This window comes from Podarcis raffonei, chromosome 1 (genome assembly GCF_027172205.1).
Source record: "Podarcis raffonei isolate rPodRaf1 chromosome 1, rPodRaf1.pri, whole genome shotgun sequence".
Lineage (NCBI taxonomy): Eukaryota > Metazoa > Chordata > Lepidosauria > Squamata > Lacertidae > Podarcis > Podarcis raffonei.
The window spans coordinates 132,814,038-132,935,933 of NC_070602.1; the positions used below are offsets into that span (position 1 = coordinate 132,814,038).

Genomic DNA, 121,896 nt, shown 5'->3' on the forward strand with positions numbered 1-121,896 from the left:
AGGTGGGGCGCCACCTCTTGCCCTTCTGCCACCTGAGGCAGCTGCTTCACTCTGCCTCATGGGTAGGGCGGCTCCGAATGCTCAGTGTCACAATATTCAAGGGTTCCAGCAGCCGGTTTTGTATGGAATTGTGAAACTATATGAACTGTGCAGATTACAAAGGTGCAGAGAGAGGACATAGGGTGGGATTCACCAAACACACCCCATCAGCCGAAGCCCTGAGCAAGGCCTTCTCTGTGTGCAGTGGACCTTCGCTGCCCCTCTCCTGCCCCTGCACAACCTCTGAAGTTGGCTTTGCAGGGGTTGCTCCAGAACAGCACACAGGGGAATGCCTATACTAACAGCTACTATTTGTTTTGTAAGCATAAGTTGTAAGCGCACAACAGGAATCTCCACTTGGTTTTCTTGCATTGCATTTCTTTCATGTCCCTTAGGGCCCCTTCCAATTCTATTTCTACGATTCAGTGATTCTATACAGTGGTACCTTGGGTTAAGTACTTAATTCGTTCCGGAGGTCCATTCTTAACCTGAAACTGCTCTTAACCTGAGGTACCACTTTAGCTAATGGGGCCTCCTGCTGCCACTACGCCGCCGGAGCCCGATTTCTGTTCTCATCCTGAAGCAAAGTTCTTAACCCAAGGTACTATTTCTGGGTTAGCGGAGTCTGTAACCTGAAGCATCTGTAACCTGAAGCGTATGTAACCCAAGGTACCACTGTACTATATATATATATATACTAGCGTAAGTGAATGAAGGATAATACTTATTCAATATATCCTTCACAACTGAAATATATTCTTCACAACTGAAATGCCACAACAACCCTGTGAGGTAGGGCAGAGTGAAAATAGTAGCTGGTCCAAGATGAGCAGAATAGGCATTTGGATCTCCTTGTTCCATGTACGCAACTCTGTTTTCCATACCATAATGGCTCACAAGGTCAGGGGAACTATTAAAACAATGTGTGAACCAATAACTTGTGTGGACTTTGCACGGCTGCTTTCCTTCTAGGTTCTGCTTTCCCCAGCCCAGCTGTTCATGGATTTTATGGTCCTGCTTGGCGCTCATAAGCTTTGCTCCGTTGGGACAGGACCAGCTTCTAAACCAATGACTTCCTTACAGCACTAGCATCTCATTTGCTTCTAGTGCTGCTTTGTTATGGTTGCCCATATGGGGTGGGGTGGAATGAATTGGATTTAAAAAATAAATAAATAATCCAGACCACATCCTGTGGATGTTGACGTTGCTGGGATGCACATGCATAGATATTTACAAATGCTTTCAAAATGCTATTAAAAAAACAAGTAGTAACAAATTATGAACCTTCTTGAGTGGTTCTGGGTTCCCAAGATGCATTTTTAAAAGATTTACAAGAATTGTTTAGAGCTCTTTTAATACATCTCTAGTACTTTAAAAAAAAACACTTTTTGCAGAGCAAATGTAAATCAATTCATGAGACTTGTTACATGCAGTAATAGGTATCTTGAGAGCCGAAGCCTGTGAAATTCACCTTTATCCATGTAAGTGCATTCTAAGCACTAAAAGCAGAGCGCACATGTAGCAAGCGTAGGACAATGCACAAAATTTTCCCACTTCCAAATACCAGCAGCCGCCAACCCGCTTTAGTTGAGAAACTGAAAAGGAGACCTACCAGGCTATATTTTTTACTGCTGTTTATGAGAGTCAGGTCCTTAAAGCAGGAAACCAATTAACCTTCCAAAGTTCTATACATAAGCCTAGTACCATCAACTAACACAGTAAATTTGGAAAGAAATATAATTTGCTATGTGAGCAAACGCAGATATATAAACAGGGTATAAAAATGAAAACAGAGGACTTTCTCCCCTTGTATTTGGATACAGATCAACTCTCTGCAATCATCTCTTTCCTTCACTGACTGAATGAATGGGACAACCAGTGATTTGAGTGCTGTACTTCTGTTGATGCAGCCTAGAATTGTAGTAGATTTTAAACCCTGGTTTGATGTATTAATTACTCTGTGTGGCAATGCAAAACACAGCTTTTGGTTTTTGGGTGACCTTGTAACCTCTAGATTTGAGGATCTATTGCTTCCTTTGTGGGGCTCTGCAAAACATGGGGTAAAAAGGTAAAGGTAAAGGTACCCCTGCCCGTACGGGCCAGTCTTGACAGACTCTGGGGTTGTGCGCCCATCTCACTCAAGAGGCCGAGGGCCAGCGCTGTCCGGAGACACTTCCGGGTCACGTGGCCAGCGTTACAAAGCTGCATCTGGCGAGCCAGCGCAGCACACGGAAACGCCGTTTACCTTCCCGCCAGTAAGCGGTCCCTATTTATCTACTTGCACCCGGGGGTGCTTTCGAACTGCTAGGTTGGCAGGCGCTGGGACCAAGCAGCGGGAGCGCACCCCGCCACGGGGATTCGAACCGCCGACCTTTCGATCTGCAAAACACTGGCACCAGTTTTGAGGGTGCATAGTTAATGAAGCTACTGCTGACTCATGTTTAGTTAGTGGTCTGCAACACCCCCTGGACCCTTCTCACATGAACTGATGATCTTCTCTCACCTAAATGCAAATTACTAGTTACCTCTTTTGACATTTGTTTTGTTTGTGCCGAATTCTCCAACCTGTAAAGAATATCTTGAATCATGTTTCTCTGATCTACGGTATCAGCTACTCCCATAGCTCCCATTCCCTTTTCTTACGAGGAATCCTATTCGGAATAAGGGAATTTCCCTTAAAAAAAGGGAAACATTGACAGCTATGGCTACCCCTCCCAGTTTTGTTGTCCTCTGAAAACGTCATGAGCCTGCCCTCTATTTCTTTGTCCAAGTAATTCATGGAGATATTGAAGAAGACCAGGCCCAGGAGGACAGACCCTATGGACCCCACAGCATTTCTCTTCAGGCTGTAAAGAAGCCATTTTGGTACAATTTGTCAATTACTGATCCACCTAACAGTAGCATTGTCTAGCCCACATTTTACAGCTTGTGAACAAGAGTATCAAAAGCCTTGCTGAAACCAAGATATATTATATACAGTGGTTACAGACGCTTCAGGTTACAGATGCTTCAGGTTACAGACTCCACGAACCCAGAAATAGTACCTCGGGTTAAGAACTTTGCTTCAGGATGAGAACAGAAATTGTGCGGCAGCAGCAGGAGTCCCCATTAGCTAAAGTGGTGCTTCAGGTTAAGAACAGTTTCAGGTTAAGAACGGACCTCCGGAACGAATTAAGTTCTTAACCCGAGGTACCACATACAGTACACAGCTTAGCCCTGATCTACTAAGCTAGTAACTCTATCCCAAAAAAGGAGGTAAGGATGAGTCATGCCCTCCTCATTGTTAAGAAACTAGTACTGGCTCTTTATAATCACAGCATTCTTTTCTATATTCTCACAGACTTAATATGTGCATTTGCAATATTCTGGGCCAAAATAATTTTAAATTTGCTTTAAAAGATCACAAAACAGATTTTTCTGTGGGATCATTTATATAAGCACCAATTGTCTACATAAGCATTTTACAGTACACTTCTATGGACATATGGGGAGCAGAAAACAATCCTTGGAAGGGTTCCACCCGCTCCTGAGAAAATCAGGAAGTTTGTGGTCTCTGGTGTGTTCTCAGGTTGCCCTTGAGAGAAGGATAAAAATAAAACAGGGAAACGCTGGACAGCCCTGGATTTCTTAGAAGTTTCCATTGCATGTTAAAGAAGCAAGCGGATCTTAGTTTACTTTTTTAAATGTAAAGTGGGGGGGGGAATAAAACTACCCATTTACCACTTTCATTGCAAATACTAAATGTGTGCATGCTAGTTGCAAATGCTAAAAAGTGGTTAAAATTATACAGTGTCTCATTTGTACTGACCACTTTTCAAGTCAGACAGCCATAAAATGCATTCATTTAAGGACTACCCCACTATGAAATGCACTTTGGTAACCCACTACTAGGGGACGCGGGTGGCGCTGTGGTCTAAACCACCGACCCGCTTGGGCTTGCCGATCGAAAGGTCGGCGGTTCGAATCCCTGCGACGGGTGAGCTCCCTTTGTTTGGTCCCAGCTTCTGCCAACCTAGCAGTTTGAAAGCACATCAAAGTTCAAGTAGATAAATAGGTACTGCTCCGGTGGGAAGGTTAACGGTGTTTCCGTGCGCTGCTCTGGTTCGCCAGAAGCGGCTTAGTCATGCTGGCCACATGACCTGGAAAAACTGTCTGCAGAAGCGGACAAACGCCAGCTCCCTTGGCCTTTAAAGCGAGATGAGCGCCGCAACCCCAGAGTCATTCGCGACAGGACTTAATTGTCAGGGGTCCCTTTGCCTTTACCTTTAACCCACTACTATTCTACTCTAACCTCAGTGAAGCTATGGGATGGTAGAAACTGGGGTGGAGAAAATTGATAGAATCATAGAATTTTAGAGTTGGAAGGGACCCCAGGGGTCATCTAGTCCAACCCCCTGCAATGCAGGGATCTCAGCTAAAGCATCCATGACAGATGGCCATCCAACCGCTGCTTAAAAGCCTCCAAGGAAGGAGAGGCCATCACCTTCTGAAGAAGTTGATTCCACTGTCAAAGAGCTCTTACCGTCAGAAAGGCTGAAAAATACATGCCAAAAGAAAATAGAAAAAGAAATAAGGGGGAACAAATAGGTTACAGGTTCCCCATCCTTGGTTCAAAAGGCTAACAGTCATGAAAAATGAAAAGAGGACCTAATTATGGTTGAGGGACTTAGTTTTCAACCATGAGAAATACTTAGAAAACGAAGAGTGGTCTTTTAGCAATGTTTGGAATATTTTTCTCCCACCACCTGGGGGTGCTCCACACATCCTTTTTATTGTGCTTTCAGCATGCATTGCATTCAAGATGCCATTGGGGTGGTTATATGCAATCACGCTTTCAATACCATTTGCGCCTGCCAATGTCTCGGGGTGTTTGTAATGCTTTGGTTGCAACTGATGTTTGCCCTGTGGTTTCCTGCTAAAATCCCATAGCTTTCTATGTTCCAAATGCTCCAGTTCTTTTTTTCTTTTTCCCTGTCCCTCTTTTAATGTGTTGTAGTACAAGAGCTGATTGCTGAAGAATTGATGCTTTTAAATTATGGTGCTGGAGGAGACTCTTGAGAGTCCCATGGACTGCAAGAAGATCAAACCTATCCATTCTTAAGGAAATCAGCCCTAAGTGCTCACTGGAAGGACAGATCCTGAAGCTGAGGCTCCAATACTTTGGCCACCTCATGAGAAGAGAAGACTCCCTGGAAAAGACCCTGATGTTGGGAAAGATGGAGGGCACAAGGAGAAGGGGATGACAGAGGACGAGATGGTTGGATAGTGTTCTCGAAGCTACCAGCATGAGTTTGACCAAACTGCGGGAGGCAGTGGAAGACAGGAGTGCCTGGCGTGATGTGGTCCATGGAGTCACAAAGAGTCGGACATGACTAAACGACTAAACAACAAGCGCAAGAGCGCCTTGGCAATGTTCTCAGATGTATCTGCTCCTTTGTGATGTAACCTCTCCCACATATATCTTCCTTTTGCTGGACGCCGGCACCCCTGAGGGCTTTCCATGGAAGCAGACACCCATTTGGCACAGCAGCCCCAGCCTGAGCAGGAAAACTGAGCAGGAAAACTGTGAGAAAGTGTCCAGATGGAAGTAAGGTGGGATGGCAACACAACGCAACCAACTCACTGTTGAAACGAAGAGGCCGAAGCTTGCACTAGTGTGTCATTATCCCAGCAGAGATTTAACACAGCAAAATATGCAGCAAATAAAAGTGTGGAAATATAGGCTGTAAAACTTTTAAAACATGCCTTTCCACTGAACTCCAAAAATATCCCACTTTTAATGGTTCTCTCCAAAGTCCCACTTCCCTAGCAGAAAGGTAGACCACACATTTGATAAGTTATAACATATTTTATTTACAAAACTCTTCAAAGGTCAGATTCATGTGCTTTTCCATACAGCGGTCAGAAAAAGCTGCACAGGCAGTAGAACGTTGCTTGGTTACAAAATGGTAAAAGTTCCTAAACTATTGGTATAGAAAAATGGAAGTTTCAGGCTCCCTACTTGTATGAAATAAAAGAGTCTGGTTAAAGCCATGCAACTGAGCTGGAGCAACGAGCTCAGACCTCCTCACACACCGACTGTGTACTACAAAAGGCTTGGTTGCCCATTTCCTCCCAGGGTGAGGGGAAGTGGCATAGGCTAAGTCTGGCAGGGCAGCTTACTCTGGGGCAGGGTTCCCCAAACTTGTGTTCCTACTATTTTTGGACTACAACTCCCTTCATCCCTAGCTAGCAGAACCAGTGGTCAGGAGTGATGGGAGTTTGGGAAACCCAGCCCAAGAACATTAATTAGACTCAAGCCTCATGTACCCGAGGTACCACTGTACTTAATTCGTTCCAGCGGTCTGTTCTTAACCTGAAGCACCACTTTAGCTAATGGGGCCTCCCGCTGCCGCCACGCCGCCAGAGCACGATTTCTGTTCTCATCCTGAAGCAAAGTTCTTAACCCGAGGTAATATTTCTGGGTTAGCGGAGTCTGTAACCTGAAGCGTATGTAACCCGAGGTACCACTGTATTTCCTCTTCTGGTCCACTCTACTTCCTCCTCTGATCCATGCCCAGAAACATTCATCACTTGCTTAATCAACACAGGCCAAACCTGGACATGCATCCAAGTGTGTACTTGAGACTATCCACTGAGTCTCCACTGTGTTGCTCTCGGTGGAAAGGCACACTTCCATCTCTTTAGCGGACAACCCCACTAACAATCACGGTGACATCTTGAGCAATGACCCTTCAGCTGACCTGATTTCACAGGAAGTATTCACATATGGGGCAAGGTGCTTTGTAAGGGATCATGATCCCAGGCCACTTGGGGCTCTGTAAATCAAATCCAGTCCCTCAGACTTGGTTCAAAAACAAACTGACAGCCAATACAAATCAACGGAAAGAATTAGATTCTTTCTCTGCAGCCTGCTCTGGCTAAGAGCTGGACTGTAGTGTGCAGAATAAGTTGGAGTTTCCCATAGATTCTGGGGAGCAACACCAGGACTACAGGGCCTGCACTGAAAATAACTGCCTGCTTCAATAGCTAGGGGGACGCGGGTGGCGCTGTGGGTAAAACCTCAGCACCTAGGACTTGCCGATCGAAAGGTCGGCGGTTCGAATCCCCGTGGCGGGGTGCGCTCCCGTTGCTCGGTCCCAGCGCCTGCCAACCTAGCAGTTCGAAAGCACCCCCGGGTGCAAGTAGATAAATAGGGACCGCTTACTGGCGGGAAGGTAAACGGCGTTTCCGGCTTGCCAGATGCAGCTTGTCACGCTGGCCACGTGACCCGGAAGTGTCTTCGGACAGCGCTGGCCCCCGGCCTCTTAAGTGAGATGGGCGCGCAACCCCAGAGTCAGACACAACTGGCCCGTACGGGCAGGGGTACCTTTACCTTTACCTTTTTATGGTCCCACTGGAACAATTTGGGCTTTGGAGCCAGAGAGAAAATAACAGTCCCCCTGAGCATGTATGGAGTTTATTTACCATAGGGCGATAATATAAGTGTGTTAAATTTAGTGCACTTACTACATGTTTCAGCATTTTAAATTTAATTTAATTATCAATATGTGGTTCCTGACTAAAGGAAAGTATTGGATACACATCAAAGCAGCTATTATTTCCTTCCAGTTTGTAATAATATTAACAGTTTTAAGTGGGATGCGCTGTAGATAAAAGCTGATTTTCTGGGGGTATCTTTCCAGAGTGTGATCACTTCATCCTCCATCAATAGCCACCAATGTGCACAACTGTATACTAGAATCATATACTTAACAGGCTTCTTTTGTTTGTGGGCATGTGGATGCAGCAACCCTGACAAAGGGTTGCAGCCCATGAGTCAGCTCGCGAGTCGATCCCATGTAATATGCATTTAATGTTTTGCATATGTTTTGTAGCAATGGAGTGGTTGGTTTTTTTAAAAAAAATGTTAAGTCAATGCGAAATGCTTAATTCCGCATTTATTTTCCTTACGAAAAGGAAATGGCTTTGTAGCTAAAAGGCACCAAGTAATGAGATATGGCCTATGTGAGACCAGGTCGCAGGTTCAAATCCTGATGACATCAGAGAGGACAAATGCTAAAAGTTCACAGAAACTGATTTATGAACTAATGCAATCAGGATGGTTACCATGGAAACAGACTGGTGGGACAACTAAGGGATTCCTTTCCCACTGCTAGATTTTTATGCTAATTCTTGGAATGAACAATCAGATCTTTTAATCAACATTTTATTCCATATTTACCCCAAAATTAGATGAATTGAGAAGTATGTACTAACGATGTATTTTTTAAAATCAATATATCAAGAAAACACGGTCCTTTCTCCCAAGTGAGTAAAAATAAGCCAGAAGTCATGCACAAAGCTGCTGGAAACTTCAGTTGCCTGCAGCAGCCCTGCTCCATTCTTCCAGCCCTCTGCTTTTGCTCTTCCATTACATTGTATGGCACACAATGCCGTACCTGGACTCACAACTACGAGCCGCAGAATGGGTGACCTAAGTGTGCTCCCAGCCATTCTCTAGCAGCCAGGCTTTGCAGCAGCAATATCAAAGGGTACTTGTTAACTTCCTTCTTAGGCCCTCAGATGTGAAACATAAAGTTCCAGGGTAAAACTCAAGCCGCTGTGGAAATACCTGTGATTCACAAACTTCACAGCAAAATGTGGATGGGGTAACATCCAGCCTCTGGTAGCCTTCTGCTTATCAAAATAAATGATGTCCTAATTTTATAAGGAACAAAACTTTATAAGGAATGGAACTTTTATGCTGTGCAATGTTAGAATGCTAAAACCCAGTTCCATCTTAACTGCAGAGTTCTGCTGCAAATGCACCACAAGATAGCCTTCCGAATGGGGGCTTAATATCGCCAGCAGCTCCAGAGACTACGAACATTCTTTGGATAGTCTCACTGTTTCCTTTTTCTCAATTTGATCCCTTTTTTCTCTTATGCCAAAGTACTCTGATTTCCTTTGAAGTAGGCCTTTTGGAAATCAGTTCTGAGTGAATCTTTATCATCATCACCATCGTGTTTCTCTCTCGCTCTTTTGCTTAAAGAGGAGCACTCTGACTCAGGTGTAAGTGTGCTTAGAATCACAGTCAAATTCCCACCGAAGTAAAGATACAAATGGGCTTAAATTCTCGTAATTTACCATGCTGTGGTTCAGGTTGTCCACCTCTTATGAAATATTTATTGCTGACTGTAGTTAGCCCTGACATTGACATTGCAGCCAAACTGATGTGAAAAAAACAAGATCTTATATAGACAGCTTGGCGGTTGTTTGTACAAAAGGCAGTCTTTTCAGGAATGCATGTAGGGAAGCTGTGGGAGCAAAAGTGGAGGATGAGAAAAAGCAAGCTCAGAAATGCAAAACTATGCAGTGTTTGAGCTGTAGGTCATGAAGAGAAGAACTTAGGTGGGGCTCAGGAAGAATGCATTCTGAGGAGGCTCTGAATTCTCGGCTCTTTCATTCTCAAATTGGATGAGGTTGTCACCCTTTGAGGCTTTAGATACAAGAATGCAGCGCTTGGCCCCAGCTGGTGCAATCGCAGTACAAGGACATAAATTAAGACCTACTGTCTGGAGCCAGATGCTTTTGTTTAATTATTGGTGACATCTTTTTCTCAGCTAGTGTTTAAATCACATTGATGTGAAGATTAGCAGGAATATATACAAAATTGTTTTACCACTTCCAGATGAAATTGTCTAAGCAGCCAGTCCAGGCCCCAAATCTGTTTTACAACAGCACTCAAATGCTTAGGGTAGGCAGCAGAAACACAAAAAAATGTAGAATAATAGAGATGGTGTTTTCCAGGCCATCAAGTCCAATTGCCTGATCAATGCTGCATCCAAAAGGCGGGACACAAGTACTACAGCGTCCCAGGCAAATGGCTATGCAGCCTCACTGTGAATGGTTTGGAGCCAAGTTATTTAAAGGGCAGCCTCCAGTTATATGAAGCTGCTTGGAGCCTAGCATCTGCTCCAGGTACCTGCTCTCTGGCCTGTCCAGGGACAGGGCCCTTTCTGTGGTGGGCCCTCTTCCCCACTAAAACCCCCACCTAGCTGCTTCACCTGTTGTCCTTAAAGTGGTCCCAGTCTAAGCAGTCCCTGAAGACTTCTTAATGCTGCAAAGCTTTTTATTGATCTTAGTTCTGACTCTGTATGCATGTTTTAATTTGTTCTGGGATTTTTATTATTGTTCCATTGTTTTGTTTTTAACATTTTTGTTAAAATGCAAGGACAGACCCTCCAAGAGTCCCTGTTTTCCAAGGATAGTCCTGAATTTACAGAAGCTGTTCCAGTTTCTGATGTGTTCCTGGAATGTCCCACTTTACCTTAAGACGTCCCTATTTTCATCAGAGAAATGTTGGAGGGTATGATGTGATGTCCCTATTTTTATTGGATAAATATTGGAGAGTATGGAGTTATGTGACCACCAAGCCAAGGAGATAAGTAACTATACAACATTTAGAAGACATCTAAAGCCAGCCCTGCATAGGGAAGTTTTTTAAAAAATTAATGTTTTATTATATTTTTTTAATATGTTAGAAGGTGCCCAGAGTGGCTGGGACAACCAGGTCAGATGGGCAGGGTATAAATAATAATATTATTATGATTATGATTATGATTATGGAATAGAGCATTCCTATTTTCAATGGAGCAATGTTGGAGGGTAAGGGCAACATTAAGAAAACGTGCTAGCATTTTTAGAGAGAAAAAGTGGGGAAATAGTTTTGTTAATATTTCTCAATCTGCTATGTTTTAGACTGGTGTGGCCTTAGACTAAATGTCTGTGTAGATTTTACTGCATGGATTTTATTTGGTGCAATAAATTACATTGTTTATATGAATGATCCACAGAAGGTGAGTTAATGGATTCACTTTGCTTGTGATAATGTCCGTAGCTTCTGGGAGGCTTTTGCTTAGAAGAGGCAAGCATTTGGAAGTGATATTGGTCACTTTAAGCCATGTTTGGCTGCCTTTACCCTCCATGGAAGTCCTCCTAATTCTGCCATTCTATGAATCTATGAACACTGTCTTTTCCGCTCATCCACAAGGGCAAGTCATGGGTCTCTTAGCAGATGGTTCCAGCTTCCAAATGCTGCCTGCCCTAACCAAGAAAGGTCCCGTCAAGAGCCCCCACCTGCCATGAAGCAGGAGAACCCACAGTAGTAGATTTAGGTTTGAAGGCAGGCTCATATGGGGGGGGTGATTCTTGAGATACTTCGACCTCAAGCCATTCAGGACAGTGCATTGAATTGTGCCCCGAAGCAAATGAAGATGAGAAAGAACCGGTTTAATGGGATCTGATCTACCAACTCCCATCAAAATAAATCTGGCATTCTGGATCAATTGCAGTTTCCAGACAGTCTTCAGTGCAGTCCTACAAAGAGGATTTTACAATAATCTAATCCAGAAGAGACCACAGGATGCATGACCAAGACCAGGTCTGGTGTCTCTAAGAAAAGGATCAGCCGGTGTACAAAGAAAAGTTGGTAATTCCGGCCACTCCTATCCATTACCCCACTGCCGCCTGGGCAGCCTGAGGCGGGACTAAATCCAGGAGTAACCCCAAACTGCAAGCCTCTTGAGCTGAATGTTGGAAGAATAAGTCCTGGTTCTGGCATAACACTTCATAGAATCTTAGAGCTGGAAGGGACCCAAGGGTCATCTAGTCCAACCCCCTGCAATGCAGGAATCTCAGTTAAAGCATCCCTGACAGGTGACCTCTGCTTTAAAACCTCCAAGGAAGGAGAGTCCGCCACCTCCTGAGGGAGACCTTTCCACTGTCCAACAGCTCTTACTGTCAGAAAGTTCTTCCAGCATAAGGGCACAGAAAAACTGTAGCAAGTAGCTTCTCACACAATCTGGTTAATTTTAGTTATGGCAACACATCACTGCAATGATGAAAGTGATCCTGTCTTGCCCACTTTGCTTCCATGATGCCTCATCCCTCCTGGTCTCCACGCCATCCTTCTTCTGCTCTGCGCTGCTTTTCAGCTGGCTGCAGTGCTGCACTCGGGAGCAGTCAGCCTTTATTTCCAGGTGGTGGACCAGAGTGAAGACTTCTCCACTCCGGTCCGCCATCCAGGCCCCACCCCTCAGCTTGCCCCGGATAGGGCAATTTTGAACTTCAGGATGACAGTCAGCTGGGGAGGTGTTCCAACAGCCACTCACCATGGCAAAGTCCTTTCCCCCCTGGGTGGGTGAGGGGCGGCCACTCAGGGCCACAACCACTGCCCACCTCCGGACCAGACAAGCAGCCATTCTCTGTGTGTGTGTGTGTGTGTGTGTGTGTGTGTGTGTGTGTGAGAGAGAGAGAGAGAGAGAGAGAGAGAGAGAGAGAGATGGTATAGTCGACAAATAGATAGTAAAATGTAATGTAAATTTAAGAAATGAACAACACAGCCAATAACTAACAGTCTTCCTGAATTACATTTAATTCACAGAGATTTGTCCACTTTTCTGCGTTACTTGGAGCTGTATTCTGTGACAGCACAATCCCGTGGAGTACTGGAATTGGGATTGTATTGACTGAGAAAGTTGGCCATTGTAGCAGTGGTCAAAAACATGTCCTTCTTGTCTTCTTGAACTACATGATAATAGAACAGTCCGTATGTGACCATATGTATGCTAGTCAAATCGTCCTGCCTTGCAGGAAGATGGACTAGATGATGATGATGATGATGATGTTTAATTAAATTTATATACTGTCCTATATCTACAGGTTTCAGGGCAATTCACAGGGTGGGTCACAGATGGCCCTTGAGGTTCCTTCCAACTCTATAACTCTGATTCTATTATTTGTTTTCCAGTGTTGCTAAATTTGCCTTTAAAAAACTGGATAAAAGAGAATAAAAAGTAAGGACAAGAACAGATATTTTCTCTTCATTTTTTTTTTAAAGCTATAGAACTATTTCGAAACATATGGAGTAGAGCATATGGATTCTCTAATCTAGTCCGTATGCCAAAGCAGGAAATCTTAGGCTTGAAGCTTCCTTGAGAGATAATAATAATAATAATAATAATAATAATAATAATAATTTATTATTTATACCCCGCCCATCTGGCTGAGTTTCCCCAGCCACTCTGGGCGGCTCCCAATCAGTGTTAAAAACAGTACAGCGTTACATATTAAAAAACTTCCCTGAACAGGGCTGCCTTAAGATGTCTTCTGAATGACAGGTAATTATTTATCTCTTTGACATCTGATGGGAGGGCGTTCCACAGGGCGGGCGCCACTACCGAGGAATGCCTCTCCAGCCCTGCAGGCTGCTAAATGGAGGCCTTTCCACACCTTCCTGTTCAGCTTTGCCCACCAACAGGCTGCTTTTGTAGCAAGGAATATTTTCTCATTCTTTGAGCTTAATATCACTTTCCACTGTTGAAAACTGCTACTACTCCCACATCCCTATTAAGGGCAAGAAAATGAAATATGATTCTGCCGCAGCCTGGTATCCTGTCATCTTCTTCCTGCTTCAACTTGCTTTGCACCCCCAGTCCCACCAGGTAAGCCTTCCTAGATCCTTTGGCCTTTTCAGATATTGATTTGTCTTCTGGGCACCCCGCCGTTACTCAAGTATTACACAACAAATTCCCAGTTTATAGGAGACTGTTCTTATTCCCTGAACCTTTAATTGGATTCCCACTCATTCCATCACATGCCTTGCATTTGTATCGGTGATTAGTAAATTGCTCTTTCAGTCTTCTATAGTCCTAGCTACAAATAGCTCAATACAAAGAACTCCAGTGTAATACATCTTCGCTTAAATCCTCTCAAAGAAGGTGCCAGGTGACTGTATATCCAGGACCCCTGAATAACGGATCCCTGAATGCTAGTGAATTATCTGAAATGTACATCACTCTCTAATCGGCAGTTTCTTGGTTTGTGGGCAGCCCTCCATCACTTCTAACCAAGTTATCCCTTGATGGAACATTAGCCTTTTAACACTGAAACATTACAAGTGCGAAAGGAGCTCCCTTTTGTATTGCTTCATATTAATCACTCCCACTGCTGTATTCCAGTTGTGGAATGAGTCATGCAGCCAATAACCATAACCCAAATGTTTCCACTAAAGTCCCAAGGCCTTCTTTTGCATCATTTGTATAAATAACTAAATGCCCCCACAAGTGTGTGTGTGTGCGCGCACGCACACACACACGCCTGTTTTAAATTTTCACTTTCCAAGAGAAGCTGCCAAGAAAGGAATCCACTGCACCAAGCAGCCTTGCACCTCTAGGGAAGGTTAACTGCTTGTGCAATTTGGCATTAAAAGCCAAGGATGCTTTGAGGTTAAACACACACCAACTAGAATTTCAGTGCACTTAAGAAACAAACTCCTTTGTCCTGTAGTTTTCTGTACAGAATTCCAGCTGTGTTCACGGACCAGGGCATTTGCAAGTTTTAGGGTGAGTTAGTAAGTTCCTGGAAGGCAGGTCTGCATGGGAGTTTCTCCCAGTACAGTGTTTTAGCATTAAACGAGAAGTCCAGGAAAACTGCCAATTAATGTACAGTGTGGCTTGGGAGAATTTTGTGTCAGTCTTGGTAGACAGTGCCATGTCTGATGCCTCTGCTATTGTTCCTGCGCAGGCAGGAGGCAGGAGAACTCAGCACAAACTGAGGCACAAGGAGACATGGCAGCAGGACGCAGGCCTGCCAAGTCCTAAGAAGAAGTAAGTCTGGGGGCAATTTAAAGTTCAGTGTGGAGGGATGTGGAAGAGGGAATCTGAATGCTCCGTAGCTCATACTTTTTCATTCCATCTTGATTTTTCTAACATTTTATCTCTCTCTTGGCGGAGCTAATGTGAAGTCTCATTGGGAGTGAAATAACTTTAAAAAGCAGGCTCGGGGCCAAAACATGGGCCCTCCCAGCCCTTTAAATCTCTCACTATGGCAGATCCAATTTAATACACATTTATTCTGGCCCAAAGGAACTTGGCGTGTTGAGTGGCTCAGAGCTGCTGTGAGTGAGCACATAACCCCTAACCTGAGCCAACCCAGGGTGTTTGCTACCTGAGGCAAAGGACATTATTATGTCTCCTTCAGCCACAGGAGTCAACTCCTGAGGGCCAGTGTCCCTTCACGCCGCCCCATAAAATATTTGAGGAGTCTGAGCCCCCCTAATTGATGGGCATTGCCATTTAAATGGTGTGCATGTGCCATGTCCTGTGATCAATTATGCAGGGTGAAGCTTACCTGCCCCCCCCCCAATATTTTATTCAAGTTGGCCCTCCTGCCGTCTGCCCTATTCCATGGACAGAAGCCAAACTGATAGGCAGCTGAATTTTAGTTCCACACTTGAGAGGGGTCTGTATCCTCCATGGTACCTGCGCACAGATCCCAGCAACCAGCACCTGAAGCAGCTGCCTCACGTTGTTTCAGGGTGAGTGGGGCAGACCTCCCAGTGGATCCCTTTGTGGAAGGTAGGGGAAGTGTGCTCTACTCCGTGCGCTAAGCTCCTTTAACACAGGAGCTGGTTTTTTATTCTATTTAAATGACAGAGGAGTAATGGCTGTGTCACCTGTTGTGGAAATGTATAAAATACTTGTACCTTCTTCAGGATCAGGACCTTTGGTCTGGGTGCCAGAGCAGCTTGCCTTGTCCCTGTGGTGTCCTTGGGGCTCCTCAGTGTGTGCTGGAAAAAGACTATAAGGTGGTGCACACACATAGCCTTGGGTTACCTACCCACAGCACACTTTTGGACATAGCGATTTGCATTTGTACACACCATCATCATGCGATCACATCTGAAGTGGCAGCTGCAAGCTGTGTTGTCTGTACACTCAGGGGGGCATGTTTTCAAATGAGTGCACAACACTGTTCTCTGTTTTTGTCCCTTCAATTAGTGCTTCCACCATCCTTTTAAAGAGAGAGGGGTTGGCAAATTACGGTACAACTTCCTGTGTGCCTGTTTCATTCATAGACAAGTTATCAACATGGTGTTGTGGAGTGTCACAGCCCTGCCCCAAAAGAACCTGAGAAAACGCTCTCTGTGTACACACATAGGGAGCAAGCTCTTGAGAAGTGTATTCTTGACACAAAATGGATTACTTTACAATCGCATCTTACTCAGGGGTTTGGTTCCAATGGTTCTGCGTATACACAAAAATCATGTACAGTGGTACCTTGGGTTACATACACTTCAGGTTACATACACTTCAGGTTACAGACACCGCTAACCCAGAAATAGTACCTAGTAGAACTTTGCTTCAGGATGAGAACAGAAATCGTGCTCCGGCGGCACAGCAGCAGGAGGAGGCCCCATTAGCTAAAGTGGTGCTTCACTGTTAAGAACAGTTTCAGGTTAAGTACGGACCTCCGGAACGAATTAAGTACTTAACCCGAGGTACCACTGTATACCCAAAGCCTTGGAGCTGCTCGGCGGTTAGTGGGTGATAGTGAGGGGGAGAGAGACAAAATCCCCAGTGCTCCCAGAACCTACAAGTTGAACAGGTTTTGCTCAGCAACAGTGGCGTAGCGTGGGTTGTCAGCACCCGGGGCAAGGCAAGTAATTTGCGCCCCCTAACCCGGGGATTTGCGCCCCCTAACCCATGGATTTGCCCTAACCCCAGATGTTGCGGCCGGCCCCCCCTGCACCCCCCACGCTACGCCACTGCTCAGCAAACAAGGTGGGGATATTAAAAGATCTTTTTGCACCAGGTAAGCCAAGTGGACCCAGCACAAAAAGAGCTTTCAAGCTCTCTGCTTGGATTTAACTTGCACAATTTCAGCCGGTCTGCCTCCATTCATGTATGGTTGAAATTGCACAAATTAAATGTGTGCAAGATGAGATTGTACTTTATAACTGTATAACAGCAGAATGTGCATTATTGAATTGACAAATAGTGTGGGGCAGGGATGACACGAGGACGACACGCACCCAGCACCCCCAAAAAGTGCCTGCATCCAGCACTGAATGCTCATTATTGTGCAGTATGTACGCACCCCATGAGAGATATAAATCATGCTGGCCTCAATACAGTTCAGCACGAGGTCCTTAAGGAGCAGACTCAATCACTGCCCTTTCCTGCGGTATAAAAACTAAACTTTTTATACTAAACTTTATTTCAAAAATTACATTTTTCATAAATGCACACACTTGAATTAGTTCTTTTGTCTTATTATTTCCACACACAACCTTCAAAATGTCTGGCTTGTGGGTTTCCTTTTGGCTCCGCTGAAAGGCTTAGGAATGGCAGCACGTTAAGTGAAAACAGAATGTTTTTTTCATTAGTCTTATGGCTCAGGAGGCAGTAACACTTCAACACACAGCAGCAGTTTGAAAAGTATGGAGCTAACAATCACCACAGTGTATTTGATAAACTGGGGCAGCCGCAGTTCGCAGGAAGTGCCAGGGTGGCTAAATGTGTGAACAAATTACGGATGTATATGTTCTCATAGAATCAAACTGCATATATTACAGGCCAGTCATTTTTCCTCCTGAAGGGGGGCTACAACAATCTTCCATTGTGAAAGCCAGACTTCCAAGGACTCAGTATAAGTGATTAATTTCTAAAATGTGGCACAAACCTATCTGGAAGGTATTCCTTTGGACTTTGAATCGCATGTCCCCAATTTGGGATTAGTGAGACAAATGAACTGTGCACATGTTCAAAATGCCCTCTTGGTCATTTTTGCTTCACAGATTGTGAAGAAGAACCCCAATAGATTCTGTTGTGAGCCCTGGTTCAAAGTACAGCAAACTCTGGATCCCTGTCAGGTATGGCACATACAATATCCTGTTCATTCTAGTTGAGGAAGTCTGTGATGAGCCTATTGGCAGCAGGGGGAGCAGAGGAAAAGAAAGAAAGAACTAGATCGGAAGCGCCTTCTGTGAGCCCAAATCCTTATATGCACAGTAATAGATTAGACAGAATTCACATGCTTCTTTAATTGAACTTATCTGAAGTGTTGCTGAACACACAATTTGTTTTCAACTTCCCTTTTCAGGAGTCTACAAGTCACACAATACATACCCTCCAACATTTCTCCAATCAAAATAGGGAGAAATACTATTCCATAATAATAATATTACTATTTATACCCCACCCATCTGACTTGGGTTGCCCCAGCCACCCTGGGCGGCTTCCAACATACGTATTTAACAACATAACAAAACGTTAAACTTTTAAAAACTTCCCATTACAGGCCTGCCTTCACATGTCTTCTAATGGCTGTAGAGTTACATATCTCTTTGGCTCAAGGGTCACTGTCAGTTTGCATTTCTTAGTGCAGAAAGTATTGATCTGATGTGTAGAGATCTTTCCTATTCAACTTAATTCAAGAGGATTCTGGAAGTTTCTGTGTGTGAAAGAACTGAGAATGCTACCTTCTGAGTTAAAGCACTATTAATATACTGTTACATGGTTATAAACATCTTGTTAGCAATTTGCAATGCAATTCTAGTCACCTCGAACTCAAATATTACAATACTAGAAATTTACAGTCCTATGCAAATTACAGCTTCGACTTTCATTTATAAATGCAGCCGATTTTTTAAAAAAATGCTGTTAGGATTTTTCTCACACTGACACCTTGGATATTGAAACCATTGTTCTGTATAATTATTATGATGGAGGAAATCTCTTTCCTCTCCCAATAAAATATAATGAAAACTGGGCAGGTGCTAGTTTCTCAATGGTTTTACCAAATTATCCACAAGGTTTGGCCTGCAAAGTATATTTCTTAGTCTGTGTTTTCTCAACGACTTATGGAAATAGTGTCCATTTTAAAGGACAGCAGGTGTTAGAACAATGAGTAGCCGCCTCCTTCACATCTGTGCTACAAAAGCTGCATCAGTGTTTACAAGAAACAGGATCATAAAAAACATCCTGCCACTAGAACACACACAGTCACACAGAGAGTTGCTATTCTTCCCCCCTTTTTTCTCACACACTGGAAGGTTTATTTATAGCCTGTCAATAAAAGCCTATCTGCTTGGAAAGAGGGGGAAACGATCGGCGCTTCCATGGGGAAGTGAGGCAGAAACAAATGAAGGGAAGCCCTTCGCTTGACCAGTCTGTTTTCCATTCTCTTGTCCGCTCAAACCAGTTTGTTAACCCTTTGGACAAAGCTATCTCCTTGGCGATCTTGCGATTTTTCTTCACCGATGGGGCCCTTCATATCCCATCGGCGTTGAAAGTCTTCAAGGCCAAGGTGATCCCGACAATTGCTTATGCCATCTCAATTTGGGGGACTTTTGTCAACTTATCCCACCTAGAGGTTATTCAAAATCAGTTTCTAAGAGGGATATTGAAACTGCCCAACTGTGTAAGTAATACAGCGCTACGCATGGAACTTAATATTGTATCCCTGGAAAACGCTCTGTGGAAGCACATACTTTGTCACTGGTTATCTCTATGGCACAATCTCCCAAACTTGTACTTGATACAATGTATGTGGAGAGATGATTTCCAGAGCCCATGGGTAAAAAATTTACAACTGAAAATTACGGCAATGGGAATCTCCCCATCCAAATTACTAGAGCAGGATATAGTTCCAGCTAAAAGAACAGTAACCTGTAAACTAGAGGAGATGGACTTGCAGCAGAAAATGGTCTTGGGCAATGGTACCTGCTCACCTCTAAACCTTGGTTTATTACCCCTCTTAAGGCTCCCAAACTATTTGAATTCCTTAACTTCTTCGGCTCATAGATATGCCTTTGTAAAGGCAAGATTCAACACCTTCCCATCGAACGTGCTGAGAAATAGATTCTCCAATGGACAGATATCGCTCTTATGTGATTGTAATTGTGGGGCACCGGAATCGTTGCATCACATAATTTTTGATTGTGCTTTTCACTCATCGGCCAGGAGCAAGTTTCTTGCTCAATATCTAAAGGGAATTGCCGATGATACGAATGAAGCCAAACTGAGATAACTATTAAATGATGATGACCACCTAAGATCACTCATGGTTGCCAGATTCTTGATCAGCGTCCTATCCCTAAAGAAGAGAAACGGACTCCTGTGCGGCTCGGATAATCTTTTTAAACTATGATCTATGTTTTAGGATGTAATTAGGTGATTTCACCATTGATGTCTTCTACTAATTTATGAGTAGAGGGCGATGTTTATGTTACAAATTTATTGTAATGTATGATGTTGGTCTTTTGTTTTTGTTTTGTTTTGCTTTGGTTCTTGTCTGTTTTTTGTAAGTCTTGGCGGTTTTAAATTTGGAGGTTTAAGTACATTATGTTGGTATGGGAAACTGTCGTGTGATGGGCCAATGGCCGTAATAAAGATCAATACAATACAATTAACCCTTTGGAGATGCTTTGGGATATTTGGGGAAACAATCCAGTGCAAAGTAGGCACACTTGTGAAATATTAAGCATGCACTTCACTGTCTCCCTTTGAAACCAAAGGGACTTTCAAACTTAATTTTGGCTGACTTATGTTTTACCATATTTGCCAACTTAGCATGTAACAGGCAAAAACAAAAAACCACGGCTAGATTTACAGACCAAAGAGAAGAATGTCCCTTTTCAGCAAAGGGGAAATACAATTGTACTATTTTGTGAACACCAAAGACCAAATTTAGCACACACCATCTTGGTCACCTGCAGGATGACCTCTGTTGAGACAAAAGAGACAGGAGGAGTGCAGCTCTTTAATTCTTGTGGACCTCTCAGTGACTTTTGAGACCATTGACCCTGGTATCTTCCTAGACAGGCTGTCTGAGTTGGGTGTTGGAGGCACAGCTTTGGAATGGCCCTGCTCCTACTTGGCTGGCCAGTTCCAGAAGGTGGTGCTGAGGGACTTCTGCTCAATCCTCTGGCAATTGTGCTTTGGCATCCTGCAAGGTTCTCTCTTATCCCCCATGCTGTTAATCTTCTACATGAAGAAACTCCTGGGTGGGGTAATATGGATAAAGGAAGAGAAGTGTCAAGAGGTAAATGACAACAAGTTCTATCTTCATCTTTCATCAAAACCAGAAGAGGCAGTGGGCATTTTGAATCAGTGCCCAGGTGCGGTAATGGATGAAAACCAATAAACTGACACTGTCTAGGTCTAGGTGTGGAGGAACACTGAAGGGGATGTTTTCCCACCAATCGGAAGCAGCTAGCTACTGTACTTATGTTGAGCTGGAAAATGGTAGACAGTTAAGATTCCATCTTCTACTCATTTTGTTACATGCACGTATAAGATCACTGGGAAAGATATAAACTAAGATGCCACCATTACGGTATTACAGTTCATACAAATATAACCTATTATTTGATTGTGGATGGGGAGTGCAGGGACCCATTAAATACGCAGTTTCAAGAGGAACGGTTTCACTGGGGTTCAGGGCATGCATTTCACATGCCCTTCTCTCTGATGCTCTGTTCTCCCTCTCCTGATTCATGCAGCATCCCACTTTCTGCTTTCTGGTCAGCCCATTTTTCTTCCCCCTGCCCAGTCTCCCAGTTCACTTCCTCTCTTCTCCTCTTTCCTTCCTACTTTCTGCTTAGCTGCCACACTTGAAAAGTACTTTGAGCTGAAAGAGGAAATGAGTAAGAGGACAGCTCTTCCAACTTCCTCTCAGCTTTATGTACTTCTCAAGGAGAAGGGAGGTAAGTACCCTCACCTGATAATGGAAAGGGGGTTCAGAGGCTTCATGGGCACAGGGGAAGACCTGGAGGGCCCTAACATCAATTTTGGTTTCATCATATTTCCATGCAGGTGTAGTTTTAAAGCAACAGATATATGTAGAAAGGGGCCTTGACCAGCTGTATTCAGCACGAAAATGTCGTGGGATAATATCCTTCAACCATGTTTTAACGCGCATATGGTACAGAGGCAGTTCTATTTCCATTCATATTAAAAACATTAAAACTTGACAGATTGCAGGTTGCAGAAAATATTAAACATTGCACATGTTCTGGCCATCATTGTTTAGTTTCTAATTTCCTGATATTTACTTTTTACTATACTACAAAAATGACCTCTAACCTCCTAACTGGTTAAACTTTGACACTGTTCTGGTGTTGATGTATTGTGAATATATACATTGACCCTTGCAAAATGTTAAGCCAAATAGTTTTCTAAAGTATCTGCTAATAAATTACTTGGCCAATAGCCAGAGGTTTAGTATTCCTTTCTTGCCGAAACATATGGTATATGTTAAGTGCAATTTGTATTGTGTGTAAGATTTGCAACATTATCTGTTTTAGAGTGGCATCCTACATGAACATACGGGTGAAAAAAAGAAAAAAAACACCCCTGTTTTCCCATGAAAATATTTCATAATAAAGTGTATAATGCCATAGTTTGACCTAGATTTGTTTATTATTATTTTAAAATCTACCTTAATTTGCACCAAAAACCATGATTTAGGTTTTTCACTCTGCAGTAAAACTTGTGGCATATGGCATAATATTTAATATCTGGCCAACCCCATTTTTATTATTCATGACATTTTATATTTTCACCGTGGGGTCACTTTCCCTGTAAGTATGGAGTGGGATTCTTCCAATTAAATTTGAACTTTATGTCTTTCAACTTTCCTCCAAAACCTTTAGGTCCATGCACTATGTGCAGCCCTGAGGAACATGCTGCTACTGTATCAAAGTCAAACAAAACAAACTACAGTACTGTACTGACCATCTTGCCTTGAATTGAGCATCACTGCAGCAGTAGGTCCTTGTAGCCAGCAGCTGTTCTCCACACCCTCAATGTTGCCCATGGACAACATTAGCTCAGACTTCATTACAAGACAAAATGAAGTAGCCAGGAAAGCTTATTAGGGAAGGTTATATGGCCTGAGGACAGTTAGGAACCTGAAATTAAAACTACCACTCATGCTGAAAAACAGACATAAGTGCCAATCCTATGATTCCGAAAGTATAACTGCACTTGTCCTTTGCAGTGCAAGATAAAAGGGATTGCATTCAGAGAGTGGAGATTATTATTTTGTTCATTGAGTTCAACAAAGGGTGTTCAGGGTGATAGTCAATAAAGGTAAAGGTAAAGGTACCCCTGCCCGTACGGGCCAGTCTTGCCAGACTCTAGGGTTGTGCGCCCATCTCACTCAAGAGGCCGGGGGCCAGCGCTGTCCGGAGACACTTCCGGGTCACGTGGCCAGCATGACATCACTGCTCTGGCGAGCCAGAGCCGCACACGGAAACGCCGTTTACCTTCCCGCCAGTAAGCGGTCCCTATTTATCTACTTGCACTTTGACATGCTTTCGAACTGCTAGGTTGGCAGGCGCTGGGACCGAGCAACGGGACCGCACCCCACCTCGGGGATTCGAACCGCCGACCTTTCGATCGGCAAGCCCTAGGCACTGAGGCTTTTACCCACAGCGCCACCCGCGCTGTAATAAAGTAGTATTAAATGAGTTTATGGATACGTCCTGGAAGTGGATGCAGGTGGGGAAGTGGACTGATGTGGACTGAAGAGGGAGAAGTGAAGAGAAGTGAGAAGGTAGTAAATCACATCTATGGGTAGCTGGAAAGTAAATGTCAAGGGAATTATCCTCCCCACCCCCTCCCCACAAGCCTAACCACATCTACTCAGAAGTAAATCCTATTGAATTCAGCAGGGCTTACTTCTGGGTATGGGTGAGGACTGTACGGAGACCTCTCTCTGTGCTGCAAAGCGTTTGGGGGCAGGGTGTTGGGGGGGGTTACAGAAAGAACAACATATATTTCTAGCTGGCAGAGTTGTGCCCTACACGATCTCTGAAAGAAAATAACAGGAGTGCAGCAATTAGGGTGTGTGTGGGTGTTGGGGGGCAAGCTCCTTGTTTGGGGGACACATGCTGCCCCCCCCCACATCCAGCACCACCCTATCTTTTATTAACATCCTCCTATACCCTTTTAATGGGACGCGGGTGGCGCTGTGGGTAAAAGCCTCAGCGCCTAGGGCTTGCTGATTGAAAGGTCGGCGGTTCGAATCCCAGTGGCGGGGTGCGCTCCCGCTGCTCGGTCCCAGCGCCTGCCAACCTAGCAGTTCGAAAGCACCCCCGGGTGCAAGTAGATAAATAGGGACCGCTTACTGGCGGGAAGGTAAACGGCGTTCCGTGTGCTGTGCTGGCTCGCCAGATGCAGCTTTGTCACGCTGGCCACATGACCCGGAAGTGTCTGCGGACAGCGCTGGCCCCCGGCCTCTTGAGTGAGATGGGCGCACAACCCCAGAGTCTGTCAAGACTGGCCCGTACGGGCAGGGGTACCTTTACCTTTACCTTTATACCCTTTTAAGGGACGCGGGTGGTGCTGTGGGTTAAACCACTGAGCCTCTTGGGCTTGCCGATCAGAAGGTTGGTGGTTCGAATCCCCGTGACGGGGTGAGCTCCCATTGCCCTGTCCCAGCTCCTGCCAACCTAGCAGTGTAAAAGCACAAAGTTCAAGTAGATAAATAGGTACCGCTCCGGTGGGAAGGTAAATGGCATTTCCATGCGCTGCTCTGGTTTCACCAGAGGGAGCTTAGTCATGCTGGCCACGACCCGAAATCTGTCTGCGGACAAATGCCGGGTCCCTCGGTCTATAGAGATGAGCGTGCAACCTCAGAGTCGTCCATGACTGGACCTAATGTCCAGGGGTCCCTTTACCTTTACACCCTTTTAAATGTGCTTGTGGGTGGGGGGAGAGGGGTTATTGGTTAGGGGTTTTTTTGTTCTTGTTTTTATTACGTACTTTTGTGTTTTTATCTTGTATTTTCATGCTGTGAGATCTACGGATGTATACCCTTCGGCGGCATACAAATTTAATTAATCATAATCATAGTCATAGAGATTGTTTACCGTATTTTTTGCTCTATAAGACGCACCAGACCATAAGATGCACCTAGTTTTTGGAGAAGAAAAACAAGGAAAAAAATATTCTGAATCCCAGAAGGCAGAACAGCAAGAGGGATCGCTGCGCAGCGAAAGCAGCGATCCCTCTTGCTGTTCTGGCTTCTGGGATAGCTGTGCAGCCTGCATTCGCTCCATAAGACACACACACATTTCCCCTTACTTTTTAGGAGGGAAAAAGTGAGTTATAGAGCAAAAAATACGGTAGTTATGACATATATACACATCGGCCTCAGGGCGGTTCACAGCACAGAAACACAAAATAAAAACACAAAACGCTTAATAAAAGCTAGGAGGGCAGCATGGCCAACCCATCACCTCCTTGCTCTTCTGCCTTAGTGTTTGGGGGGGGGGGCGCGTAGCAGCAGCAGCAGCAGGGCAGGTAAGCAGCCCAGCGGGGGGGGGGGGGGCGGAGACAGCCTCCCTCCCCCCCCCAGGAGCCACGTGGCCCTGCGCTGCTGCCACACGGGCCGCCCTCGCCCCCCCCCGCCTTCAGGTGTTCCCATAGCAACCTCCCGGGGCGCCTCCGCCGCGGGCCTGGCTGGGCCTGGCGCCCCGTTGCTAAGCAGCGCCTGGAGCAGGAGGAGAAGGCTGCGGGTGTCGCCGTGCAAAACCCGGAGCCCGGGGGCGGCGGGGGCGGCTTGGCTTCGTGCTGAAAGAGCCTTCTGACAAGCCCCCCCCCTTCTAGGAACAGGGTCCGGCGGGGCCCCTCTTCGCCGACCCCGCCAGGAACGGAAGTGTGGGTCGCCGCCGCCGCCGCCGCCATGTCCCACAAGTAAGTGCGACCCTCCCCGGCGCCTCGCTCGCGGGGAGAAGGAGGCTGGCTCGCTCCTCGGGGCCCTGAAGCCTCTTTCCGAGCAGAGGCGCCTCCGAGGAAGGGCCCGATCCCGGCAGAGTTCAGCCTCTGGTTGACCCCAAGGGAAAACTCTCCCCATGGTGCCTGCATGTAAGAGGCACATATTACAAGACGGTTCAGGAGCTCAAGTGTTCCTTGAAGATGGTCCGAATAGCTGGGTCGCTTTGTACGGAAGAAGGCAATCCTAAATTACTTTGGCCTTTAAACGTCATGACAAATACTCTGAATTCTGCCTAGAACCAACTTTGAAGCCAGTTCAGCTGTTCCATTAGGCGAGCCATGCTCAGAAAGGATTCCCCCGTTAACATTCTGGACCAAGGAGTTGCCCTGTTTCAAATGCACCCCGTATGTAAAGTGCAATGCAATAATCAAGATCTGCTTCCTCCAGAAACAGGTGTCATTGGCACACCCATTTCAGCTGTGCCAAGGCACTCTGGCTGTAGCTGACCCTTGGGCATCCAGGGTCAAAGCCAGGTCCAAAAAAACCACTAAACCACAGACCTGCATTTTCAAGGGGGGCGGGCGGTAATCCCATTCAACACTGGTTAAATGTAAGTACCTGTGGATCCCATCGGACTTGGTTAAGGTTACCAGACATCCCCGTTTCCCGGGGACAGTCCCCGGATTTACAAATCAGTCCCCATACAAAATCCATTGAAGCTGAAAAGTGTCCCCAGATTCATTGGAAAAAATCTGGTAACCTTAGACTTGGTGCTGCTTACTTCTAAGTAGACATGAATAGGGATGCACTATTTGCTATATTTTACTTCGTTCTCTTTGTATGTACTAAAGTGTTCTCTTCCCCAACCCCTACCCCACTTTATTAGCACTTACAATAAAATGTGGGCAGAAGCCCAGGAGTCCCTCAACTGCCTGCTACAGAAGGAGATAGAAGAGAAATCCCACAAACCATTGAAAGATCGCCAAGTAGTGTTTCAAATGCTAGGCACTTTCTACGTCAAGTATGTGCAGATATTTCGGAATTTGGAAGCTGCTTATGACCAGATTGTTCACCCACAAAAGCGTTTAATTATTCGGCAAATGCTTGATGGAGTAATGGGTCGCATTTTGGAGTTAAAGAATGAAATGGTGGAGCTGGAGTTGTCAGAATATCATTACTTTGATGACATTTTACAAGATCTTAAGCTGGCTCCTGTAAGTATAGTCCCTTCATGTTGTTTTTCATATTGTAGAATCAAATCCTAAGTAACTGTTTGTTTTCTTTAAATAACTGACTTTTGTGCATCTTAATATAGCTGTCCAATTATTCTCAGTTGTAAAAAACACATGAAAAAAATTCAAAGAGCCCCACTCCATTGAATACTTGCTGGCACTTGGTTCTTGAACTGTTATTCCATTTCCATTTTTAAAATATAGTATGTGAGGTTTTTTCAGTTTCACCATAGAAATGCGAAAAGCTGCTCCAGCCCACAGCAGATTAAATCTAAGCCCTGGCTACCAAGTGCAAAGAAGATAGTAAGGATGGACCTAAGCGTAGACATGTCACCTTCACCTGTAATTAAGGAACACATGCAAAAACTGGGCTTCAGTGAGTTGGGGTGGGGGGAGCTGATAATACCCCAGCGAGCCTCATTGAGAATCACGGATTTACCGGTAATTTATTTCTCTCCTACAGCTCCACCTGTTGCCCACATCATGAACTGCATCAAACTTTCATTTAAAAAAAATAAGTTAAACTGTAAATTCGGCACATAAGCTATGTTTACATTCTCCACACAAAGCTACCTTTACAAAAGATGGCTACTGAGAACCTTCAAATTGCTCCTTGAGAACCCCTAAGTTCCAAAAGCAGTTTTCAAAAGACTCTTTCATCAGGGTGGTTTGAGGGAAAATAGCCTATCTGTGGTGCATCTCCTGTGCTAATGGTTAGCAAGCCATAAATGTCTCATTCTTCTCCCACATGCAGAAATACCCACATTTGTGTCTTTGGCTAGCCCTGATCAATGTAGGCACTTTATCCAAGCAAGAAATACAACACATTAAAGAAATTGTTTAGCTAATTTCTAGACAACATATTGAAGTTATAGCATTCTCTTATTTTACCTGTAAAGGCAGATTACCAAGATAGTATTTGTGAGTGATGTTCAAATATAAATAATACAGCTTTGGCATTCTACAGCCTATTATGTTAGTATAAGTTGCTCTTTCCAACAGTGGGTTGCACTTAAGGATTTCTTATGCAATAATTAGTAATGAATAATGAGTAATGAACAGCTATCTTCTGTACTGCAGACTGATGCAGTACCTTTTGTGCTTTTATTAGCATCTTCAAGTGTTCATATATCACATTATCTTGTTGATTTATAACCCATTTCATAGCAGAGCTCTCAGTATAAGACAACTGAAAGGCAACATAACCAGATTCAGGAATCCCTTCATTGGGATTATATATTGCTGAAATAAGTTAAGACAATTGCAGAATAATAGCAACTTTGATGCACATCCATAATTCAGCATTCCTAGAAATGTATGTTTAATTGGGCACTTTTGACTGTTTTGTAGAGAAATTGTATTCATTGAATGACCAGCATGATTTACAAAATTAACTTTTCCTCTCCAATAGGAAAACATTGAAATTCCAATCCCAAGGTATTTTATTAAGGAGAAAATAAAGGTGTTGAAAGAGAGGGAGAAAATCCTCGCTCAGATAATGCTTGATGCTGGGATGTATGATGGCGAACCTGTGAGTATATCTATGTAATCAGTTCAGGCAGGGCTGCTGCAAGAGATGGTTCTACCTCCTGCTGTCTTCTTCTTCCTCCGCTGGCATTGCTGACCCATTCCTATTCCTATTCATCTTCTCCACCCTTGTTTTTCTGATGCCTTAGTGGTGATAGCAGAGGCAGTTTCTCTTCTAGTCCCTGCTCTTCACTTACTCACTCTTGGAAGGGCCAAGAGCATCCTTCCTCGCAGCCAGGCCTTCTGGGAGAGGTGCCCGGAGAGTGCCTGCACTGCCATCACTGCAGTGTCTAGAATTCATTCTTAAACCTAGTAAAAAAAAGATGTCGAACTTACTTTAAAATGTTATAACATTTCCAAAGTTTAAACCACAGTTTTAGCAACCGTGGCAAACCACAGTGATGTTTCATGCACTCTCTTGGCCACCTTGCCCAGAATATATTGCATTGAGTAACGACTCCTAAGGCCTCCCAGGTTGGGTGACCAGGGATACCAGCCGTAGCAGGAGGGCCAGCTGGTGAGAGAACCAGGCAATAATAAGGCAGGCAAGGCCCAGGAATGCTCCAGTTTGCACCTGAGAGGTGTATGGGGTGTTCAGGGAGGGGTAGTGCCTCTGTGGGGGGGAACAACTTTGTTCACCTTTTGCCCCCACCCTGCACTCAGCTCTCACCTGTGGCTCCTGGCAGCAGGTGACTGCAGCCACACCCCAGGAAATGCCTTTGACTGGCCTGCTAAACCGGGGGAGGGTGGCTGATGCATCTCAAACCCTCAGTGAGTTAGGGACTTCCGCTACATGCAAAGAGAGGCTCTGGCGCATTGAGCAGACGAGACCAATAGTGGACCCAATGGTCAGGAAGGTGGTTTCTGCATGTGCTGTAGAGGGAAGTGAGGGGCAGGTGTGGCTCATCAACCTGGGAAAGTAGCCCTCTAGGAGAAGGAAAACTCTGGTTTTAAATCTCTGCTGACTTGTGGGAGAAGAAAAGGTAAGGAGCAAATCCGACACAAATCTGGAGTGGGGTCCCTAAGACAGTTGGATGGCACCTAGTAGGCCACTTTCTGGCAACTCCTGCAGCCATGCTGGTGCCAAATGTCTTCCTCTGCTTTCCTTTGGACCCCATCAGCGAGGCTGAGAGGGGGTTTTGTCATCTGGGCAGCCCAGGACCTCCATAGACACTAGAGAGCAGTCGCTTTGGTGCTGCTAATGCAGCGGTTTGACTTCACCCCTGGAGGTGCACTCCATTTTCTCTTGAGACAGATGGATGCCACCCAACACCACCTGAAATAGTTGTCTCATTCTGCCACATGATTAGACCAACCCTTAATACAGGGATAGTGCAGATTCTGGAGCACCCAAGGAAGGCCCATGATGCATTCATCTCTTTACATCTGTCATCCTGTTTCTGACTCTCTGCACAGCATACCTTTCCCTGCAGGAGTGCTAGACATTTGGACAGAGAGCAGATATTAGGATTTTTAGGTAACAAAGTTATCTTGCTATTTTCTGAGTTGATGGAGACAAAGCAAAATTATGATCCAGGAATGGGGAGTGCTGTCCATTGGTTGCATGATTACAGCGTCCTAGACAGATATTCCTGTTAGTATTTCCCCCTCTGGTAAATTATAAATGGTGAGCCCTTCATTCAGGAGTGTGTTGCTTTTATTGTCACATATAATGCACCATGTAAATGGTCCAATGCAAAAATAATATTATAAAATAATCTGTTTAGATCAGGTTGTGAATTACCATGGAATTCTTTTTTAAAAAATGCTTTATTGATTTTAAAAACAAAACAGTCAACAAAAACAATCCAAAATTGATACATATTACAAAAAAAAATTAGATTCATACATAACTAATTCCAACATGACTTCCATTGTGGTTCCTATATTATATTTTTGACCACGCACTTTCCTTTATCTCTCCTAAGTTATTTCAGTTGTATTGGTTTTGTAAAATTCTCTTACTTCATGCAGAAGTCAATTCAGGCCTGCCAAATAATTTGGATTTTTACAATGTTCTTTTAGCTATACTCTGTAAATGCCCCACTCTCTATTAAATATTTGATCTGTATCGTCTCGGAATCTTGCTGTCATTCTTGCTAGCTCTGCATATTCTAACATTTTGGTCTGCCAATCCAATTTGGAAGGAATGGATTCTCCTTTGCATCCTTTTGCAATTAGAGTTCTTGCTGCTGCTATTGCATACATAATAATTCTCCTTAAATTTTTCGGAATTTCATTACTCATTATATCCAGCAGAAAAGCTTCAGGCTTCTTAGGGAAGGAACATTTAAACATTTTCCTAAGCTCATGATATATTGTATCCCAAAATCCCCCTTTTTTGTGGTTCCACCACATGTGGATCATTGTGCCTTCCACCTCCCTGCTTCTCCAACAAATGCTTTACCTGGCTTTATACATTTTGGCCAATTTTACAGGTGTTAGATACCATCAGTAAAGCATTTTCATGAAATTCTCTTTCAAATCATAGCACACAGGGAATTTCAGGTCCTCCCTCCATAACCTTTCCCATGATTCCATTTGGATATTGTAACCAAAATCTCTGGCCTGTTGGACCGTAACTGATTTTACTTCTTCCTCCTTGACCTCCCAGTCAAGGAGAAGTCTGTACATTTTAAGAGAGTGGTTTTTTTGGGTTTTTTGAATTAGATCTTTCTCCAGTCTTGAAAGTTCTGTGGAAAAGCCTTTTCTGTTTGTCTTTTTGGAATGTCTCGTTCATTTGCAACCAATCTGTTAAATGGGTTCGAATTTCTTCCATTTTTTTAAAATTTTAGCCTATTTTCCTTTTCTTCCAATAAGTCTTGGTGAATTGACAATTACCTCTCATGTGTTTTTTTCTTTACCGAGAACGCTTCTGCTGGGGATAGCCTCCATGGCGTTTTTGGCTCTAGTAAGTCCTTATACTTAGCCCACACAATATATAACGATATATACCATATATATATATATATATATATATATATATATATATATATATGCCTAGTATGTGTACCTAGTATGCAGGAGTATAAAATACATGCATTTTGATGGAATTTTGTGCAACTGACACATTTCTGCAAAGAAATAGGAAAGAGCAATGTTGTTTAATTGGAATTCCTCTGGGACAGGATAAAGACAATGTTCTAGATGTATTTATTTTTGTCCTATGCTTCCATTTTATGTTATAGAAAAACGTTGTGAAGCTCATGCCCTTAGAAGAAGCTATTAGAACCATTCAAATAGCTGAGCGGGCTCGTCAGGGCCGACTCCGGGCTACATTTATGAAGCAAATCTATCTGGAAGAAAAGAGAGAGAGGCTAGCCAGGCTTACGGGTGAGAAAGCCCTAGATATAGATGGTGCTGTGTTATTCATTCAGAAGGTAAAATATCTTCTTTTTAATCAGAGATATATTGCTATGAAAATGGAATGCATGTTTAGTTGCCTTTGGAAAAAGAGAATAATCTATATTTAAACTAGTAATCCACAATCTCTTCTAATCCTGGCATGCTTTGTTAATTGACTTGGTTTTTCTGAGATGTTTTTAGAGGGTCTTGGAGAAAGCTCAGGGTTTTTTATGAAAGTTCTGTAAGAAAAAACTTGGAAAGCCTGGATCTGCGATAATCCCTTATTCTGCTGCCAATAGCCTCCTGCTGTCATTACTTCTTCCTGCTCCTCAAATGTGCTACCACCTCCCTTACCAGGGTTGTGTGGCTGTGGAGGCAGCAGCTTCTGGTGAGGTCTTGTGGAACTCCTGCAAGATCTTGCTGGAAGCTGCCACCAGACAACTGTGGTGCTGGAGGGTGACCATAGAATCGTAGGACTCCGCTAGATTGGTAAAGAAAAAGTGTTTTATAAGTGATGTTTATGCATTATGACACTGTGACACCAGATGGCGCTGTGGAGTTCCATTTTTTCCCAACGCGATTTCTCATACAGTGATACCTTGGTTTGCATACGTCTTGGATTACAAACCCAGAAGTGCGTGTCCCGGTTTGCAATCTTTTTTTGGATTACAACCCCCCTTTTTTTCTTTCTTTGGGGGGGATTACAAACAATTTTTGGGGGGAGGCCCCATTGATGAAAGCGCGCCTTGGGTTACAACCTGTTTTGGTTTACAAATGGACCTCCGGAACAGATTATGGCTGTAAACCAAGGTACCACTGTACACAGTTTGCAACACATTTAACTGAAATGCTTCTTTGATGTGTCTAGATCTGGCCATAGAATCTTAGAACTGGAAGAGACCCCCAAGGGTCATCTAGTCCAACCCCCTGCAATCCAGGAATCCTAGCTAAAGAACCCCTGACAGATGGCCAACCAACCTCTGCTTAAAAACCTTCAAGGAAGGAGAATCCACAACCTCCTGAGGGAGACCGTTCCACTGTGGAACAGCTCTTACTGTCAGAAAGTTCTTCCAGATGTTTAGTCGGACTCTCCTTTCTTCTAACGTTGAAGCCATTGGTTTGAGTCCTACCTTCCAGGGCAGGAGAAAGCAAGCTTGCTCCACCTTCCATGTGACAGCCCTTCAGAGATTTGAAGATGGCTATCCTATCTCCTCTCAGGCTCCTCTTTTCCAGGCTAAACATATCCAGCTCCTTCAACTGTTCCTCATAAGGCTTTGCTTCTAGACCCTTGATCATCCTAGGTGCCGTCCTCTGCGCACGTTCCATGCTCCAGAGTATGCTTTGACACACCCAGGCACTATAGTTTTCTGTTTTTCCTGGCTCAGTTGATTGAGCCAGGAGGAACGGGGAAAAACAACAACTCCAAGACAATGGATTCCACAATACTGAAATCTGCTGTGAGGTTTCCAAACAGCTGTTTGGTGAGCTGTTTGTTTCTCTGATAAAAATGGCGTCTTTGGCAGGATAGGGGCACTTACAACAATAGGGAAGAATTGTAAATTGCCAAAAATATTCTGCTCACTTAACCATTTTTAGTAAACAAATATATCAGGTATCTGAAAAGCATAAGAAGTCATGTCACTGAACGCATGAAAGGGATGGTACTTGAAGCCATCAGGATTCATGTCTTCAAATCTTCCTTGTAACCCCCAACTGACTGGGAATATTTCAATTGAAAGCTGAGTTGTCTTTGTTGTTAAATGGAAAATTTGTGATAATATTGAAGGAGTAAGCTTCCTAAGACATTAAATGGCAAACAGATTTTTTATGCCTAGAAGAATGGGCAGCCACAGCCTGTGGAGCACATGCAGCCCCTGAAACAGCTGGAAAGGCCATGGGCTCTTGGTAGAAGAGTGAAAATCATTCTAGTTTTCATTTAAAAATAAAAATCCAACCCTCATATTTGCAGAAAAGGTGTTATGGGAAAATTGTCCAGCAGGGTTCTTGATATCAATCAAAGGAGCATTCGTTTCATATTAGATTATATGACCAGCACATGTTTCTCAACAACACGACTCCATGTAAATATGTATGGGTGATGGGTGATGTTATTTATCCTTGGAGCAGACTCATTCGGGAAAAAATTATTAATTTGAATGTGTCTACCCTGAGTATGAATTAGTTGGATGTTATCCTATGATCATAAAATGCTTTTTGATGAAAGCTTAAGAATTTCCTTCAATTCTTATAGCTGTACATATCCTTTCTTACATTACTTCTGCATTTGAAAAGTATTTTTTGTGAAAAAAGGGTGCAGCTTCAATGATTAAGTCATTTCTTTACATAGCATTCGTGTGTATAGTGTTGTGCAAAATTATTTGAAAAGACAGAGAAATAAAGGGTTAAAATGGGTTAAAAGATAAATCATACAAACTCCAAATGAATTCACAGAATTATCGGACTTCCGGAGGCGGCGCGAAACAGCAATGGCGGTCCTCTTCAGTTGTTGAAGAGGGGCTCCGCGGAAAAGGGTCGTGCGCTGCGGCACAGCGACGACCCGTTTAGGAAAACCACGGGTAGAGTGAGCCCGTGGCCGTGGGATTCGGCGGGCACCAGGAGCGACCTCGGATACGCAGAAGGGACCCCGTAAGGGGCTCCGGAACGTGGAGGGGGTAGCGGTGCTGTGAATCCATCGCTCTTTCCGCGGAAGCGAAGCCGCGCGGCTGCTGCTGATGAGCGCTGACCTTTCTTCTTTGAACATTTGATTGGAAACAACAAACTCGTGAGTAAGAAATTTGAGGCTTTATTTGGACATCAAATTGGTGAATTTCGGCTGAAAGCGGGAGACGCTAAAAAGGAAGTCAGTCTTCCGTCCCTGTTTAAAGTACTGAGCAAAGTTTTTTTAATGCGGAAGCGTTGAAAGGAGTTTAAAAGAAGTTGGAACTTACCCTGCAAGTTTGGATTTGATTGTGAGACTGTGCTATACCTCTCTATATTTTGTGGATTATAAAGTTATAAGCCCCAGCTCACGGGCTGCCTGGATACAAAGTAACATCAGACTGTGGCAACTGTGTATAGAGACATAAAGTTACATTGGGCTACTTTGCAGTTACAAAAAAGGAACTGTTGTTCACACCTTCGCAAAGAACCTTTATCATCTGCAGTTTAAAGTGAATTTAGAGGGTTTCCCCCCCTTATTTTGGATTTTACCATATTTGGGAATTAAATGGTGGAAACTTTTGGGGAGCTCCCCCTGCTGGATTGTGGAAATATAAACCTCTGAGAACTGCTGGTTGTTTTGGAAATCTTTTTGCCTGGATGATTGCTTTTCCCATGGGATTTACAATTTGACCTTGAAACCTAGACAGTTGTGGAATGAGTGTGGCAGGAAAAACAAGGGCTGCCAAGAAAGCAAAACAAACTGAACTATTGCAATCAACTTTGCCTGTGCAGCCACGTAGATCATCTGTTCCAATTGTGACAGGTCTGCAAGAAGGACAATTTAAACAGCCAGTTTTGGAGGATATGGCTGCAGGAGGATTAGACCCTATTTCTAAAGAAATATTGGATCAACTGGCAGCATTAAATAAGAAAGCTGATGAACAAGCGGCTAAATTTGACCAGGTTACAGCAACGATTAATAAGTTGACAGACCAAGTTGCTCAAAACACACAGGCGATAGGAAATTTTGAAAAGACTATATCAGAGAACCGAAAATTAGCTGAGGACGCAAACACGAAAGCAGACCAAAACAAAAAAAGGATTGAGGAATTAAGAGGGGAAGTAAGACCACTGAGTAGACAGGTCACTGAACAACAGGCCTATCTGTCTATGGCGGAGCTGAAAAACCGGGAAAGTAATCTTAGGATTAGAAATATTCCAGAACTAGAAAAGGAAGATTTGGCTGGCTTTTTGACTGCAGAAATATCCAAGTTCTGGGGTTTGGCAGAAGAGAAAGACTTCAAAATCGTCACCGCTTTTAGATTGGGAAGAGTGGCCAAGAAAGATAAACCAAGGGATTGCTTGATCATATTGAGATACAAGCAAGAAAAAGACAACATACTTGGCCTACATTTTAAAAACCCATTGGTGATACAGGGAAAGACAGCAGAAATCTTCAGAGACATACCAAAACAATTGTTGGACTTAAGAACTACATACAAGGATCTGGCAAGATTATTAAGAAACAACACAATCCCTTACAGGTGGGAATTCCCCCAAGGATTATCTTTTAATTTGAAAGGGAAGAAGGTGAGAATCAGAACAGCAGAAGAGCAAGAAAAATTCCTAAACGATCACGGGGAGGACCTTCGAAAAGGGACAGCAGGTACCTGGCCACCCCCCACGCCTGGTACAAAAGATCCACCTCCAGACATAGACGAGAAGGGAGACAACCCCATCGGCTAACAAGCTGATCCAGGATGTCTCTGCAGCTTTTTAGTTGGAATATCCATGGGGCAAATTCCCCTGAAAAAAGGAAAAGGATTTTTCACATTTTGAGGAAAGAACAACTAGACGTCATTTGTCTCCAGGAAACCCATGTGACTAGGCTCCACAGAAGAGTGCTAATAAACAAGCGACTAGGCCAAGAATTTATTTCATCAGCTAAAGAAAAGAAAAGGGGAGTCGTGATATATGCAAAGGAGAGCCTAGCACCAAAATTTGTGTTCAAAGATGAACAAGGAAGAATTTTGGCGATCGAAATACAATCACAAGGAGAAAAATTTTTGATAATTGGAATTTATGCACCAAATGAGGGGAAATCTGAATTTTATGGGAAGCTGCATGAGACAATGCTGGACCATATGGACTATAATAACATCATTCTGATGGGAGATATGAATGGGGTTGTCTCCACACACATGGATAAGTCACAAAATCAAAATGTGACTAAAGATGGCAGACTACCAAAGACTTTTTTTGAACTCACAGACAATATGGACTTGATTGATATCTGGAGGACAAAGAACCCCCTAGGTAGAGAGGGAACATTCTTTTCTGAGGCCCACCTATCCTGGACAAGAATCGACCAAATCTGGATATCTAGAGGACTGGCACCCAAGACCAAAAAAGTAGAGATCTGCCCTAAAACTTGCTCCGACCATAACCCCTTGAAAATGGACTTGAGACTTACACCAGCTGGATCCTTCAGATGGAGAATGAATGATGCATTGTTTAGAGACCAGGAGATAGTGAAGAAGGCCCAAAAGACGATGAAAGACTACTTTGAACTAAATTTGAACACTTCGGTGGAAAAAAAAACAATCTGGGACGCAAGCAAAGCTGTTATGAGAGGGTTTCTGATACAGCAGAATTCTATTAAGAAAAAACTCTGGAACGGTAAAAAGGACAAGATCTTGGAAAGGATAAAAGACGGAGAGAAAAAGTTGAGATTAAATCCAAAATCAAAAGAAGTTTTGAGAGAAATAAAATTCCATCAAGCACAATATGCAAAACTGATAAATCAAGAAGTTGAATGGAAAATCAAACAGATGAAACAAAGATCATTTGAATCGGCAAATAAATGTGGGAAGCTGCTATCATGGCAGCTGAAAAAGAGACAAAAACTGAACTTTGTTACCAATCTAGAGGTTGAAGGAGAATGTATTCAGAAACCAGAGGAAATTAGAAAGTGTTTCCAGAGATATTTTAAAAAATTGTTTTCCCAAGGACCCCAAGTGGAGACTGAAATAAATAAATTTTTAAAAAGCTATGGCCTACAAAAACTAACACAAGACAAACAAACTGACCTGAATTATAAAATAACCCAACAGGAAATCGAAAATGCCATTCAGAACATGCAACTAGGCAAATCCCCGGGCCCAGATGGACTTACCTCCAAATACTATAAGATATTGAAGGAATACTTGACTCAGCCATTGATGGAGGTATGTAATCAAATTATGGAAGGGAAGGGGGCACCAGAATCGTGGAAAGAGGCATTCATCACTTTGATACCAAAATTGGAATCTGAAAAGACTCAACTTAAGAACTACCGTCCCATCTCACTCCTAAACGTGGATTACAAGATTTTTGCTGACATTTTGGCAAATAGATTGAAAAAAGTCTTAAATGGAGTTATTCATAAAGACCAAGCAGGCTTTCTCCCTGGCAGGCATTTGTCAGATAATACTAGGAACATTGTTGACGTTCTGGAACTTCTACAGACAAATTTGAATACAAAAGCAGTTTTGATATTTATAGACGCGGAGAAGGCCTTTGACAATATATCTTGGAAATTTATGAAGAAGAATTTGGAAGGGATGGGAGTGGGAAGGGCGTTCCAAAATGGCATAGATGCAATATATTCAGAACAAAAGGCTAAATTGATAGTAAACAATGTGGTGACAGAAGAGTTTAAAATTGAAAAAGGAACACGACAGGGGTGCCCCCTATCACCCTTGCTATTTATTTCTGTCCTTGAGGTTTTGCTAAATTTGATCAGGAAGGATCAGCAGGTGGAAGGAATACAGGTCGGAGGAAAACAATATAAACTGAAGGCCTTTGCAGATGACTTGGTTTTGACATTACAGGAGCCGGTGTCCAGCACAAAAAGAGTATTGGAATTAATTTCTGAGTTTGGTCGGGTGGCGGGATTCAAGTTAAACAAACAAAAAACTAAGGTTTTAGCAAAAAACTTGACACCTTTAGAAATAGATGGGTTTCAGAAGGAAACAGAACTAAACGTTGTTAATAAAGTGAAATACCTGGGGGTCAACTTGACTGGGAAAAATTTGAATCTGTTTAAAGATAATTATGAAAAATGTTGGTCTGAAATTAAAAAGGATCTAGAAATCTGGTCAAGATTGAAACTTTCCTTGTTGGGAAGAATTGTAGCAGTAAAGATGAATGTATTGCCAAAAATGCTGTTTCTGTTCCAGACCCTACAGATCGTGGACAGAGTGGAATGTTTTGGAAAGTGGCAGAGGGACATTATGAAGTTTGTCTGGCAGGGCAAAAAGCCCCGAATAAAATTTAAAATATTAACAGATGCAAAGGAAAGAGGGGGTTTTGCCCTGCCGGACTTAAGGTTGTATTATGAAGCTGCATCCCTCTGCTGGCTGAAAGATTGGTTTTTGCTAGAAAACACTGATGTCCTAGATCTGGAAGGGTTCAACAATGCTTTTGGGTGGCATGCATATTTGTGGTACGACAAGGTAAAGTCTCATAAGTTGTTTAAAAACCATATTGTAAGGAAATCTCTGTTTTCTGTCTGGACTAAATACAAGGACTTATTTGAAAACAAGACTCCGAGGTGGTTATCACCGATGGAGGCTAAAGCCACAAAAATACTTAATATGGGGGGTGGCTGGGCAAAATACTGTGAAATAATAGAAAGAGTGGGTGACACTTGGAGGTTGCAGAGCTTTGAAAAATTGAAAGGGAAGGTGCGAGACTGGTTTCACTATGCCCAAATTTTAGAGATCTTTAAAAAAGATAAAAAAATTGGTTTCCAGGTGGAAAAATCAAAATTAGAACTAGAATTACTTGAACCTAAGACGAAAGTGCTTTCAAGAATGTACAACTTGCTGCTTAAATGGAATACTCAAGATGAGACAGTCAAATCAGCCATGATAAAATGGGCACAAGATATTGGATACAACATTATGTTTGAGGACTGGGAAAGGTTATGGACCACCGGTATGAAATTTACGGCATGTAGTGCCTTAAAGGAAAATATTATGAAAATGATGTACAGGTGGTACATGACCCCAGTCAAACTTGCAAAGATATACCATTTGTCTGATAATAAATGTTGGAAATGTAAGGAGGCTGAAGGAACTTTTTACCACCTCTGGTGGACATGCCCGAGGGTGAAGGCCTTCTGGGAAATGATTTATAACGAGTTGAAAAAGGTATTTAAGTATACCTTTCAGAAGAAACCAGAGGCCTTCCTCTTGGGCATTGTGGGCCAGAGGATACCTAAGAAAGACAGAACCTTCTTTCTATATGCAACGACTGCAGCAAGAATTCTCATAGCTAAATACTGGAAGGCACAGGAGCTACCCACACTGGAAGAATGGCACACACAACTGATGGACTATATGCAACTAGCCGAAATGACTGGCAGAATCCGAGACCTGGGAGAAGAGGCTGCGGAAGAGGATTGGAAAAAATTTAAGGACTATTTACAAAAACATTATAAGATATATGAATGTTAAAAATTTGCTAAGGTTTGAGGTAAATATGCTTCAGTATTGAAATTCGGAGTTGATAGAAACAAAGTTAATGATTGAGAAAAGTTTTAATTTCAGAGTGAATAATTAGATGAAAATACAAAAACACAGGAAACAAGGTATTAATTTGCTGTTTATATTTATTATAAAGAATGCAGGGTTGGAGGAGATGGGGAAGTCCAGTGGATGATGAAAAAAAAAAAAAAAGACTTCGAAAAATGAATTTTTTCTTGTTTAATTTCTTTTTCTTTCTGTAAAACCGCTTTTGTTGTGTTATTGATGATGGATTTAGATTCTGGAAAAAAGCAATAAAAAATATATAAAAAAAAAAAAAACAAATGAATTCACAGAATTATCACCTCCAAATTACACTACAAACAAAGCAGGAAAGATTAAGACCCAATGCCAAAACCCCCAGATGGTAACTGTTAATGATACATTGCTAGATTTGGAGTCTGTTTTTTCCTTCCTCTATTTGTTTTTCCCCTTGCTGCTGTGCAGGAAGTTGTAAAAAGGGCAATTAATCTCATTAGGTTTGTATTCCAAATTCAGCTTTGGCGTGGATATGCCCAGTGGAAGAAAAGTTTGAAACTCAGAGAAGAAGAAATGGTATTTCTGGGGATGGTGAGTCTTCATTTACCTTTCCTTCCAGTTTGCCATTTTAAATAATTCCAGATTTTAGATGCTATCAAATGGGTGTTCTAAAACTCTGTGTAATAATAATAATAATAATAATAATAATAATTTTTTATTTATACCCCGCCCTCCCCAGCCAAGGCCGGGCTCAGAGCGGCTTACAAGCAATAATAAAAACAAGATGAATGATTACAACTTAAAAACAAAAATAAAATACAACATTAAAATAATGGAACATTAAAATATTAAAATGTAGCCTCATCGCAGGAGGAGAAGGAATAGAAAAAAGAAAGAGAGGGAGGGAGGGAATCAAACTGGCTCCAAGCCAAAGGCCAGGCGGAACAACTCTGTCTTACAGGCCCTGCGGAAAGAAATCAGATCCTGCAGGGCCCTGGTCTCATGAGACAGAGCGTTCCACCAGGCCGGAGCCAGTGTTGAAAAGGCGCTGGCTCTGGTTGAAGCCAATCTAACCTCCTAAGGGCCCGGGACCACTAGGGTGTTGCTATTTATGGACTTTGAGGCTCTCCGTGGGGCATACCAGGAAAGGTATAAAGGTTATAAAGGTTACCTGCTAACAAGAATAAATGTCTGCATCAAAACAGTCCCCAGTTGTCATTACGAATACTGTATCCTGTATACCTAACCAAAATAAGAACAGAAAAGTGATAATTTGGGACAGGGGCAGAGGTGAATGTAGTACAGTGGTGCCTCGCAAGACGAAATTAATTCGTTCCGCAAGTTTTTTCTTCTTGCGAGTTTTTCGTCTTGCGAAGCACGGTTTCCCATAGGAATGCATTGAAAATCAATTAATGCGTTCCTATGGAGACCGCTTGCCAGGCTGGCAGTGCGGAGAAGCATTCTGAATGTTGGCGGTGGGAAGGAAAACCCTCCTCCCACCGCAAGTCTTCAGGGCAGCCATCCGAAGGCTGGCGCGGGGAGAAGGTCTCTCCGCCCCACCACCAGCCTTCGGAGGAGCCTTCCGAAGGCTGGCGGTGGGGCGGAGAGACCTCCTCCCGCCGCCAGCCTTCGGAGCAGCCTTCCGAAGGCTGGCGGCGGGAGGAGGTCTCTCCGCCCCACCGCCAGCCTTCGAAGCAGCCTTCCGAAGCCTGGCGGTGGGAGGAGGTCTCTCCGCCCCACCGCCAGCCTTCGGAGGAGCCTTCCGAAGCCTGGCGGCGGGAGGAGGTCTCTCCGCCCCACCGCCAGCCTTCGGAGGAGGTCCGAGGACAGTGGGGAAGACGCGCTGCGCTTCCCCACTCTCCCGGAGATTTCCCTATGGGCTTTCGTCTTGCGAAGGAAGCCCATAGGGAAATTCGTTTTGTGAAGCGCCTCCAAAACGGAAAACCCTTTCGTCTAGCGGGTTTTCCGTCTTGCGAGGCGTTTGTCTTGCGGGGCACCACTGTATATCGCTACTGCCACTAAGTGGCAAATGAGGAGAGAAGTGTGGGGTGGTCAGCTGCACTTCTGCCCCTTAAGTCATCACCTAGCATTGATGATAGTGTAGCTTCTCTCCCACACCAGTACTGAATATGACTCTTTTAAGTGAATAAATATTATAAGTACCTTTAATATCTGCGCAAGTGCACAGTCCTTGCTATGTTTTGCCGGTCTTTCTGTCACTTCCGGAGGTAGCAGTCAGGAAGGATTCCCATAGCGCTTAGTAGAACCCACACTTTGTTGCCCCAGGGCAGAAACATCTTGCATCTCAGGGGAAGGGACTGCTCATTCCCCACACTTCATTTATTTCTTAACCATGGTATACCACTTGTTGTAGCAGAAAACATCACAGTGGAATTTTAAAAAGGTAAAACAATAAAATTATCTCTAAAAAATTTACAGCCATAATTTAAAATGTACAAAAGTTAAAACTGCAATAGAATGGACTAAAACAGATTAAAGCTGTTTGGCAGGGGCCAAAAAGAACACAGCAAAGTCACTGGCCTGATACCAATAGTGTACGCCTAGTGCATATGAAGCAAGGAGAGCGAGGAAAGAAGAGAAGAAGAAGAGTTTGGATTTGGATTTGATATCCCGCTTTATCACTACCCGAAGGAGTCTCAAAGCAGCTCACAATCTCCTTTCCCTTCCTGCCCCACAACAAACACTCTGTGAGGTGAGTGGGGCTCAGAGACTTCAAAGAAGTGTGACTGGCCCAAGGTCACCCAGCAGCTGCAGGTGGAGGAGTGAGGAATCAAACTCGGTTCACCAGATTACGAGTCCACCGCTCTTAACCACTACACCACACTGGCTCCTATTGAACCCCATAGGAATCCTTGCATGGGTACTTCTCCCATACTCTATACCTACAGAAATGAGGTTAAGAATAAAAATTAGAAGCAGGCTTTAATTTGCTATTTATTCCAAACCAATCTTGCAAATGACATTGATGTGACTGAGGAGCATATCAAAAGTTGGATCACTGGTACTTATCATAGTCATACCCCCCTGCCACCCACTAGAAATGATCTGGATATTGTTGTTGTTAATAAATAACAATAATAAATATTATTATTATCACTGCCCACCATTTAAAGAAAGCTTCCTCTGCCTAATGGGTTTCTGTATATTTAATAGAAGAAAAATATTCAAAAAGTGGCAAAAAAATACTCTCTAAATGTGTGAGAAAGAAAGATACTTACCGTTAACATAATTTCTATCAACAGTGTCCCACTACCCACTGCCCATCCATATGTAATTGCAAGGAACCAGGGTGGGAAAAGGAAGATGGCTCCTTTAAACCATAGGCAGAAGGTAGAAGAATGTTGTTATACCCTGCCCATCAGGCTGGGTTTCCCCAGCCACTCTGGACAACTTATATCATATCTAAAAACATAATAAAAATATCAAGCATTAAAAACCTCCTGATACAGGGCTGCTTTCCGATGTCCTCTGAAAGTTGTCTAATTCTTTATCTCCTTGACATCTGAAGGGAGGGCGTTCCACAGGGAGGGCACCACTGCCAAGAAGGCCCTCTGATGGACCAGGGAAATGGACACTAGTCTAGATATGTTAGATTTAAATCACTTACTGTCTTGCCAGTCAATTAATATCCAGTAAACAGAGTAGGGGTGGGATTAATTCAGAATAAAAATGGCCTTTTCTTTTGTTATTCATAAGTCTTGGTTGTGATCCTCTTTAAGTTTATGTTCTATTCCATGAACCGTTGGGGAACCTGGTAGGTCTCATACACGTTCATGTTGGTGTTCCTGTGGGGTGGGGCAGCAGGTAGAGGTCAAGACCCCTTAGATATATGATTGTACCAGCATATTTTTTATTATTATTATAAAATTATTTGCAGGGCTTGCTTTTCTTACGCTTTCAGAGTTACATGAATTGCACATGGTCCTCTGTTGTTTTAAACTTATCCTCAAACAAATGCTGACATGTCTAGTAAGAATGACTAATTTTTCCTATGGGGGAGGAAGATATTCTCATCTGGGTTGCTTCTCCCGCTCTAGGAGGCTGGGCTATACAAATCAGACCATTGTTATTCCTTGTGTGGGAGAGAGCTCCCCCCACAGTTTTTCTGTCCTTGCTGCTCCAGGAGTCAGGGTCAAACTATGTCCTCACCTTCCCCATTTCTTAATCTAGTTTTCCTCCATCTCTCACTTTTCTTTTCTTTTCTTTTCTTTTCTTTTCTTTTCTTTTCTTTTCTTTTCTTTTCTTTTCTTTTCTTTTCTTTCTTCTCTCTGCCTTTCTCCCTTGTTAAAAGCCTGCATGGCTTTCTTGCTGGCATAATGAAGGAGCCATTTCCAGCCAGCCCAAGACCTTCAACACTCAAGAGCAGCCCTCAGCATGTAGGAGGGCCTTATTCCTTGCCAGTGGAGAGGAGAGACAAGTTTTGGATGGGTGATGTTAGTTGCATGCAGGTCAGATATTTTGCTGTTAGCTCATGTACATGGAAACATGATTTCCTGTCTGCCTTGTGTGACATGCAGGCAGTCTTACAGTGGCTGCCCAGAAAAGATGCAACAATCCAAGTGCTGTTTCAAGTCCAGGAAAAAGTCAGACAAGCTCTTCTTGACTAACACAGCCATGGATGGCATTATACAAATACTATTTTCTTAATCACTTTTAGAATGTACTTAAATGCAGCTTTTTCATGTGAAAGGACATAATTTGACCATCAAAAACTTTTCCTCTCTGTCTCTTTTAATGTGTATCTTACATATATTTATTTAATTACATGGCTTGAATAATGTATTTTATTTCCTCTTGTGCTTCAGCTAGTTAGAAAAGTAAATCTCTCCATAGAATGGCTCTCATTATAAATAATATAAACTGTGGTCAAAGAAATAATTAGATTCCTTATAGCAAAACTTCAAGCTCTATAAATAAGTAGAGCGTGAATATTCTTCAGCTCCTGCAAACGGGAAAATAAGATAGCTCAGGGGTGTCAGATGTCTGTTTCATTAAGCAAATCTGAAAATGCCATTTTGGCTTTATTTATTTTCTGCAGTTATTCTCCGGAGTTCCTTGTTGTGTTACTGATCTCATTAATCCAAACTTTGACTACTTTACATCCTTTTTATACTCTAAAATAACTGTTGTTTATATATCTGCTGGTTTTTCATTTCACAAAAAAAGTAGGATGCTACCTATAAAAAAAAACTTATGTCAAATAAACTGGCCCAGGACCTTTGGAATCCAGAGGACATAGAGGAATGAAATTCTGGGGAAACCTGTTCCTTAAAGAAAGAGGAGGAGGAGATTCTAGATTCACATTCCAAATTTAGGAATCTTCTTGTCCCCAAGCTGCACCATGTTCAGGTGTGACAGCCAACCCCAGTCCTGTGCCCCTTTGCTCTGTATAGCTTAGCAGCACAAGCCTGGAAAAGAAGAAAAAGTTATATTTTACAAAGATAGAGCACTATAAGACTTCTGATGCAGGCTGGCAAAGTGTTTCTTGTTGGTGTTAAACTGCAACACTTTGCGGGAATTGGGGTTGGGTGTGTGTGAAATTAGATTTTTAAAACTCCCATGGAGACAAGGCAGTTTTTGAGAGGGAGGAAGTGGGAAAGGGCACCTTTTTACTTTTCAGGAGATAAGCAATCGCTAGGCATACAAGAAATATGGTTTTGTACTAGTGATATAGTGAAAGCAGCTTAAAAGATACAAAATTGGTAAAAGACATTCCACTAGTTCTAAATTATGCATTTTTCAAAAGTGAACAAGAGGCTGCCACCATGCAAAAAAAAGGAGCCCTATCTATCAAAGGGGTAACACCTTTGGAATTGTGTGCATTTCCTCATTGGGATACCCATGTGGCCAGAGGCATAGCTAGGCTCCCATGTGCCCTTGGCCAAGAGCTGTTTCAGCACCTGCCTTGTCCCTTGCATTCCTCTGCCAAGGCACCCAGAGCAGCGGAGTGGCCCAGGGAGTGCACAGGCAGGCAGGCAGGCTCCGAACCAGAGTGGAGAGGGGCAGTTTTTGTGCCTCCCTGGGCCTGCGCCTTTGGCAGGAGCCAAGCTGCCCAACCTCTAGGTACGCTCCTGCGTGTGGCAGGCCTGCGTGTGGCATGCACTATTTTAGTAATCTCCCTTGAATGAGGGGATTACATTAGTAAAAGAGGTTTAACAGCATAACCCGAGCACACCTAGAACTGCTATCAAGAAAGCAGCTATTTCATTGCAACATTAGTGAATTTAGCAAGAACTCTTATTGTCATGTTACATTGGTAAAATATTTCTTTATTGCATTATTGAGCATCCTACATTCAGAACTGTTGCTCTGAGTTAATTATCAGCCAACCTGCAGATTCCTAGGGCCAACACCAGAGTTTATTTTTCAGGTGAATCGAAACTGTGATCATCATGCATGAAATTCAACGAATTCCCATTTTTAAAACTGAAAATAAGGAGTTTTTTCGAGAACAAAGCACACTTTGTGACTGATGGGCTGGAATGGTTTGTTTCATGGACTAATGTCCACTTTTGCCTTATCAATTTAAACAACAGTTTAAGACAAAGCTCATCAAACATTAGATAAGCATTTTAAGTTAATGGGCCATATAGTCCTATCATTTGACAAACACAAGAAGTGCCTATTGCAGCCTATTTTTACAGAAACATCAATTATTAATAGGCATATTATTGCTGACAGAGGACCCAGCTAAATATGTGAATTTCGTTATCCTGTTTTGGGTCATTAACTGTAGGAAGCTTGTAAACATAATGGTTTCTATTCACATAGGAAACCTTCATTAAGATGTATTATTCTACTGCTGATATGACCATCACATACTACTAAATATGCAGCCTGCATCTAATACGTATAAATTTATTTTTAAATGAGTAACTGCTGATAGGGTGAGTTAACAAATTTGAAATTTGCACAACCAGGAAAAAGCTTGAACATAACAATATGAGGCAATTCTAAAGGAAAAGCATAGGTGCAATACCTCCCAGGTTTAGGAAATCTACATAATGGGTAGAGTGTAAAAGGATCAAGTGTTTGCTTTGGTTTGAATACCCACAACAGCTTACGCACAGATTTTAGTAGGCATTCTGAAGCTTGGGGCACAATTGAAAATGGCACAATGAAAGCAGGTTATTAAGAAGAAGATGAAGAATTCAGTTCTAGGATTTCAAAAAGCCAATTTCATTTCACGTGGTACTTACAAATTCACTCATGCATCAAAATACATGGGAAAAGGCTAAGTTAAGGTGCCTACTTAAGCTTCCATGTCATGTAAGAGGGAAACACATTCTGCTGCCTCACATACTGTGCTCACTTCTAGTTTGGCCTCCACACTTCCATTTGATGCCTCAGCCACAGTCTTCTTACTCTGTTGAACGGGAGCCACACTGATCAGTAGTAAAAAAAATAAAAATTTGTAAGATACTGTATTTTTTGCTCTATAAGACTCACTTTTTCCCTCCTAAAAAGTAAGGGGAAATGTGTGCGCGTCTTATGGAGCAAATGCAGGCTGCACAGCTATCCCAGAAGCCAGAACAGCAAGAGGGATTGCTGCTTTCGCTGCGCAGCGATCCCTCTTGTTGTTCTGGCTTCTGAGATTCAGAATATGTTTTTTCTTGTTTTCCTCCTCCAAAAACTAGGTGCGTCTTATGGTCTGGTGCGTCTTATAGAGTGAAAAATACGGTACTTTTAAAATCTAAGCCTTAAATTCTGACATTCAAAGGCAGGGAGGTGTCAATAGGAACAGGTATCTCCAAGAACCTTGTTTAGAACCGTGGCAATAGAAGCTCAAAATTCATGCTTCAATTTAGGGAAGGTACCAACAAGTTCAAAAGAATGCCAGGGCGCTTCATAAACTATGTCTAAGGAACTATATAAGGCAACAATTTTTTCTTCAGAAAAGTGAATTCTTGTGTAAGTCAGGAGAATGGAAAGGAGCACAATTCTGGCAAAACTAATAGAAGTGGAGCAGAAATTGAGGAGCATATTACAAATGCATGGAGACTAGGGAACTGAGTGAAAAAGTGATAAGAGAAGTTATTGGACTTACCAGTGAATTAAAATCGATGTCACTAGGCCCAGAGAGCACCCATCCCAGAGTTCCAATAGGAATCAAAGGTGAAACTACTGGTTGTCTAACAAAAGCAAGCAACTTGTTAAATTGACTTATGTTTTAGAGGATTTTAAAATAGCCAATGTAACGTAAATGTTTTTTAAAATATCAAGAGGCAGATACGGACAATGACAGGGCAGTTAGTTTATTGTCCTAGGGAAATTGGTAGTAAACATTATTAAATTTATCAAACATACAATAAAACATTTCTTTCTGAGTAAGGATCAGCATCACTTTTGCAAAGGAAAATCCTGCCTCAAATTTAAGTCCTTTGAGAGTATCAGCAACCACGTGGATCCAGTAGACATATTTAGACTTTTAAAAAACTTGTAACAAACTGAAAGGTTCCTGAACAAATTAACAGTATATACCAGTAATTTGAGGATAGTCTCATGGATTGCTAACCTGTCAAAGAATAGGAAGCAGCAAGAATAATGGAGAGATGGGATCTCCTTAGCAGAGAAATGGCTGCATTTATTGATGACTTCCAATTATTCTGGATACTGCAAATTTAAATTGGTTTTAAATAGCTCCCATAGCATTGCTCCAAATTGAGCAAATGGACAACTGAACACAGTACTAGAAAGCAACAGCAGAAGATTATTAGCTTCAGGCATTGCTGTCAACTTTGGGAGCATGTTGGGCTAGATGGACTAGGCATGGGACAATTATTCCAAGCAGTGGCAACTGAATATGCAAGCCCCCCCCCCTTTGAATGACTGGCAGTGGATTCAGGAGGAGCAAAACATAGCACCGTTCTGCTGTGGTCCCTAAACTAGTCATCCATCTTCCTTCCCTAAGGCAAAAACTGCCCTTGGAGGGGGAAGCAGCTAGGAAGAGATGGTGACAGTGCTCTGAAGTTATTGTGATGCCAGATTATTTAGAGTTTTTTGTCCCAAGTGCCTTTTCAACTATAGTTCCTGTCACCAAAGTTCCCACTTGTGTGTATGACATGAGGCCATCCTCCCTATCATCTGTTATGGGATTTAGATTTGAGTGCAGCAGATTTCGTTGAAATCCTGTGCTCTGCTGTGGTAGGGACAGTGCAGAAGTTGATTCTTGGGCACTGAGTGGAAGGGTGTTGATGCTTTACCTCACCTCTTTTGGGAATGTAATTTTAGTTGGTATGGTGGCTGGGAGTGAAATCTGAGCGAGTTTAATACTCAGACTAAGGCTGCTCCTCCCCCAGGAAGTCCAGATAGGTCAGCAGAGGCTACATGGAACCAGTGCAGAACTCTGGCTAGTGTGAAGTTGAGCACAGGATTCAACTATTAATTTTTCCAAAACATCTACAGTCACAGTAGTAGGTAAAAATGAACATCTTTTCTTGAAATGTTGTAATAAAAGCAGCAAGAAGGCTGAGCTTTTGCTCCCTATGCTGCTTTACTTTTTCTTAGATGAAGCTATTAAAATAATGGGAAACATCTATAGTATTTTTTTATTAAAGCATTTTACTCTCTTAATTTTTATTTTATCCATTTTACCACAGTTCTCCCCCCTCAGGGGAAGTGGATTTTCTCACAGTCTCTTACCAGCTGCAAGAAAATGCCAGGAAGCAACTGACTAAACAGTGCTCATAAAATTTAAGTGAACAAATTAGAAACAATACTTCACTAATTAAACAGAACCAATGGGAAGTGCAAACATTGGGAAATTCAATTTAAAAATCCTAGGCACCCTTCTGACACGGATAAACATTGCATTTGTTAAACAGCAGTCTTCTTACCCGCCTTTATGAAGCGTCCCATGACCCAACACTTAAAGCATTTTTCTACAGTATTGCTAATTGACAATGAAACATTCATAGTAATCCACTGTGTACATTTAGGGATTTTGTCTGTTTTATTTTTAAAGAAGCAGGTCTTTCCTGATGTTGAGAAAATTAAGACTGGGAATAAATTGATCCAGCAGCATTTACTATGCATCCTTAGATGTATAGTACAGGCAGTTTACTACTGTTTTAATTTGGAAACTTGATACTGGACTCCTTTCAGTCAGTGCTGTATCAACCAGTTGTAGTTCCAAACATCTCGGTGAAACTGATAGTAAAAATATCGGTAGGAGTGGTTCAAGGATGGGGAACCGTGTCTTTTATGGTGATAATTGGTTGAAGTACCCTTTACTCACGAGAAACGCTGCATCCATTTATGGAATGAAAATGTGACGATCATATTCTTATTCTGCACACTAATCAGACAATCTTCCATAGCAATCTGATGACTTCAAGTGCTTACGGTGCTATCATAGGCTATGAGAAACAATATCTGTTTAAAGTAAAAAATGTGATAGATGGTCCCACTCATAGCATAGTATTGAGAAAGGAAATGCTGTGTGGCAGCTTATCCACTCTCTGCAGCTGATCATCTGCAACTCTCTTGAGCTGAGTTAGCCATTGATCCATCTAGCTCAGCAGTGGCAGCTCTCAAAAGTCACAGGCGCACTTTCCGCTGTGGTAGAACCCGCAAAGCATGCCTTCCTTCCACCACTCAGCAAAGAACATGGCTTGATTTACCACTGAGCCGTGCCATATAACTGATATCAATGTGGTTCACGCATTCAGGCATTTCTTATCTAGCACTTGCCAGTGTCACATGAGTGAGTGATGTAGGCTATGAACTCATCCTAATCCAGATGCTAAAGATGAAAGGAGAAGTAGAATGAAGGAAATGGGCTATTATCCAAAACAATACACATAAGTGAACTTATTAAGACAAACTGGGAAATAACATTTGATTGTGAAAGAACTTGAAATAATTGCCTCTGATATTAGTACAGTGGTACCTTGGTTTACGAACTTAATCCATTCCGGAAGTCCATTCTTAACTGGAACAGTTCTTAAACCAAGGCTTGCTTTCCCTAATGAGGCCTCCTGCCACTGGTGCCCTTCCACCATTCGGCTTCCGTTCTTAGACCGAGGTAACATTCGTAGACCGAGGTAAACTTCCGGTTTTGCAGAAGTTCGTAACCTGAATCATTCGTAAACAGGGCTGTTTGTAAACGGAGGTACCACTGTACCAAAATAACACAGTTAACAAAACCAGGAATACAACATGGGACTGATTTTGATGTTTATTCCTGCTTCTTTTTTAGATTCCACCTCCTCATTTCCAAAAACCTAGCATTTCAATACTGCGTGCCCAGAAGGTGGATAATATAAGATGTGAACTTCAGGAGAAACATGAATTAGACTTCCAGAAAGCTCTAGTAAGCATCAAAGAGCGTGTGAAAGAAATTGAAGGTCCTGACATCAAAGAGAGCCTCCAGGACCAGATCCGCCAGTGGTTCATTGAATGCCGGTGAGGAACTAGCAGATTTATATATATTACCACAACAACTACACTTGTCATTTTATCTAATCCCATTGGAACTGCTTTTGTGCATTTAACAGTTTTGGAGAAACACTTGTTATTCACTTGTAGGTTATTAGGCCATCTCATTTCTTTGCGTCATCGTTACTTCATGAGCCTAGAGTTGCTCACGTTGTAGGAACTCTGGTTCAGAAATCTACAGCAGCAGATTGCTTTTTTGCTTTTGCACATGTGGATCTACACTCCCTGCTTCCCTGCATAAAGGGGGATTTGGTGCAATCATCGTTTCCTAGCCCCCCCCCCACTTGCTTGTTTACAGGTTTCTAGTACTACTACACTGGGTCCCTCCTTGCTGTCCATCCTCTAGCAGGTGAAGGCCGCCTTGTTCCAACAGGCTTTAGGGAACTGGCTGCTTTTGATTAAATGGTTGGTGCTGTGCTTGTTTGTATTGTAATTGTTGGTATGTTTAAACAGATTTAATTGTACTTTAATGATTGGTTTTTCTATATTTGTAGCAGTTCTTGTTTTCATCTGTAAGCTGCCTCGAGTCCTCTCAGGGAAAAATATGGGGTATAAATCAATATAAATACAGTCCTACCTTGGTTTTCAAACGCCTAGTTTTCGAACGTTTTGGCTCCCGAACACCGCAAACCCGGAAATGACTGTTCCTGTTTGCGAACTATTTTTGGAAGTTGAATGTCTGACACGACTTACGCGGCTTCTGGTTGAGTGCAGGAAGCTCCTGCAGCCAATCGGAAGCCACGCCTTGGTTTTTGATCGTTTTCGAATGTCGAACGGACTTCCGGAACGGATTCTGTTCGAGAACCAAGGTACGACTGTATAACAATACTTACTGTACAAAGATATAGTCTCCACCCACTTTCACTCCACCGGTCTTTTGCCTCTCCACCCACATTGGCTAAAAGAAAGTTTGTCCCCGCCCCCCTGCTTTTTGTGCTGAATGCAACACCGTGTTAGGGATTCTGAACTGCAGTCTGAATCTCAGCTGCAGAAGTTACTATGATTAATTCTTCAAAATAGGTCAGTCTTCACCGGTTCTGAACAGTTAAGCATTAAGATGCTCCCATTGTAGTTAAAGCAACCCAAAGTTCTGTAGAATGTCAGGATTTAGATATATCTGAAGGAGAATCAAAGCATTAATCAAGTAAACACTGGGCCTTTTGGAGAGCGACTCAGCCAGATTCACAATCAAGGCCTTAACCCATCCTGTGGCCTCTGGCTAGAACACATTAGTCTGAATTTCATGGAGGATTTATGTGTTTCTGAAGTGCCCTGGGGAACTCTAAATTGGCATTCCTGACCTAATAACAGAAGATCTAAGTAATAGTAGCTTTCATGTACATACTATGCATTATTCTGACAAATGTAGATTAATTTTTTAGATGGAGAAGAAAGAAATGCCCTTTCAGACTAGGTTTAAATGGATGGCGGGCCAAGTGCAATGTCAACAAGCTTTCAGAGGTTTGTGGAAAGCAGGAGTCAGATGGGGAGAGGAAGTGGAGGATGGAGACAAAAGAATGTTTTCCATAATAAAAGATAAAATAATAGTGCTTGTGTGCTGATGTGAATTCTGTATTTCTTTTCACCATACTTGTACATTCTTGTGTGCAAAGATAAATTGTATAAGTGCTTGATATTATCTGATTCAATCAATCCATAGTTCAGAGAGTTTAGTAATGTTTTCTTTTACCAAGTATTCGTTTTGTCTAGGAAATAAGCCCTTCTTCCTACTATAGCTTCACACTTGTGCAATTAAATCAAGTTTACTGTCTTTTTTCTTGTAGTGGTAATAAGATATTTTTTAAAGCATGTAGCTTTGAGCTTTTTCTTTTGTATTTTCCCCTTCCCAATCCCACATCCCTCTCAAAGTATTTTTACCCTTCCCCTATAATTTCCCCCCTTATCCTTTCATACTTCATTGTGCCTTATTCTTCATTCCACCCTGCAATGACCAGTTTCTTTCATCTCCTCTCTGGCTGTTGTGCATTCACTTCTTCCCTCTGTAAGAGCTTTCCTCTATTACCATCTTAATTTCTAATCCTCCTTGTCATTACTTGCCACGTTTTCTCTCCCTTTTCTCCTTCTCCTCCTCTTCCCTCTCCTTTTATCTCACTTTCTAATTTCCCTCAATACCTCCTCTGGCTCTTTCAGAGAAGGGAAAACTTTCACTTCTTTCCCCTCCCCTCCCCTCCATGATATCTTGGCACCTTTACCCACCAAAGAAGGAATTCTTGGTTCAGGAATTGGTCCAACCCAGAGCTATGGCATAGCTTGGAGGTAGAGGCAGATAAGTGAAGAGGAAAACTAGGCAGTGCTTGAGAAACCCCTGTTCTAGGGAGCATTCTTAGTTCATGTGGCGTGGCTATGAAGCCCAGTGGGCCTGGTATCAGCAGTCATAATATTGAAGCACTTGCCAAACCTCCAGACTGAGAGTGACCCCCCACTTGACTGAGAAACAAAGGAAAAGACTGTAGAACTGTAGAGTTGGAAGGGATTCTGAGGGTCATCTAGTCCAGCTCCCAGAAATGCAGGACTCTCAACCAAGGCACCCACGACAGAAGGCCACCCAACCTCTGCTTAAAAACCTCCAAGGAAGGAGAGTCCACAACCTCTTGTGGGAGCCTGTTCCACTGCTGAACAGCTCTTACTGTTAGAAAGTTCTTCTTGATGTTTCGTCGGAATCTCCTTTCTTGTAATTTGAAGCCATTGGTTTGGGTCCTGGCCTCCAGAGCAGGAGAAAACAAGATTGCTGTTCAGATATTTGAAAATGACTGTCATACCTCCTCTCAATATCCTCTTACCTTTCCCGCCCCGACCTGGCCACAGTGATCCATGCGACGGTCACCTCCAGGCTTGACTACTGTAAATCGCTCTACGCGGGGCTGCCCTTGAAGCTGTCCCAGAAACTCCAGCGGGTGCAGAATGCTGCAGCGAGGCTCCTCACAGGGTCTCTGCCACGGGAGCATATTCACCCAGTGCTTTTCAAACTGCACTGGCTCCCGGCGGAGTACAGGGTCAGGTTCAAGGTGCTGCTTTTGACCTTTCAAGCCCTTCACGGCCTAGGACCCTCGTACCTATGGGACCGCCTCTCCCGGTATGCCCCACGGAGAGCCTCAAGGTCCATAAATAGCAACACCCTAGTGGTCCCAGGCCCTAAGGAAGTTAGATTGGCTTCAACCAGAGCCAGGGCCTTTTCAACACTGGCTCCGGCCTGGTGGAACGCTCTGCCTCATGAGACCAGGGCCCTGCAGGATCTGATTTCTTTCCGCAGGGCCTGTAAGACAGAGTTGTTCTGCCTGGCCTTTGGCTTGGAGCCAATTTGATTCCCTCCCTCCCTCTCTTTCTTTTTTCCTTTCCTTCTTCTCCTGCAATGAGGCTACATTTTAATATTTTAATGTTTCCATATTTTAATGTTGTATTTTAATTTTGTTTTTAAGTTGTAATCATTCAATTTGTTTTTATTATTGCTTGTAAGCTGCTCTGAGCCTGGCCTTGGCTGGGGAGGGCGGGGTATAAATAAAAATTATTATTATTATTATTATTATTATTATTATTATTATTATTATTCAGAATAAACACATCCAACTCCCTCAACCATTCCTCATAAGGCTTGATTTCCATATCCTTGATCTTCTTGGTTGCCTTCCTCTGCATGTGTTCCAGCTTGTCAATATCCTCCTTAAATTGTGTCGCCCAGAACTGGACATAGTATTCCAGGTGTGGTCTGACCAAGGCAGAATAGAGTGGTACTATTACTTCCCTTGATTTAGACACTAGACTTTTCTTCATACAGCCTAGAATACCATTAGCTTTTGCTGCTGCATCACACTGTTGACTCACCTTAAGCCTGTGATCTACTAAGACTCCAAGATCCTTTTCACATGTACTACTGGAAATCCAGGTGTCCCCCATCTTATATTTGTGCAGCTGGTTCTTCCTGCCTAAGTGTGGAACCTTACATTTGTCCCAATTGAAATTCATTTTGTTAGTTTTCATTTTGTCCCTCCTCAGATATATCCTGCTTGGTCTCCTTGCAGTCCATACATTTCAGATGGGTACAGCTGCACTGGTGTGGCTGGGTACCACTAGGAAATATCAATCGCCCCAGAGGCCCCTACAGTGACATTGAGCAGTCTTACATTTCGCAAACAGCTCAAGCCAAAAAGAGCACCAGGCATCTAGCTTGCCCCACCCTACTGGGTGAGAAGCAATGTCCTTCGTATTTGATGACACATGAAGGCATATTTGAAGGAGACCCACTTTCATGTGGACATCCCAAAATCTGGAGTTGGCACTGTTAGTTGTGCCACATATTGACCAGTAATCAGTCTAGAATATTCTTCATGGGCAATTTCTTAGCAGACAATTTGCGTGGAAAGTGTTCTCTGAATGTGGAAAGTTTGAAAATGATTGTATTATTAATCATTATAGGAAAAGAATAAATGCCTGGCTAGATAATGCATTTCTTGATTAATAGATAAGCAGTCAAAACAAATGGCTAAGCGTGTTGGTCCACTGAACAGAAGAGAAGTATTTTAGGGGGAGCAGAAGGAACAGACTGAAGGTTAGGAGAGCACTGTAAAGAAGGAACACATTGAAGAGGGAAACATTCTAAGAATTGCTTTGCAGGAAAATTTTACTCAATTTGAAACCTGAAAGATATATTCAATTGTTGTTAGTTTAATTATATAACCCTTTTCATACCATTAGTGTGAATCATGTTTATTTCCAAAAAGAGGGTAGTTAAGCCCATATGTAGTCAATCTGTTTTATTGAGTGCTGTGGGATTTACAGGAGGCCAGAGACACTGATGTAGCTTCTGTGCAATGGCAAAAGTTGCCTACTTTAGTCTAGACATAAATATATGGGGTTGCCGACAGTAATGGAGGCAGCTTGGTGGCTTAGGAGAGGATCAGCCAGAAGCCCCTGTTGCTTACATTTTCTGTACTTGATTAAACAAATAGAAAAAGTTATTTTGCAGTGATATAGCCTGTTGAACTCCAGAGTCAAGCCTCCAGATACAATATTTTTCCTATTGCACTAACGTTTACAAAATTTGAAATGCTGAGTTGTGTCACCACAACAGTTGTAAATAGTTTCTTGATTTTGCCATTCTATTAAGTGTTTGAAAATGATCACATGTCAATTTTTAAGCAAACCATATTTTCACCTCCTGGACTAATATGCAGATTATAATACTGTTATCATTTGGATTTTTCACTTCTCTGAATTTTGTGACGTAGTTCTCAGCTCAAAAAAATGTACCAAACTGCATAAAAGCATGCATAGAAATACATACATTAAGATTAAATGTGTAGTTAAATACAGTGGTACCTTGGTTTAATAACAGCTTAGTTTATGAGCAACTTGGATTAAGAACGCTGCAAACCTGGAAGTAGGTGTTTTGGTTTGTGAACTTTGCCTTGGAAGCAGAACATGTTTTGCTTCCTGTTGAGTGTGTTCCATTTGTAAACTGAGTCCCCTGCTGCTATGGGAAAGCATGCCTTGGTTTAGGTACGCTTTGGTTTAAGAACGGACTTCCAGAACGGATTAAGTTCATAAACCAAGGTACCACTGTATGTATTTTGTGATGGAGTACATAATTTATATGTAGGTATTTAAATATGAATTTTTCTAAGCATTTTTTAAAAATCCAAATATTTTTGGATGTGCAAACAGGACATCACTGTCTTATGAACAAACTCAAGTAAAACTGACATAGACCTGAAATAGGGTAAATGTCCATCCCTGGAGAAATCCAGGGCTGCCAGGTCACCTGAGGCTTCCACATGTGCTTTTATCTGGAGTTGACATCCTTCATTTACTCACTTGCTATAGTGCATCCAGACAATATCAGCCCATTGAATTCTGCTGTTTTCTGTGTTGACTCCTGTGGTTTTTCAGAACTCATTTCTTGTGTGAGCTGGGGTTGCAGCACCAGCTTGTCTAGTTGGGGCAGTCAAAGTAGTATTAAGGCCTTTAATTGCTGCTTTGCCTTTTATTAAACACTTCAAGTTGCCCATTTTATTGCTTCCTGATGAGTGTGGGTGGAGGTTTAAGTGATGAACAACTTGTAAATTGCCCTTGAATAGTGTTAATTGCCACAACTTCGGTCTAGGGTTTGTTTTCTTTTGTTTGATTTGTGTGGGGGGGAAGGCATTGATTATAGTTTTCATCTCTTCTTTTTTTTCTTTCTCTGTTTTTATAACATTGATTATACAACCACAACTTCAGCTGATAGGTGGTGCTTTTCCATGTTGTCAATGCTTAGCTAAGGTTGTGTCTCTTGTTTTGGGGAAGTTCCTGTAAAAAGTAGATCTATCCTGGAGACCTGTGCTGTTGGTTTAACCTGCAGATCCCTAAAGAAGACTTCTAAGCAAGTATTACAATCACTAATTTTGCATTTTCTTTATTCAGTGCTGAAGTGAAACAGTACATATCCAGAGATGAACTGGGGTTGCCATAATTCTAGCCAACTTGGAACAGCAGCAACTGAAATCCTTTTCACACATTCAATGCTGAATGCACAGAATGTGTGTGTGCCCCAGGAAGGGAATATTAAAGGCTAGATGGGTGTTCTCTAAACCTTTGGATCCAGCGAGGACCTCTTCAAGAGGGACTTACAAGGCAGTAGATCCATCTAGTCGACCTTGCAGTGGACTTTCCCAGCCGTGATGGGCAGAGATCAAGAGGGCTATATGGTAGGGTAGGGGCTTCTGTAAAGTTGGAAAAAGATGTGCTGTTTTCATTCCTATCTCCTGACACATCCCTGTATTTTGTGGGAAAATGTGTTGTTTTTACTTTGAAGCACAGAGCCCTGCAACCCTAGATCCCTGATCTGGCTAATTCTCTCTCCCAGTTTCCAGTTTTGTCCCTTTTTCAACTGACACTTCAACATTCCATATATCTTGGAAGCTCACAGAACCTCTGTAGAACAAATTACCAGCCTTCAAGTCACATTTGCAAGCATCTTTGTAATGCAGCGTTGGTCTGCCAGGGGGCCTGGTGCCTGAAGCCAGATCTGTATAGAGCGTGTCCTTGTGGATCCTGCCATCTTCTGTTCAATGGACATGACCAAGCCAGCTAGATGTCACTGGGACAGGAGTGCAAACATGTTGGGAATGTTGGCTTGGGAGTGCTCATCTGTGTTTGAAGCTGTCTTGAAATGTGATGTCCCAAATCTTCATGATGTGGAAGGCGTTGCCCATGGCTCACTTCCATTAAGCAGCGTGCTCAACACACAAGCCTGGTAGACCTTCATCTTGATATTGGATATTTATGTCACATTATTTGGAGAGGCAAGCTGTTTCCGTAGCTGCCTTGCCAGTACACTTGTGCAACTCAGCAATGATGAAGAGGTTGCTGGTTATGGTGCAGCCCAGGTAGACAGAATCATCTATCCCCTCAAACATGTGATCACCAACGCTGATGTGTGGAGTGTTGGTGGCGTCCTGACCCAGGATACAGGCCTTTGTCAGGCTGATGGTAAGTCCAAACTCCCTGCAGGCTTGGGTAAAACAGCTGATGAGTCTGTGTATAGCTACCTTGGAGTGCGCTGTCAAGGCTGCATCATCAGCAAACAACATCTGTATGTGCATGTCTGATTACAGTAGGAATTGCGTTTCAGAGTAATGGCACCACTATGCTAAATGTCTTTTCTTGTCCATGGGACAATCAGGAGAGGTGCTTTGGATGATCTTGAGTGTACAGTCGTACCTCGGAAGTTGAACGGCTTGCGACTTGAATATTTTGGCTCCCAAACACCGCAAACACATAAGTAAATGTTTCAGTTTGTGAACATTTTTTGGAAACCAAACATCTGGCACAGTTTACACGGCTTCCGATTGAGTGCAGGAAACTCCCGCAGCCAATTGTAAACCACGCCTTGGTTTTCAAACGTTTTCGGAAATCAAATGGACTTCCGGAACAGATTCCGTTCAAGAACCAAGGTATGACTGTATAAGGGACAAGGTGATAAGGCAACCTGGTCCTAAGCTATTTTGGCTCTGTGTACTGCATAAGAGCCAGTTCCTAGGGGCCAAGGTCTCTTCACCCTCCCAATAAAATATTGAGGAGGCCAGTCCCCACCCCCAGTCGATGGTATTTAAATGGTATGGGAGAGCCCCGTCATGTGATTGATTATGCAGGGTGGGGCTTACCTGCCCCCCATATTTTATTCAAGTTGGCACCCCTGATTTACTGACAGTACGACATGGAACTTAGTTCAGTAATGCACTGGGTATGCAGAGCTTTCAGCACCAATGTAGTGTACTGATGTAGAACTTTTCCAACCAGAAGCCCATCTTCAGAATTCTGCACTCAGTACAATCAACCTAAAGGGCAATATCCCAATCTGAAGGTTACCAGACTAAACGATCTCTGCCCATGAATGGTCATAGCTGGCAGACCACATGCTTCTGCATACCTAGGGAGTCAACCAAGTATACAGAAACCTTACCTTATTTCAGGGATCCCTGCTTTGACTCCTAATCAGGCAGTTGAGCTTGCTATTTGAGGAAACAGACATGGTAACTACATGGATAAAAACACAAAGCTGTCGGTTTCTCTTTTGCAAATATGAAAAGTGGGAGCTAATGAGATTGGCATCCCAAGGCACTGTAATGTGTTTTTTGGACTGCAAAGCTAACAGAGTTTTTCAATTAGCAGCACTGATAAATGGGCTCTCCGCATTAGACTAGGGCTAGCTTCTAATTGAAGACATCTGGTTTATTTCTCTTCATCATCTTTCACACTTCAGAAGTCACAGAAAGCACGCCAAGGTTCTGGCCAATTTGTATCAGCTTATGCTTTGTATTAGGAATCTGGAAGGTATTTGATCTTCACTGTCCAGCATCCCTGAAAAATAAATAAATTAAAGATTACATTTCTGTATAACTAAACTGATAGTCTAGTTTCTCTTTTCTCCTACGCATAATGGTTTATTTAGAGCAGGCCCCAGAAACAAGATAGTGTGAAACCATTGTAACCGCTTTTGTATATATGCTATTTATTCCATTCTTGTTCGAGTAAAATCATTATTATCATGAATGAAACTTAATAGTTCTCTTAACATGCAGTGTAATGTTCTGATATAATAATGTCTAGTGTGTGCTAAAAATTAAGGATAGCAACAACAGTCATCTAATTTTTTTTTAATGGTAAATTGCCTTCTCCGATTTCTTTAGTAGAAAATGCACTTGTAACCCTCCTTAATCAAAGTGCCTTCTCAAGCGTAACAGTAATGTCATTAGCACAACACTGACATGAGGCTAAAAAATGCCTTGCACAATTCAAAATATTGATTATAAAAGATTTAATCCAGGCATAAATTACAGTCACTTGTAAGCATAGACAATCTAGAGGCATAAATGATTCTTCAAAAACGTCAGAAAGGAAACCATTTAGAACAGAAGTACGCAGCAGCCTTCAAGAGAATCAACATAGCAAAATAGCTTATTGTTACTGGCTGTGAGGTAAATAAATTCTTGGTTTCATCCATATTTTCTAAATAAACTGTATTTGCTGTGCTGGGAATTTGTGGGTGGGGGAATTCTTATAGCATGCCATTAGAATTGAATTATTGTTTAAGTTAGTTTAGTTCACATATCATATTAAGCCAAACTTCGAATTCTGGTACATTTGCTTATGACCTGCATTAAAATATAGGCTGGACTTGATGGCACAAAAATAATTTTTCAGTGGGCTGAGTGAAGGTTATGTGTTAGTGACTGAAAAGCAAAGAAATCCAAAATTGCACAGTTCTTTTCATTTCATCACAATGTTGTGTTCTTGTAAAAAAGGAAGGATCTAACATAGCCAGTTTTGATTGTTTTTTTCAGTGCTTAGGCTCATAGTTTGTCCATTATTTGTGTGAGGTAGTCGGAGGTGTGATTCATGACAGAAACATTTATGACCCTATTTCTGACCCTATCTGTCAGGGAACTGCCATCTGAGACTAAGGAGGTGAAAGGGCTCATGGAGGGTGAGAGAGACCATTCAGCGGAGGAGGGGACCAGCAGGGGGAGAAGTGGAGTTCCAAGGGAAAGTGAGTCGGAGGGAGGGCTCAGAGACACTTCAAGCGGGAGCAGCGGGGAGATTTCAGGACCTCCTGTAGGGACACCCACTCCTCGGCGGAAACTGTCACGCCGAGAGTCCAGAAGACGCGTTTCCGTTAAGGAGCTTTTATGCTGGAAGAAGTTCCGTAAACGCCCACTGTCCGATTCAACGAGCGATTGATGGAGTCATGTTAAAGGAGCTCCATCACAGACAGAGGTTTGGGGACTTAGCCAAACTCTGAGGGATTAGGATTTTACGCACAAGCAGCTCATCATCCCATCACAGCAATCGGACAGTCCCTGAAAGCAGCTTGTGCAGAGAGGCATCATGAGTAACCCAGCCGGAGCCGGAGGAGCAGCAGGAGCTGGAGAGGGTCCAAGCCTGGAAGAAAGGTACAGAGTGTTGGAACTCCAGCTAGCAATGCAAACGGCGAGGCTAGAAGAAAGGAGGGCGCAGGATGCAGAAAAGGCAAAAGGCGCTACACTAGCAAGAAAGATGCCAGGAATGGTGCAGAAGTTTGGGGGGGACCCCAGGAACTACCAAGCCTTTAGGACAGAGATGCAGTATGCTCTTGAACTGCAGTTTAATGACTTTCCCGACGAGGCATCGAGAGTGGCGTTTGTGATTGGCCATCTCGAAGGAGGGGCGAGAGATTGGGTCAGACCCCTGATGGCAGGGAATAGTGACATGCTGAAGGACGCGAGGAAGTTTTTTCGCGCCATGGATTTGATGTTTTCCAGCGAGATTGAACAGGGGCTGGTGCGCAGACAATTGATGGCGTGCAAACAGGGGAGCCGATCGGTTCGTGAGTACTGGACTGAGTTTACAATGTTGATACATAGATTGGGGTGGGACCTATCGGCGGAACCCATTCAAATGCTCTTTGAAGAGGGGCTTTCTTCGGCGGTGAAAGATGAACTTTCCCGGGCGCCCAGGGCGGAGTCTATGGACCAGCTGACCAAATCAGCGCTGACCATTGGAGCACGCCAGGAGGCAAGAGCCTTGGAGAAGCGGGAGGGGAAAGGAGAGCGTTGGAGGGATTTCCGCATTCCAGAGATTCCAGAACCAAGTTTCCCGCCAGGAGAGCCGATGGAAGTTGGAACAGCGCGTGCGCGCGCAGTTTCAAATCCCAGTGAAGGGAGGAAGAAGGAGGGAAAGAGCGCCAAGAAATGTTATCTCTGCCAGCAGCCAGGTCACTTTGCCAGAGTCTGCCCGCAAAGAAAGGAATGGCAAGGGATGGCGGGAGCTGTTGGGGGGAAGGAGGAGGAAGTCCAGGAGCCAGTAAAAGCCAACGCCTGTCTGCCTCTGTCAGGGCACTGCAGACAGGCCAAGGAGCAGTAAAAGTGCCCACTCCGGAACCTCCAAGACCAGCCCTAGTAATAGAGGTGTTGCTAGAGCTGGCAAACGGATACCCACTAAAGACTAAGGCGCTGCTGGACTCAGGCAGCTCCTGTAATTTTATGAGCAAGGAGTTTGCAGCTGAACACCAGATACAGACACTCCCTTTAAGCAACCCCCTGCAGGTCACCACGATCGATGGGAGGGAGCTGCTGGGAGGAGAAGTCAGCCTACAAACCGTCCCAATGGTTATGAGGGTGGCCAGGCACACTGAGAGGATAGCGTTCAATGTAGCCACCCTGGGAGGGGCTCCAGTCATTTTGGGAATGAGCTGGCTAGCGTTGCATGACCCGCTAGTGGGCTGGCATCAGAGAGTGGTCTCCTTTGGGTCAGCACATTGTCTGGAACACTGCAGAGAGGGAAAGGTGCCAGAAGGGGCAAAAGCCTCTCTAGCAGGGACGGAAGTGGCGGACAAAGGGAAGGTGCCCAAACAATACGCTGACCTGAGCAAGGTCTTCAGTGAAAGGGAAGCAGATAAATTACCACCGCACAGAGACTTTGACTGCCAAATTAATCTGGTCCCTGGGGCCCAGCTCCCCGTGGGCAAGCTGTACGCCATGTCAGACAGGGAAATGCAGGAGTTAAGGGAGTTTATTGATAAAAACCTGAAGAGGGGCTTCATCAGAGAATCCAGAGCGGTGGGGGGGAGCCCAGTGTTTTTTGTGGACAAAAAAAACACGGATAAACCGAGATTGGTCGTGGACTACCGGGCCCTAAATGCCGTGTCAGAACCAGTGACTTTCCCCATGCCCAGGATTGATGACATTTTGACCAGGGTGAGGAAGGGAAAGATATTCACGAAACTGGACCTGAGAGGAGCATACAACCTGATACGAATAAAGAAGGGGGATGAATGGAAAACCACCATGTTCACCCCTTTGGGGGCGTTTGAATATCTCGTTATGCCATTCGGATTACAATCAGGCTCCGCCTGTTTTCAATCGCTCATGAACCACGTACTGGGACCTTTGCTCTACAAGAATTGCGTGGCCTTCCTCGATGACGTGCTGATATATTCAGAGAATGAGGAGCAGCATGTAAAGGATGTCAGGGAAGTGCTGAGCCAGCTGCAAGCAAACCAGTTGTGGGTGAAATTGGAGAAGTGTCAGTTCCACACCAAAGAGGTGGAATTCCTGGGGTACCGCTTATCAGACAAGGGATTAGCCATGGATCCAGGCAAGGTCCAGGCGGTGCTGGAATGGAAGACACCGAAAACGAAAAAAGATGTGCAAAGGTTCTTAGGGTTTGGGAACTTTTACCGTAAATTCATCAAGAACTTTGCCCACTTAACGGCTCCCATCACGGACTGTCTAAGCAGCAAGAAGAAATTCGTTTGGACGGCGGAGGCGGAGCATGCTTTTGAGGAATTGAAAAGGGCATTCGCTTCGGAAGAACAGCTCCTGCATGTGGATTTACAAAAACCCATGAGAGTGGAAACTGATGCCTCAGACCGGGCGGTGGGGGCGGTGCTGCTTCAGCCAGGGAGCAATAAGTCGGAATGGAGACCGTGTGCCTTCTTTTCGCGTAAGCTGAACAAATCCGAGAGGAACTACACGGTATATGACCGAGAACTACTCGCCATTCACGAAGCGTTCCGGAGATGGAGACACTTACTAATTGGCGCACAACATAAGGTGCAAGTGTGTACGGACCACAAGAATTTGGAGTATTGGAGAACGGCACGGGTGCTCAACCAACGACAAGTGAGATGGGCCCAGGAGTTCTCCAAATTCCATTTTGAAATTTGCTATGTTCCAGGTCCAGAAAACATCAGAGCGGACGCTCTCTCTCGCAAACCTGAATATTTGGAGGGGGAGGGAGCGCCGGAAGAGAGACATATTATCCCAGAGGACCACTGGGTGTGTGGTGCGGCCTGGGTGGGGCAAAGAGAACTGGTAGAGGGAACGGTAAATGATGAGTACGCCCAGGACAAGCTCAGAGGTCTAAGGAGAGAGGGAGAAGACCCCGGGGGTTTTGAAGAAAGAAACGGGGCATTGTATTACAGAGGGGCGCTATATATACCCGAAGGGGAATTGAGGGGGAGAGTACTCAAACAGCTGCACGACAATCCCACAGCGGGGCATTTTGGGCAACACAAGACCATGTGGTTGGTGACCAGGGAGTTTTGGTGGCCCAAGGTGAGGGAGGATGTACGGGAGTATGTGAGAAGGTGTGACCAATGCCAGAGAGCCAAAGGAGAAAGGCGGGCACCAGCGGGGTTATTAGAACCGTTACCCACACCAGAACGACCGTGGGAGGCGGTGTCGATAGATTTTATGACTGATCTGCCCAAATCCCAGGGGAAAACGGCCATACTAGTCGTAGTAGACCTGTTAACTAAGATGGGTCACTTTGTAGCTTGCTCACATGCAGTCACGGCGGAAGAAACAGCGAAATTGTTTGTAGAACATATTTTCAGACTGCATGGCGCCCCCTTGAGGGTGGTTTCCGACAGAGGGAAACAGTTCACGTCCAGATTCTGGAGGAAACTTATGAGCTTATTGCACGTAGAGGTCAACTTTTCGACTGCCAGGCACCCTGAGACCAATGGGCAGGCGGAGAGAGCAAACGGTATTCTCCAACAATACCTGAGGTGTTATGTCAATGACAGAGAGAACGATTGGGTCGAAAAGTTGGCACTAGCGGAATTTGCTTACAATAATGCTGAGAACGTGTCCACCGGGATGAGCCCCTTTTTGGCTAATTATGGGTGCCACCCCAGGGCGTTTCCAGGGGAAGGAGGGGAAAGATGGAGTGTTCCGGCCGCGGAACTTTTTGTAGAAGAAATGGAAGCGATCCATCGTCAACTCCAACTCAACTTAGAAAGGGCCAAGGAAGAATATAAGAGGCAGGCAGACAAGAGCAGAAGGGAAGGTGAAACAATTAGGGTGGGGAGTCGGGTCTGGCTATCAACCCAAGGGTTGCCGTTCAAGGGGGGTTGCAAGAAATTGAGACCCAAAAGATTGGGACCATTTGAGGTCATCCAACAGGTCAACCCAGTGGCGTTCAGACTCCGGTTACCGAACCACATGAAACTGCACCCAGTATTCCACAGGTCATTACTGTCACCATACAGGGGGGAAGGTGAAGGGGTATCCACACGGGGGCCAGCCATAGAAGAAAGGGAAAGCCGCAACCATGTGGCGGAAATCATCGACTCCAGGTGGAAGGGTAATCAGGTGGAGTATTTGGTCGCGTGGGAAGGGGAACCGGAGTCGGAAAACACCTGGGTGAAGGCAGAGGAGGTCCGTGACGAGATCTTGATCGAAACGTTCCACCAAAGGTTCCCCAGGAAACCTCAGCCAGTAGCGAGGTTTCGGAGGGAGTACTTTGGCACCACCGACGATGAGGAGGAACTGGAGGGATTCAGGGAATCGGAGTTGGAAGGAGGAACAGACTCCGATGAGGAGGAGTACTTGGAAACCGGAGACAGCAAAAGGTGGAGGGAAGTGTTCGAAACTTCGGAAGATGAGGGAGGTTCCTTCAGGGGTTTTGCTCCCTCGCCTCCCGCAGAGGAGGGGAGGGAAGGGGGTGAAGGGGGCCCTGGAGGGGAGGTGGATGTCAGGGAACTGCCATCTGAGACTAAGGAGGTGAAAGGGCTCATGGAGGGTGAGAGAGACCATTCAGCGGAGGAGGGGACCAGCAGGGGGAGAAGTGGAGTTCCAAGGGAAAGTGAGTCGGAGGGAGGGCTCAGAGACACTTCAAGCGGGAGCAGCGGGGAGATTTCAGGACCTCCTGTAGGGACACCCACTCCTCGGCGGAAACTGTCACGCCGAGAGTCCAGAAGACGCGTTTCCGTTAAGGAGCTTTTATGCTGGAAGAAGTTCCGTAAACGCCCACTGTCCGATTCAACGAGCGATTGATGGAGTCATGTTAAAGGAGCTCCATCACAGACAGAGGTTTGGGGACTTAGCCAAACTCTGAGGGATTAGGATTTTACGCACAAGCAGCTCATCATCCCATCACACTATCCTTGGAGGCCACTGCAAGCAAGCACCCATGGCAGCTTCTCCATCAAATGCCCATAGTCCATAGCTCAGTGAAATTATGCAGTCGAGTTTCCTGCATTTGGGGAAATCTCAGTATCAGCACATATTGCAGCCGAAGTTCTGATCCCTGGCATCTTACCTCTGGCAGCAGTAGCCAATGATCTAGGTCAGTATAAGACGGCTTTCTGTGTTCATAGCATAGCTTACCATGCAAATCTTTCATCCCTTATGAACACCACAAAATGTGGAAAAGCGAGAGGATTTTCTGACCACATTTCCCTTTGCCTTTTGGTTGGCTTCTGGAGAGGCCAGCTGCTGTTCATTTGAGCCTGGCTTCTCCAGTTGTTAATATCCTCAATATCCCTTTCTTACTTGATAACATCAGACTGAAATCTTAACTGCTGCACTTTCTGGTTGTCCATCTCGGGAATGGTTTGGATGTGTCAGATGCTTTCTTAAGTTGGTTCTTTAGTGAATGACAGAATTTCAGAAATTTCTAGTCTCTTGCAGTTTAATAGTGCAGGCATGTAGAATTTTTCCCATTTTCAGTGTTTCAGAAGCCAGATCTGAAACACATCACCATAACTAGGATGCTTTTATAAGTTACTGATATTGGGTTTCTCCATTTGTTCCACATTTCCTCCTCCTCCATGTAAGGGGCAAAGCAGACAGTGATATCACAGGCGGGGTGGGGGGTGAACCTCTCTCTCAGTTTGAGTGCAATTGCCATGTGTGCCCATTCAAAATCAGCAGCAGAGATTTTGAGGTCTGGAAGCAGTGATTTAAGCCATGAAGCAATAAATTGTGCAGAATCCTTCTCTTCCGCTCCCTCTTCAAAAAAACCCAGAAATGTAGAAAATCAAAATAGGAGAATTAATTTGCATCTTCAAACTTGTTCCATATATCTCTTGTTTCATTCTTTGATCTTTTTGTCATGGATTTGGCTTAATTCTTTTGTTGCTGTACAGGCATCCCCCTGCTTATGTGGGGGTTACGTTCGGAGGTACCGTGTGTGTCGGGGAAATCACTTAAAATTGAAACCCATTGGAAAGCTGCAAGCATCCCGTCCCGCCCCCAGCCTGCCCTTTTAGTGACATTTCAGTGACGTCTTTATGACGTTTCTGGGTCACTTCCGGGTTCGGCCTGATGCGCTTACACATGGTTGCGCACGTACTGAACGTGCGTAAATGGGGGGGGGCTGCCTGTAGTTTCTGTTAAAGAGTCAAGCCCCGTGTTGAGTTCTGCCAACTTCATTTCCATTGGGAACATTCGCTCTTTCCAAGTGTTTTCAATAAGCTCCTTTATGGCTTCTTGTTGTGCTGCAAACTCTTCCCTTTAGATATTGTGACCATTTTCTTTCTCCAAAGAGGAAAAGGCCTCTTGAGGGCAGTGCCATCTTCGCTGCTGCCTGCATTAGTGTCCTTGAATGCATTAGTATTTTTTGAATAAGATCTTTTCTTTTCAGTTTTTTGGAATCCTTTTGCTTAGCCCTCTCTTTTCTTCAAGGTTTGGGGTTTTCTTAGCCAGCAGGGGGCTTTCATTCCAAGCTGTTTTTCTGGGCTTTGGAGCACAGCTTAGAGTTTAAGCAGCCCTCTCCTTTCCTTCACGGCCGTGCCCCGAGTCTCGGCCTTTATCAGTCTTCTCCAAGGATTCACTGTTCTATATTACGCCTGCAGCCCTAGACTTACTACTTGGGCGGACATTGCATTGAATACAGTGGGACTTATTTTTCTGAGCAGACGCAGGTTTTTGTGGACCCTGGGCCCTTCTGAAGCATCTCTTGGGAAGGATTTTGTTACTCAAACATTCACTGCTATAATAATCCCTCCTTCCCAAACCATTTTTATTATGTAATAAAATTATGCAATAAAAACAAAAATAAATAAAATTTGCCTCATAACTGGTTATAAAGAATGACTAAAAGGTGGGATTTTGAAACACAGAGCCCATTACTCCCCAGAAAGATTGACTGTGCTTCTTACATTGCACAGTAATTTTTCATGTCTTGTTTCATAACAAATCTAACATTCCTTATAATCTTGAAAATGAGTGCAGCTATCCTTATTCTCAGAAGAACTATTTTTTATTATCTTGACAGAGCCCTTTAGGCAATTAGGGAGAGGAGTTACGGCGAGAGAGAGAAGGGAGCAGCACACGTAAAGCCATGCAGAAATATAGAGATTAGGTAGTACACAGTTGAGTCTATTACTAGGGAAATGTTTAGGTTAGAGTTGTACTGACATAAATCTCCATCAGCACAGCACTTTGAAGGATACAGAGAGTAAGTTTTAAATTGAGAATGATTTGCGAAAAGGTGGGTAGGGAGAAGTCTGTTAGGTGTACAGTGTGCAGCTCCTTTGTGTATTTTGACACAATTAATTCACTGCATATATTAACTAAAATAATTTGGAATTCTTGGCTGTCCTTAGGGCATTTTTTGTCAATTACACTTGAGGGTCCAGGTAAATAATATGTTTTAAAAAACACACACACATTTAACTCAGTTCTAATCTAACCAAATTTCCAAGTAACTCATAAGCAGAATGAAACAGCTACATACAGGTAAGGGGAGGAAAGTATTTGGAGGGAAATATAGCATACCAGCTTATTTCACAAAGTGAAGACCACTCCATGTAAACATTGGAATTTTGTTTTACAAAACTGCGAATAGTACATCTTACACACAGCATTCCTCATATCTTTACCCAAATGTGTCTCTCTTATTCTATCTCACTGTGCTTTTCAATTTATAAAAGAGTGTGTTTTGAAAATTTTTAATATATGCTTGTGGCAGAGCCAGACATTCACTCATGGGGAACTCTGTTCCCTCCCATTATTTGAAATATTTTATAGCTCCATCTTATTTGCCCTCAACTGCTATTCAATACTTTCCTCCCTCCCCACTCCTTGCTGTCAAATATTCCTTCCCTCCACCCCAATTTTGTCCCTCTGACACATAATGTAAACGCTTCAAGAAGCATCTATTTCTGCACACGGAACCTTGCAGAGGCTGGCCTTAGCTATTTCAGACTTTGTGTGGCAGAAAACCAGGCTTAGGCTGCAACCCCAAGCAGTGTTTTTCTTCTAGGAAAAAAGGTGCCAGTACTCCAGAAAGAAAGCACGGATCCTAACCATGTCTTCTCAGAAATAAGTCTCATTTAGTTCCGTGGGAATTCCTCCCAGGTAAGTGAGGTTAAGATGGCAGCTTTAGCCACCAAGGCTGCTTGCACACAATCGTTTGCTCGGTTTTTATTATGTTTCCATGATTGTTAATTTCAGCAGTATATTTGAGCTTTCACATTATTTAAATGCTGCTTTGTAAATATAGCAAAATATAGTGCAGGTTTAGTGTTCATGTGAAAGCTCAAATATAATGGGAAATTAATGTTAGGGAAACATTGGGGAAATGCATATGAATGCAGCCTAAGTATATACTCCATGAAAAATCACAGGTAATCACAGCTCCCTGATAATGCAAGTATTTACAAACCTCTATTTGCCATATTCACATTGACTTTATAATTGTATTTATGAAACATCCTGGATGTGAAAATATAATGTATGAACTGAGAGTACCGTATTTTCCGCTCTATAACACGCACCCGACCATAACACGCACATAGTTTTTAGAGGAGGAAAATCCGTAGGCATGCCACCCGTAGGCATTCCCTCCATAACACGCACAGACATTTCCCCTTACTTTTTAGGAGGAAAAAAGTGAGTGTTATGGTGCAAAAAATACGGTACTTTGTAACACTTCAAGGGATTTCCAACTTTTCCGTGAGTTGCACGCTGTTGCACCTTTTTCTGTGTATTTTATTGTTAGCCGTATTGGGCATCCACACAGAAAGGCAAGATACACATTTAATAAATTAATAATAAATACAACCAATGTTGAATTTTCAGAACCTTTTTTATATATTACAAATTCTTTGAGTGAACCCCCCCCCTCCTTCCACAAAGAGATCCTTTTGCTACTACATACAATTTTTAGAGATCAATTCAACATGCGCTGCAGCCAAACACCCAGGATTGAGTATTGCTTGTGTTCCCTCTTTTTAGTCCAGGGATCACCAGGGGTGGTACTTCAGCAGCACCTTCCTAATGGACAAAGAGGAGGAAGGGCCAGTAAATTAAGTTGTTTTACCTGTATTATTATTATTATTATTACTACAAATAATCGTATTTTAATTATTTTTTATGTATTGCCTTTATTTGTGACTCACTATATGTTTGCAAGTGACTTACAGTTATAAAAGCATACAGAATACAAAATTTTACAATAAATTCAAAAAGGGGAATGAACATTACTGACTAAAAGTGGTCATCTTGCAATAACAAAAAAAAAAAGGATGAATACAAGCCGTACTTTTCATAAGGACATACATACATAGTTTTAATTGTACGCCACATTTCCATAGTTCAAACCATGCTCAAGGTAGCTTACAACAGGAAAAAAAACCTCATAATTGCAAACATAACAAAAATAGTCATAAACCATAAATAAAACATCAAAAAGTACACAATCAAATTGAACAATTTCCATGTACATCATAATAAAAAAGAAAGATACATAAATTAATATAAAATAACAGCAGCAGCCCCACCCCAGCAAAAGCCCCTAAACAGCACCCCAGCCCAAGACTCTGTTCAGCAGCTTTAGCTTTTGTAGCTGGAGTCTGTCAGGTGGGCAAAGGCTAGCAAGGCAGGGAGCAGGTCTTCCAGGCCTCACAGCCAAGGTGCCCTCTGGCTACCTTGAGTCAAGGCTGGGAAAAGTATTCCCAATGCCCTCCAGTTGTACTGGCAATAAAGGTAATTAGGTCTGCCTGTCTGCAAGTCAATATGTACATGCCTGCGTTTTTTGCATCCTTCAAGGCACACTCTGTAGAGGTCCATATGTTTATTGGATCAGAGGTTATAGGAGCAATGCAGCTTTAGAATTGCCAGACTTGTGCCACCTCACAACTTGATTGAACCTGGGACATTTGCCACAACCAAGTTTCATGCGTGTTTCCATTGTAAGGTGGCTGCAGTGACGAAAGGGGCATACCAATCTAATTTTAGAAGCATTCTTTCTCTTCAAAGTCTGCCAGGCACCAGAAGGAGTTTCAGAACTATGCTCTAATTGCAGACTAAAGAGTATGATTAGAGACTTCCTTGCAATTCAGTGCTGGGTATTTTTTAAAAACTGGGAAAGCTCTTTGTAGCTGTAGTACTCTTAAAATAATTTAATTTCATCATAATACTATTATTTATAATGAGAATATTTTTTTGTTCATTTGCTTTAATAAACTGTGACATAGTTCTTTGTTATACTACTCACTTTTCTTTGACGTAGATTTTCAAAAATACTTGAATGTTGTTACAAATTCAGTTCTTTTGAGACCTACAGTATAATTGTAAACGTGTTTGCTTACAGGTGAGTCCCAAGGAATACAGTAGGTCTTATGTGTCAAAGTAGTCATAGTAAAAAATGAAAGGATTGTATCCAACTAAGTTATATATAAGTAGACCCATTAAAATGAATGACCCGAAATCAATCATGCCTGAATAGGACTAGTATTGGATGCCACCCAAAGAGGGCAACTTCTCTGTACACTAGAGGCAAAGAGAGAGAAAGTGCTTATTTTGAATGCTTTCAGTTAATCTGCTACACCCCAACATAGGCTAAAAGTGAGCTAGAACTATGGCTAAAAGATATCCGGATTCTTGCTTATGTGAACATAAGGAATTATTTCAGAAAGTCAGTATTGAATCTACTGCCTTTGGAACAATTCTGGCTTCTCCAAACATTTAAACCCTAATGATCACTGTCTCTTATGTGCTGTTTTGGGGGTATAGCTATGCAGTGCCAGGACTCCTGCAGACCAGAGGAAATTGTGGATCAGTGTCCCTGGCATTATCTACACTGGGTAACGTTGTATAAAACTCCTTTTAAGGTGGAACCTTTTGGAGAGTAATGGTTCCCAAATTTTCACTTCAACACTAAGATAGTAAAGGAGCATCATAGGGAGTACGTGTGTGAACCATGGAAATATGAGAAGTTTCTTTGGCCCTCCAAAACGGAGCCTTTTTTATTGGATATAACTGTCCTGAGTTAAACCATTAATAAGTTGGCCTTGTTGTTGTTGTTTAGTCGTTTAGTCGTGTCCGACTCTTCGTGACCCCATGGACCAGAGCACGCCAGGCACTCCTGTCTTCCACTGCCTCCCCCAGCTTGGTCAAACTCATTAAGTTGGCCTAGCAGAGTCTAAAAAGCAGTCATAACTGCAATAAATTGCAATCACATCCTTAAAACAACCCCAGGTATTAAATATACATTTTAGGCTGCAAATAATTGTTATTACTGCATTTTGAAGAACAGGATAATCCAGTTGATGCCCCAACATTGGGCAGGATCCAGCAGGCACTGTGGCCAATGAAGCCCTCTGACTTGAGCTTGCTTGTGCTTGGCACAGGCACACAACACATACAGTTCACAGTGGGAGTTCAGCACCATGTTCCTCTTCTCAGTGCCCGAACCTCAACATTACTCTTGTTCCAAAAAGGAAGAGGGTTTCTTTGTGCCCTACATTATTGATTTACAAAAGGTAATTCAGCCTTCTCTCTGCATTGAAGTTCTTTTTCATCTGCACCTCGCTCTTTGGAACATATTTGCAAGGTCAGGATGTAGTCGAGAACAGCATGTCAGCCTTTGCCACTGCAGAGATTCAGCTGGTGTACATATGTTTAAAATTTGACTAATTGCATAATGTTGAGGCACAGTGCAATGGAGCATAGCGCAGATGTACAGGGCCTAAAACCAGTGCCTCGTGCTGGACCATCTTTCCCCACAGAGGACATGACAGATTAATAATGGGAACAGCTGAAACTGCTAAAGAATTGACTTGGGGGCAATCAAGGGCTGCAGTGAGTCATTAGTTATGCTTGTTTTTAACAACACATTTCTCTCTAATGTGGCCTAAATATGAAGCAAGCCAAATCATCTGTACTTCAGTTCTAGTGCCAAGTGCCATTTTTCAAATGCATGCATTGAAAGGCAGTAAGAAAATAAAAAAGAATAACCTGGCATGACTTTTAATATTTAAGTTAAATAGAAAATTGGATCTGTACCTTATATTTGGTCTTTGTTAGAAATAATTCTGTATGTAAAAACCATTTCCCCCATCATGTTAAAAAAAATCTGGGAAAGAAAGAAAGAGCCATTTACTGCTCAGCTGCGGGATTTACTCTACTAAAAGTTGAAAATAAGGGAAAGAGAGATGTCCATTATTGGGTGAGATATTTCACGTTAAGCAGATTCTGCCCCTTGTCCAACACTTAATTTTTATGGACAAGGAGAACTTTGCAGAACCAAGGGAATGACTTTAGAAGAACGAAACACACAGATTCATTTTCCACATGTCAACAAACAATTACTGAAAGGTACTGTATGGGCACTGAGCCTGTCAGAGAATTTCTGAATTAGATGGAACAATCTATGAATGCAATTTCAGGAAGCTAACTTACATAAAAATGTGGTCCAACATCTCATTCTTACAGTTTTGCCTCAGTAATTTAGAATATGGGATGAAATGCATGGTGCTTAACAGAGTAAGACTTAATGTAAATGATGTTTAGGGCAGTTGCAAGAGAGTGATCGCAAGAACCCTTTAAGATGGGAGCAACCCATCTCCATTGCATACATTTGGAATAGTGTGGAAGAGAACACGGCTTGCCTTAAAAAGGAGTTGCATCCAGGTCTTGCGGATATATAGCTGTCTCTACCACATCACACTTCATCTCAGGTTATTTGCTTTGCGTGCCCACATCAAACTGCTTAGGAGTAGGAACACCATTGCTGATTAGCCATATATAATTATCTAACCGTTTTGAATTAATGCTTAAAAACAACATGTGGCTTTGTGCTGTTTTTGAAATGGAGCCTTTTATTTCACACAGGCACATGACAGGAAGATTTCCGGACTACCCTGACGAAGAACAAGGCGGTTCAGCTATTCTTTTTGCTGAAAAAACTCCAGAGGAGGTAGCATTTGTTTCAGACATAAGGTTAAAAAAGGATTATTATTTATTCTCTTTTTGAAACAATGTATGGTAGGCCCAGATTTATAGTACCAAATTTGATCTTACTGGGTTGGATCCACAGGTGCCGCCAAAAAGGATATTAGGAGACCCCAAATTAAAATTAAAATCTCATCTGGAACTCAGAGGTCTGAACACAGTTGCCCTAGGGCTTTTTATCCCCCTTCCTAACTCATATTCTCTTTTTTAAAAAAAACTGTTACGTGACTTCTGCATCAGAGAATTTGATTCTGGGACACTGGTTACAATTTCTAGACGCCAAAGGTCTAGAAATGCGGAGTCCTTTAATGAGATCTGCCAGTCGAGTCACATGAAGGTTCCACACATGTATTAGCAATGTCTGCCACATTCCAGGAGCCATTCCCCATCCCATCCCATGTCTGGAAAGCAATGCGAAAACTAGCCTAAAGTATTTCTATACCCACAGAACGCTAGGCGTGCAAATCTCCGTCGGGGTAGGCAACATAGTGCCTTCCAGATGTTGCTGGACTCAAAGCTCCCATCAGCCTTGAGCATGGACTGAAGGCTGGGGCTCTCTGGGGGCACCACATTGACTATCCCTGGTTTATGCTACTGGCCACACTTCTTCAGCATGTAACTACTTACAGTGGTACCTCCCCTTACATACGCTTCAGGTTACATACGCTTCAGGTTACAGACTCCGCAACCCAGAAATAGTGCTTCAGGTTAAGAACTTTGCTTCAGGATGAGAACAGAAATTATGCTCCGGTGGCACAGCGGCAGCGGGAGGCCCCATTAGCTAAAGTGGTGCTTCAGGTTAAGAACAGTTTCAGGTTAAGAACGGACCTCCAGAACGAATTAAGTACTTAACCCGAGGTACTACTGTACTGTGTTAACATTGCCCCTTGACAGTGTTCCAGAAGTTACTGTTTCTTTGGTAAAGACTAGGCTACAGAAGCCCATGTCATAATAAATCTATTAATCTTAAAAGAGTCACAAGATTATATAGTGTCAGCGTTTTGGAATTTGTTACATATATAGGGACACTCAGAGTTGAAGATTTGACACTGGGTGTCCATATTTAGGAGATACAACTGTAGAAATGAACCTCACTCAGCTGCTGTGACCTTCTAATTTGTCCACTTCTCCCAGGATCCCTGGGATCCTGGCCACTGCACCATTTCAACCCTTGACACTTCTTCTTGTTCTTCCTCCCAGTTCCTTCCATGCCTCTGTTTCCCTCCTCATATGCTTACTCAAATATTTACAGCTTTTTGCCTACTTTGCATAACAATAGTTAGTATTTATATCAAAGTGCTTCACGCATATTATTATATCTGTAAACCTTAGATGGGTGGGAGTCTATGCTCCCTACAAAATGGGCTAGAAAGGTCAAGAGAACTGCCGGGAAATTTGGGGTGGGGGGAAGAGAGGGGGGTCGTTGTCAGTATATGGAAACATCACCGCTGCAGACATCCAGTTTGTTGACATCACATGATGCGCCTATCTGTGGGAAAGAAGAATTTCCCAGGACGTTCACAGGCTGGATAAGTCTTTGTGAAGAGTGTAACTTGAAACCTTCTGTGTGCGCATGTTCAGGAAGTTTGTCAGACTTGCTGGAAGAACTGAACTGAAAGGACGTGTTTTTCTCTAGTGCTGTAACGTCAGAAATAAACATCATGTAAATAGATTTCTGACTTATCTACTTTCCCCTGCGGAAGCAGGGGGGAGGGGTTGTGCATTTTACCCACGCTTGGGAAAATGTCGCCTATCAAAATCTCCCTGGTCAGTCCGAGATATCAGCCAGAGGAGGTTACCGGTAAGCAAGCTCCGAGGACAGTAAGAGGGGCCAGCCGCTGTGGAGGGGGCTTGCAAACCAACAAGTGGTAGCAGAGGATGGTTTCGATCATTTCCGTTGTTTCATAGTGGAGGGGGATCTTGCGCTTGGATCCTGCTTACAGGTTTCCCCATAGGCTTCTGGCTGGCCATTGTGAGAACAGGATGCTGGACCTTTGGCCTGATCCAGCAGGCTCTTCTTACGCTCTTGTGTTTTTATTTTTCCTCTGAAATAATTATAAGTGTCATCATTTCCATGTTACGGGTCGGGTGGGGGGCTGAGATAGTGTCAGCTGCTCTAGACAAGCCACTCTGGTGAATGATATGTGACCCTGGAATGACGAATGATATGTGACCCTGGAGACTCCCATGTGCAGCTTGGACTATTATCTGCTTCTCCAGGCAAAAGACTCTAGGTGGAAAGGAATCTACCGTATTTTTTTGCACCAAAACACTCACTTTTTTCCTCCTAAAAAGTAAGGGGAAATGTCTGTGCATGTTATGGAGGGAATGCCTACGGGTGGCATGCCTACGGATTTTCCTCCTCTAAAAACTACGTGCGTGTTATGGTCGGGTACTTAGTTTCTTACTAGAACCCCTGATCCATCAGGTGCAAAAGACAGGCACTTGGAACTAAAAATTCTGTGCCTAGAAGTTGATTCTGAGTACCAGCATTAAACAGAGCTCACAGCCCTTCCACAGGAAAATTCAGTTCTGCTCGCCCTCTTCCCCAAGCTTTTTAAATAAAGGTAAAGGGACCCCTGACCATTAGGTCCAGTCGTGACCGAGTCTGGGGTTGCGGCACTCATCTCGCTTTATTGGCCGAGGGAGCCGGCGTACAGCTTCCGGGTCATGTGGCCAGCAGGACTAAGCTGCTTCTGGCGAACCAGAGCAGCACACGGAAACGCCGTTTACCTTCCCACTGGAGCGGTGCCTATTTATCTACTTGCACTTTGACGTGCTTTCAAACTGCTAGGTTGGCAGGAGCAGGGACCGAGCAACGGGAGCTCACCCCATCGCGGGGATTCGAACCGCCGACCTTCTGATCGGCAAGTCCTAGGCTCTGTGGTTTAACCCACAGCGCCACCCACGTCCCAAGCTTTTTAAATTTAAACAGTATAATTTACTTCATTGCATTTGGGGGTGGCTAATCAGATCATCAATTTGATTTGATCAGCCAGAGATCTATCAGTAGATCCTGATCTGCTTTGTGCCCACTCCTGATTACTGTTCATGGAAAGCACTACTTCCCACTCCCTTTTAAGCCTATGGGTCTTCCTGCAAGGTGAGGCACATGCCTGTCTTTTCTACCCCAGGCCAGGTTAAGAGTACTTGCTGAGCAATGGGCTGCTGCAGCCTTCCCCAACCTGGTGCCCTCCAGATGTTTTGGACCAGTACTGGCTAGTTTTCATGTTACAGTTATTCTGCGCCAATATCTCTAAAGTAATATTTTTAGCTATAGACAAAAAATGAAAAGGTGTTTTTAAAAAGAGCACAGTAAGAAACACGTATCAGAAAACAGGAGACTGATAAGGAATCTGATAGTGGTAGCAAGAACATTGATTGCTAAAGGTTCCTTCTTTGGAGGAGTGGCTACATGAAATGTTATGTTTTGATTGTGAGTAAAATAATAGCAGTGATTCGTTTTTGCTCAGGGTGGACTGATCTTTGTGGCTGGCCTCTATATCATTTAGCAAGAAAATATTCAAGATAGCATAAAGTTGCAAGGGTTAACTATGTTATAAATGTTTGTTAGATTTGTTGGTTTGATAGCTGGAATGAAGCTAGTTGTTTTGTTTAGACTCCTTTCTTCATTCTGCCAGGTGGCTGCTGAAATAATTGCTAAAGAAGAAGAAGAACTGAAAAAGAAGAAAAAGAAAAAGGGGAAAAAAGAAAAGAAAGAAAAGGGGAAAAAGAAAAAGCAAGGGAAAGAAAAAGAGCCGAAAACAAAGAAGAAAGAGCAGGCAAGAAATGCTAATGCACAACTGTTATCAAATTTTGTTGATTCAATTAATGTTGGGTAAAATCTGGATGATAACTAGGTGTACACTTTGAGACCCACAATAAGCTTCTGCTTAGGCTTCCAGCCAGCCTGGAATATGAGCCATATGGACTCTCAAAGGACCCTTTCTTTGTTTCCCACCCTCCTAAAACTTTCCTCCGCTGTGTTAAATAGTTCCTAAAAACCTTAGGATCAGAGCAGGCTGTCAGATTCAAACCTGAGTGCTTTAGATTGCCATGTATAAGCACAGGGGAAGAATTGAGGAGGGGAGCTATCTGTGTTTCTCTCCCCCCCACCTCTCTTTCTCCATTTCTCCTCTTCCCCAAGTGACAGCTGTTACTGATATAAAGAAGCCAAGCATAAGGAAAGGGGTTGGGATTTGCAAGTTTAGCTCCACGTCCAGAGCTATTTGACTCCTCCAGCCGTCACTATGTTTAGGCGTAATGTTTGCTATGGAGAGCTTGTTTCACATGTGGGGGCTTCCAGCACAATCTAGAACCCTGATTATCCACCCTTTAAATTGTAAGGGTAGCCCCTATGTGTATTCTTTTTTGATTTAACCAGATTTATATACCACTTCATTATCATTAGAGCAAACAGCACACAGTGTGTGGGTTTCCCCCCCATTTTTTTTTACTATTTGTGATCATTAACATTGAGTGTTATGAGAAGACTTTACGGGGGGGGGGGAATCTCATTTCCTAGAGAATCCAGGGGCATCTAATGAAGCTGAATGTTGAAAGATTTAGGACAGACAAAAGTACTTCACACAGTGCCTAGTTAAACTGTGGGATCTGCTTTCATAAGAAGCAGTGATCCCCACCAACTTGGGTGACATAACACAGATCACAAAGCCACCAATGGTGAGCCAAGTTTCACCTCTACTGTCCTCCTTTACACAGATGAGGCAATCCTGATTTCATACACCCAATTGGGATTGCACAGACTGCTGAATCGGTTCAGCTCGTACTGCAAGAACGAGCATCTTACTATAAATTACCCAAAAAAACCAAAAGTTATTATATTTGGCAAATCTAAGAAAACTTACAATTGGTCGCTTGAAGGAAATACACCGGAGAAAGTATTCTCATTTAAGTATCTCAGAGTATTTCAGTGGACAGGCAGGTGGTTTGCACAGGTCCAGTCAAGTACTCTAATAGCTGATAGAACTTTAAATGGACTACTGCGATTCTACTGTACAAAAGGGGGTAACTTGGTGCAGCCCACTTTTGAACTTTATAAGACCAGGGTGTTGCCAAAGTTGTTATATGGAGCACCACTGTGGGCCACAGCCAATTTAGATTCACTGGAGAGAGTGCAAAACAATTTTTTGTGCAGGTTCCTGCCAGTCCCTGCCTCTACAAAAATAGCACTACTCTGTGCAGAACTGGGTGTAATGCCCAATAAAGCCAATCCGCTTAGACTAGGCTTGCTTTTTTGGTTAAAAGCTATTTTAAAGCAGGTATCAAAATCCCTCATTACACCTTGAGAAGACATGACCCCAAACTCATGTAAACGTGAAATGCAATTTGCTCCCAGGAGGTTGGGACTCTCTGTCTCCTTTCTTGTGACGCAGGTTTTTGAGGCAGTTAAAGAATTAATACTCCAAAGGCTTAGAGACACTGAGATGCAATCACAAACTGCTGAGATCAAGATCTGTCAATCTAACAAATTGTATGCTTTTTTTATTCCATTGTATATCTGGTAGATTTGCCAAATGTTAAAATGAGTGTAGCCTTCCTGCAGGCAAGACTAAATGTCCTTCCGTTAGCAGATTGGACATGCCGACATAAAGGAATTTCTAAGAAGGATAGAGTTTGTGGCTGTAACTCTATGTCAATAAAAGACATAACTCATGTACTCCTTGAATACCCTTTTTATGATGACCTTAGAAACTACATTCACCCATTGTTAAGATCGCAGAAGGGAAGGGCGTCTTTTGCAAAGAGCTGTTTTTTGTTGTCTGATGTAGAGAGGTATATGTACTTTGGAACATCCAAATTTTTTGCCAAGGCTTTACAAATTTGTGCCATAAAACTTAAAGGGAGAATGGGAAATGGTTTACCCTGTAAAGGTCGGGAAGTAGAAATATAAACCATTATTATTAGCAGTATTCTTGTTATGATTATTTTTAATGCATGTAATGGCTGCTCACTAAACACAGTAAATCAAACTGAACTGAATCTGTTGGAGGCAGTAAGAGTCTGAATATCTTTCGTTGGGAATGGCAGGTTGAAAAAGTGCTGTTCCGCTTGCAAGCTTCCCTCCCATAGGCACTGTGAGAACAGGATGGTGGGCTGGATGGGCCATTTTCCTGACCCAGCAGGCTCTTCTTCTATTCTTTTGAGCCCCTAATTCTTTTCATCAGATCATAGGGACTCCAAAACAACAGCACCTCTAGCTTTGTTAACCCCATCCACTCAACCACAGTTTCCAGAAACCGATGAAGAACAATACCGATTAGGTTGGGAAAAGAAAACTTATCACTTCATGAAATATTAGACAACAAGGATGTCTTCTGGACATCAGTGCTCCAATTTCAGCCACCATGAGAGTGAAATTGGAGCACTGGTGCCCTGATGAAAGGAAGTGGAATCTTGTTGTATGGGGACCACTGATACCATCCACTATTGATTTTACCTGTTTTGTAACATCAGCTTTTAATTGTCTGTGTTTCTAAGTTATTGAGGTCAAGGTTTTATTTTGTAAATTAAGGAAGAAGAAGAAGGTTGGAAAATGTCACCTAGTAATTTCCTCCCGGTAATGGAAGCAGGAAACAACAAATACAAAGGCAAGTAGAGAAAGCATAGTTGGCATAAATGTTGACTGTAAAATTTAATGCATGATATTCAGGTAAGTCTGTGGATCCAGAGTATACTCCATTGCTGGGCACAATCATGACAGCACAAAACCATTTAGCATGTGCCTAATTCAACAAATGAAAATGTAGATTGAACATTCAAGCTTTAAGACATGCCTAATGAGATAAATTTATGTGGGTTCTTTACCATAGGGCTTGTTTACCATAATATGTAAGCAAGACTCCAGAAATACAAATGGGGGGAGATATATATATATATAAGGATTTATGTTTTAAATATGCATCTGGGGATTTCAGAGCAGCTTAACAGGATATGGTATGGTGGATTTCTTCATCAAACAATTCCATTTGTCACGTAGACATGGTGGCAAGAGGAGGGTAGTGTTAATTTATTCATACCTAACTGAAAACAGATGTGTGCTTATTTCCAGGAGTTGCCAGTGTAGGAACTCTCACTCCATTGTTTTAAAAACCATACATATATTAGCGGAGGCCAGCACAACTTGTGATCTACCAACCCAAATATCAGGCAGCCCACCAGAAGCGTCATAAACCTGCATTTCTTGGGCTGGAAAAAAGAGCAGGTTGTCAAGAAGCTGAAAGGCCGGTGTAGGGCTGAAGGGCTGCATTTGGTTTGTTATGAGTCACAGTTTCTATAAGACTATGCTAGGAGCTGGCAAATAGTTTGGTGAAACAAAGGAAGGCAGCTGGTGAATTTGCCTTTAGCTTAATTTTCCTACTTGGGATGATTACATGTGGAAATACACTAATGTCCCCAAGCTTTTACTGTTTAATACAGATGGTGTGTGATACTTGAAGTGTTATCCTAAGTTAGTGTGGGTGTGTACACGCACACAGATATATACAGATGGGGGTTGTAAAAAGTGAGGTTAGAAGGAAATGAAATGCAGTAAAGATTGTGATAATTAAGTTTTTAGCAGAAGTAATTCACAGCTGTGTGAAACTGTTGAATTATGGTCAAAAGTTTTGGTGCTATCACGTGTGTACTGACTGAGATAAATAATTTTTAGCATTTTTGTGTTAACTGGTTTACTAATGCCATAGTGTTAGTGTCATGAAGAACTGTTTTTTGAATTGGACTTCTGGGGGGGAATCATGGTCATTAGACGTCTCTTGTCAGCACTCCATTGACAAAGATAATTATGTGGTGATTAATAACAGCCAAGCCATAAATCTTGGTTATCACATTTTCTCTGGAGGAACAGATATAATAGGGAATAATAGAACTGTAGAGTTAGAAGGGACCACAAGTGTCATCTAGTCCAGCTCCCTGTAATGCAGGAATCTTTTGGCGAAAGTGGGGCTCAAACCCACAACCCTGAGATTAAGAGTCTCATTCTCTACCCACTGAGCTATCCCAGACTTCTAGATTCTAAACAGCTAAGAGGTGTTCCAACTGTGATAAATTTTCATTTTATTGTGTCCTATTTTTTGGCCTTCCGGTTTCTGCAGATGGTGGAAAGGAGTGCGAGTCTGAATCGTCTGACAGACTTGAGGCCCACAGAAAAACAGGGGGAAGCGCCAAGGCGAGGCACCCCCCCCAAAAAAAGCCCTGAGAAGGTGCTTAGGGTGTCAAGAGGTCCAGCAGCCCACAAAAGGGCTCTCCTGCAACCCCCAAACCCCAAATAATCATAAAATAATAATAAATAATAAAAGTCATGGCAAAACAATAATATTTTTTTTTTAAAAAAGGAATCTTGTCCATAGGATTATATTTGTAAAACAGATAAACATTTTGGGGGGAAGGGAAGAGAAGAGAAAGGAATGTTGGAGCATTGGTATATTCTCTGTGTTTTGTGTTTTTATTACATTCCTTCTGAAATTCAAGTACTAAAACTAGATGACTTTGCAGATTTTTTGCAAGATACTGTCACAACTAAGAACATATTTCACATTTATTTGAATAAAGGTTACCCTATACATACCTTATTAGTTATAATATGTGAACATTGTGACCTTAACCTTCTTACCATTCCTTTGAGGTAGAGTGAAGTCTTTGCTTGCCTTGTCCTTAGAGAAATGGTATCATTCATCTGGTTACATATAAGTACAATAAATAAGTTCTTTCTTTAAAAATCCAGTGTGGTCCATCAGTGAATAACAAATAACTAGGTCCTAATGTCCATGTGAAAACATAATACTCCAAACTTGCTGACCCACCCAGAAAACTGTAAAAATCAAATAATCTATATAATGGTCATATTCCCCACAGGCTTAAAGTCCAAACTCTAGTAGCCCTGATGGAAGTGTCTTTTTAACCACTACCATTACTAACACTGCATGCCAGCTTTCTCAGCTTATATATCTCAGTGCATCCATCATATTATTTAAAAGGTTAAGAGCAATTTTTAAAAACTAATGCCTTTCAGCATAACCCATTTTGGTTGCATAAGAGAAAAAGTCACTAAATGTTTGTTTTAAGAACCTAGGAAGAGCCTTCTGTTCTCACAGTGGCTGAACAGTTGCAGTGAGGATCCGAGTGAATCCTCACAGGTCAAAGTGGCCGTTCTGTAGACATGTTATTTCTGTAGAGCAAAGCCTCCAACTTGTATAGTATTTACAAATATATACAACGTGAAGGTATTTTGATGTCTTTCCATCGAACCTGCTGAGCCACAGATTTTCCAAGGGTTTGGTGTCTCCGCTATGCGGGTGTGACGGGAAAACTGTTGAATCTCTTCCACATATAATGTTCAACTGTCCCCTACATAGCATAGCCAGGACTAAATTTACTGCGCTTGGTTGGCAGGCCTGTTGAGTTACACGCCGCACTGCTTTTGCAGGATACAGATCCTTCTGTAACTCTGCAGGTGGCGAGATTCCTGAATGCGGTTATCTCACACACAAAACCACCAAAAAACAACAAAAACACCAAAACTAATCGGACTGTTATGATGAGAGTGCATGTCGCATCTCGCCTTCAGTTTTTCTTTTTCTGTGAACCGTCCCTTGGAGCTCTCCTGGCCCCAAGCTGTCATTTGGCTCTGCTCAAGGACCCACCCTTGCATCGTGGTGTTCACCTTCTGTTGTCGGATATATCAGTCTTCATGTCTCTGTGTTTTTATGTTTGTACATACTTTATGGGCTAATAGCCGTAAATAAATAAATAAATAAACTTGTATAGTATTTACAAATATATACAACGTGAAGGTATTTTGAGGGCTTCACAGCATTTATACCCCAAGAGGGTCCTGCTTCTTCCATAGCCGCAGCCTTGGATTCCAGCAGAAAGCAGGCATGGTTCTGCCTCCCAGCTGCAGTTTCTCACTTCTAGTTTTCATATCTCTCTCTCTCTCTCTCTCTCTCTCTCTCTCTCTCTCACACACACACACACACACACACACTTCTCATCCAGCACAGAGCCACTTCCTTTGTTGCCTTACTGGCCTATACTTAGAGGGCCATTAACTCACCAGGAAGCTAGCCTGGGTATTCCAGGAATTAAATCGGTTCTGGATCCAGGAATTAGAAGGGGGCTCGGGAATACAGCCGCCACCACCACACCCGGGGAAAAACTCATAACACTATCAACCTACCTGATTAAGTCACATATTTCACAAAACAGGGCGGGGGGGGTAGTGCAGTATGGCCATGTTTGATTAATGCCTCTGCTGATCCAGATCAGTGACTCAGGAGAAACAAAGTAGATACCCAGACATATTTTGCCAGGACAAAGCCCTCCTGATTCCTGTGTTCAGCTTGCAATACATTTGGTGCCAGTCCTTCATTGTGCAGCTTAGAACATTACAGAAGAGGAAACATGGGAGAATCAGGAGAGGTGAGCTGTGCGTTTTAAGTAGTACTACGTTCTCCTCAATATTCTGGGTATAAAGCTTGGCCAAGGACAGTGGTAGGAAACCTGATCAAGCACTCGTGGAATCTTGCTCCAAGGCGATTGACAAGCATTCTCAAACCTATTCTTTGTAGGCACACAGCGAATGAGCAGCAGTCTTTCTCATTTTATTCCAACAACTTTGCAGGGGTAGGCAGAATTAAATCATAATGGGGAAAATTATAATATAAATCATAATAAGACAAAAAAAACCCACGAAGAAGCATCTTCCATGCATGATATTTATAACTATAATATGCCCCAAGTCTCCTTTGAACTGAGATTCAAACAGGCCTTGTGCACTAGTATGCTACTGGTGGTCCTCCTTCACCAAGAAGACAGATGTGTCATTATTTTCCTCTTCTTATGCAGGAGTTAAAAAGGTTGTTAATTTCAGCTGCTCTGTTGTAGGGCTCTTTAAAAAAAAAATCTACTAATAATGTAAATTATGAGTAGGCTTCATTAAAAGCCACAAACCTACAACAGAACAGCTGAAATTAAGCAATTTTATAATGTTATATTTGCCATGAACTATATAAAAATCAGTCTAATACAATTGCAACTAAAAGTTGAAACTTAATCATTACAGACAATGTTCGTTTTCCATCTCAGAATATGATTTCATGCAGTAAACTTGATGAAGGCAGCAGTTCTTCTGCAATCCATGGGACTTACTCCTGAGTAGAGATGTATAAGCGTGTGGTGTAAAGATGCTAGGGCTTGTTACTGTTATCCAGTTGTCAGATAATAACAATATAAACATCACTGTAGAGCTACTTTGAAAAATATAAAACAAAGCGAAAACACCACTCTCTTTTTTGCTCTTGGATCATAGATGTTTGGCAAAACAGAGATGAGGGATGGAACTTCTCACAGGAATATGACCCTGAACTGATCAAGGAGGAAAAGAGGAAAGAAGTTGAAGAAGAAATCAGAGTACAGGTGAACTTCCCATAGCAGGCCACAAACACTGGCTGTTGCTGAAGAGAATTTCTACAGAGAAGTAAAAGCTTGTTAGGCATATTAATCGATTGACATCGGTCTGCCTTTCCCCAGTCACTCTGTGCTATGAAGTAGCTAAAGTATAGTTCTTTGATAGTTCCTTTAGTTAGAAATGGGGGCTCTTTTACAATTGAAAGTTGCTTTGAGACATTTGAATAAATGCCAACAACAGTAGTTACTTAGCATTTATATAGCACTTTAAGACATCACATGCATTATCTTGGGTCTGATCTACACATGCAGTAGAATGAGGCGAGAATAAGGTAATAGAGTTCTTAGGTGACAGAACAGATTGTACCATAAATTTTCAGGTTGGGATCAGATTTTTAATGCTCTCCTATGTAATCAAAAAGAATTAGGGAGAGGTGTGGGATAAAACTTTTCTATTTGATATGCCAGTTTTCATCTTGAATGTGAAGTATTTAAATCATAATCCCCCATCTCTAATTTCAAGTAGAGACTGTACCACCTCAGGAATCTTGATGCCCTCATTCTGCTAAATGTGTAGATCAGGTTTCAGTAATCTGCGCATCAAGGATTGCTTGCAGAAGCTGGATTTCCCCCTGGATTTCTAATGGAGATTAAGGGCGGGGGACTCTCGCTGCCTTAGTGGCTTGCCTAAGGCCACCTGCTTTGTAGTTGCAGAGTAAGAGTGACACTGTAGACTTCCCAGTTCACACCCTTAGCCACTAAACTCCACCAGCTCTTTTGCTATGCTTCCCAGGGTCCTCAGCACAATGTAGGATTGGAAGAGATCACTTCATTCCCCCATGAATGCCATAGTAGTTCCTGAGGTGTTTAATCACCTCAACATAAAGCCTAGAACCTCTGGGCAGCAGCTGCACTGCCCAGGAGACTCCATTAATTTCAGACCAGATACGGACCCTGGATAATGTGAAGTCTTGGATGAAAAGAATTCACAAGGGATTGGTAAAATCTGATAAAAAATATGCTTAATTTTGCCATTAGCAGGCTTCCAGTTCCTGCCCTTCTGCCTCCTGATCTTGTAAGATTTTACACGCCCAATCTTCAATCTTACAGTACATAGCAAAAACAAAAATATACATGCCAAAATTGGATAATGCATGTTGCTGGCCTATTTCCAGCACATGATTTGTATTTTCTGGTTAAAGAATCTTTAGGAGTAAAAAGCATGCCATTCTAGACTCCCTGTATATATCTGTCCAAACAGGTTGATGAGCTAATGCGCCAGGAACTGAAGAATTTAAAGTTAGCTGTGGATAGAGAGATAGAGAGAAAAGGCCAAAAAGGCAAAAAAGGAAAGGTGAGTAGACGTTTATAGCTATATTAGAAGCAGAATTACTAATTAACTAGGAACCTGTGCAGACACTGTTTTCTACAAGTTCCCAACAGAAATAACTGCTTGTGGTTTATATTGCTTCAAACAATAGTGAGATGTAGCTAAGAGTTTTTGTTGGCATATTGGATGTGGTTTGTCTGGAGCGAGACAAACTGCAAGGCCAGATTCAGATGTAATGGCAGAAGTAGGAAAGTGCGGTTTTTCCTGTGAGTACCTGCACACTTAGTCATAGTTTTACTCAGGTTTCTGTGTGAACTGGACCTGTTTATCCATAGGGCAGAAATAAAGAGACAGCTTTTGCACATTCCTGTGAACTTTTATTCCTAATGTCTGCTATCTGTCTTCTCCTTCTCCATTTCTAGAATTAGCTGTTCTCCAGAACAATTTCTGCTTGAAACAATAATACAAGTTTAATTCACCAAGTAGCTTATCTCAGAAAAAAGAGTTAATTCAGTTTGTAATGAAGAGCTTTCCACAACAAAGACATAACTCACAACAGTCCATAGGCTCATAAAACATTAGTTCCGCTTTAAATGTTCAAATAAATGTCAGCCACTGGGAACTGCTGCCAGCTTGAACCCAACACCTAAAGCAGTTTGAGTAAAATAGAATAATCTGCACTTACAATTTTCATATCCATGAAAGAGCTGTTCAGCTTGGAAACATACAGAATCTATGGATGTGCCAGGAGACCTTGAAAATAGTATGCCTTTGGGAATGCGGCAAGTTGAAGAAGGGAGATAAGCCTCAGCATGATGTGGATGGACCACTTAATAATAACAATAATAAAAAATAATTTTATTATTTATATGCTGCCCATATGACTGGGTTGCCCAAGCCACTCTGGGCAGCTTCCAGCAAAACATAAAAACACAATAAAACATCAAATATTAAAAACTTCTGACAATGTGTGTGTGTGAAATGCCAGGCAATGAAGAGCATGGCTCTTTAAGTGCCAGAAGATGCTTCATAGATTTTGATACTTCATGGTTTTATCCATGCATATCTGCACATGCACTAGAGACAAGGCGCACCCACCCACTTACTTTGAGGTGCAGCTTCAAGAGATCCTGCAGAGAGAGCTGAAAACTTACAGATAACAGCAGCAGCAGCAACAAGGCATGATCGGAAGACAAAAATAAAAATAGGAACAGGATAAGTGATTTACCATGGAGAAATAACAACTCTCTCTCTCTCTCTCTCTCTCTCTCTCTCTCTGCGTGTGTGTGTGCTTTATTGAAATGAAAGAAAAGTAGCAAACAGAAATTCGTCCAGAAAAATAAAAACAGTAGTGTATGTTACATCAAATAACAGCAAGTTCTTCTTTCCTCTATAACGACTTCCCATCTACCACTTATTTTGTCAAGCGCACTATCCATTTTCCTTTGTTAATTTTCATTCATGACTTATTATTCTCTTAAGTATTCACAGTATCACAGAAGTCATTCAAGGAAACAACAACAAAATAGAGGCCATCCCTTTTATAATAAAGCACTTGGGGTATATGCAGTTCCAAAACATTTGTCCGGGTATCATATCATCAGGTGCAAGCAATTATATATATATATATATATATATATATATATATATATAGTAGGACATTTCAACAAATGTAATGTAAAAAGGACACGCCTTATTTGTAATAAACTCTTATTTAAATCAGTTCTCCTAAGATAAGTTTCTCTGTTCGTCAGGATTCAAAAATAGTATAAAATGGTAATTTAAACCTCGGAAAGCCGTGTAAAATGAAAGCATTCCAGTATTTTGCTCTGGGGCAGCTTGATAGAAGGTTCCCTCTACAAGTGGAACTGGAAAGGAACAAAAACACAGATGTCTTTCTGTATTTCATATTTGCCTTCTGCTTTCCATAAACAAGTTCATACTGAGCAGGGCTCCCAATAACGCCAGCTACACCAAGCCATATTTCGGTTAAACTTATAAAAGCAATATAATGAATATATCAAATTCATAAAGATAACACACAAAACAGTTCAATAGATTTTTAAAAAATGAATGATAGTAATAATAATTACTACCTAACAAATTATCAATTAATTTACTAATCCAGTAGCATTGCATTAGACGAAATAAATAACATAAATAGTTCTCAGTGCAGCAACTGGATTGTGGAAAAGTTTCCCAACAGAGATGGCAAATAAAATAATTTCACTAGCCAGAACCTTCCCATATGAAACAGATTTGAAGGAAAGATCACTGATGTCTAATGATTGAAAATCATGTTGGATATAGCTAAGAGAGGACCACTTTGCAGGTGTCAGGAAACATGTGTATTTTGCTGGTGCAGCAGAAAATGGGGCAAAACTGGAAGACATTTAAGTAGGTGGTTAGGAGGGATTTGGGGGCTCTTAGAAAGGGCTTATTTCATTTTATACCCACATTTGGATTGACTTTGAAATAATCTGAGCAATTGCCGATTATTTTCTTACGAAGTAGCTTTCATTGTTGCATAGAGTTTGGGTTTCATGGACTTAGAATGTGAAATTTCAGTGGAGAATTCAAAACACATATCCACCAACACCTTGATTCCCCCCCCCCAACTAAAAAAAGTGCATGCATTCAACAGAAAAAGCCACAAAGAAAAAATCAAATAAAGATGCAAATAAAGAGGACTGCTGCTAATTAGCTGTTTTGATACGTTTTTGTGGTTTTCATTAAATGTGTTTCATTAAATTCATAAGGGGGTTAAAGAGTTTCTCTCAAAAGGAAGTTTTTCTATGGCATGAAGTAGAGCACGTAGGAAAGCCACAAACAAAAATATTTTCTCAGTCTCTGCTTAGCACATGGCATTTTTTCTGTAAATCTTGATGTTAATTAGAAAGACTTTTCCCACAGTATACTGTATATAAAACTTCCAAATTACTCTAGTGGAGAAATTGCCTTAAGGAAGCTAACAGTTGGCCAATATGCTGAACATATGCTCATTGTCTGTGTAAGCAGAAATGATCTAATCTCCATGATGTGATCATTTTTAAACTAGGGAAAGATAATGGGCCAAAAGATAATAGACCCTAAAGAAAAGAAACAGGGATGGAGAAGAGGAAATTGGTACATCTTCAGTGTCTTTGCGGTGCTAAACAAAGATGTATTGTGTTATGTATCCCACAAGAAGCTTTGATTACTAATACCAGATGCATGCATAAAAAATGTTACTGTAATATGTTGTTGTTATACTTGTAAATCCAGTTTGATATTTGATGCACTTTCTGGTGATGCCCAAACTGCTTTAATGATAGAATCCAATGTTGCATCAGTAGAGCTTCTATTTATTGATTAACTGATACCTCAGACTGCCTCTGTGTGTGTCTGTCTGTCTGTCTGTCTCAGAGAGAGAGAGAGAGAGAGAGAGAGAGAGAGAGAGAGATCCCTTGCATCATAAGATGTTCTGCAAGTATCCAAAATGTATTGCTAATAAATGTGCATCTGTCTGATAACAGATGGTAATGTGATTCCTGTTGGGCCTTTCCAAGTTCAAAGACAGGACTATGGGATCATCAGGTGAAATTGATACAAGTCAATGGTGGGTGGGGCTGGTGCCAAAACTGGATAGGACCCAACCCAACCCCACACATCCATTTACACACACAAGCATCCACCTCATTCATTGGCTTTCTAAGTCACCCATAACGCTCAGAATCATTAGCCATTGCAGATCCCCTGCCTTCAATGAATCAGTCACTTTCCTCAAATCAACAGCCTTTTAGTTATTACTGTTTTTATTATTTTTTATTAAATCTATATACTGCCCTTCATCTGAAGATCTCAGGGTGGTTCGCAAGATAAAAATACAGGATAAAAGCACAAATGAATAGTTAGAAGAAAAGCAAAACAATAACAATAACCCCCTTCCCACAAACACATTTAAAAGGCTGTAGAATATTAGTCAGCCAAAGGCCTGGTTGAAGAGGAACGTCCTCACCTGGCGCCTAAAGATGTATAATGAAGCTTTTTAAGAATTTGTTTGATAGCTCTATTGTTTCATGTTTTTTCAATCATTCCAGGAAGTGCTGTCATTGGGAATCTTGCCCCCACTGCCTTCTTCATCCAATGCTTCACCAGTTCCTCAAAAATGGCTTTTCATGCCCTTAGGCATACACAGTTTTATTTTGTCTTTGACGTTTTTAAGCCTAGCAGGAGAAAAAGAGTGCTGGTTGGGGAAACCGTTGTGCCAGAGTCTCCAGCTGTCTCTTCCTGGAATGAATGAAATGCTGGTAGTTGGGAGCCAGAATCAGGCTACCTGGGCCACTATAAGTGATCCTGGCAGGCTTTCACCTTTAACTCCCCCCCCCCAACGGCCAAAAAAAGCAAGAAGGGCTCTGCAGAGGTGTGTGCTGCAATGTCTGGGTTGTATGTCACTCTACTGTTTCTGAATGTCACTGCTGTTACTCGGAGGGCAGAGGTTGAGCCCAAAGGCTGTCAGGCCAGTGGAAAGACTCTCAGGTCTGGCTCCTGCCTGTGGGCCACCAATTCCCTGCTGCCTTAACCCTGTTCCAGGCAAAATCATGTAATACAGATGCCAGAGAGTTGCTGCTGTGGCAAACCCCCTCTTAACTACTGCTCAGGTTTTGGTTTTTATGAAGAAGACTCTTCTAGGGAGACGTTAAACAGATAAAAGGTTTTATTTTACAGAACAATTGGTAAAACAAAAGATGTGTTAGGAGATAGAATTCTTTCAAGAAACAGATAACTATCTGTCCCCCCCCCCCACTCTCTCTCTCTAATTTGGTGGCTGTTACAGGCTTCTCAAGGTGGTAAACACATAGCTTCTTTTCAATTATTTCACTTCAGCTCCTTAAACTTAATTGTACAGTGGTGCCCCGCAAGACGAACGCCTCGCAAGACGGAAAACCCGCTAGACCAAAGGGTTTTCCGTTTTGGAGGCGCTTTGCAAAACGAATTTCCCTATGGGCTTCCTTCGCAAGACGAAAGCCCATAGGGAAATCTCCGGGACAGTGGGGAAGCGCAGCGCGTCTTCCCCACTGTCCTCGGACCTCCTCCGAAGGCTGGCGGTGGGGCGGAGAGACCTCCTCCCGCCGCCAGGCTTCGGAAGGCTCCTCCGAAGGCTGGCGGTGGGGCGGAGAGACCTTCTCCCCGCGCCAGCCTTCGGATGGCTGTCCTGAAGACTTGCGGTGGGAGGAGGGTTTTCCTTCCCACCGCCAACATTCAGAATGCTGTTCTGAATGTTGGCGGTGGGGAGGAAAAACCCTCCTCCCACCGCAAGCCCCGGGAACAGCGGAGAAGCACTGCGCGCCTTCCCCTCTGTTCCCGTACCTGTCCTGAAGGCTTGCGGTGGGGAGAAAAGCCCTTCTCCGCACCGCCAGCCTGGCAAGCGGTCTCCATAGGAACGCATTAATTGATTTTCAATGCATTCCTATGGGAAACCGTGCTTCGCAAGACGAAAAACTCGCAAGAAGAAAAAACTTGCGGAACGAATTAATTTTGTCTTGCGAGGCACCACTGTATAGTTGTTACATCTTAGGTCTTCACATTTGGATTCTGATACTTTCTGTTAGTTTCCCAACCTTCTATAAATCACACTCCTGGGACTCCTCTGGTCGGATGACAGCGCCAGGGGATCACTACACCCCTCTTAAACAATGCCAGGTCCTCTTGTGGTTACTCAGCATGGAAAGAGGTTTTAAGCTCTTGTCCTTGCTTTCAAGGCAAGGCCTGCTTGGTGTGCCAGCTGTGAGACTGGTAAGGGTGCTCTTCTCTGTTGAGCAGCACTTGCACTGCCAGAAGCGGGGGGGACAGAAAAATGTGATAAATTTGAGGCCCACAATGTCTCTCATGCAATACGGCACGTGCTGCTGAAATCTTTGTATGTCCCAATTAATGAGATTGATGCAGTGATTCACAAGTTGCAGCCCAGACCACAAGTGTCCTGCAAGTGGGACTGAACTTCACCTTGAAAAATGAAGGCTGTGTGTTGGAGGATGCACCCAACATGTCTCCTCAAGAGGGAGGAGGACCATGTAACGTTGATCCCTCCTGAAGAACATGGAAATAATCACAAGGAAATAATGACACACCAGGATTCCCTGGCCCAGCCCATGCTGCAGCTGGGATGCAATTCCTCACCAGTGTGGAATAATAATAATAATTTTTATTTATACCCCGCCCTCCCCAGCCAAGGCCGGGCTCAGGGTGGCTTACAAGCAATAATAAAAACAAGTTGAATGATTACAACTTAAAAACAAAATTAAAATACAACATTAAAATATTGAAACAAAATATTAAAATGTAGCCTCATTGCAGGAGGAGAACGAAAAGAAAAAAGAAAGAGAGGGAGGGAATCAAATTGGCTCCAAGCCAAAGGCCAGGCGGAACAACTCTGTCTTACGGGCCCTGCGGAAAGAAATCAGATCCTGCAGGGCCCTGGTCGCATGAGGCAGAGCGTTCCACCAGGCCGGAGCCAGAGTTGAAAAGGCCCTGGCTCTGGTTGAAGCTAATCTAACTTCCTTAGGGCCCGGGACCACTAGGGTGCTGCTATTTATGGACCTTGAGGTTCTCCGCGGGGCATACCGGGAGAGGCGGTCCCGCGTGTAGCCAGAACAGTCCCACGTGAGCCACTGCAGACTGGGCAAAGGGGAGAGAAAAAGGCTCAAGGGAAATATTAAATGTTTTGGGAGTTGGTCAAGAAAATAAAGGTTCAGTGGTACCTTGGTTTAAGAACAGCTTAGTTTATGAACAACTTGGATTAAGAATGCTGCAAACCCGGAAGTAGCTGTTTTGGTTTGTGAACTTTGCCTTGGAATAAGAACATGTTTCGTTTCCTGCTGAGTGTGTTCCATTTGTAAATTGAGTCCCCCGCTGCTATGGGAAATCACACCTTGGTTTAAGAATGCTTTGGTTTAAGAACGGACTTCTGGAACGGATTAAGTTTGTAAACCAAGGTACAACTGTATTTGAGTGTGGTTAAGTGTGCTTGCAATTTTCATCCAAGAATAAATTGCAAACACTAAAGTGAAGAAAGCATAAACAATGTGTATAATATATATATGTATATATATGGGCAGGAGGAGTTAAATCACTAGAGGCCACTAAAACTATTCAGAATCTTGTGCTAACTTTTAGCTGGGTGTAGAAGTATTGCCTTTGCTAACTTTCTCCATTTATGATCCTTAGAAAAAGAAAAAAGGGAAAAAGGGTGGAAGGAAGAAAAAATCTAAGAAGGAGAAAGATCTGACTCCTGACAGGTAAAAATGCACCTGCTCCTCTGAGATTCACATTGACACATCTCTCTCTCTCTTTGCTTTGTTCAAACACAAAGGAGAGTCAAAGTTGGTATGCCTAAGCCTGAACCTGGTAGCTCCAATTCCTTAGCAATTATGGAGAATCTAACATAGAATTCTTTTAAAATGGATAACATATAGAGAGAGATTTAGATAGGAAATGTCAACCACCAATTTGCAGAGAGTTCATTTTAGGTTATATGTACTGTGGACCTTAGTTCTGTGCATTTTCATCATATCTCTAATGGTTCTTTGAAGAATTGTCATTAAATTTTATTCCTTGTGGCAGTTGTAGGAACACCTGGTAGTTTCAGATATGTATCAGATTTTCCATCTGTTTTTAACATCCCTGAAATAGGACACTAGCTAGTCCTTCTGTAATAATGGAACAAAGCAGCATTTATTCCCTATATAAAACAAATCATAAAGTACAATCCTTGGTGCTGCCTCTTAGATTGCTGCCCTTTGGGCTGACGGTCGGAAGCTTAGGGTAAATAGTGTTGCCAGCTGCTCTGGAATCTCTTTGAAGCCATGTTGGTGGGGTGGACATTAAAAAATAAGTAAACAACAAATAGCTGTAGCTTTACTACCTTTGCCACTTCAAATCTAAATGTCCATCATTGTTTTTTATTGAGATTTTTCCAGACTACCACAAATAACATTACTAAACTCCCATCTCCATGCAAAAGAGTTCATGCCATATTCATTGGGGGGGGGCGGGGAGACCATCCCACTCTCTGAACATTACTGACTACCACTTCCAATATTAAATATGGAATAGTGCCCCTATGATTCATTCACAAACAAGGCTGGCCCAAAACATGTTGGCACCTGAGGTGAACTGCACCGTGGTACCTCTCCTGCCAGCAAAGAAGGGGTGGGTGAAGATTGACACCAGAAACAAGGCTGGGAGGAGACCAGCAGCTCCTCCTCTTCACCAAGAGGCCACTGTAGAGGTGGCATTGGGAGGGCTGCTGGGCAGCTGGATCTGACGCCCCTGGTGCATCCTGCCACCTGAGGCGGTCACCTCACCTTGCCTCATGGGTGGGCTGGCCCTGTGTGGTATTGTACCACTAACTAGGTCCAAGATAAGATCTGTGTACTATGAAGTTGCCCCCAGCATTTCAAAATACACGATCTTTTTCTTTCTTTTTAAAAAATACCTTCCTAAAAGCTGCTTGTTCACCCTGTTCTACTGACTTGCAGGAACTCTGCAATGATGTTGAATGTTGAATGATGTTATGTTTCAAGTAGCCTGGAGGTAGTAATGTGAGAGGACCTGTGTTGGGGAAATGTTTAAACTCCAAATTTCTATGAAATAATTTCATTATTGTATAGTTAGTGTTCCATAGTATTTCATAGCGCTAATAGATGGAAATTGCTGTTAATGTTACAATAAGTGTACGAGTGTGTTTTCCCTAAAAATGAAAATGTAATTATTGTACATTTTAGCCATAGGCAGACATTACAAATACTTACATGAGGGTGTGTTTTTTAAGAGATGATTTGCATTTTTATCTTCAAATCTGGGTGTTAAATTATGTATCTCTTTGTAGGACCATTGATTCTCTCTACCAGGAGCTGGTAGAAGCACAGATATTAATAAGAGCCAAGAAAGTGAAACTCGGCGATTATGTGGGTAAAGTATTAACTTTATGTACCAATACAGAAGTACATCTTGATTTCCTTTACATTTACATATAATATTTTAAAATTGCATTGTTGTGCAACCTGCCTTGTGTTCCTATAATAGACTATGAATAGACAAGCCACACCATTCATACCGATGTAGCTGGTTCCAGATATAAAAATTAATATAAGCTTAACTTCTGACTCAGTATGACAGTTGAAGCAGAGATCTTCAGGATTTAGTCTCTGATTTATAATCTTCATATTTTCTAATTCTGGTGCTTTGTCATTTCTACATCTGTCTGGCACCAAACACTAAATTAAATGACGCTTCCAATAGCATTTCCCTACCTGTGTTTTGAAGTTGTTTCTTGGGAAGCTGCAAAGGTCAGACTGTGCGCTTCAGAGATGCCACAGGAACTGAGCACAATTCTAGTCTCATAGTTAAATCTGACCCCCTTGCTGTTGCAAAGGCACTGGCACCAGCCATCCCAGGCTGTTTCCCCTTACATGCTTTTAAAACCTGGTCAGAGAAAAGTAACATCCACATCAGCCCTAAATATGGAAGAATGTAAGCATTTATTCAAAAGCATAATTTAGACCAAGTTAAAAACGTCTGACAGAGTATAAGTGGGTTCCACTATGGTGCCACTTCTCTGACTCACTTTAATACTCTGCTCCAGTTATGTAAACTGCTTTGGGTCCTGATGTGCAAATCAGTCATCCAGCCGGCGTATGGGGGCAAAAGACCAACCGAACCATCCAATAGCTTGTGCTTCCCTCTGAAGTTTCACTCGGGGTAGCCAGTGCTCATTACCCAAACCCTCCTGCAGTTTATCTGGTAAAGCAAATTATTAGCGGTTCTTGGGCTGAAACAATCTCAACATATGCTCAGACTTTTAATGGCGAACAGGTCTGGCTTGCTGGCATGGAGCTGGGTATGCTATTAACTCTTGCGCCCCTTTGAAACAGGCTTCACACGCCTGACCCTTTTCAGGATCTGCCTCATGGGTCAAATTTGAACAGGTAGGCAGGGGCAACCCACATGGATATCAGATGATGTCAGTGTCAAAATCCCTTGTGCTCCAATCTCCAAGGCAGCAAAAGATTGCAACATGGAATGTTCCTGTTCAGGGTTCCTTCCAACCAGCCAGAATACTCTTCTCTGCCACCCGCACGTCAGTTTCCATTCCGCCTCCCAAACTACAGTCAGTATTCTATGCCCACTGAACATTGGATTGTGTGTGTGTGTGTTTGTGTGTAGGGGTGTTTCCTCGCCTTATGGTTTAGTCTTCTAAACATTGTTTGCTCTTCTGCACACCTTGGTTTTCATCCAACCCTGCAAACACTTCCCTCTAATACAGGGGTGGGGGAACCCTTTAAGCCTGATGGGCTAGATCTTGCCCACCCACTGAGGGCCAACTTTAACAGGTGGGCAGGACCACCTGCCTGTCAATCATCTGACATCAGGGAATTGTTCAAAGATGGTTGCTACACTGCAACATCCTCTGAGCATGTCTCAATCCTTTTAGCTGACAGTCAGCTGATGGTTGCTTAGAGGGGAGCCCCTTTGAAGTCTCAGCATAGGGGGAAATGTCCCTAGAACTGGAAGACTTTCCCCTCTGCAGAGAAAGCAGTTTGCATTCAAAGTGTTGGGAGAAATGCTTTGAGTACGGATTGTGCATGGATTGTGCCTTTGGGTGATACAAAGATCATCTTTCACAGAATGGATTTGCTGTTGCTATATAAGATACCAGAAGCTGCCAAATTTGTCCAACACTAAAAAGACTTTTTCTATTTTTATGATTCAGTCTTATTTAATTTACTGTTTGATTAATTTGCATTTATCAAAGGCACATAAAGGTTTCAAAAGCAAAACCTTTAAAATATTTTCATGTAAATAAATACTAGCAATAAAAAGTTTGCATAAATGTATGCCGTCAGTACAGATTATGCTTCTACTGATGATGATAAATGGTACTCTTAAGACATTTATCCTCACCGCATGTCAGTCCTTCTTAACCCTGTGATTATGTCCATTGGTTACATACTCTGTGGTGTCTCAGCAGCTAGAATCCACGTTTCCATGCTGAATGACTCAGCTAGCAAGGAGAGCCACTGTGGTCCCAGTGATAGCACACTGGATGCCAGCTGCATTTAGAGACCTGCCAAGCACACCCACAATCAAGCCCTTGTTCTTTACCTATAAAATTGGAATAGTGTTAACCTATCTCACATCAGTGCTGCAAGGATTCAATCTATTTAGTTTGTCTTTGAATTCTGCCCACTGTGCAGTTGTCATTTTTATGTACTTACCAATTGATGGTATGCTTGTGAAATAATTTACACATTTGTAGAAAAATAGCATGAGGGTCAAAATTCAAGTCCACATTCATTTAAATTGCCGGCTGAATATTTCCACTTCTATTTTTATTTTGTATTCATGTTGGGGGATGCATTCCAAAGCCATATTAATAACTATTAGAACTCATAGATTTAAATCTGTCATGGCTTAACAGGATGCTAAACTTGTATTCCCTGGCAGTTTCTAAATGTCTGGAGTTACACATTTTGTAATAATACAGTATCACCTATGAAGAAGCCTTTGTCTCTTCCCTGTAGGTGAGTACAGCTATCTGGGGTCTACCCTTCGGCAGAAAGACATAGAACCAATGCCCTCTCTCACAGATGTCAGACAGCTCATCGCTCTGTATGGCATATTGCCATTAGGTAAGATCACAGGAGAAGTGGTCAGAGGGCAGGCACCATGCCTTGCTTCCTGTCAGCCTCATATACTTTTACTAGCTATGACAGTGCTTGATTGATTTTGGTTGAAAGCATTCTGCAGAATTCTTTTTCAATTAAGTATTCTGAACTGATGCAGTATGGTTTTAATAGCATACTTAAAAGGGGAGCGTGGTTGCTATGTGTTTGACATGCCGTTTCGTTACCGTTTCTTGTTTGCATGTTAACAGTTTGGGAGCTGTAGCACATAAAGGAAGTCACTTGGGAAAGGTAATAGCTAATACAAGCTCCAGTGGTTATAAATTTAATCAAGTTAGGGAAAAGGCTAAGGTTGCAATTTACCTTTTACAAGCCAGCTAATGTGTCTTGCTGTTGAACAATGGAAGCATTTATGGAATTAGTCAGCTCATTTCATATATTGGAGAAAGTGCTTTTAATTGTTCTTGCCTTCTAAAACTCTAGAAATTAACAACCAAACATGTATGTTTTCTTAAATGTACTATCTGCATAGTATATTGTTCAAATATGATAAGTATAAACCTTTACTCGGGGGGGGGGGAGGCTTTTCCTTAGGCTGCAGTAGAGCTCCTGTCACTTTTCTGATCATGATCCAGTCAATTTTACAGGAAGAACATCCTATCACACCTCCAAACTGGGCCAGTTTGCAGATTTTCAGAACAGATCCATGTTAGCAGTAGGGATGGAAGGATCTGTCAATTTCGGTTTCTCATTTTTCCAATCTAGAATTCTGCAAGATTTTTGCAATTTAAAAAAATTATAAAGATTAGTCAGCATTTTTGTGTGAATTTCTCCCAATAAACAGGTTTTTGTTTGCAGTTTCTCCCAATATAATACTTGTTGTGTATAATTTCCATGAATATAATCATCTTTAGGCACCTTTCCACCTAATATATGCATTTTTCTAAACATAGTTTGGATGGAGAACTGCATCACAAGATTCAGATAAGTGTGAATTTCGAAGGATGACTGTGTTTTGGTTCTCAGATTATATCGCAAAGTGCTAATTTGATAAATTCAGCTTTAAATACCGCATTGGCCACACTTTTCCCCCAAATTCCGGGATTTGGTCACTCATTAAAGTCAATTGACTTCAATTACTCAAACCCATAAATTTCAATAAGACTATTTGGAATTGCCTCTAGGAGACAACTCCATGTTTTACTTGTTCCATTTGTAATTATTGTAGCTCTTATCCTGTTGTATTGTGAAAAACTTTAATAAAGATCTTGTTGGGGGCAATATGGGTCTATTCAGAGTATCTCTGATGTTAAACATCACCCTACATGTTCCAGCTGCTGACCTGAAAACAAAAGCTCTTGGTTTGGCACTGTCAGGTAAAGGTAAAGGGACCCCTGACCATTAGGTCCAGTCGTGACCGACTCTGGGGTTGTGGTGCTCATCTCGCTTTATTGGCCGAGGGAGCCGGCGTACAGCTTCCGGGTCATGTACATGGCCAGCATGACTAAGCCGCTTCTGGCGAACCAGAGCAGCGCACGGAAACGCCATTTACCTTCCCGCTGGAGCGGTACATATTTATCTACTTGCACTTTGACGTGCTTTCAAACTGCTAGGTTGGCAGGAGCAGGGACCTCACCCCGTCGCGGGGATTCGAAGCGCCGACCTTCTGATTGGCAAGTCCTAGGCTCTGTGGTTTAACCCACAGCGCTCAAAACCACTAATGCCTGGGTCAGCACTTGGGAATCACATGGTGGAATACTGGAATGATTACAAATGTACCTATACATCGTCATATTGTTCCCATTTCACCTCCATAGGTTCTCAGTCTGTACATGAGAAAGCACCTCTGGTGAAAGCCTTGCTTTTGGCTGGACCCGAAGGAGTCGGGAAAAAGATGCTTATTCATGCTCTCTGCACAGAAACGGGAGCCAACCTCTTCAATTTATCTGCAGCTAATATTGCTGGCAAATACCCTGGCAAGGCTGGTCTGCAAATGATGCTTCACATAGTGTTTAAGGTAGGAACACAAAAGATCCTCTCATTTTAATTTTTTCTGCAAATTTATATAAAACTGTATTTTAGTTATACAGTAAGTATTCTATTCCATATGCTAATAGGTGATTTATTGTGTATCTCATTTTGATTCATTGTTATAATAATACAATAATACATTAGGGAAGTTTTAATGTTTGAAGCTTTATTCTGTTTTTAGTCCTCTGTTGGGAGCCACCCAGAGTGGCTGGGGAAACCCAGCCAGATGGGCAGGGTATAAATAATAAAGTTGTTGTTGTTTGTTGAAAATAAAATTGTACGGCAGGCCCTACAAATAACCCAGAGATGCATTTTAAATAAAAGCACACATTCTACTCATGTAAAAACACGCTGATTCCTGGACCGTCTGCGGGCCGGATTTAGAAGGCGATTGGGCCGGATCCAGCCCCCAGGCCTTAGTTTGCTTACCCATGGACTAATCATTCACTGGTAACCCCAGTTCTAGCAGAGAGTGTTAAATTGCTTACCAACTTAACGTTTCAAACATGACAGAGCACATGACACACTTGGGAAGTAAATAGTAAGAATGCTACTAACATTTTAATCATTCTTTTTAACTGCCTATTTATTAGCAACATCTTTTTTGTACAGTGGTACCTCGGGTTACAGATGCTTCAGGTTATAGACACTTCAGGTGACAGACTCCGCTAACCCAGAAATAGTACCTCGTGTTAAGAACTTTGCTTCAGGATGAGAACAGAAATCGCGCGGCGGCAGCGGGAGGCCCCATTAGCTAAAGTGGTACCTCAGGTTAAGAACAGTTTCAGGTTAAGAACGGACCTCCAGTACAAATTAAGTTCTTAACCCAAGGTACCACTGTAGTATAATGCATCAGAAACAATGCAAAGTCTCATTGAGATGGAAAATGTGTGATGGGTGCTCCTACATACGAAAGAAATCATTAATATCCTACACATAAAAGAACAGCATTTCAGGAATGAATGTCCTGGTCTAGTCTTCTCCCTAACATATAGCTTTCAATGTTGTTGGTTATTTTTTGATAGCTAGATGTCAGTGTCTGGTGCCTAGTTGTTGGCATCCATGCGTCTCATTTGACTATTCTTGATTCCAATTCTTGTGTGTAGCCAAGAACTGGAAGACTTGTTCTTGCAGTGCATAATCCAACTATGGATCTCCCTCCCGCAGCAGACAGTGATGGCCACCAGCTTTGATGGCTTTCAAAGGGGATTAGACAAGTCCATGGAGAAGAGGACTATCAGTAGCTACTAGCCGTGAAGGACTGCTTTGGCTCTATTTTCACAGTCAGAGGCAGCCATGCTTCTGAATACCAGTTGCTGGAAGTCACAGGAGGGGAGGGGGGCTCTTCTGCTCAGGTTCTACTCCATGTTTGGCCACTGTGAGAACAGGTTGCTGGACTAGATGGGTTGTTAGCCTGATCCAGCAAGCTCTTCTTAAGTTCTTACTCATCTGAATGTGGTCTACATAGCAAATGCTCACATACTGGCAGTTAAAATACAGATTTGGGGCTTGATAACTAGAACTCAGAAAGACCCAAGTGTAGTCCCTTCTCATATTTTATAATTATAATACCACTTGCTAATTGCCAAGTATTATTTTAGAACTCAGTGATGGTGAGGTAACTAAGATATTCCAGTTACCAATTGCTATGAAAAGTCAAGAGATTTCACTTAAATTTATTCCCAGGGAGCAGAAATTCACCATTAGGCAGCTTCTTTGTCCACAAAGCCACTGGCTGGTGGTTATTATATCATTAGAGAATCTTAAGTCATTAAACTTGTTGTTGTTTAGTCGTGTCCAACTCTTCATGACCCCCTGGACCAGAGCACGCCAGGCACTCCTGTCTTCCACTGCCTCCCGCAGTTTCGTCAAACTCATGTTGGTAGCTTCGAGAACACTGTCCAACCATCTCGTTCTCTGTCGTCCCCTTCTCCTTGTGCCCTCCATCTTTCCCAACATCAGGGTCTTCTCCAGGGAGTCTTCTCTTCTCATGAGGTGGTCAAAGTACTGGAGCCTCCGCTTCAGGATCTGTCCTTCCAGTGAGCACTCAGGGCTGATTTCCTTCAGAATGGATAGGTTTGATCTTCTTGCAGTCCATGGGACTCTCAAGAGTCTCCTCCAGCACCATAATTCAAAAGCATTCATTCTTCGGCGATCAGCCTTCTTTATGGTCCAGCTCTCACTTCCATACATCACTATTGGGAAAACCATAGCTTGAACTATACGGTCCTTTGTTGGCAAGGTGATGTCTCTGCTTTTTAAGATGCTGTCTAGGTTTGTCATTGCTTTTCTCCCAAGAAGCAGGCGTCTTTTAATTTCGTGTCAGCTGTCACCATCTGCAGTGATCATGGAGCCCAAGTCATTAATATGCTTCAAATGTAGAATATCTGAATATTTATTTTTATAAGGTTTTTTTGTAAATATTGTTCAAAGCTACAGGCTTTGTCAAAAAACAAGTAAGGAGGCTCGCCTGGTGCCTTTGTTACATAAGTCTAGGCGCCAGGCAAAAACATTCCTCTTCTCCCACCCCTTTGGCTATTTAAGCAGTCCTTTTAAATTGTGTGAGGAGGGTTTATACTTTGTTAACTATGTTGTGTATTTTTGTGTTTTTTACTGTAAACTGCCCTGTGAGCCTCGGCTGAAGGGTGAGCAACCAAGCCCTAAGCTGAACTGATAGGCTTTCTAAATAAAAATGATGGGCACGTGAAGCTGATGGAATTAGATGGGGGAAACAAGGAGGCCCAGAACTTCGTCCTCAACTCTGTGTTTGCATCCAGGGCCTCTGGTGGAAGAGGGGAGCTCTGTGGCAAAGCAAGGCAGAACTCAATGCTGGGTGCAGGGCAGACTGAGACAAGGCAAGAGCGAGAAGGGTCTGGGCTGAACTCAGGGCTCAGGCTGTTTTCTAGGAACTCAGAGCTCCAATGTTGCTTTAGCAAGGAACAAATGTGACCCCCGCCAGCCTTATCTAGCAGCCACAGCTGCATCTAATGGTTAGCACCACCTGTACTGAAAGGTGCTAAAGAGACTCAGCCCTCTCCAGCAGTCTCCTAGAGTGGCAGAGCAGGGGAGACTCTAGCCTCACGGGTTCTTCAGTAGAGTCCAAGGGTAGTAGATGTGCTGGGCCCAGGGGTAACCCAGGAAACGTGGTCCAGGACCAGTCCAGAATCCGAAGGTTCTGCTAGGAGTCAGTCCGACAGGGCCAAGGCAGGACGCGAGGCAGGAAACCAGGCAAGGACAGGTACAGGATCTGAGGCAGGATCTAGCACACAGCAACGTTGCTCCCGCAACCTGGGGCAGGGTCCAACAGTCTTTTATCTTTGTTGGGGTAGCGGCCAGTCCTGATCCCCCAGAGACTCACCTCCCTCTTTCACTCGAAGACAAGCACTCCTCCTGCGAGTACTCAGGTCTCTCCTTCTCTCAGACCTCAGTCTCTGCAGCTCAGGAGACATCAGTGAGTTACTAGACCCAGGGGCCGCCTCAGCCTCCCCTGACCCAACCGGTAGTGGAGCAGCTGTAAGTGATGGCCCAGCTGGAGGCAACGAGGTCATCCCCGCATCTGGAGCCAGGGCAGGCTCAGGCCCCTGACTTGGCCCAGCTGGTGTTTGTTCCAGGTGAACCTGTGCAGACTGGGACTCTTCAGGATCAGGCCCCAGGCTTGGTACAGATGATGCCTGAGGCAAAGGATCCAGTGCAGACTGAGTCTCCTCTGGGTCTGAATTTGAGCCCGAATCCCAGGCTATCACAATAGAGCCACATCATCTGGGAGAAGGATGCTGATCTCACAGGTGTGTCAGGTAGCAGCGTTGCTGCATGCCCTATCCCTTCCGAATTGGAGTCCTCAGCTCCATCACCTGAAGAGGAACTGGATTCCTGGTTCCTCACAGAAACCTCCGCCCTCCCACCATTGCAGGTTAGGACTTAGAATTGCCCAGAATTTGCTTTTGAAACTTTTCAAAGGTGGTTAGTGAGCAATACTGTGGCTGCTGTTCAAGAACTAATAGAATCATAGTATTGTACAGCACAGTCAGCTTGGTATTTACAGACTTTATTACATATGTACAAGAAACAGCTGCAGTTCAGGATTACGCGTCCGAACACGTTGAGTCAGATTCGAGGAGTGGCTTCCTACGATTCCCACACCAACAAAGTAGGTGTGTGAAATATACTCGGAGTTGAGACTGGATTTCATGCTCTTTATTCAGCTCATAGTGGTGAGGAGGAATGAAAGTCCCCCCCAAGGTATCTGCTTTATATACATTATTTACACAATGGTCTGCATGTGATTGGCTAATTCCGGAATTCTCCTGTAGGCCAATCAGGTTGTGGATTCACTTCCATCTGGAGCTGGATTGGGTGGCTCCTGCAGACCAATCATACTGCTGCATTGTTCTAGGACCAATCAGACTGCTGCATTCTGAATCCTATTCAACTCAGTACATAACAGTGTGGGAATCACACAAGACGTCTTTGATCCTTACGTTTCATTTCCCTCCTTGTCTGTGCTGATTTGAAAGCTCCCTCCCTTCCAGAGTCTGAGCTCCCTTCCCAAGCCTCTGGGCGGTTGAAGGGCTCTGCATTATCCCTGAGCCCCTGTTCTCCCTGACTACTCTCCACCCTCTCTTCCACATCCTCTGTCTCTGGGTGGTTGAAGGGCTCCACAGCCCCGAGCCCCTGCTCCACCTCTTCTGTCACTTGATCCTCCAGATTCTCCCTGACACCAACCCCCTGGAGTGCAGGAATCTCGGCTAAAGCATCCACGAAGATGGTCTTCCAACCTCTGCTTAAAAACCACCAAGGAAGGAGAATCCACAACCTCCAGGGAGGGACCATTCCACTGATGAACAGCTGTTACCATCAGAAATTCATTCCTAGAGTTTAGTCGGAATCTCCTTTCTTGTAACTTGAAGCCATTGGTTCAAGTCCTACCCTCCAGAGTAGGAGACAGCAAGCTTGCTTTATCTTCCATGTGACTGCCCTTTAGGTATTTGAAGGTGACTATCATATCTCCTCTCAGTCTCCTCTTTTCCAAGCTAAACAGACCCTGCTCCTTCAACCATTCCTCATAAGGCTTGGTTTCCAGACCCTTGTTCCTCTTGGCCACTGTCCTCTGCACATGTTCCAGTTTGTTAGTATCCTTCCTAAATGGTGGCTCCCAGAACAGGACACCTTGGCTTTGTGGAACAAGTTATGCAGTCTTTTAGCCAGTGTGTGTGTTAACTTTTGTTGCAAATTTACTTGTCATTCATTTATAATGAATACAACATTTGTACTAAAGTGTTAGTAATATGCACATTTAAATTTAACAAGTGTGGTTACTCAGTTAACCACCTGATTAGCATATTGATTAAATGTAAATACATTTTACTGTTTGGTAACAAGAAAAAAAAATGATTGTCTTTGTCTCCCTGGGTTTTGGGAGGGAGGCACTGACCCTCGGAGTTTGGGAAAATGATGTATTACTTGTAATTCGCTGATTCTTCCAGAAAGATTGGGCACTAGAAGTTATACACTGGTGTGTTCAAAATTATCACAGGTGATTATAATCATCTGGTTTTCAGCTGGCCATACCAGTTAACATACTAGCTAAATTTAATTTAAACAGAATTGTAGAAGGCACTCATTACTTCCCCAGTCAAAGGTAGTTTTCCATTATCTTGAGATGCAAGTACAGTTGGACCTTGGTTCTCAAACGCCCTGGTACTTGCATGTTTTGGCTCCTGAACGCCGCAAACCCAGAAGTAAGTGTTCCAGTTTGTGAGTGTTTTTCGGAAGCCAAACACCCAATGTGGCTTCCAGTTGAGTGCAGGAAGCCCCTGCAGCAAATCGGAAGCTGCACCTTGGTTTTCGAACCGTTTCGGGAGTCGAACGGACTCCTGGAACGGATTAAGTTTGAGAACCAAGGTACCACTATATATTTACATAGGAAAGACTTAGTTAATGTCACTATTTTATAAAAGCTGAGTAAACAAACAAGTATAGCATTTATATTGTGTTAGTGACCAGGCCAATGACATTGGAAAATAGGTATATATTATGCTGAAGTAAATGTAACAGATTACTAAGTATAAGTATCTTATAAGCATCAAGTACAGGGGTGTCAAACTCAAATTCATCGGGGGGCCGCATCAGCAGTTTGGTCACCCTCAAAGGGCCGGTTGTTCAGGCAGCCGTTGGATCTGTCACATCACAGGATGGCATGCGCTCAATATAAAAACAAGTGGAGGTTTCCTGAATGCATGTAAAGTGGAGGTTTCCTGTGTAGAACGGCCGGCGCCGCTAGAGGGCAGACGTTCTCTGGCTTGTAGGCTGCCGCGCATGCGCTGAAGAGGCGGCTTTCTTGTGTCAAAAAAAAAAGTGAGAATAAAAGGTGAAGGCTGGCGGCCGGCGGCGGCTACACGGGCCACATGACGAGGTCTGGCGGGCCGGATTCGGCCCGCGGGCCTTGTGTTTGACATCCGTGATCAAGTAGAAAGGAACAGATCCATAGAATAAATCTTGAGTTAATATCACTTTATATCTGTATAAGCAAATAATTAGACTTGCCTTTTAACTTCATGATAACTTGCAATCCTTTTGGTTTTTTCTGACCATGTATTTGTAATGTATCTGGTAGTAGTAGTAGAAAAATAATTTGAATAATTGCAAATATTATTAGTATTTGATGAATTAGGGTCTGCCAATTGAACACTTACACCACAATACAGCCAGATTTCTGGGTATAAATGTTATTCTTGTGAATATTGAGCAAAGCACGAGATAATTCTCTGCTTAAAAGCATGGTTATATGGTGTCTGAGTCTTTTTTTCGGCTGATATTGCTGGATGTGTAAAGTATTTCTGTGCAACCTTGAGATAAAGTCAGTTTTAAAATATAACATTAAGAAATAGTCTTGAGGCTACAAATTGCTCACACATAATAGAAGCCTCAAACAGCTGTTTTTATTGCTACTTCTGTGTAATAGAAATAGACTGCAATCACAACATGAGAACAAGCAACAAAGGAATAAACTTCTGCTAAACAAGCATTAAAGGGCTGGTTTACAGAACACTTCCTGGAAACAAAGGCTGAACAGTTGAGAACAACAAGCTTCATCTGCCATGAAATGCTATCAGAGTCTTCACTTAAAGCAGTATTAGAAAGGTTAAGGAGCCATCTGCTGGTGGCTGCAACAAAATGGAAGAGCAAAGCACTCTAATAAAATTTCAATTATAAATTAATTGCATAGTCCATTTAATTATACATAGATTCAAACTACTCATGGATAATTCAAATGAAGTACTTTCATTGGAACATACAGTCTGCTACATATCTGCCAACAATTTCAATTAGATACCAATGGATTGTGGGTGTCTCATTTGGTTAAAAAATACAGCAGAACAGCAGACTCTTGGTCAGATCAAGACAACAGAATACCCTTGTTCTACACATAGGCTAATCTGCTCATTAATAGTTAATTCTTGTAAACTAGAAAATAGAGGCCATCAGATAGATGATTTATCTAAGTTAATATAAAGTAGGAACACTCCCTGTTTTGCGTTAGGTTATTTAACAGCAAAACAGACAGTAATATTCTAGGATCTGCACCTGTCTATTTAACAATATTGATTATACTGTAGAAGCTTAATTGTACAGTGTGTATAACTGATCAGCTCCTTAGAACAAATGTATTTAAAAAACAAAAATGCAGGAAGAGAAGGAAAAATAGGAATTCCAAAGTCACATAGTTTAAAAATCCATATTTTTAACTAGAATTATTAACAGAATAAATTGGTAGAATTATCAGTGAATTTATTATGTACTAGCTAAAGCGTGCATTTTATAATGTTCTTGGGTTCAGCAGGGTGAATGGGGTGTTAGGGGATGCATTGTGCTCCTTCTGGGGTAGTTTGTCCACCTTTTGCCCCCACCCTCAGGAGCACTCAGCTCTCACCTGTGGCTCCTGGAAGCTGTCAGCAGGTGACCGCAGCCACACCCCAGGAAATGCCTTTGACTGGCCGGCTAAACCAGGTGATGCATCTCAAACCCTCTGTGAGTTAGGGACTTCCACTGCATGTGAAGACTGAGTGGACAAGGTCAAGAAGGCTGTTTCTGCACATTCTATAGAGGGAGTGAGGGGTAGATGGGATTCATCAACCTGGGAAAGGAGCCCATCTAGGAGAAGGAAATCTCTGATCCTAAACCTCCACTACCTTGGTGCGGGGTATCTTTGGGATAAGAAAAGGCAATGGCAGAAGTTTTTAACCTGTGTGCCTCAGCACCCTTGGGTGACTTAATGATTGGTCAGGGGCGTAGAGAGGGGCAGCTGCCCCCTCAATAAAAATCAATAAAAATACAAAACTAACTGAGGCTCTGCCCTCCCCCCAAACAAGAGGCCTGGCCTCCCCCAACAAAAATCCTGGCTATGCCCATGGTCAAGGGTGCCGTGGGAGGGTCCTCCTCTCTCCCCCTCCCTCCTTCCTCACATCAGCCATCCTTCCTTCATATCTGCAAATCTCTCTGAGTCTTTATCCCTCTCTCTCTGTCTCTTTCCCTGGCCCAGCCCGAGTCCTGCTCCTGCTCCTTCTCCTCTCTGCCTTCCAGTCCCGTCCAGATTCCTTCTCTTCCTCCTCAGCAGCCGAAGGAGCCCCATTTGAAAGTCGTTCCCTTGGCTGTGACTCCTTTGACTGAAGTCAATGAGGGAGATACTGCATGGTCTGGGAAGGCACAAAAAGCTCCCATCCCTGGACCATGGTGCTGGGTCAAGATGCAGAACCCTCGTCTTCACTTAGCCTGACTGGTATGTTGAAATGTTATGACGTGAAACTCTTTCACCTCTCAGGTCGCCAAACAGCTACAACCATCAGTCATATGGATTGGAGACGCGGAGAAAACTTTCTACAAGAAGGTGCCTAAAGCTGAAAAGGAGGTAAATCCAGTTTTCCATACTATAGTAGCAGAATCACAGGTTCACAAACAAAAGATAGCATTTCACAGCATCACAAGACTGAGTGGCTAGTCTTTGTTTTTCCTTTGAAAAACAGACTGCCTCATCCTCCATTGGTTGGTCACGAAACATATGCTAGTTTCTGGCTTATACAGAATTCTTCACTGGGCACCATGGAAATGGAAAAATCATTTTAAAAGGCAAAAAGGAGAGGCGAGATTTAAAGTAAAGGTAACGGTGACTTTATGGAGAACATTGAAACCAAATTTTCAGTTTTGTATTGCTGTTAGAATCTGAATTTTTTACTTTTTAGAAATCAGTTACATATAAGATGCTGAAATGTGAGTCTTGAACAAGCACAGGTGTATCAAGCTTCAGATCTTGAAACTCTTATCTACTCATTAGTATGTCTTAATTACGTTCTATTCATCATTTGTTTTCATGATAAAATGAAAATAGCAAATTTGCCTATTAGTGAAATATTAGTTGAAAAGAAGCTTTAATCCTACAGATGTTACCCCTTGATTTTAGTTCTAAATTTGGTCGTTTCTAGGTGTAACTGCAGAGACATCTGAGATAAGCTTTTCAAAAATTGCATGTAAATGTTGAAGCTGGCTATGAGGTGACTAATGCCCTCTACTGGTTAAAGTTGGCATAAACAGCTTGCCACACTGATCTCATGGAATAAAGCTGCATGTGTTATTGGGCCAATAATAATAATAATAATAATAAATTTTATTTATATCCCGCCCTCCCCAGCCGAAGCCGGGCTCAGGGCGGCTAACAACAATCAAATAATCAAACAATCAAATAAACCAACATTCTAAAAATATTTCATTATAAAAATTAATTAAAATCAAGTTAATGGCAACCATTAAGCAAAACTCTGTGCAGGTTGCCAGAGGAGGGAGTCAGGCTGCGCCCTGACCAAAGGCCTGGTGGAACAACTCTGTCTTGCAGGCCCTGCGGAAAGATGTCAAGTCCCGCAGGGCCCTAGTCTCTTCTGACAGAGCGTTCCACCAGATTGGAGCCGCAGCCGAGAAGGCCCTGGCTCTAGTTGAGGCCAGCCTAACTTCTCTGAGGCCTGGGACCTTCAGGATGTTTTTATTTGCAGACCGTAGGTTTCTTTGTGGGGCATACCAGGAGAGGCGGTCCTGTAGGTACGAGGGTCCTAGGCCGTATAGGGCTTTAAAGGTTAAAACCAGCACCTTAAACCTGATCCTGTACTCCACCGGGAGCCAGTGCAGCTGATATAGCACTGGATGAATGTGGTCTCGCAGCGAAGATCCCATAAGGAGTCTCGCCGCGGCATTCTGCACCCGCTGGAGTTTCTGGGTCAGTCTCAAGGGCAGCCCCACGTAGAGCGAGTTACAATAATCCAGTCTGGAGGTGACCGTCGCATGGATCACAGTGGCTAGGTCAGGGCGAGAGAGATAAGGGGCCAACTGCTTAGCTTGGCGGAGATGAAAAAATGCCGCCTTTGTTATAGCTGTAATCTGCGCCTCCATAGAGAGGGAGGTATCGAAGATTACACCCAAACTCTTAACGGACGGTGCTGGCACTAACTGCACCCCCGCAAGAGATGGGAGTTGCCCCCTCAATCCCATATCGTCCCGTCCCAGCCAGAGGACCTCTGTCTTCGAAGGATTTAACTTCAACCGGCTCCCACGTAACCATCCAGCCACAGCCTCCAGGCATCTGGTCAGTGTGTCTGGGGCCGAGTCAGGATGGCCATCCATCAACAGATAGAGTTGGGTGTCATCGGCATACTGATGGCAACCCAGCCCAAAACTCCGAACAAGCTGGGCGAGGGGGCGCATAAAGATGTTAAAAAGCATCGGGGAGAGAATCGCACCCTGAGGCACTCCACACACCAAGGAGTGGCGCGATGACAATTCCCCCCCAAGCGCCACCCTCTGTCCCTGACCAGAGAGAAACGAGCGCAGCCATTGGAGGACTGTGCCCTGGATCCCCACGTCGGCAAGGCGGTGGTCTAGGAGTTCGTGATCGGCCATGTCGAAGGCTGCTGACACGTCTAGAAGAATCAGCAGCCCTGACCCGCCTCGATCCAGCTGCCTGCGGAGATCATCTGTTAGGGCGACCAGAGCCGTCTCGGTCCCATGACCAGCGCGGAAGCCGGACTGGAATGGATCGAGAGCCGATGTTTCATCCAGAAACCTACCAAGCTGTTCAGCAACCGCTCTCTCAATCACCTTACCCAGGAATGGGAGATTCGAAACCGGGCGGTAATTGGACAGATCTAAGGGATCTAATGATGTTTTCTTTAAGAGCGGACGCACCACAGCCTCCTTCAGTTCCCCTGGGAATATCCCGGTGCCAAGGGACAAATTGATGATATCCCCCAGGGGGGCCCGCACCTCATCTGGACACGCTCTAATCAGCCATGACGGGCACGGGTCAAGAGGACAGGTGGTGGGCTTTCCAGCTTGGAGGAGTCTGTCGACATCGGCTGGAGATATCCGGTCAAAGTGGTCCAATACTGGACCCGAGGACAGTCGAGGGGCCTCCAGTTCATTTATTGTGTCCAAATTGGCAGGAAGGTCATGGCGGAGCAACAGGACCTTCTCCGCAAAAAAGCTCGCAAATGCCTCACAGCTGTGTGTCAGATTGTTATTTAAATTTGGCTGTCCTTCAAGGGACGTTAAAGACCTAATTATACTAAATAATTGTGCCGGGCGAGAGCTAGCGGATGCAATGGAGGCCGAGAAGTAAGACTTCTTAGCGGCCTTCACTGCCATCTCATAGGTTTTCATAAAAACCCTATAAGATGTTCTTGAGGCTCCGTCATGAGCACCCCGCCATACTCGCTCTAGCCGTCTGAGATTCCGCTTCATTTTCCGAAGCTCCTCGGTAAACCAGGGAGCCCGGTTTCTGTGGGGTCGCAGAGGGCGCTTAGGTGCGATCTCATCGATGGCTGCCAGGAGCTGGGTATTCCAGCCCTCAACAAGCTCAGTCAATGAGTCGCCAGGGGGAGCAAGGTCCCACAAGGCCTGACGGAATCTATCAGGGTCCATCAGCCTCTGCGGGCGAGCCCAAATCGGCTCGCCACCTAAGCAGGGTGGGGGTGGAAAGTCAATCCTGGCTTTCAGAGCGTAGTGATCAGACCATGGCACTTTCATCAAAGGAGACATGATCACATCTATACCGGCGCCAAAGATCAAATTCAGCGTGTGGCCTGCTTGATGTGTGGGGCCCGAAACAAACTGGGAGAGCCCTAGTGTTGCCATGGAAGACACCAGGTCCAGAGCCTGTGAGGAGGGAGTGGCATCAGCATGGATGTTGAAGTCCCCCAAAACCAATAGGTTAGGGAACTCCAAGGCCCAGCCAGCCACCGCCTCCAGCAGGCCTGACAGGGTAGCTGCTGGTGCGCTAGGTGGCCGGTACACCAGCCAGACAGCCAAGCTCACCTCAGAGCCCCACACTAGGCCAACACATTCAATGCCGGGGATCCATTAAATGTTTTGCCGGGGATCCATTAAATGTTTTGTATCTCATGCCCTAAAGTGAAAGAGTCCGTTAATCTCAAACTGTTCCACATAAACACTTAAACTGACCAAGCGTTGATTTTGTACCCTTTGTGTGTAAATGTTTGAAGGTTCATAGAAGGCAATCAAGTCAAAATGAAGCACATTGATTTCAAAGGGAGAATTTAACAAATGATTAAATCTCATCCATCAATATTAGTGAACGCAATAAGTGTTTAGAGTTGGCTGAGTTATTAAAGCTGGTTAAAGCTAAGAGTCCATTCAGTGGTAGCCGTGTTACATGCAAGAATAGCCCGTCTAGTCCAGCATCCTGTGCTCACAGTGGCCAAACAGGGAGCAGAACATGAGCCCCCCACTCTCTCCCCTCCCCTGGTTTCCACCAACGGGTTTTCGGAAGCATGGCTGGCTCCAACCGTCCTGGCTCGTAGCCATCGATGGCCTCTCCCCCAAGGACTTGTCTTATCCTCTTTTAAAGTCATCCAAGTTGGCGTCTATCACTGTCTGCTGGGAGAGGGCATTTTGATCAGACATACAGGAATAGCTGCTTCTTCCTGTTTTCAGAAGCTTCTGTTCAGAGTGCTGATTGACTGGTTCTTACCCACTTCCTCTTCTCCTTTCCATGGCAGTTAATTCAATTTGAAATATTGAAAAGGGGGATTAATTAGTTGAATGAATGTACATATAGCACTGTAAGAGATGAAGACAGGTGAAACATCATTCTGTACCTTGTGACATGCTTCTCTAATGAGGCCCCTAACTTTAGGTAGGGTTTTCTGGCGTATGGGGGCTGCTGCTTGAAGGGGGAACCTTTGAAGTCCCCTGAATGTGAATGGAGCAACCCTTACTCCAGTCCCAATCCAGAATACCAAAGCACCATCCAATTAATTACTAGTACATCTATCAAATTTAGTTGTAGCACTTACAAACTTGTAATTAATTTAAACCAAAAACTTGCTTCAGAGTTGTGCTTTGAAAATAACTGTTTCTTTAGCATGGACAGGAGGACCATGCTAAAGATTAGTGCTGTACTTTGACTCCTGGGTTCTAGCCTTGAAATCTTGTTACACAAGACTTCTCCCTATCTAAGCCAAGTTTTCCACAGATACAGCAGAGATCAAGTATATTCTTTTGTGGATTGAGTATTTTTTATTCCTAAGTATGCCACAGTATTTTAACTTAATAGTTACATGTGGGTCCCACTTAGCGAACACAATGTTTTTCCTGGAAATCATTCATTGGGTGAGTGTTCACATAACGAGTCCACAATTTCCATTATTTCCAATTGAAATATTTCCAATCTGGGATTTGTCTGCTCTCTTCCCTGCCCCACTCTCTTAATGATTTCTTCCTGAAATGGCTTCAGCCAATCCACAAAAGAGAGGTAAAGGCAGGGGGGGATGTCTGAGCTCCCTGATTTATCCGATTTTTCCTCCTCTTTGATTTGTCTGATCTGCCCCACCCTTTGATTTCTACCTGAAAATGGCCGTCGCTGGCTAGCAAAGCACAAAAAAAGGAAGTAAGGAATTCATCTGTTTGGATAAGTGAATCTGTGGGGGCATATAGTGAGGTTTGTGCATAATTCTCTTAAGTGCGGATAAGTGAATTTTCAGATAGTGATTGTGCAGATAGCAGGACCTGTGTGTAATTGGTATGCGAATGACTCCATAATTTAAAAACTATCTGTTTACACACTTTTTCTTGTGTATATTAATAGCTTTGTTCCAAAGTGTGCTGGAGTAGCAGCATATGTTTTACTGTAACATTGGAACATCACAATAATGATGTAAGAACATTACTTTGATACTGTCGCTAGATACAGTGCAGCTCAGCAGATATATAAATAGAATGACTAGCAATTATTCCAAGAATATTAACCTTAGTTTTAGCAAGCGTCTCAAGGCAGAGTTTTTAATTTGTAAATTCAACAAGGGTGGGTCTGAACCTGTAAATGAGCCTAAGCAAGAAAAGGAAGGACAGAATCACCGTGACAAATCCTAGCAAATATGTCACATATTTGTGCTATGAAGATTGAACAGGCTACCCAAAAAAGCTTTTACTTTACTGTAATCAACACAAGTCCTGCCAAATAGAATTGACTATTCCTCAAATATATGAGAAGTCTAATATCAAGTTATGCTTTCATAATCATAAAATGAAGTGAGTTTGTTCTAAAAACGTATATTGGTCCAAATAAAAGTTTCACATATGATACCTGCTCCTATCTAACGTTTCACTTACTTGTATTTGATCTGGAAGTTGGAACCCAGACGACTGAAAAAGCAACTTCCTAAAATTTTGAAAACCCTGAAAATTGAAGACAGAGTCTTGATAGTAGGAACCAGTAAGCGTCCCTTTGATGCAGACCTCAAACCCTTTTGCAGAGTTTACAAGAAAATCATTCTGGTTCCAAGGCCAGACTACGCATCAAGATTTGGCAAGTATCTGAAAACGTGATGAATGTGCTGTTTACATAAAGCTAATTTATATGCAAACACGCTCAAAACATTTGTAAAGACTGCATTCTATTAAATAGGCTGTCAGAAATGCATTCTAGACAGAGTTGTTTGCAGTGTGTGTGGTGCCCACAAGAGTTTCTCTGGGTTTCAAATGTGCCCATGGGCACAAAATGATTGGTGGCCCCTGGACTACGTATTGTAACATGTTCCCCTCCAAAAAAACACCATCAGGAGTAGCAGACTATACAGTAGTCGGCTGCACAGTAAAAGTCAACCGTTGGCTTGTTTTACTAAATAAAAGTTAAGATGAGCTGCAGTTTGTCTGCGTTCAGACGTAAGAAGTCACCACCATTAATTGAAACAGAAGTGAAAGTTTCTGATCTCCAGAGGAGACAAGGAGAGAGGGAGCATGCAAAGCTGAGGCCCTAAACCAGTGTTTCCCAGAGTGGGCAATACTGTCCCCTGGGAGGCGGCAGGAGCCTCAGGTGCAATGGGGGGCATTGGAGAATAGTAACAGGGTGGTGGAAGCATAAAGAAAGAAGAAAATTTGAAAAACTGTTTCATCGGTTGTGTAATGACACTTCCTGCCAGTGGAGTGCTGTTGAGATGAGACGCCTCCCCTGAATCTGGTGCTTGTTCTCAATGCAAGAGGTTTTCCTGGGCTTGGGTGAACCCTTTTCGTCTTCACTCAGCCTGGGAAGTGGATCATAGCTTGCCTGACTATTTAGCAGGCGGGCTGCAACACCGAACCTGCCCTGCCCCTGGGGTGAATTGGACTGAGCACAGGGGGGCAATGAGTTGTGTTTTTGTTTAAGGGGTCCATAAGCCAAATAAGAGGGATGTGGGTGGCGCTGTGGGTTAAACCACAGAGCTTAGGGCTTGTCGATCAGAAGGTCGGCGGTTCGAATCCCCATGACGGGGTGAGCTCCCGTTGCTCGGTCCCTGCTCCTGCACACCTAGCAGTTCGAAAGCAGGTCAAAGTGCAAGTAGATAAATAGGTGCCGCTCCGGCGGGAAGGTAAACGGCGTTTCCGTGTGCTGCGCTGGTTCGCCAGAAGTGGCTTAGTCATGCTGGCCACATGACCCGGAAGCTGCACGCCGGCTCCTTCAGCCAGTAAAGCGAGATGAGCGCCACAACCCCAGAGTCATCCACGACTGGACCTAAAGGTCAGGGGTACTTTTACCTTTTAAAGCCAAATAAATTTGGGAACCTCTGTCCTAAACCATTCTTTATGGTACATGCAAAGTAGGCCAAGGGTTATATTTGGGGCATTTTTTTTTTTTACAGAGGGACGGTTCTTTGTGCAGCATTTGCATACTGCTGCTATGACTGATCACTCTCATACTGATGATTTGCCCTGGGATCTTAGTCAAATATGGAGAAATGGGTAGCCAAATTTTCTCCAGGGTTTTAGGAGTGGTATAACCACAATTTATAGAACAGTTCTGTAGAGTTGCCACATAGTTGGTCGCCTTCATTTTCAAAGCAAGCAACTGAAATAAGCACAGTCAGAGCAGATTCCAACAGCCATATGACCTGTGCTGAAGCAATTGTACTTTTACCTTTGGGGAGAGTTTTGCAGGATGAGCCAGTCCTGGGAATGATCCTGCACACACAGACAAAGGTTATAGCTTATTACATCCTGTATCAGTTTTTTAAAAAAATATTGCATCAGGATATGTGAAACCACAATTTTGAGATTAATTGTAGTGTCCATTCAGAGTCTTCTGAAGAAAGTCAGCATAGGATACCAGACATTCTAGTTGTTTCTTAAATTAGTAGACATGCAGTCAGATGCTTAAACTGATTATTGTGTTGCTAGAGTTGCTACTGCTACACAAGCAGGTTTCTGAACATTCAGGTCATAACCTGATTGTGTTTTATTATCGGACAGTTTTATGGAAACACGTCATTGAGCAGAATGGAGGGGTATTCTCCAAAAATCTGAACATCAGCTGCCTGGCACAGGTTTCTGATGGTTACACTCAGGGACACATAGTCAAAGCAGTTCAATCAGTCTTAACTGAACGACGCCTGATGCAGCTGAACAAGAAGCCACTGACTGCTGCGGAATTCCTGGTGTGCCTAGCCAGGCAGGATCCAGTTTACAAGGAGGAGGAAGAAACATATAAGGTAGTGCTTGCCTGGTGATAATCCTTTTTGCCTTAATTAAATAGAAAAACAGAGTTTTGCACAGCACTTTCAAGAGTATGGTTTGCCCCCAGGGTCTCAACATATATTTGGAGGTGTGTGTTAACATCCTGATTTCCCTTCACCTCCACAGATTTGGCATGATGCCGGCATGCTGTGTGTGTTGTATGCAGTGCAGATATGCCTGATAACCTGTGATCTTTTGACCATCCTGATTTGGAGGGATAAAGACTCCGCAGCATCTTGCACACCTGCCTTGCAATCCGTTCTCACACATTGCATGTAGATACTACATTCCCCTACTGAGGTGAACTAGGGTGGTACAGTGGGGTCAGTCCTGATGTCCCACTGCATCCTGTACACAATATATGAATGAGCCTTTTACCGTGTTTTACATACTGTATAACCCACCAGAATGTCTTCCAGCAAAGGGCAGGATACAAATTTAAAAAATAAATGAAGGAAATACAATAATGTGGAATGCAAGCTGATATTCTCTACCAACCATATTGAGAAAATGATGAGAGGGCAAAATCTGTTGGTGCAAGAAAATGTTTTGTTGATTAATTGGTTATACAACTGTCCCGTATTTACAAAGAGTTAAATATCCCACTGAATATGACCAACATGCACTGAAACCAGCTATCTAGCTTTTAGCCTATGTCTCATCAGTACATGTAGAAACATCATATTTTTTATTCTTTTATCACGTTTATATTTAAGCTTTCTTCCAGCAACCTCTGATTCTCCTGAGTCCAGTCCACAGTCACATTTCAAATGAATATTTCTTGTATCAGGAATCTTGGAATCAGGCACCCCACTTTAGAATAACAGAAGTACTTTCTATTATTACTCTACAAAACATGACATGCCTTACATGACGTGCCTATAGTAAGAGTGCCAGTCCACAATAAGAAATATCCATTATCCCAAGTTTGTTGAGATGAATACCCGATGAATTCATTCTGTCGAGAAAGAGACCCATCTCAAAAGCAGGCATTTCCTACTTCTTGGGATACCGGCAGTGTTTTAAGGCCAAAGAATTCCCATATACTGTAATATTTGAAAACCAAGTGTTGCAAAATGATTTTAAAATTTTCTATCACCTAATTGTAATCATTGCCCGCTTGCATCTACTTCATTTTTGTAAAAAACAAAAACACTATTAAAATTCCTAGCTGACATTCCTTGTTTAATATTTGTAAAAAAAAAAGAAAATCAGGAAAGCCTGCGACAAACAGTTAATGATTTCCCCGCTCACTGAAATCAGATAACCCAACTCACTCATTCATCTTGCGACATTGCCAAATTTCAAAGAACAGAATTTTCAACTACAGTTATATACCCTGGGAAATAGGGTTGATCACAGAGATTGTAATGCTATCATAACTATAGCAACTTAAGTACCACAGCTATGTATTCATGTTAATGAGCCACTTCAAGCAGATGATTGCTACTGTTCTCGTTATAATAGCGTTCTCAGGAGATCTAAAGACTGTGATGCCGCTTCTCCATGAACCACCCACAATTAGGGTTCTTATCAGAAAAGGACTACAGCGGGCGGAAAAATACATGTTACTTGCATACTTTCAAGCTTCTAAAAAAATTATTTCCGTCTGATTCTGTAGGCTTGGTATGCAAGGACTCCTTTGGGGAAAGCTCGAATCAAGTCGCTGACCGTGAATGAAGATACCGGAAAGGGGAAAGGGAAGGGAAAAGACAAGGGGAAAGAGAAGAAGAAGAAAGGGAAGAAGAAGAAGTAGGAGCGGATGCTTGCTGCTCAACACAGCTAATAGCATTGTTACCTATTGGATGGATGGGGGGGGGGGAGTCTTCCTTTGAAACCACAGTTCCCTGCTTGATATCCCAGAACAGCCTATATCTAAAAATGTATTGAACAAGGCATCAGTGTGACGCTCAAATCCTTTAAGGTAAACTAGTGACCACTGAACTTTACTCTTGCTACCTAGACTATTTCTTATAAATTCAGATAGGATAGGCGGATTCTTACAAATGTATTATTAAATTTATGGTAATCTGCCTAAAAATGTAATTGCATATTTAGACGCTCGTTTTTTATCATTCCTCCTCCTCCTTCACGCTCCCCCCGTTGAAGGTGCAGCTTAAACACACGGAAAGGAATCTCCTTGGGGCTCCACAAAGCCCCATTTCTCACTTTCCACTTTCTTCATCAGCCCACAAACAGCTGAGCAGTGAATGGGAAGTTCCAGAACTTGAAGAACTTGTCAGTGTAGAGAGAGGGAGGCACACAAATTCCCACTCCTTGGGCATGGAAGTTGGGGCAGCATTATGGGGATGCTTCTCTGTGTTATAGGTCATATATGTTTATGCCTGACAAAACTTTTTCAGAATCTGTATGTATCTGTACGTCTTGATGTATTCTACTTTTCAATAAAATGTTCAGAGCTCAAAAGGTTATTTTCTATTTTAATTTAACTTCCATTTCGAAACATGGTATCCAAACCACTGAACATAGATGATGATGATTTTTAAAATTACAGGGGCCTGCCTGGGTCTCAGGTTCCACAGATTCCAGAACCAATGAGTCCAAATTTCATAAATGTTTGGATTGGCTGGAGTTCATAATATACAAAGCAAATGACTAGATGCACATGCAGCTTTCAATAATATCAAAAGATGCAGCCAGTTCAGAATGTGACACTATGTATAACTTACCGGGAGGGGGGGGGCAGTGGTTTCATTTTAACTGCAGAAACAAATTCAAGATGAATGCTAGTTGCAAATCAGAATGAACACTCGATAAAGACCAGAACCGCCTGTGTAAGCTTTGCAGAAGCAGATCAGGATGGATGCTCCATAAACAGGACGTCTGGAGGAGCATTACTGAATGCCCTTCCATATAAATTTCCCCACCACACACACACACACACACACACAGAGAGAGAGAGAGAGAGAGAGAGAGAGAGAGAGAGAGAGAGAGAGAGAGAGAGAAGCTAGCGTGTCAGGACAAAGGCTAGACTAGAAGCCTGCCTCCTGATGTCTCGTTTTCTATGTGTGGAAAAGCACATATCTGATTTCCCTCATTGACAGAGATCCAAACCCCGTATCCTTGCACAGGTTCGGGCATTTGTCTGTTATGCTCACTTCCCTTTTCCAAGCAGTGAGAAGTTCCAGGATTTGCTTCCTTTGAATGAGGGCATTGGAAGGTTTCTGGCGTTTTATAATGTTTGTGCCTATTTACAAGTATACAGGTTGAGCATAGGTGGAGATACAGCCTTTAACCACTCCAACAGACACCTAAAGTTTGCTGCAGCCAGCCCAACGTAGGTCCAGCCCAACCCTTCTTATCATAACGTAATATTTATTAGATGTCTTTCAAGTCAATACTGTGAGGAACTAGTCACGCCTCTCATGGGAGAAAGTTCTCACTACAGTGAAGGAAGGAATGCAGAGGAATCCCTTTCCAGAAGACCTAAACGAGCCCAGGGTTTCAAAAGTAAAAACTAGTGGCTTGTATTCGGCATGGAAGCAAAGTGGCAGCCAGTGCAATTGC

General features: G+C 43.0%; 1 protein-coding gene across 1 annotated transcript; it reads left to right on the forward strand.

Annotated features, from left to right (window-relative positions):
• Positions 1 to 25,290: 25,290 nt before the first annotated feature.
• Positions 25,291 to 120,661, forward strand: IQCA1 (IQ motif containing with AAA domain 1). The gene is made up of 19 exons (XM_053362799.1): positions 25,291 to 25,571; positions 26,480 to 26,807; positions 28,237 to 28,356; positions 31,541 to 31,732; positions 40,427 to 40,498; positions 51,129 to 51,334; positions 74,752 to 74,836; positions 78,513 to 78,653; positions 81,407 to 81,482; positions 86,201 to 86,307; positions 87,560 to 87,652; positions 94,835 to 94,905; positions 96,498 to 96,580; positions 99,193 to 99,300; positions 101,112 to 101,311; positions 110,144 to 110,230; positions 116,011 to 116,188; positions 118,105 to 118,343; positions 119,990 to 120,661. Exons 1-19 carry the CDS (start codon positions 25,561 to 25,563, stop codon positions 120,122 to 120,124), a joined length of 2,532 nt encoding a protein of 843 aa, XP_053218774.1. The 5' UTR covers positions 25,291 to 25,560; the 3' UTR covers positions 120,125 to 120,661.
• The last annotated feature ends 1,235 nt before the right edge of the window (positions 120,662 to 121,896 follow it).

Excerpts from the sequence above, each read along its gene's own strand:
- IQCA1 (XM_053362799.1), top strand. Across the intron at positions 81,483-86,200 it reads AGGAAACAACAAATACAAAG|ATGTTTGGCAAAACAGAGAT; the intron begins GCAAGTAGAGAA and ends CTTGGATCATAG. Across the intron at positions 94,906-96,497 it reads AAAGATCTGACTCCTGACAG|GACCATTGATTCTCTCTACC; the intron begins GTAAAAATGCAC and ends ATCTCTTTGTAG.